General features: G+C 42.0%; 5 protein-coding genes and 1 long non-coding RNA gene across 16 annotated transcripts; 2 read left to right on the top strand and 4 right to left on the bottom strand.

The window, feature by feature from the left end:
- Nucleotides 1–14,090: 14,090 nt before the first annotated feature.
- LOC112843808 (uncharacterized) lies at nt 14,091–18,010 on the bottom strand. The gene is made up of 2 exons (XR_003216323.1): nt 17,874–18,010; nt 14,091–14,973 (listed from the first exon to the last, which is right to left on the bottom strand). It is a non-coding gene; the product is annotated as an uncharacterized LOC112843808 (long non-coding RNA).
- On the top strand, nt 16,377–50,173 carry lingo3a (leucine rich repeat and Ig domain containing 3a). 3 transcript variants are annotated; one of them, XM_005478710.4, is made up of 2 exons: nt 16,377–18,289; nt 45,878–50,173. In XM_005478710.4, the coding sequence occupies exon 2, from the start codon at nt 45,933–45,935 to the stop codon at nt 47,769–47,771; it is 1,839 nt and encodes a 612-aa protein (XP_005478767.1). In that variant the 5' UTR covers nt 16,377–18,289; nt 45,878–45,932; the 3' UTR covers nt 47,772–50,173. The 3 variants fall into 3 exon arrangements, with proteins under 3 accessions (XP_005478767.1, XP_013130572.1, XP_005478768.1); XM_013275118.3 differs by lacking the exon at nt 16,377–18,289 and adding an exon at nt 28,488–28,567; XM_005478711.2 differs by lacking the exon at nt 16,377–18,289 and adding an exon at nt 41,901–41,982.
- A 6,278-nt stretch (nt 50,174–56,451) lies between these two features.
- atp8b3 (ATPase phospholipid transporting 8B3) lies at nt 56,452–102,018 on the top strand. Of its 6 annotated transcripts, none has more exons than XM_019352058.2 (31): nt 56,452–57,076; nt 79,550–79,579; nt 79,824–79,910; nt 82,714–82,813; nt 83,771–83,837; nt 84,201–84,292; nt 84,419–84,532; nt 84,799–84,897; nt 85,465–85,526; nt 86,069–86,141; nt 86,380–86,450; nt 86,866–86,957; nt 87,050–87,208; nt 88,038–88,126; nt 88,213–88,406; nt 88,517–88,725; nt 89,781–89,812; nt 89,935–90,091; nt 90,314–90,502; nt 90,648–90,760; nt 91,163–91,330; nt 92,614–92,725; nt 92,854–92,929; nt 93,024–93,147; nt 94,597–94,783; nt 94,897–95,120; nt 95,211–95,294; nt 95,376–95,600; nt 100,156–100,294; nt 100,503–100,633; nt 101,648–102,018. In XM_019352058.2, exons 1-31 carry the CDS (start codon nt 57,051–57,053, stop codon nt 101,786–101,788), a joined length of 3,666 nt encoding a protein of 1,221 aa, XP_019207603.1. In that variant the 5' UTR covers nt 56,452–57,050; the 3' UTR covers nt 101,789–102,018. The 6 variants fall into 6 exon arrangements, with proteins under 6 accessions (XP_019207603.1, XP_019207602.1, XP_005478764.1 ...); XM_019352057.2 differs by lacking the exon at nt 56,452–57,076 and adding an exon at nt 79,326–79,410; XM_005478707.2 differs by lacking the exon at nt 56,452–57,076 and adding an exon at nt 79,327–79,414 and having other exon boundaries at nt 83,774–83,837.
- Nucleotides 57,602–64,936, bottom strand: nfil3-4 (nuclear factor, interleukin 3 regulated, member 4). Of its 3 annotated transcripts, XM_025903132.1 has the most exons (3): nt 64,352–64,482; nt 64,161–64,276; nt 57,602–59,204 (listed from the first exon to the last, which is right to left on the bottom strand). In XM_025903132.1, the coding sequence occupies exon 3, from the start codon at nt 59,172–59,174 to the stop codon at nt 58,416–58,418; it is 759 nt and encodes a 252-aa protein (XP_025758917.1). In that variant the 5' UTR covers nt 59,175–59,204; nt 64,161–64,276; nt 64,352–64,482; the 3' UTR covers nt 57,602–58,415. The 3 variants fall into 3 exon arrangements, with proteins under 3 accessions (XP_025758917.1, XP_025758918.1, XP_019207607.1); XM_025903133.1 differs by lacking the exons at nt 64,161–64,276; nt 64,352–64,482 and adding an exon at nt 64,741–64,936; XM_019352062.2 differs by having other exon boundaries at nt 64,161–64,488.
- On the bottom strand, nt 67,488–69,990 carry si:dkey-172o19.2 (uncharacterized). The gene is made up of 3 exons (XM_005478705.4): nt 69,802–69,990; nt 69,616–69,680; nt 67,488–69,141 (listed from the first exon to the last, which is right to left on the bottom strand). The coding sequence occupies exons 1-3, from the start codon at nt 69,802–69,804 to the stop codon at nt 68,052–68,054; spliced, it is 1,158 nt and encodes a 385-aa protein (XP_005478762.1). The 5' UTR covers nt 69,805–69,990; the 3' UTR covers nt 67,488–68,051.
- Nucleotides 102,019–105,609: 3,591 nt separating the features above from the next.
- Nucleotides 105,610–124,427, bottom strand: onecut3a (one cut homeobox 3a). Of its 2 annotated transcripts, none has more exons than XM_025903131.1 (2): nt 123,032–124,427; nt 105,610–109,296 (listed from the first exon to the last, which is right to left on the bottom strand). In XM_025903131.1, exons 1-2 carry the CDS (start codon nt 124,068–124,070, stop codon nt 108,956–108,958), a joined length of 1,380 nt encoding a protein of 459 aa, XP_025758916.1. In that variant the 5' UTR covers nt 124,071–124,427; the 3' UTR covers nt 105,610–108,955. The 2 variants fall into 2 exon arrangements, with proteins under 2 accessions (XP_025758916.1, XP_003451356.1); XM_003451308.5 differs by having other exon boundaries at nt 105,610–109,248.
- Between the last annotated feature and the right edge of the window lie 3,376 nt (nt 124,428–127,803).

Here is a 127,803-nt window from a genome sequence, read left to right as displayed (position 1 = left end):
AGGTACCTGAACCGTATTCGAGGCCTAAAGCGATGAGCACAGATAGAGATGTGTCACTTCTTTTCGCTGCCTGCAGTTCATCTGCATTTAAAGATTTCTTGACAAACAGGAAACCAGAAGCTTTTGTTGTTGCATACGTGAGGCCAGAAGCTGAGGATACTCTGGGGATATTGATGTGCTATAATTTGGTGTGGGGACAATATTTGCTTGCTTATATTTGCATGCTTATCTCAATAAGCATAAATAAATGCCATGGAAAGCTCAGAAGAGCCTTTATAAGAAACTGCTGCCTCCAGATATTTACAAGCAGTGTTGATGTCCAATTTTCAGTGTGCAATTTTATGTCACACTTGACCTCACACATTTAAATATGAGTCAGAGAAATGCTGAGAGGGCAGACCTGTGCTTTGTCCTTTGACCTGTTTATCCCCCTGTGCTAAGCATATGGATGATTTCTAACTTACTGCTCAGCATCACTTTGACCAAGCTCCCATAATCCCTGCTGACACATTCTGCAGGATGCTGCATGCTTTTTTTAAAAAATCCAAGTTATTTTCGTGTTGGCAAAGAAGTTGCAGAGAATGACATCACATCTGCAGCTGATTTTCTGAAAGAGAAGCACAAGCTTAAAACGATGCATGATTCTCTTCATAATAATCCACATTTAGCTCACGAGTTTTCACCATGATTCACTTGCCGTGTTATATACTGAATCTATATATTTTTGTCGGCTTATCCTTCTGGCTGCTGGAGTTAAGCAGTTTAAAGTCTCTCACTCTTTGGGTGTTTTCTTTTTCCTTCTTTTTCCTAGTAAAGGTGGAAATGAGCCACAGCAGCGCGAGGCTCAGTAATCCTGCCCTCTATGCCTTCCAGCCACATACTCCTTATTTACTCTTGACAGCTTCAAATTGAAACCGTGATCACATTTTCCACACCGCTCCTCAGCAACGCTCACTTTTAGAGCCGACTTTCCACAAGGGAAGAGTTTTTTCTTCTCTTCTTCTCGTGCTGCCTTCGCCTCCTGATATCTCTCTTTTCCTCTGGCTTGCTCGCTGCCTGCGGGGCTCATCAATAGCTGACCCTGACATTGTTTTATTTTCTTCGAGTCCTCCAGCCTCGTCTCTCTTGGCGGACTGGACAGTCCATTTGTTAAGACTGAAGACAAAACAAACACAGTGGACTTGAGATTGGATTAGGAGAGAAGGGGTGGATTAATCACGGCCGGCGTGTTTCTCTGTGTGACGGCTACAGACAGTTTTGTCATTACCTTCAGATAAGACCGGAGCAAAGGCTTCTCCCTGCTGAATAAATAAATCCCGTTTGTGTGAGCTCTCTTTGAAAAAAAAAAGCTTGTCTGCACACTTCAGATGATGGAGAGTAGATTTAACCAATATTATCTTCCGGGAAGAAGCAAATTCAACGATTTATGCAAGTTACTGTAGACGTATTTGGCAAAAATCCACACTCACATACTCTCAGTGCGACCTTTTAAATTTAATTTCAGCGGCACAGCTGCAGAACTTAACTCTGCCAAAGCAGGTACTGTAAGGCACCAGTGCTGACAGTGAGAGTGGATAATGCATTAAATCTATAGACTGGAACAGATGGCTCTGTCTGAACACGTGGAGTAACACACACACTTAAATGGCACACTAGCATCTCAATCTAAAAAGGAGCTAAAAAGTAATCGATACCTCCCTGGATTTTGTGTACTCACTGTTAAATTCACAACAGATTGCCTCCAAACACACACACCTAAATGTCGCCCGCGTCCTTGCTCTTACAGGGATAACAGAAAACCCACCCATAGCCCGGAGCTAGGAAGCGTATACACGGGGTGTTCGTGACAGTCCGGCACTTTGTTTGAGTCCTGGCTTTGTGCCCGGACTCGGTGTGCCGTGATGTTGTGGGCAGCAGATTGAGAGCTTGGCTGGACTTTACATTGCTCATTAGCTGCCCCAGTGGCACACAGGCCACAGAGCAAGGACAAGCATGAGATTTCTCTCCTGCACGTACACTCGGCATGTCTCCACACGTGTCACCGTGAAGCCGTCTTTGAGAAAGATGCTCAATAGCCACTATCTGCAGCCAACCCTGACCTCTGACCTTCCAGGGTGAGCACTTTCTTTCTCATCATCACATAAAACGCCTGATCCAGAATAGAGGAAACAAATCTAATGTGCTCCTTTATCTCCTGCTGTTAAATGAACGTTAAGGAATTATTTTTTCAGCAAAACAGATGGCAGCTCTAACTTTGCATGTGTGCCAGAGAACCTGCCAATGTAAAATATCGGAAATGCAAAGATGTAGTTTAAATTTCTGTCAGATATGAACGGAAGGAGGATTAATGAATGAAAATAAAATATGAACTAAAATAAGAAATGTATCTCTGCAAAATAAGACATGGCTGTGGACGTAGCATCTGGAAATAAACGGTCTCTAATAAGCAGGGGTGCGCATAAGTTGTCCGCAGGTGCACATGCGCTGTCAAAATAAAAGACGCGCTTTTGCATACATATAAAAGGCACTGTGTTTGTCAGCTAGAGTGGGATTTTCACGGCATATTTTGCACCACATCTCTGTGCGTTCATTTGTTTGAAGCCAGCTCACCTTTCCGAGAATACGCGCTTCTTTTGTGGTTCGGACTCCTGACATTTCTTTGGAGGTGGAGGAACACCAAAGTAATTGCTTAAAGGAGCTTGCTTCTTTGACATCTTTAAGAGTTCTAAACAAATGTCTGTCCTCCTCCAGAAAATCTTATGTACGCAAACGCGCGTTGCAACTTCTTATCTGGTGCGCGTCTTTTATTTTGACAGCGCATGCGCATCTGCGGAGCACTTATGTGCACCCCTGCTAATAAGCTCAGTGTGCATGATTTGGGTCTAGGAAAAAGAAATCGATTTAACATCGCAGCGGCTAGGGTGGACGGAGTCTGCTGGGGCTAGAAGTGGAGGGTGTAATTATGATGTGTATTCAACTGCAGAGGTGCAGTCAGTGTAAAGCCTTGTGTCTTTTCTATCAGAGGGGGCAGACGATGCAAATAGCAATACAGCAGAAAAAAAACATTTCAGGGGAACCAATCATCCCAATTTCACATCATTAAAAACATCGGAGGTTGCCGTGTTGGATTTATAGGAGCTGTATGGAGCCTCGGCAGGCACGGTGGGAAAACACAGCTAGCAAACACTTAATTTGCATTCAGTGTTTCTTCCACTAACTGCAGCCTTTAATATTCAATCGCTATGGGCTGCAAACCTTCAAGTTAAAGGTGCGGGCTTTTGTCGCCACAGGCAAGATAATCATTGTTTCGTGCATTCACTGCAAAATGATCTACATGCCAAACCAAAAAAGAATTGATTAATGGCGACTAGTGGTGACTACACCTCATATTTGTTGTCATTTCCTCTGTGCATATGAAACACATCAGTTACTCTGAGCAGCTGAGCTTTGTGGGTCCAAGTAGAAGTACTGAAGCTATGTTTCAGTCCACATTCTGCATAAACACCTCCTCACCCCATGCTTCGCTTTTCTTAGAGCTTCGATTCCTTTCCTCGCCTCCTCGTCTTGTATTCCCGCTCACCAGAGATGACAGCGAAGGAGATGAAGACGAGACATACGGAGAGAGGAACAGAGGCAACGTGATCATCATGGTTTGGCGTGTCAGAGGTGTTACGCTAATAGCAGCGCATCCAGTCTTCGAGCTGCCATAGGATCAACACTTGTGTAACATGGCTGAAGACTGATTTTGTCCTTCAAGGGTAAAAACACCATGCATCCATGATCATAGCTAGCCTCCTCTCTCCTCATTCCTCTCTCCTGCTGATGCGGGAGAGGAGCTGAGTCATCCTTTAAGGTGGCAGACTGAGATTGATTTCCGGGTCACAGACAGAGGATGGAGAACACAGGAGGCGTGGAATGCCAAACGTCAGAAAAGCCCAAGGAATGCCATCGAAAGGAGCTTCCCTCAAAACCAAGGCCGACATCATCTTGCTACCATGGCAACATAAACACCTTGGATACCTGTTTCTGCCACTGCTCAAATTTTACACCGACCTATTCTAATAAAATATTGAATATACACTGAAAAAGAAACCGATAACACTGCAACACTGCATACAGTACTGTATGCTGCTTCTAAATGATAATGTGCAATGTAACTTAATTAAGTGATGCTGCTCTACATAACAGATGTACAATGTCATTCCCCAAGTGTTGCAAGTGATTTTAACATGGCTGCAAACTAACAATGCTTCCAGATGGACTTTGGCTCCAGTCTTTTGATTTAATATAATCTATGATATTGTACCTTTGCAGTAATCTGAGCCTGTTTTCATACAGATAAATGTCTCCACTGTCTGCTCAGACTTGTGTGCGTGTGTGTGTGGGTGAGCAAGAGATGAGAGCGCAACAAGGATGACGATGACCTCGAGCTGCCAGTCTGTCACAGCATTGGACAAATGTTTTTTGACATCTTCTAATTAAGTATAAGTCAGTGCGCTGTTTGCTCAGGCTGTTTAATCTGTTGCTTCCCTGGTCTTAACGTTCCTGTGATTACTTCATGTTCCTTCGGCCCCCTCTGCTGCAGCTGCCCTCTTTACTCGCTCGCATTTCTGCAGAGCTCAGCTTTACTGAGATCTGTGACTGATTTTCACCTGCACCGTCCTTTGCTGCCTCAGCTCGTTCTGTGCTAAAAGCTTTCATTTGATGGATGATCTCAGCTGTTGCGTACTATCCTTGAGCTGCCACTGAGTTCTGTGTACTGTTTAATTTCATTTATGTTACTGTCGCCTGCAACTCCGAGGCCTTTCATCGCTGTTTTTCTAATCAGGATGAGAAAATATTTTATTCTCTGTGACTCCCTCCTTCCTAACACTGCAGTGTTGTACTTCTCTTGTTCTCTCTCACACACACACACACACACACACACACACCTCCCCAGTTAAAATTAAACATTAATTTAACTTTATGACTGCACTATAAATAATTACTGTGATTTAATTAGCTAACCTAGCAGGGGAATTTGCGCTCATCTACAGGGTTTGGTTTAGCCCTGATTTAATTAATGAATTCATTCACAGGCCGAGTCGGAGTCATATAGTATGAGCAACATTCACGCACACATACACAGACCTGCTACTTTCTTTTTTTTTGCCAGGGAACAATCAATTATTTAACACTTCATTGAAGCTGCTTGCATGGCTCTGGATCCGTCAAGCTCAGCTCCCTGTCTCACAGCCAGCTACACAGACTCATGCACTTATGCAGAAAAGCATAAATACAATATTTGCATGTCTGCATTCAATGAGAAATCTGCCACTAACACGCTCTTCTCTCCCTGCTGTTGCTGTGGGTGTTTCCATGCCCTGTTTGTCCCCGACGCTGGCGGGAAGCTGCCGGATTTTCTTTTTTTTTCCCCATGTGAAGCAGTGATGTGTGCACAGTTTGGGGAGCTGTTCCACAGGCGCTGACCCTCAACACTAAAAGGCTAGGGTCTCTTTAGTTCAGAGGTAACTTCTCACTGCGATTGACACTGACCCAGAAACACGCAGCCTGCACTTAGTTCCATCTCACTATTTTTATCTGTTTATTGTAGTAATAAAACAAAACGTGAGGAGGTCAGACTTCACCCTTGAAGGTTTGTGACTAACTCAGGCAGATGTCTCATAAAGACGGATTTCTTGTAAATGCTGCATTTGTCCTTGAATCTGACTACAATATAAATACACTGCTTAAAAAAAACTTACAGGAGCACTTGTCAGTGTGATTGGTCACTGATCTGATCAGTTAAGTAACAGAGAGCGTTGTTAATCAGTTTCACCTGCTTTGGTGTTTATTACATTAACAACAGCTGCACTAGAGGGGCATCAATGAGATAACCATAACAAAACTGGACAAATAAAGACGAGGACGCCACTGACATTTACTTCTCATCTTTTCAGACTGTTTTTCACTAGTTTTGGATTTAGCTATAGGGTCAGTGTCACTAGTGGTAGCATTAGGCCATACCTGGATCCTACAGAGATTGCACTGGTAGTTCAACTCCTCCAGGATGGCATGTCAATGCCATTGCCAGAAGGTTTGCTGTGTCTCCCAGCACAGTCTCAGGAGCATGGAGGATATTCCAGGGGACAGGCATTTATTCCAGGAGAGCTGGACAGGGCCGTAGAAGACTCTCAACGCATTAGCAGGACCGGTATCTGCTCCTCTTTGCAAAGAGGAACAGCATGAGCATTACCAGAGCTACAAAAGGACTTCCGGCAGATCATTGGTGTGTACATCTCTGACCAAACAGTCAGAAACAGACTTCATGAGGGTGGCCTGAGGGCCTGACGTGCTCTAGTGGGCTCTGTGCTCACTGCTCAGCACAGCAGAGCCGAGTGGCCGTTGTCACAGAATATCAAATTGGCAGATCCACCACTCCAGGTCCTTTTACTGATGTGAAAGGATCTGGAGAAACTGTGACAGTGTTATGCTGCCTGTATCAGCCTGACTGATTTGGTGGTGGGTCTGTGATGGTTTGGGACACTTATCCATGGAGGGACACAGAGACCACTGCACCCTGACTGCTAGGTATCAGGATGAAATCCTTGGACCCATTTTTATGTAGACCCTACACTGCTGCAGTGGGTCCTCGGTTCCTCTTCATGCGCGGCAATGCATGGCCTTATATGGTGAGAGTATGCAGGCAGTTCCTGGAGGACGAAGGAATTGATACTATTGACTGGCCCCCATGCTTTTCTGACCTAAATCCAATAGAAGACCTCTGGGACATTATGTTTCAGGCTATCCAATGCTGCCATGTTGCACCTCAGACTGTCCCATAGCTTATTGATCTGATCCAGATTTGGACAGGACACCATCCGTCGTCTCATTAGGAGCACACTGAATTGTGGTCAGGCAATTGTACAAGCACATGGTGGCCATACAAACTACTGAGTACCATTTTTTTTTTTTTTTTGAGTTGCTGCAGTAAAATTTCAGCAACATAGACTAGTCTGCCTCAACCTCTTTTCTTCCTTAAAAGTAAAATTTCTCTCTAGGGAATAAAAATTCTTCCTTCACCTTACTTTGCCTTGTTTTGCACTCTTTATAATGTCTCCGTGAAACCTGCAGTAGTGAAACGTTCCTTCATTTGGTTGGGATCAATTTCAGCCTTGAATATAAATTTAAGATTATAAGCAGTTCTAAAGTTTTTTTTCCCATCAGCAGAAGCTGAAGTTTTATGTCTCACTGATCAGATTTCAAGCGCACAGACATAATAAGAGGTTTTTAATTAAAATGAAAAGAAATATGTGCCGCAAGAGAGGACTGTGATCAGCATCTCAGGCCCGGCCTTCATTAAAGATCTTGACTTATCTCCCTCAAACCTTTTAAATAGAACAGAATTAAACAAGAATCATTGTCTAGCTCAGGCATGAAAGTCGCCTTTGTTCTCACCCAGCACAATACAAACATCTTCAGACGAGATAAAAGCGCCAAGATTAAACACAACAGTTTGTGTATTCACACCATATTAATGACATGTAGGATAAAAGAACCTTTGCAGAGCTTTTACTTTAAAAGGGTTGTTCTTTAGCATCACCCTAAAGGGCGAAACTCAAGCTCATGGTGGAGGGGATGTTTCGTGTGATTAATAATTAACAGGGCTTTCCTGTCTCGACCCAGAGCCGCACTGTAAAGGTCATTTGGTGGCCGACTATCTTCCCTGCTGTCAGCTTTTTTTCTTTTCACCAAAGTCAAGTACCCACACCGAGATATTAAAACCAAGGACGCTCTCCATCCAGTTTCCCTCCAATACCTTCAGTTTCTGAATTCAGTGCAGTCCCTGGCTTGCTTTCCTACACTGTACATCCATATTGTTTCTAAAAACTCATTTTGTCATCGGTGTGTGCAGGTTTATAATCTCATTTAAGCACTGAGGTGAATAAGACCATTTTTCCAACTTAGAATTCTGATTAAAATAATCAGAGCCATCATTATTTTCATGGGAAAGCCCCACTAATGTCATGTAATCGTGATATTTGATTAAATATCTGGAAATTACTGGTGTGAAATGAAAAATATGGGGGGAATAAAAGCCCTGCAGGGGTTTCTGTATTTAAAGTAACCCAATCAGAGAGCACTTCTTTAATGTGGACTCTTTTGTGGGAGGTTAGTTTTAAGGAAAGTCCTTGACCCATTGTCCAAGACCTCCAGTTACGCCTACATCCAGAAGCTGCTGCAGGAGTGCATGAATTTGCATCTGATTAAAAGTCAGTTTTATGAGTATTAGCTGCAGTCGCTTTAGTATGAATGAGGTGAAATGGTTAAAAATCCAAATACTTTAGTCTGTTTTGAAATCTTAGAAAATGATGCCATCTAGGTATGAAAGCTATGAGATTTTCATGTAGTTTTACTTTTGTCAGTTGTAACACACAGATTCTGGTTCTGAGCAACTGTTTCAGCTGTGCACAAACAAGCATTTTAAAATATAATTTATTAGACTAAAGCATTAAATGCATAAGTGTAAAAATACTCCAAAGTCAGGGGAAGCTGTGCTGCAGGTCTGCAGGTCAAACTGCTCATCTAAAGTCAAACGCTTGCAGTCATAGTGCTGCAGATGTTCCACAACGATCTGTCATAAGTTTGCAGCGAATTTCTTTCCTGTCTTAAGTAAAACCTTACCAAACTTTTTAATAAAGAAAAGTTCTTCAGTAAACTGCAGCAGGGACTGACTGACCTCAAACTTAAGAACAGAACCAGTAAGCATAAAGTAACTCTCCGGAAGTCCGGCCACATAGGATTTTAGAGCCCACATAATATTAAATATACTCAAACGCTGCCCCCACCTTCCCCCCTCAAAAGTGGATGATGTATCTCATGTGGTTTGTCCTAGTATACACAAAAGACCCTTTCTGAAGTAAACGAGGTTGGACTGATGATATTCTACCAGTTTTTCTAATTGCTGTAACCAGTGAAATTGCTGTATTTTGTACTGATTATACAATTTTCCACCACAGTAGAGGTAAAAATGTACGTAGCACAAAAAACTACTTCAGGTTTTGCAGTGATGTTGAATGTCTTTACAAAATCTTGCACATAACGAACCGCAGCTGCTGATATTTCCTTCCACCGGAGACTGACCCATCAAAACTCTGCTTTAAAAGCACCTCCAGAGGTCAAAAACTCCACAGGGTTCCTTTTAAGATGATCTTTTACTGCACCGAAAGTGAAGGAAGACGAAATCTCTCCTTAATCATCGGTTATTCTCAGTGGAGGCAGTTAAGCTGCATACCTTTCTACTTCTGGCTGCAATAATTTGCAAAGCAATGTGACATAATGCAAGAAGTCAGAAGCTGCTTGAGGCCCACAGTCACTGCAGTCCTGCTCAGATAAACACTGCTGTGCAATCAGAAACTGTGCAATCACACACACACGGGCACGCTCACACACTCTCTCACTTGTCTCTGTATTTACTCTAGTAAATATGGTCTCCTGCCCACATCCAAAGGGAAGGCTGTGTGTGTGTTGGTAGTCTCCAGAGTTCCTCCAAGCTGTCTCCTCTTCCTCCTTGTTGTTTCCCTCAGAGTCCCCATGGGTGCTGTTTATTTTCTCGTAGTCTGTCTCTACTTTATTTACTCCTCCGTCCTTCACTCACTCCCCAAAGGTCAGCCTTTAGGGAGAAGCAAATGCCTCCGATGCGCCTCCTCCTCTCTTTGCTCACACATTTTTTCCCTTCGGGTTTCCAGGCTCCCTCTAGACCTTCATCCCTCCATCCTTTCCCATTCTCCTCTTCTCTCTCATGAGAGCCGCCGCTAATCCAGAGCTCTACCTTCTCTCCATTACTTTATTTTTCTTACTGCTTCAGCTGAGCTCTGCTGAGTCACCAACCTTTGTCTGAGCCTGCGGTTGTGGGACTGTCCAGCCTACGCACACGCAAACACTGAAGCACCAACATATTACTCATCCTGCCTCTGCCTGGCTACAGCACGGATATCCTTACTTCTATTCATCACATCAGATTATAAAGAAGAGTTAATAAGCTTGCTTGCATAGACCAGCTGCAGAAAGCCATGTTGGAAATAAGATGGATCAGGCTACAGGTCAAAGATGATGACATAACTTAATGTTAGCACTTAATAAATGTATTCTCACTGTTTTTCATGCCATTATGCTTCAAGCTTCTACACAAAAAAAATCTGCGTCTGACTCTGACTTGTATTCTGTAGAACAATCTGTTGCACACGCAGCATTTCCCATCATTTTTTGTCCTCTGCGTCTATTCAGACTGCAGGTGAAACAGATTAGAAAGCTGAAGTACCCCATAATGGACTGTTGACCTGTGCAGGGTGTACCTTCCCTCTTGCCCTATAACAGCTGGGATGGGCTCCAGGCCCCAGCAGTTAGGAAAATGGATGGATGGAACCTACAGCTCACATCACCCAGCCGGAGGCTTTTTCTGTCATTTTGTCTGTGTGTTTTTGTGGCTTCACGCTGATGGTGTGATGAATGTGCAGGCTGCCTGAATGTGTCTGCATTGTTAGTGAAGTACACGTGCCACCCCTGAGCTCACCTCACAAGCAGGAAGCCCATAGCAGAGAGACAAGCTGAGCAGCAACGATTACTCACACAGCCTTTTTCACATCTAACACTGTGCCTTCATGGTTACTCATACTCACCTTCACACATGGAGTTACTGTATGCGGCGTGGTTTCTCTTCTCGTCAGTTTCACGCAGGAGGCGGGTACGTTGGTCTTAGCTCGGAAAGCCTGCAGGACAAACTTCCAACACTCGCATGGAAAGCACTTAATGACAGACATTAATTAACAAAGATCCACTTCTCGTCTCATGTAGCGTATTGCAGCACAAATGCAGTTTTCTGCCTGATCTTCTTACCCACTCAGAGATTATAGGACTCTGTAGAAAGACACAAAATCCTGCTCTCAGCTTTTGGGCTTTTTGCTAATGTGTTTACCAGCCTCTTTAAAGTGTTTCTCAGGTTATCATGAAAATTGTATTGACATTCATGGATCCCAGAGGAAGAAGCCTTCCGACTGTTCTAATCTGACATTCATGAGGATGAATGGTAAAATCCTTTTGCTGATTGTTTAATCTGTCTATTTATAGAGAATAAATGGGCTGATCTTCAAAGACCCAACAACTCCCAGTTGGAAGGAAACAACAGAACAAGGACAGACCCACCCAGAGCTGAGACTAAGCAGCGCAACAAAGAAGCATCATGTGACACTTTTTTGCCAATCGGCTGGTGGATCTCAGAGGAGAGCTCCCAATCATTTAGCACAAAGTCAGTCATCAAAAACAAGTCTAAAGCACGACGAGCACCAGGACCCGACATTATGTACCCCTACTGGCCAAAGAAGATATCAGTATTACTGTATGCATTCTTTACTACAGTTTCTATCAAACTGTCATCATCCTGGCTGAGTCAATACACATATCGACTTGTGTTTGTCTGGTTCCCGATGTAAAAGTCAGAGAATGAACCTGCTTAGCTTGAGTTACCTATTCAAAAGTAAATCCACATAGTTTATTTAAAAGTTCCGGGACCTTACTAGCTAAAACTCTGCACACTGAAAACATATCACACGTCTGTATTTTGGAAAAACTTTGAGGAATTTTGTACATCTCAGCTGTGTTATTGAAGCTCACTGAAAACTAGAAAGACGCCAAGCATTAAATTAAATTTCACCATCATCAACCTGCCTGCACGCACACGGCGACAGAGAAGAGCTGTGTAGCTCATAACTCACAACTCTGTCTGTGTGACGATATGTGTCGCTGAATGAAAATCACTTGCCGCTGTCACAGGCTTTCCTCTGTTAGTAATTCTTTTTCTGAATAGGCCTTTTGCTCTGTTCATGTTTTATTTGGGGCATAAATGCATACATTCAACATTTTGGGGGTTGGGGCTGCCTCTCATGTTCCCCTGTATCCACCTTAATATGAATAGATATTCATACCTATATATATTTATATGTATAAATACACAACTACTTACGTAGTTATGTGTTGTTTCTTACAGCCATATCAATGTTGATTTTACTATGTTGGGAGGTAAATGAGGATTAGATACCTTCATCTTTATAAGCAGCAGTTGTTAAAGTGTGTATGTGTTGTTGTGGATCTTTTAAAAAATATTACAAATTGTCATTTTATGGATTGTTTGCCTCTACAGGATGAACTGATACGCGATAGCCTCGGCAAGAAAAGGCAAAGGGTGATGAGGAGGAAGAGGAAATATTGTGGAAGACTGGGGCTCTCCATGGTATTTATTACTGGAAAATAGATGTAGTAACTTATAAGAAGGCATCCTAGTGGCTAGAAAAACATAGGCTCTGATCATGGCAGCATTAGAGCCACAGAGGCAGAAGCCTACCGCAGCAGACCGGGCCTGATGAGCAAAGATGCCCCTGAGACAGTCCAGCACATGGCAGCAGGGTGAGTCAGTATACTGTGAGAAACATAGTGAAATGACTGGGAAATGTGCAGAAGTTCCCACTGATGGGACTCACCATTCAAAAAAACATGAGAACAGCAAAGCTAGGATGATTTGGGGCTTCAGGGTTTAGACAGACAACTGACCAGATGTATACGGGGTTAACGAGGAGCAGGAGAGGGCAGCTGGGATAGTGTGACGGCTGAATATTGCAAAGTATCAGAGGCCGGTACTGTACACCATTAGCTTGTTGTTTCCCTGTGCTAGTTTTAATTAGATCTAACAAAAGTGGATAGTGAGTCAGCTAATGGCCTTGACCCAAGGTGAGCTGTACTGCAGAGAGAAATAAAGCCTTAGTAAATACAGACTGTTTCTTTTTAGTTTGAATAGACAACAAGGTTGAAATAGCATGAAAGTAATTTTAAGGCTGATGTTATTAGCTACATATTCTGTCTTTGTCTCTTTCAGTTATGGTCGATAACTGTTTGAAGTTATCTCTAAAGTCCTGTGAGAAGTTAAATACGCCCTTACTTCAGGAATTAAGAAGGAAACTAGCAGCCAAGTGCTGCTGATTAAATACACTTGAAGTGTGAGCACCTCTGCAAAAGCAGAGGTTTTAACAGTCTGTAGGTCTGAACTATTCAGGTGTGTTAACACAACGAGCAAAGATATCATCAGTGATGCCAAATGAGCTATTTTTTGCGCCCATCAATTTGAAAAGGGTTATAAGGCCATTAATCACAAATAAAAAACATTCAAGGCTGTTATCCTTCTTCCCAGGAGTGGACGTCCCAGCAAATCCACTCCAACATCAGACCGTGCAATGTTCAGAGAAACTGCAAAAAACCCAAGAGCTCCATCTCAGCCTCTACAGGCCTTTGTAAACTTCGTGACAGCAAAATTCGAAAAAGATGTTGGTCCATAATGCACAAAATCTAACACAGCATACAAGCACAAGCACCCCATCAACTGGAATCACTCACAATAGTCTGAGAAAAATGAATAAATAAACAATGTAAACAATATAAATAAATAAAATGAGCGTGTCTGATACAGGAATAAGCTGTAAATGTGGTTTCTTACATCCATGTTTTTTCAGAAAAGCGTGAAGTAAAACTAATGAGACACTTCTATTACATCGTAGCTCTCCTTGGGGACGTTATTACCGTATATAAATGTAATAAATTTCTGAGACTGAGTGGCATATTTTGGATCTCGGGAACATGACTGTGACTGTATGACTTTATTTTGGTTGCAACTGAGCCCTTCACACACGCATAGAGAAAATGAGGGTAAGCAGTCCTTTCAGTTTGACAAATGAGTATAAAGTCCTAGAGCTGATGTACAGCCGCTTCAGCCTGCACAGAAGGCAGGTGCATTGCATTCATGTTTTATGTATAACATATTTATCAACACTCGCCCCCTCAATACTTTTGTACTGCAAAAACTGTTAAAAATATTCAGCCAGATAAGCCCTTGATACCCATAGAGCAGACTTAATTTTACCACTGCCCCGCGGTATGAAGCATGTGGGAGTCAGGTATGGTGATCGTTACTCTGCTGCGATTATGGTGAAGCTTTCAGAGATCTCAGCCAAGCGATGTGGAATCCTTTACCGAGCCTCCATGTTTTTTTTTACCAAAGCCTTCCCAAGATGGAAATGGCAAAATGACATTCTTGAAGGTCACCATACTACGGGCTACTGCAGTTCAGAAGTTTGGATTTAAAAATGCAACAAGCAGTGAGTGTATTTGTGTGGAGAGCATTAGCATGCATAGTCCACACATGCAGAGAGAAACCAGCACAGGAAAGCCCCATCATGTGCGTCTAAGACAGCAAAGCAGACTGCAGATGGGATGAAACGTAGCACAGCCGCCATTTTCACCTGGATATGACACTCCATGACTGCCTCAGGCTCCGATTTATTCCCTGCTAAAACGCAGCAGTGAAATGTAAAAGATGTGTGAGGATGCCTGAAGGAAGACTGCAAGACTTCCAGCTCTTGTTGGCGGTGGAGCCCATTTGTAGAATAGGAATTCTAGCATTTGAGTTAGGGGTGAGTATAATGGGATAGCTGCAGTTCAGCCTGAAAACTGTAGATGTACAGCCTCTCTTAGTTCAGATCCACAACATATGGTAATGTTATATTGTTAAGACTTCCCGTGATGCATTTTGTTTTGCACATCAGGAGACTGCACGGAGATCACGGTCCACTTAACATCGACGGATTCTCTGTGGAGGTCGTCAAGAGCACCAACTTGGTGTTCACCTGGCGGAGAGGCTCTCCTGGTCCCTCAATACCAGTTTCATAACTAAGAAGGCCCAACAGTGTCTCTACTTCCTGCAGAAGCTGAGAAAAACCCAACACCCATTCGGAACACCTTCTACAGAGGGACTATCAAGAGCTTCCTGAGCAGCTGCATCGCTGTCTGGCATGGTAACTGCACCATATCGGATCGCAATACCCTACAACGGATAGTGAGAACAGCTCAGAAGGTCATTGGAGCCTCTCTTCCCTCCATCACGGACACTTATTGCTTAAAAAAAAAAGAACAAAAATAATATTGAATTAATATCAGTAGAATAAAAGACAAAAACAACTATCTGGAGTGCTGGCCATCTTCATCTTACACTGGGGTGTCTTCTGGTGCAAGTAAAAAAAAAAAAGAAAAGCAGATTTTCTTTGTCATTTCTTTTCAAAGATGAAAAACATCATCTTTTGGCTTCGTACCTCTAAGATTTAAAGAGCACGAGCTTCATTCTGCACTCAGCATGGACTGAAAAATCAAGCTTTGTTGTAGTTTCAGCCACCTGGCACACCATCCCTCTCCCCTCAGTCTCACTGTAGAACAACAGTGTAGCAGCTGTTGCTCAGTTAGGCTGGGCTGGTGGTTGGCTAGAGTTTATGATTTAATGTGCTGCTCATTTGTTTTCTCCTGGAACAAGATACTAAACCCCAAATTGCTTCCTTTTGTTCCTACATGGAGACCTCTGCTCACTGATGGTTGTCATTTTGGGAATACAGGAAGCTGAACTGGAACAGGATAGTTGAGGACCAACATGGATTTAACACTTATTTACCAGGACTATTTATAAACTGTAAGAGAGAGTTAGTTCCCCATTTTCAGAAACTCAGGCTCTAATTGGACAAACAAACATCATTTTAAATATAGGAATCATTTGTTAGTCTTGAATTCAGTTCGCGACTGAAGTCTAGATCCCATGGACACCAAATACTGTTTCCTCCCTTCATCTGCTCTGCCAGGCCTTTACAGCAGCTACCTTAGTTACTGCTTGATTGCGTGTCTTTCTGCTGTATTTTATATTTAACTGAAATGCTGCTCTCTCAGCTCCAAATTAGGTTGGGGATTGAAGAACATCACTTTTCTTCGCCTTGAGAAACTCTTGGGTTGCATTTGCTTTATGCTTTGGGTCTTTATTTTTTGCACTGTGTCAGATAGTTTTGCAGCATTTGGTTGAATCTTGCTACTATTATCACATCATTGCTCCATTAAATGGCTGCCTTCTGATGTACCTGTGGTTCTGTTAGATCGCAGAAAAACTGTTTTTATTACTAGACATCTTGGACATGGAATAATTTACAGAAAGACCGAAATTTAAACATGCCTCTATCCATCGGTGAATTTAGAAGTATAATGAGGAATGAAGTGAAAGACTTGTGGATGTTTCTTTTGACAAATCACTTAATGATGGAACATTTTATGTTATGGGTATATTTATATTGTGTTTTAAGATGTGGTTTTATATTTTATGTTGCATTTGTAGCATTTTTAGACGCTTTAGGTTGTATGGCTGCCACCTCAGTCAGGGCTATCTTGTAAAAGATATTGTAATCTCAGTGGGACTTCCTGGCAAAATAAAGGTAATAATAATAATAATAATAAACTGTAGTGGCTATACATCCTTATACTAAAATATTGGCTCCAGCAGATGATATGTTATTGCTTTTCATGTTTCTCTCCTTCTCCAGACTTTTCTATTTCCATCATTCAAGATTTTTATGTATTTTTTATTTTCAGAAACCTGCAGGCTCTTTTAGATGTCTCCTGGCAAAGTGTAATGGGACCTCCCTGAGTGTAGTTAGTGGTTTGCATTTCATTGTTCTCTGTATTTGAAAAACAACTTTTGTAGAACTTTTGGTAAATTGTGGAGCTTGATAATGATACACTCGTCTCCTCAGCAGTGATCTTATCTTGGTCAGATAATTCTGTCAACTATGGAAATAATTCTGTCTTCATCCACTTTACCTCCTTTGGTTTTTGAGCCTTTTGGTGTTGCTCAGCTCGCCATTCCTTCTTTTTACGAATGGACTAAATTATTGATTTGGCCCTCCTAGAGCCTTTTCTATCTCTGACAGCTTCTTGCTCTCGTCAAATTCAGAAATTACGACGAAAAACTGTAAAATACAAACTCGAAACTTTAACTTCAGATTCGATTTCTGCTTCATTTGTCATGAAATAAAAAAGGGAATGGGCCTCATCTGGCCATGAAACTGCAATCAATGGTCCAATAAATAATGTACCTCAAAAATGGGAGCCTGTGTATAAAAATTACTGTAATTTTCAAACATTTAATGCACAGTTGTTGTAAAAATTAAAGATGAAAGTCTGCACTTCAATCACATCGTGTCTATTTGATTTAAAATCGATTGCAGCGGTGTGCAGGGCCAAAACTACAAAACCCATGTCAAACAAATATAGAACTAGCTGTAGATGCAAGGACGGCCTCGTACAAAAACCACTTCTCTTTGCAGATCTCTACAACTCTGCAGTTTTTCTGTCCTTCGGCTCATTGTTTTGGCTTTATGGACAGAAATATTTTCTGCTTTCATTCATTCTCACTGCTAGTTTCAAGTAGCAGCTCTAGCAACTGTTTGCAAGTAGGCTCTGGTAAATCCACTGCAAACCACCTGCTTACTATTTAATGAGAGACCCCTGGCGAGCTGGTGGAGGACAAAAACGGAGCTAAAAGTAGAATTTTTATAGATATTTCTATTAGCTGGGCGGAAATAGCCTACCTTAAATTGGATGTTGTTTACTACATCATAAGAAGTTTAGGGTATTGCCGAGGAAAGCGAGACTATAGTTTAAATACATGAAAATAAAATAAATAAAAATGTTAACCAAACACAAACTGAATAAATCAAATAGTAAAATATTGTAGTAGAAACGAAAATCTTGAAATGTGCTGAAATGTATTTCATCATTCATACATTTAAATTCAGCTGAGGTGGGCTGAATTTTTAAGCAGGTGACTCTTTTCCGTTTTTATACACGGAACGTGAATGCAGCGCAAAACTGCCCGAGTACGAGAGGGAGAGAGAGAGCAGATGAGCCCCAATGATCAGAAGCCGGGTCTTCTTTCAAACACACACACCTCGCTCTACATCCTCACACACAAATGCCAGCACACTCACACAAACGCGATCCAGTAACCACAGCTCCATCAGTCCGACCCGCTCGCCGCTGCTGGTGGCTGCCTTCGCCGACACGCAGAGCTGGATGCCCGCTGTGGCAGGAGCTCCTGCTGGCTCTGTAGCACAAAGCAGAGGTGAGGGGGAATCCGGGGACTCCATTTGGGAGGTGAGAGATAATTCCGCGGCATTGCTGGGAGGAGCAGAGAACGGTGAGGGAAGGTGAGTGAATGCACTTCGGTCCAGCTGCTGCTGCTGCTGCGGGAAGAGGAGGAGGAAGAAGAAGCCCAGCGTCTGGAGAGGCTGGAGGACCAACACTGTAACATCAACCTGCACAGACTCGGAGGAGACGGCCAGCGGAGACCAGGGTACCTCCAGGCTCAGATGTGGAGGGAGAGCCGGTCAACTTGTATTCCTGGGTGAGTCAAGTGCCCATCTTTTCTTGCAATCAAACAAACACTTTTCCACACTCCTCTGTGATCCATTAATGTGCCACGAAACGAGACAGTGCACATAGCGTTTATCATTTGTGTCCCGCTTCTTTGCTGCATGTGTCTTTCACCCGTTCTCCCAGTTTGCTATATTCAACTCTGACCTTAACAGGCAACCTGATGAGCCCCAGGCTGCACCTGTAATCATCCACACAGCCCCTCCCCTCAGACACTTCTCACTCTCCTATGGTGCATTCCCGGCTGATTGATTTGCTCTCTAACTCAGTTGGACATCAGGTCTCATTATCTCGTGCTTTTCTATTGTCAACCTCGGGATGGTGTGCTAGTGCAACTATGCAAGCAGAGCCACTGTGTGTGTGTGTGTCATTGGTTACCATTTCTCAATTAGGTTTTGATGATCTAAACGAGGGAAGGGGGGAGACAGCCTTTGATCGATCCCTGCAGTTGTCTCAGTGTGAGAGGCTCAACGCCTGTCCTCCGCCTGGCATGTCTCATACCCTCTGTCGGTGTTTGCTCAGCCCTCTCCCAGCTCTGTTTTTACTGCGCCTCTGCTCTGTTCTTAGTGCAGTCTCTGGAAGCCGGATGATTATTTTAGGAAAACTGAATATAGTTTTGCTTTCATCTCTTTCCTCCTCAGGTCCAGCAGTGCTTGCATACATACTGTAACTGGCTGCTTTGTTGCTGAAACTGCACATTTCATGTGTTTGTGTTTTTAAGATAGTACAGGAGGGAATTGTAATTCCTGTGAGTTTGCTGATCTGAGTATTTTGGGGGTCACTTCTTGACAAAGGAGGATAATGAGATGCAACAAAGGTCCCTGAAAGCCTGTCGGACTACCCTGTTTTTATACTGTGACATTCACATCTCTCAGCCACAGGCGCACATTTATTACATTGATTCAGTCAGTCTGAGACTGGCCCTTTCAACGATTTTTAACCGTGGTGTCACTGCGTGCTTGCCCCAGTTAATCGGTCACCGTTAAACCAATAAGAAGCGGGTAGAGAGCCGCAGAGTTGGTAATTTCACCAACATTCAAATGAAAATCATTTCAAACAACATGTTCCCACTTTTCGTGTGCTGTGACTGAAGAATTATGTTTGGCGTCCTGCAGTGGGGTGCATTAGCTTTTGTTCAGTCACTGGCTTATTCCGACCTGTTGAAGTGTCCTTGGACACTGGGTTCATGTTCGTCACTGGGTTCATACAGTAAGGGTCACATTGCAAATGCTTAATCTGCTTAAGGTACTGTAGGTGCAGTTCCTTTAACATCTTACATTCTTATTAATCCCAGGATTATTACTGGATTTATGCTGTGCATTTCGTGCCTCCATGTGTCATCTTATAGATCTCTGCTGAGAGCAGTTACTTTAAAAAAATCAAGAAAAAACAGCAACTAAAGTGAAGGCAATTATGAAACAGCTCTTAATGGTACCCGAGGTGCCACTTAGCCCCCTTATTTGACAGATTTATGTGTCAGTAATGAAATGTCTGCAAAGTTCCTCAGAGTGCGTTATTAAAGCAGGCCTGTTAGCGTTGTCCATTACTACGCCTACACTTACCTTCTCATATTGAACCTTTCTGTTGCACATAAAGCTGTCATCCAAGCTCAACAGTCACATTGGCTCAGCTTAACAGTGTCTCATTGTTTTCAACTCCATAGTATTTATGAGGGCAATAAAACAGAGATGCATCCACTGTCAGCAAGATGAGGGCATCGCTGCTCTTACAGGGAGGAGAGTGCAGAGGGAAGAAAAGGGAGGAGGAGGCATGCGATGCGGGACTGAAAGGAGAGAGTGCTCCAGCGAGTGGCTGTCCGATACCTGCAGGCAGGCTGGCGTGTCATCTGTCTGCGTTAAGATGTCCAGCTGGAATGATCGTCAGCCTGCGTTCGCTGGCCGTCCTCCCACAGACTACTGTAATGCCATTACAGACATTCAGACGGGGCTGTAACCTTAATGCAGAGCTTAGAGAGCACGTGGGCGTTACAAGTCTTTTTAAAAATGCGATTTCTTCATTTCGCATTTGTTGTGACATTAGTGCCTGGTTGACCTCGTTACCTTAGAGCAGTAGTCCTATTTTGCCAGATGGACCACAACAGCCCTGTCAGATCAGTCCAATCGCATCCTGGAACTGAGTGCAGTTGGGATAAAATTTGACCAAAAAGATGGACTATTGCTTTGCATTTTTGCAGCTTACTGGTTGAAGGGAATTTTATCAATTTATCTGTTACTATTAGCTAATTCTGTACTCTGTTAGATGGCTAATCCTTTATTTAACATGTTAAACCAAATATTCCAGCTGCCTATCACCACTTTTAGCTATTTAACTAATATTTATGGTAGGGATCTAATGATGTAGCTTGGAGATTAGACCTGCTAGTGCTCGCAGAGCACTGGCCAGAATTTAATGAAACTTACACGCAATGATCAAGGTCAAGGTCATTGTGCTTGTCACAAAAATCACTCCTCCTCTTAGGCTACGTCCACACTAGCCCGGATAGATTTGAAAATGGCATTTCCGTCTGAAAACACTTTGCGTCCACACTAGCATTTTCAGTCGTTTTCATAGAGTTGTGCGTCCACATTGAAATGGATGAAAACGCTTACGCTCCAGTCCTGCGCATGCGCAAAAGCGAGTGAGAATTAAAGAATTTGAAGAAAAGCTATCTGGAGCATGTACAGACAGATATTAATCATTTTTAGGGCTGTCAAAATTGAGAGCAATCAAAACAACTGCTGTGTAATGCCCTCCGCTATCTTTGTTTAATTGGTCACATGACTGCATCACATGACTAAAATGCGTCATCGTTTTAGAAAGTTTGTGTTTTAGAGTGTCCACACTGCGACGGGACAGCTCCGTTTAGAAATGTATGCGTTTTCGAGAGCGTTTTCAAAACGCTGCGTTTTTCCTTGAGGAAAACGCCGTCTCAGTGTGGACGGGAGGCCAAAACGGAGAGAAAACAATGCGTTTTCAAGTGTGGACATAGCCTTAGAGTAATGCTGTAGCTCAGATGGTAGAGCAGGTCTTCTACTGATCGGAAGCATGGTGGTTCGATTCCTGGCTTCCTCTAGTCTGCATGCCAAATATCCTTGGGCAAGATACTAACCCCAAATTGCTCTCCGATGCATCCATCGGCGTATGAATGTGTGTGTGTGTGAATGTTAGTTAGAAAGCACTTAGAAAATGTGCTTGGGTGAATGCACAAGTTGTGAAAAGTGCTTTGAGTGTTCAGAAGAGTAGAAAAGCGCTATATAAGAACCAGTCCATTTACCATTTGCTTGTAGTTTCCTGTATGTGACTGTTTGCAATCCTCTTTGACTTTTTAGAGGATTTAAATTTTCATTAGTTTATAAAATACAGCCAACCAATGACTGCAAAGCCTACAACTTTCTTTCTGTACCTCACACATTATAATGACCTGTGAATTGTGATGGATCATGAGTCGGACGAGCTACTACATCAGTGACGTTCTGGTTTAATCATTTATTCATTACTTATAGAGGGTAAGATTTCCTTTATTCATCCCTGTAGGGAAGCTAGTTCTCCTCTTGTAACCCATCCTTATATTAGGAGTAGTTGCCAGCCGCCGAGCCTTGTTCGAGAGCACATGACAGAAGGAAAAGTCCAGCATGTTTTTTTGATGCTGGGGGAAACTGGAGCTCCTGGAGCTATGCATTATACTATTTCACTGTTTATATATTATATTCAGCTAACTATTTTAAGATTGCTCGAGCAGCTTGACAGTCTTTACGTAACCTTGGTTGCTGCAGAAACACCTGTGTCCCCTGGATGGCAATTACTGATCTCAATATATCACCTTATGAATGTGAACTGATCTTCAAATGGCATCTAGAATAATTTAGTGAAATTAGACTCTTGCATGTGTGTGAGTGTGTGTGTGTGTGTGTGTGTGTGTGTGTGTGTACCTTTTTCCAGGGCTTAATCAAGGCCAAATGTGAGCGTTTTTATTCAAAATTATGCTCCCTGACCTGCGGAAAATAGGCTGAAGCTTTAGACGAATTAGTACATCAGTGCAGTCATGAAGTGCCACACGCTGCAGTTTGTCATTGCAGGGCTGTTTATTTATGTGACTCTAATGGAGCCGCTAGTAACTACAGAGGCTTTCGTTCGATTCTTTTGAAAGCCACAGAATCAAAGCCAAAGAAATAAATCAAGCCAGAACAATACAGATGCAATTTCTGTCACAGCCCACTCAGAAAATATATCTACCTTCAGTTTAAAACTACATTAGCTAATGTATTTTCTTTTTATTGCACAGCCTATTTATAATAGCTCAACTTCTTGTATTATCTGTGTACTTTTGAAATTTTGCTCATTTAAGCTGATGATGATTTTTCTAGAGTGACTTTGGAGGACACAGGCGAGATCCAGAGAGGAAGCGATGGCATGAGAGAAGTGGTTTTTGCTCTTTGGATGCTGCATATTTTATGTTTTCCGCGGCCTCTGGATGAAAGAATGTATGATGAGATGTCTTAGTATTTACGTAAAAAATACGAGGAATCAAATGAGTCTCATGAGTGTCTGAGTTTACACACTTAAGAGGAGTTCAGAGATCACGCTTTGTCTCTTGCTTCTTGCATGAAGTCTTTGTTTTCCCAGCGCTCTTTAGGATGAGAACGTTTGTGGCGATGAATGTTTGACACCAGGCCAGCTGGATCTAAAAATGAAATCATCTATAAAACAACACAGAACAGAGAGATCAACTATTTAAACCTCTAATGTGTCTGAGCTGATACTTGAACGTGTGTGTCAGAGAGCAAAAAGTCTCCATCACTGAGCTGTGCTAGGGCTTGAAGAGGGTTTCTGGGGAGCTTATATACTTGTCAGACTCTTCGCCTCATTTCATTTTATGTATTTCTGCTGCTGCTGGCAGCTTAAAGTAGTGCGACCAGACGGCCATAAAACAAAATTTCTCAATATGGATCGACAATCATGGCTGAGATTGCTGGAGAAAATGGAGTTTGGGGCTCCTGCTCGGTGTCTCGTCAGAGATGTTATCCTTAATAGCGTAAGAAATTATTTAAACAGGACTCTGAGCACTACATATGGCGGTTTCTCGAAAATAATCTCCTTAAATCAAGAATAATCCATCTGTCCAATCAAAAATAATACATGATCTATCACTAGCAAGTCTTGAATAATAAAACTAATAAGTGACACAGATAACTATTTATTCAAGTTTTAAATTAGGTTTTAAATTGTATGCCAACTTCGATCTGCTATTAAAAACTTAAAACATGGGCTCACTGCTGTGCCAGCTTTGGGCAGTCTGGTATGAAAACTGTCCTTTTACATCTGAGATATAGATTCCGCATTTGACATCACTTGTTATGAATTATCAGATGAAATGCATGCAAAAGGAAACAACTAACCAGAGTAAATGGTATTTATACTGTAATATTGGTTACTTGTCCTCTCTCACTAATCAACCACCACCACAACACTTTATTCTCAGTCATAACATTGTAGTTACATTTAATGTGCAATGCTGTGAGAAAGTATTTACCTCCTTACAGTGCTGAACCTTCACAGGAGTGACCAGCCTACCAAAATTCACCCAGGAGGTCACAGAAGAACCAGAACAATATCTGATGACCTGCAGGCCTCGTCTGGCTCTGTTAAGGTCAGAGGTCATGACTCAACCATAATAAAGGGACAGGGCAAAAATGGCCTCCACGGGAGAGTCCAAGGAGAACACCACATCTGCCAACAAACATCTGGATGACCTCAGAGACTCCTGGGAAAATCTTCTGACTGATGAGACAAAAGCTGAACTTTCTGGAAGGTTTGAGTCCTGTTACATCTGCATCAGACTAACAGCGTTTCATAAAGAGAAGATCCCAGCAGCAGGTGGACACAGTGGTGGTAGTGTGATGGTCTGGGCTGCTCTGCTGCTCCAGGACGACTCGCTGTAACTGAGGGAGCCATGAATTCTGCTCCATACCAAAAAACCCCTGAAGGAGGATGTCCGCCCATTACTTCATGTCCTGAAGCTCAAGGGCACTCAACAGTGACAAGTCCACCTCTGATTGGCTCAAACAACGAATGAATGTTTTGGAGAATCCGAGTCAAAGTCTGGACTTAAATCAGACTGAGCTGCTTCCGCGTGACCTTAAAGACGTTCATGCTGGAAAACCCTCCAACGTCTCTGAATTAAAGCATTTCTGAAGGTATCACAAACATTGCAGTTCTTGCCGCCAAGGGTGGAATAGCCAGTTATCAGGTTCAGGGGGTAATTACTTTGTACACAGTGCAACGGTAGGCTTGGATAGATTATTCCATAATAAATACATCTTTTTGAAACTTCATTATGTATTTACCTGTGTTATCGTTATGTAATATTAAAATTTGATGATAACCTGAACAATGCCAGGGTGACAAGTAGGCAAAAAAAGTAAGAAATCAAGAAGGGGGAAAATACTTTTTGCGGCACTGTAATTCAGTAGCATGGAAACACTCATCTGTGAAGGGCACCCGGTTGTTTTCATCTCACTGCAGAATCCTAAAGCACTATTTGTCTCCTTTGTTCAGGACGTGTTGAGAAACGTTTTGATTCTTCAAATGGAAAAGTACCCAGACTATAAGAGATGTTAACTCTCTGAATACAGCTTGTTTTAAAAGCTGCCTTTTATCTATTTTACCCGTAACTCTCACATCATAAATTCACATTTAGCCCAAAGTAGAGTTCATGTTTTCAAAAGTATTTCAGAGTGTTTTTCTAAACACATCAATGGAAAATAACTTGCAGATAAAAATGTAAATTTACCTTTTCTACTTTGTATAAAGCGACTGATAGATTCCAGAAATATTATTACTTCATGCTTCGAGGGGCATCAGTCTTTCCAGCTCTGTTATTAAACTGCATTTGCAGCAGCTGAGCCAGGCGGTCGCGGCTTACTGTATCTGGGACCACTGCGTCAAGCCAGCTGTGTCCTATGGGCTGACTCAAGTTACACACATCTTTCATACCACAGACCCCGCACACGAGATCGCTTCATAATCAGCTCTCTTAAATTATGTAACTACGAGCAAGATTAGATTAACGTGTGAGTGTTTGCAGTCGCGACGTTTTCCCATTTTTCTTGCCCTCACATGCTTTAAAACATATCACGATTAAACTGCAATACCTAATGAAACGTCCGCAGCTTTATCTTCAAGCACACCTGCACCGCCTCATCCAGTCAACATCATCCACTAATTAATATTTAAGTGCTTAATCAAATATACCTTTTTTCCCCCCTTTATAGTGTTCCCTCAGTCCAGATACGTTTGATGACTTTGGCTCTAATGAGACCTTCATGTGTAGTGGTCAGAGTAGAGTATCAAGAAGGGATTAATTAATCAGTCTTCAAATGGGTCCTGATGTTCACTATAGTTAAGAGTGTGTTCGATCCAGCTGATCTCTGAAAACACAACACAAAAAGTGGCAATGCACATTAATTAACACGAGTGCTTTGGTACATCACGAAAGATTTGGCTACAAATGCTTATTTTCATCTACAATCCCTGGCAGGTTGATGGGACATAAACATCCATGCATCCATGTTCAGTTCAGTTGTATGTATATAGCACCAAATCACAACAACAGTCATCTCGAGGTGCTTTACTATTACAATTACTAAAGCAAAGACAAATTATCATCGAGTCACATGGATGTTGGTTTTTGGATAGTATTTCAAGACTGAGTGTACTTTCTGTAAGCAGTATTTACAATTCTCTGTAGAAAATGATAAACGGTTCTTTTCTTCTTGAGCAATCAAAGCTCTTTATACAACATGGCTCATTCACAGAAGCACTTTCTTTCTGCGTCCAAGTGATTTCTGTCTAACAGTCACACTCCGATAAGCAACTCTGGATTCCGCATCTTCCCCAAGGATACTTTGGCATGCAGACTGGAGCGTCCAGGGATCGAACCACCAACCTCATAATTAGTAGATGACCTACACTACCGCCTCTCCTGAGCCACAGCCACCTACTTAAATACTTAGATGTGTTTTATCTGCACGTTTGGCAGCGTTTTTCCCGGTTTAATGTATTATATTTTGTTTAAATTTTAAAGTGATGATGATCATTCTTATGTAACGAGCCTTTTTGCAGATTTTGATGGGGTCCGACGTTGTTGTTTCCAGCTGGTGAGCCCACAGTGCATATCGTAGCGTAAAATTGTTCCAGATGTGTATAAAGTTTTCCAAGCTGAACTGGATTCAGTTGACATCTTGTGTTTTTCACAGAAGCTATGAATCTGTTATCATGTCTAAGTGATTGCATCACTGCAATAGATGGTTTTCTCTCTGCTACTTCAACATCTTGGCCCGGATCAGCTAATTTTGCATTTATATCAAGATCAGTCGTGCAGAATATGAATACTCCGGCGCATCGCTTCCATGTCTACTTTTGTCTGTGGAGCTCTTTTAGGTATTGTCTGTTTCTCTTACTCATCCTCATTAAATAATTGTTCTTTGAACCTACTAAAGCTATTTTAAATATCCGACTGAACCGTCTGTATGTATAAAGATTAAACACTCACGCCTCTTTGCATCTTCAGCTCACTCCACGACCTCCAACTCTCCTCTCTGTCTGCGCCGCGGATCACGCTGACAGAACTAAAGCTGACTTTTATCTCCTTTTCAGCTGTTGAACATAAATCAGATAATCAGTTGATCAAATCATTTTCCTGAAGTGGAGATCAGTGGAACAGGGAGATGAGATTGAACTGCGCCGTCAGGCTGCTCTTTCCTTTTATCCTCGCTTCACTTGCCTTATGTGTTGCGTCTTTTGTAGTATATGTTTGAAACAAGAAATGGGAGCATTTGAACTGTAATTTAAACCTTGTTTATGCATGATTTCAAATCAGTGAACTTCACTTTCGGAATTGAATAACTGTTCATTCATGTGCTCATGGGATGATCCCGTTTCCCGAGCTGATGAATCCTTCCTTCCAATGTGGAAACATTTTATTGTCCAGTTTTTGTTTAAATAGTGACTCGGAAATATGTTTAATGTTTCATTTCAGGTTTTAGTTTTCAATTTTAACACCTGCCGAGGACCACGTACGTTTTTCTATTATGGCTTTATACGTAAAACCTTAGAACTGAGAGAGGGTGCGCTTTCTTTTTACTTGATTCTACTTCTGGTCTGGGAACAATGAGTCTCCAGCAGTTTGCAGGCTTTGTGACAGCAAATTGGACACAGCAAAGCTGGCGGCCTCCCCTTGTTTTCAGTTAATGTAACCCGATGCTGCCTCCAGCTCAAACAAAATTTATTATTATTCTCAAAAGAACCTAAAAGAAGCTTTCAAGCATTTTTTTAAATTGAAATTTGGATCATAATTAGGAAGTGTCTCTTCAAATAAAGGAATGGATTCGTGGATACGGCTCTAACTACTGGCTAACTTCTGCTCCCTAAATATATTCAAGAGACTCCTCATTTTTCAGATTTTGATCACCAGAGGTAAAAGAAAATTATTCCTCTTTAATAAATCAAAGGAGGTGACACTGAAGTCAAGTAAGACATATCAGACGTTACTGTGTTCATTAGAGCTTTTGAGCTTGTAGCTCGAAGGTGTTAAGGCCGTGTGTCAGTGTAATACATAATTATGGACATGTTTCTTTGAGCTGGTTTCCTTTCTCAAATAGTTTAACAAGAAATAGAAATACCTCCACTTTATGAAAATGCTGAAGCTTTTTATAATGCTGACAATTAAAGGTGATTTTTATTTATGCATGCCTTGTTAATATTAGTCCACTTAAAACAGCAGCTATAGCAGAGTCCATAAAAGATGACACGCTAATAAAAGTAATCTAGACCCTGCTTGCCGTGCACTGAGAAGCGAGTGTGTTATTTTCATGCAGTGGCGGAGAGAGGGGCAGTATATTTATAGGAGGACGCTTTTTTCCAGGCTGTCATCTGAAAGGAAGAAAATCTCTCCCTGTTTTCTTCCTGCCTGATTTGAACTAATAAATGTGCAGCTGTAAATGTCCGTGTGTAACCGTGACAGATGGGTGTGATGAGATTGGGCTTAACAGACTGTGTTTCCTCTCATCTTCCCCCCCTTCCTTTGTGGGAGTGTACGGATTCGGTTTGCCTGTCAGACGTGTTTGATCAGAAGTAGTCTGCTGAGATTCTTTGCTTTGAACTAAATCACAGCTGTGGCAAGTTTCTTTTCTCTTGTTTAGGTCAATACCTTATGGAGGCTATACTCTACTCACAGAATAGCTGGAACATGGTGGGTACATTTTATATGTGGGGGTGGATTTCATGCTGCTTCTTAGAATTATGGGGTTATGTTTGTCAGTATAGATCACAATCTGTAGATCTGCGTAGCTATAAATATCCGTCCATGCGACTGTGCTGCTGCTGATGTACACAAGCGCGTCGTTGCTCATGCTCTGTCACATTTTCGAGCTCTGACAGGTGTACTCTCTGATGTGTGCTGTTTGCCACACTTTCAGGCGAAAAGGACAAGCCGGTTCTGGACATCAGGGGAATGTTATGAATTTATTATGCGAGCCAGACGAGTGCTGCTGCTTTACTCGTCTTCACGAGCCTGTCGCTAGTCTGTTTTGAATTATTCATCTTTTTTTTTAAATTTTATTTTCTTGGAAAACATTGATCACAGAATCAGGGATCAGCTCGCCTGCCTGACAGCACACTGTCACAGCCTCTTTCACCTTTTTCAAAGACAGCCCTGCCTGCTTCCTTTTGCCTCCGTCAGCCTATTGTATGCATCCATACTGTAGGTTTCCTTCAAAGAACTTCTCTGCATCTCGCTTTTGTCCCACAATCAAATCCTTCACAACCAATCCCTCATCAGAACCACTTTCAGTTTATCTCTCGACTCTCTCAGTGTGAGGAAGGCAGCATCTGCATCCCAGAGTAAACAGTTTCAAAAGAGCCTGTGAATAATTTGTATGTCTGACTGTAGCTGTGGTTCAGTCTGTTTGCACGGATGAGGTTTTTATCTTTTTTTCTTCCTCTCCTCCTTCTTTTTTTGGTGTGGCACAGTGTGTGCCTCTTACTCCATCCAGCATGCTGTTTCATCCCGGTACATCCGATGCTGAGTTCCTGTGTGATGCCAGAACAGATCTATGTTTAATGCGCAGGCAGGACCCAATTACTGGGTGCCCAAAGCTATACCTAGAGACTTTAAAGAGGTCCCTTTGCATGGCAGATAAAAGGCCGCGATGCTGTAATCTGCCTCGGACTCGGTGAGATGGCGAGGCATGGTGATCTCCTTTAAGGACACTCATTGCTCATCTCTCGCGCTTGTACCATGGACAGTTGTTTGTTCGCTTTGGGGATAACCCCCCCCCCAAAGAGTTATTTGAGGTCTCTCTTTTTTGGTAATGCGTCTTTTTCACAGACTTAAAATCGGAGATGACTGTCTCCAGCCTGAACACCCCTTCACTTTGGTGCCTTCATCCCTCTTTTCCTTGAGGCCTTTAGGGAGAGCAGCTGAGTCACTCTCTCCTCCCTCTCTTCATCCTCAATCTGCTCTTGCTCCTCCTTCCACCACCTTCCTTCTGTTTTCTCTCACTAAGCCTTCATCACAGGAGCTGACAACCTGTGTCATTGTCGACGCCATAGAAAGCCTCATCTGAGAGCCTGTACATGTTTTTTTTCTTGCATTTTTTTTTGTAGCAGAACTTATGTGTACCTTACAGTTTCATTGTCAGTATGTAAGTGTTCAATTAGGTGCTCAGAGCTGTTCTATGGGCAACGGCAGCAGCAACACAGTCAGTGACAGATTCTCTTTTGAGTTCAGATTTACAACCGAGAGATAAGAGAGTGTGGCTGTCAACCACACACACACACACACACACACACACACACACACACACACACACACACACACACACACACACACGTTTGCAGTCCACGTTCCTCTGAAGTGCCTCACTTTTGACAAATCCATTTCTAAGGCTCTCTTTCTTCTGTGGCTCTGTCAGGATGTATAATCCCTCATCACCTTCCCTAAACCATTTCACATCTCTGCTTTCTGTTTTTATCTGTCACCCTGTTAAAAAAAAAAAAGAAAAGAAAAAGAAAAAAGAAAACTAAAAAGAAGAAGCTCTTTTATTTCTATTTATAATTTCATCTTGCACACTCTGCTGCTTTCTTGTGCTCAATAACTGCTTTCCTTTCCTCTCGTTTCTCCTCGTTTTCTTGACTCCTTTGTTTCGTTTTCCTCATGGTCAGCGCCTTCTTCTCTTTCCTGCCACTTGACTTCTTGAGTCCTTTTATCAGGCAGCTTGCTGCCACATTAGTTAATCTCTCAGAAGACGTGGCACAGATACAGAACATTCTGCTTCTTCTGCTTCGGCTCAAAGCTACAAACAAGAGTTTCTCTCCAGACTAAACATCCCCTCCTAGTGCGCACAAATCAAATAAAGGGATGAGTGAATAAATTTGGGATTTAACTTATGAATGATTATCTCCACAAGTTTTGTGCAGGGATTTGTGTGTTAGTAAAGCTTGAAGATTAATCAACAGTTAGCTGCTGTGAGACTCTGCGCCATGCAGATTCAGTGCCAGCGTCGATGCTCAAGATCCTCATAATTGCTTCCGAATTCTTACTGCAATTAGCGCTCTCGGATAATTACACCAAAATCCCAGACCACGCTATTCTCAAATTATTAGGCTCGGCGCAGCAGGAAGGAAGACACTCGCTCACAGCTCCAAACGGCACACAGTCGTTTTATTCGCTGCTCTTTTCATTCATGCGAAGACTGTAAATTGTGGGCAAAATAACGAGATTTAGTTAAAGTATTTTTTGTTTATCAGAATCAAAAACACACTTTAACCGAGGCTGCTTTTGACTGTCAGCCATCCCCAGTTTGGCGCTCGCCATTGCCGTCTTAGCCGAAGTGAGATTAAAGCTGAGTGGAGGAGAGATGGGAAGGGGACCGGGCGGCGTGGCAGTTCCCATCGGCACGGGATTAGAGGGTGGGACTGCGAAGTAGGCCATACAAACAGGCTCAGCTGAAATATGGACAACAGGCCATAACATAGACAGAGCTGGATGGCCCAGTACATTTCATCAGCATGTCATTACGCTGTAATCCCGTTCAGGCCAGCGGCTATTCTTGCTGCATGTGTGTCAGACAGGGATAATTACTGGCCAGGAACACTTGTGGATATTTCTGCGTCATTTTCACCTTAATGTAGACTCACACTGATGTCAGATGTGCCCTATTTTATCAGGAAATGCGTTCTGGAGCAAAGTCGCTTTGCTCGTGTCAAATATCTGAAAGAAAAATGATCAATTCTAGCGTTTGTTTGCATTTAAGGGAACAAAGCACTGACGGATAACAGCTGTGGAGATGTCACTGGTCTTGGTGTATTTCTCTTTTTTAAAACAAGGCTAGCTGTCAACGCTCTGTTTCTGCAGCACAGGTTTGTGTTGTATTCATTACTGAACGTAAGACGAGAGTGAGAGCTGGGTCTGCTCGCTGCTGTGGAATGAGCTGCGTAGAAATTCTTTACAGAAAAAGATATTAATATAGATGAGTGAACTCGTGGTTACTTCTGATAATCTCTCACATTTAATGGTCGACTCTGAGGAACGAGACGAGAAAGATATTCAGCTGTATTTTTGTTATTTAAATGGGCATATTTAGATGATCTTCCTCAATGTAGTGTGAAACGATAGCAACACTGAAAATATCCAAATTGGCAGAAACAGAAACTGAGATTGTGGATCCTTAATTTAAAGCAGATGTTAGTTATGAGCTGTTGATTTGGATGCAGATGACCTTTTATGACCTACCCTGCTGGAGCAGCAGCCTAATGAGACGCGTTACATGGAACAGCAACATCTTACAAAATATCAGTGACAACGATGAGCTGGTGCAGTTTAGAAACAGGGAGGTCAGGAATGCCAGACGGCGCTATCGTGGAGACACAGAAAAAACCTCCTGGTTGCAAATTATTGTTCACGTATGGTTTTAATGCCTTATTTCACATAAGCCATGTCAGCCTTATGACTAGTCCGTAAAAATGCAATTAGGATATCTGCAAAGAGCTGACAAAGCACACGGTGCAGTGAGCTTTACTCTGGAGGTAGCCTAATATATCACATCTTTAAGTTATATTTACTCTGGGTCTGTCTTTGCGTTTTCCAATATCTTGTTACACTCGGTAGTCCCAAATAAAATGTAAATATAAAATAAAATATTTTATTCGATCGTGACACATAAGATGATGAAAGTACAGTTATTGTCACTGATGACACACTACCTAATTTGAAGTGTGAATTTGGTGCCAGCAATAGCACAATAATAGTGAGACAGCTCATATTAAGGGAAGGGACAGCTCAGTAGGTAGAGTGGTCGCCCCCATGATCGGAAGGTCGGGGGTTCGACTCCACTGAATGGCTACCCTGAGGTACCCCTGAACAAGGTACCATCCCTGTACACTGCTCCCCAGTTGCTGGATTGGTGGCTGCCCACTGAGTGAGTGGGTTAAGAGTAATTTCCCCATGGGGATCAATAAAGTTTACATTACTATTATTATTACAACATAAGTCAAATGTAAAAGTATCCTTGGTGCTTACATTTTTACTGTAGCAATAACTAAATTAACCACCTTGTTACTCTTTGGGGCCTGCTCATTACTGTCTTAACATTCACTTTTACTACCATGTTACAGCATCTGTAATTTGCATCCACCGTTTGCTCTTCCTGTCGTATGGAGTGCAACCAGTGAGCACTCAAGCAGTGCTTGACTGAGTCATTAGTTTAGTTTTGGGTTGCACATCACCAGCTGCCTTCCCTTCATAGCCTTGCTGTACTCCACAGTGTGTTTTTGTTGTTTGCACCTTTACACACATACATTTTGTTTGTATACTTTTTTTAAAACATATTTTTCATGGTACTTTATTGATTAGAGGTTGTTGAAGTAGTCCTGGGATGCTGACGCTGCTCTTGCTCTCAGACATGTCCGGGCTTGTTTTGTTGTTGCGTGCTCTATGGAACCTAAGCACAATGACATTCCAATACGACACTTTTTTTAGCACACAAAAATTTACGACAGTATTATCGTGACACAGGCACTATATGATAACTAGTAGTTCACCACATCGCATCTTTTAAAAGTCCTTACTTCTCTTTCTCACTTCCACCATGCCCTCCTCAGCATCAGGACCGTGTGATGCCAGAACTTTAGGGGGGCAGCCAACATCTCTGACAGCCAAAGTCACCTCCACAGTGTGCAGTAGGCTCAGTGTTGTCACTATGCAAACTGCACATCTTTGAAGATGAGGACATGTCACTGAACTTCTGTATTCAAGGTGAAGCCTCAACACTCTCTGAGTGTACCTGTTTTCAGGGTTTCGGCTTTCTCTATTAGGTAAAGCAGTGCTGAGTGTCTGGGGTCCACAAGCTGTCTGAGTGTCTGTCATGTGTCTGTCATCATCATCAATCATGCTGACTTGCTGTTGCTGTCTTCCAAAAATGTCAGCATCAAGCTGCTATCAGGATTTATGCATCTGTCCCATGAGTGAATTAAATCCTCAGCTCCAGTTATGCTCATGCGTTAGATACCCAATTTGAAAAGTGATGAATGATTCAATTTATTTCAAAGAGTTTATCACAGAAGCAGCCCAGGGAAAAGTGACTTTTTTTTTATATCATTGAAATAAACTCATTTTACCCTGCTGAGTTTACAAGGATAAAAGTGATGAAGCAGCTGTGACTTATGTTTTTACAATAACAAGGGATTAAATCATCTTTTTTTTTTTTAATCAGAAAATACAAACCCGCAGAGAATTACAGTGTGATTTGGCAGTTCCTCTGAGTCCGATGTATCCTCATCGTGTGTTTTGGATGACTGCATAAAACCTGCAACCCGGAAAAAACTTGTGATTAAACATAATTTATCTAAATGATTTTACAGCAAAGGTTTTAGATATTTTTCATGAATGTTGGAGGAAACTTAAAGAGTCAAAGAAAAGTGAATATTGAACTTACCAACCACAAGTGTCTGCTTAAAATGTTTAAGCTTGTTCTGAAAATGTGCTACCAATTATTCCTTTCTCTCGCCCTCGGGGTTTAGTGTAGCAGTTTGACTCCTTTCTGGTCAGGAAAAGCTTGAACGCTCCAACTGGAGGGAAACTGGTGCCTCTGTGAGTGATGCTTGGGTGCTGTCTAATTAGGCTTTTGACAGTTCATATTAGACTGGCAGAGGCTCAGTCAGCTGCTCTCCTCTTGAAAGTTGCGGATGGATGGCTGTAGGAGCTAACGCGGTGTGACTTGCAGCTATCGTCTCCGTCTGTCTCTCTGCTTGTAACAAGCGCGTCCCTCACCTGGGACGTTCAGCAACACAATGGCTGATCTGCGTGATTCTGTCAGTGCCTTTCAGAGACGTCTCTTCTTGCTTTATTACACATATAGAACAATCTTCACCCCACTGCTGTTGAGTGATGAATTATGAATAGACGTGAATCCAGCTGCACTGCTGCCCAGGTCTGAGGATTACTTTCAATACACACCGCTCCCCTCGCCGCCTCGCACTGGTAGTCAGACTTCGTTTTCAAGGGACCTCCAGGGTATTAGATTGCCATCTGAAACTCTAACCCAATCACATAAAAACTTTAAGAAATTAATCTCCATTACAGATGCAACTAATTCACTAGTGGGTGAAAAAAATCTGGCTAGTCTTGAAGTAAGAAAACACAACATTGATCTCTGTCTAAGTGTGCGGCACTTGATGCTTCTCATAACACTGCAGATGGAAAATGGCAAATTAGTCTGTTGAAGTGTATAAATATAGAAACCACCTCTGCTTTGCTGAGTAATGTCCAGGTGTGCTACTCAGCAGTTAATATCTTGCTCCAGGCAAGTCGTTACAAGCCAGTTTCAACTGACACAGTTCACAGATTTTTCATTTCCTAACTCAGACTCTCTTCACCAGTCCTGCAGCCCGGGCTAGTAGCAGCTGTCTGCTTAACATCTACATTTATAAAATATGAACATTAGGCTGCCAACTAGCACAGGACATTACTGTTTAGACAGCTAGCTGACTAGCTGTGCACATGTTCTGTGTATGCTGTATATAGCTACACAATATGCTCCTTATTTTCTACACAAGTGGCATCACTGCTTACACGACATCATTTCAGCCTTTCCGTCTAGAAGTAAGAGGGAGCTGCAGTGCGTATGTGACCCCTTTCAGATAGTTCTTGACTCCTGATCGTGCTTGTAATTGGCCCACTTGATGAGCAGGCAGCAGGCAGTGAAAGGGAAGTTGAGAGGACAGGGATCCTTTTAATGAATCCAATGAGAAGGACATGGAGAGCCTGCAGGCTTCAAGAAGGATTAAAGCAGGCGCCAGCAGTTTTTTCCCTTATGATGCTTCCACGAGTCTCTCAAACCAGAGGGGGAAGAAAAGTGTTGAAGTATGTACAATTTACATCTTTTATAGACACCCCACCTTTGCCACAACTTGATTTTTAGCTGCTTTCTATTCAGCGTTTATGTTGTAAACAGAGTTGTTGTAAAGGTCAGAGTCCCTTACACACTAGGATTTTAAGATACACCTCACACACACTCCCCTGCAGATTGAGGACAGTGGGAGCGTGAGTGAATATGCATGCATGTCTGTTTTCGTATCTCTGTGCATTCGACCATTTTCGTGCGTAAATTGGAACACGCAAATCTCTGCGTGTGTGTATGTGAAGTGCAAAGAACTGCAAGCGTGTGATGTGTGATGCCAGCCTAAAATGCCCCATCTCTGCCTCTCGTCTCTGAATGTGGCAGGCAGTGTGAGAGCGACCGAGAGCCGAGCCAACTGGCATGGAAAGAGCCTGGATTGAAGTGATGGCTGGTGACACTGCAGACAGGCCAGCCAGTCAGGAAATAGATGCCAGCAGAGACACAGATCACACTCACCTCCACCTTCGAAGAACTTCTGGCTCTTGTCTCTTTGTCCTCTGTAAAAACCCCCCCAAAAAACCCCCCAAAAAACAGGCAATATAGATTAAACAGCTTTAGTTATGCATTTATGGGAGAAATGACCTCAAATTAAGAGTCACAGTTAAAGTCTGCTGCCAACAGAGTAGCTAGTAATAATTTGAGCTTGTGAATATTACTCTTATTAACCTTTGACCTCAAGTTTTATTCATGCACAGAAGGAAAAAAAACCCTCTTTCCTGAGGGACTGGAGTCTGCATCATGATTTATTACTGCTTACTTACGTTTTTTATGGGATGACGGTCCTGAAATTACACAGGATTTGTTTATTTCGCTGTGAGAAAAGAGACCAGATGATGAATTGTCACTGTTTGTACAAGGCGGGATCTGCTTTATGTGATTTAATTGGTAAAGAGGGGGAAAAAAACCCCAGCAGTAATGCTCGGCATTATATTGGCCCAGGTTCTCTATTTCACAGCATAATGGAAACAGAAGAGAGCGTTATACAGTAATGGGTTGCATGTGTCATGCATACTAAACAATCAAACTGGAGCAAGTGACAACCAGCTATTTGCTCTGAAGCTACAGAGAGACAGTGGATGTTTCCAAGTCATTACGTCTAGCATTTGATCAGGGAGCTTTCAAGGACATGAATCTCATAGTTAAATGGCCCGTGACGCCTTCAAACTGGATTGTCTTATTGTATCAACTTACTAGTAATTGCCAGACACAACCAGGGCGGCGACCAAATTCTACTCATGTATTTTTTTAAAGGTAAAAACAGTCGTGAAAGATCTGAACAAGGACAAATTAACGTTTTTGTTCTCCTCGCTGAGCACAAACTGTTAGTCCTCCCAGTTCCCCCAATTATGTCTTCTCTTTCCTGGTGGTCTGTCACTTCTCATCCCTGCTGAAGTCGTGTAACTAGCCCGAGAGGCTGCTCCAGGAGGGGTACTGCTGGTTGACTGACACAGTCTGATCACAAGGGCTTAAAGAGAGGTTGGCCATTTAATAGGCTAGCTGCCAGTGGCAGCCTGCCTATGCGGAAAGCAGGCCGAAAAGACAGACGGGTGACCGACTAGTGTCGCTCCACTGTGAAACCCATGTCTGTTGGTGGAGAACAGCAGAGCCAGAGGGGTTCCAGATGTCTCCAACATTTTTTTTCAGTTGTGTTCATAATTACATGTTTGTCGATTAATAACACGATCACAGTTAGAAGAAGATTCAGACAATGGGAGGTTCATTTGTAGATTTTTAAGTAGACAGTTTAACTTGAGACATGATAACAAAGCCTGAATTTAATTAAATTTGAGTTACTAAGGAGAGTTTTATTTATATTTCAAATGATTATTATTTTTGTTTTTGTTTCCAGTTCATTAGTTTTCAGTATTAGTTTTAGTTTTTATTATGAGGAGCACATTTTTCAGAATTTGTACAGTAATTGAGTAATTGTGCACTTTTTGAAGGTATTCAGTGTTTTGTTGCTATAACAATGTTGATTGTTCAATAAACCTCAGCCAGCTTCATACAGTGTGTGTATCTGACCGTTGCAAAGCATGTCCCTCTGCATTACAGTGATGGCCTGTGGCCTCTCAGAGATTGGCATCGAATTTAATGTTCTTTGGAGCCACAGATCCCTTTGTGTTAAATCAAAGTGACTGCGCTCGGAGGGCTCAGATTGTGTGGGAGTGTTTGTGTAGGGACCCCAATATTTGTTTTAACCTTCAGCTGTGAACATGCCTCAGTACAAACTGATAAAATAGAAAACCGGGTCAGAGCCTGTCGCGATAGTGTGTTTGTAAGGCATCGTAGCCCCCACCTGTTCTCTCATCTAAACTGAAAAACATCACAGAATGAAATCTCCTTCAGTGCAGTTTGAGGTATAATAAAATTAGAAAAAGATGCAAGTCCAATCAACTGTGAAGAAGCATTATCCTCTGTAACGAATCTGAGCGAGGACCGGACAGTAACTCTGTGTTCTTCCAAGGACACAAAATAAAATATTGGAAATCCTTTTTTGGCACCAAAATCCTCGTAACTGTCAGCTTCACGATCTAAACACCTTTTGTTCTCACTGAATGATATGAAATGCATGTTTCATATCTGAATGTCGACAGATGCATCTTTGTCATGTATACTTTTGAACATTCAGACACGATGTTTGACTAGTTATCATTATTAATTTCCTCATTAATCATGCTAATAATAACAGATTTGTAGCACTGTCCATTTTGTTCTATGCTACACGTTGTCCTTTTTTATGTAAATAAAAAGCCAAAACTTTATTATGTGTCAGTAGACAGAGGAAACACAAAATGCTGTCATCTGTTTACTTAATACGTGGACCGAGAGGCAGGTTGCTATAAGGTATTTGTTTGAAGCTAAGATGCATCATTAAAGTTTAAAACTCTTTTTTTTTTATATCAGCTCAAGTATAAAACCAGTAACTGACCAATAATAATATTTTTGTTTCTCTGTGTCTTTGGTTATGTAGCTATTTTAGCTCCAGGTAAAGTCAAAGTTTCCATGTCAGTGGGTCATGACCACGCAGCATAACGTCATCAATTATTTAGCTCCTGGTTGTAGAAGCCTTTATGTCCATAAGCCCTGAAACAGGTCTCTCTTATTAAAGATTCATGGCACACATTCTTAATCACCCCTTTGTGTCCTTCGGTTTCAACGTTCATGCTTTGCATAGAACAGAAATGAAATTTAAGAATCTCCCTGTAACCCATTATAATAATGAGAGTCTTATTTGGCACCTTTAAACTAGTGTTTCATATCAATCTGCATCCGATGCTGAGGTGTAATGGAAATATTCGACATGACCGATCAGTTTGTAATGCGGTGCCCGGGGATGAAATCGCTTTAAATAGCTGTTTGTTTACCATTTCTCTCATCCATTTCTCTTTTAGCCTCAGTGTCCACAGAAAGCCCATGTGCTCGACCACGAAGAGGCGTTTACTCGCGTAAATAAACAGCAATTCTTCTTCCCAAGTTTGTAACTGCTTTTATATGAATGTCACAAATTCTCCACTCCAGCTTTTCTTCTTCGTCCTTGGCTGTGTCGGGTAGCGCGACCCTCCCGGTAACAATGATCCATCACTGTACTGCAAGGTGGAAGTTACAGGGACATTAGAGGGAACAAACAAGTCAGTCACATTTATCCCTGAGCTTTTTCTTGCTTTCCGAGTGTGTGTGAGTGCGTGTTTATTTGTGTGTTCCTTGGAACTTGCACTGCCGTGGTCTTCAGGGTTTCCCTGCACAGACTGATGGACACTGACGAAGGCTTCCCTCAGTGTAAATGACTAATGTGTTTTCTCTGGAGGACACTTTCAGCACATACCACACACACACAGAGAGAGAGAGAGAGTTCTGCTTATATAAACCGTAATGAGTGGGCACGGTGAAAATCGGCGAGCGCAGCCATTTGAGGAGCTTTTGTGGATGTTATGCCTCGGCCTGTGTGTCTTTCTGGAGGGTGCCTGCTTACACCTACACACTCCAACACGCTTCCTGCTCATTTGTCAGCTGTGTCCTACACCTGCAGATAAGTCTGGCAGTCTCATCCTCTGCTCTGCTTCAGCTGGTTCTGATTCAGGGCCTTGCTGTAGGCAACACAAACACACACAGACTCTTCTTCTGCTGCAGCAAGAAGGACAGTGTTTACATTATGCCAATCAGCTTAAGTTGCTAGTTTTCAAGCTCTGATTGCTTTTGTATATAGAGAGACCAGGGAGGAGATGAGTCGGCAGTAAAGACAGTCAGTGAAATAAATCATGTTGTGGTTTCTGCAAGAAGAGGTGGTGGTGGGGTTGAGAAGTGGCAGAGCATCTCACCAAGCGTCCCCGCTGCTGTGGCCTCTGCCCACTCTAGTGTCTAATTATGGCGCTGTTGCTATCTAACCTGCATTTGGTTTTTTTCGAGCTAAAAGCCACACATCTCCTGCTACACCCCCGCTCTCTGGGTATGTGCGATGTCTCCGGTGGTAACTGGGCCGGAGTCAAAGACCACATGAATTCCGGGTCGCCTGCTCCGCCATCTGCACTTTAGAGACTCAGAGCTCAGGCCCATGCTTCTCTTCATCTCTAGACGGGGGACATCGGGCAAACGGGGGGGGGGTTATTTACCACAGCTATGCGTACTAGAAGAAATCTGCATCACATTCTGAATTTTTAAAGTACAAAAATCATAAATCAAAACAACAAAATCTATCAACAAAAGCAAAACAGACATGATTAATAAGAGCTAATGGATTCGTGGAGATAGACTAAAACAGTGTTTTCAGTGCTAACAACACGCTTATTATCATCCTAATATTTGGTAATTAGCACTAAACACATATTAGAGGTGAGCCTGCTGAGGGTCTTACATCCTGTGATCCACATATCTGGATCAAAATCAACAAGTTCTTAAACTCCATCCTGTGGTGATGTGTTAGTCAGTTTTAAATCATTAATATTTGTTCAAAATGTTGCAAAACATGGACCCGAAAAGACGACATACACCATCAGGATGTCAGACAGCTGGATACTGCACAATCAAATCTGAAACGATTAATTATTTTAATACTGATTAAATTTGAGTTCAGTATAAAAATTCATTAAGTGTGGGAATGAGTCACCCTGAGAACTTAGGGGTCTTAGGAAGGTAGAAATGGAGACTCCAAAGCCAGTTAGCACATCTGTTTACATTAGCAGCAATAGCACCAATAGCAGGGTCACTACCAAAGTCTCTTTAATGAAATTTTAATAACACCACATTCATTTTTGTCAGCACCTGACTAAAGTCTGCTTAAAGCTGATTCCATGCCGTTAAACAGACACGTCCTGAATATTGTAACATGGCTCTTACGAGGCTGTGGTTAATTCATGTTTGCATTAGGGTGCTCCGGGTTCCCCCCTGAAGGTTTAATATTACATGTACCTTCGGTGCTCTTATACGTCAGAAATGATAGCTAGTTTCTAGAACTACCTTTTATTCAGAGCTTGGAGCCCTTCATTATTATTTCGATAGTTCGGGCTAAATTAAGTTGTTTATTTTTTCTTTTTGCATTTTCAAACAACACAGTGCAGAGCAGCACAGGATTAAGACATCGTCTGATTTTTACTTGCCTTCTGTATATTCAGCTTTCATGGCAGCACAGTTTGACTGTGTACGCATGCTTTTCATCTCCACAGGGACATTAACACGTGGTCTTGGATAAGCAAACTGCTGGCATTTTTCAGGTAATCTTTAATGACAAATAACAGATCATTCCTACAGTTTCCCACATTCCTTTAAAAATATTCAAGTATTAGTTAAATTCAGATCCAGCTGGAAGAACACTGTGTTTGCCTTTTAAATATCCATAGTTTGACATGTCAAAGTAGAAAAGACATGCATGAATACAAAAGATTATGTCATCATGTGCAAAATCTAATACAAATTGTACGCTTTTGTAAGCTTAGATGTCCAGAAATATAAAGTTGGTGCAGCTAACAGTGCAGCGTTCTCAGGAAAAAAAAATAAAATGAGTCCATCCCCCATGCATTTAAACACTGAGGCAACTCTGGAGTAGAACATGACTTCAGGCAGTGAAGTTTTTTTTTTTTTTTCTAATAGCATGTGCTAAATGTTGCCTGGCAACAAAAATAGTAAAACAAAAGACAACTGACCACTTGTCAGTGCTATGAATGTGTGCACATGTTGCACGAACAATGTGTGAATGTGACAGGCAGCTGTGATGGTGGTAAGTAACAGGAAATGGGACCTAAATGCACCTACACCAAGCAGGAAAGGGAAGGGGGGTGGCAGAAAATTCTACAGGTATGAAGCAGAAAGGATGTCGTACACATCAGCAACAACGCAGATTAACTGAGCTTAAAATACGTGATAATCATTAGCAATATTTACCAAAGAGCTAATGAGCAGCGTCTCTGTAAACAGCAACAGCCGTTAGGGGCGGGAAACTTACTGAAGCTATCTGGTGGACAGGTGCATTTGAGCTTGATATGAAAAACAGGAGACTGGGAAGGACAGCGTTTCAAGGATGGGTGGAGGGAGATGGTGCAGCCGTTGCCACGACAACATTAAACACCTACAGTATTGTCCTTTGGAAGCTTTGCGGTTCATATCAGAGCTGCATATTGATTCTGTCTGCGAGGCGTAGCTGATGTATCTCAGCTTGTTGAACATCCTCTGACTTCACAGATGAGTGTTTACATAACTGAACTTTACTGAGCATCTCACTGACAGCCCACGTATCCCATGGACCGGGTATTTTAAACCCTTCGGTTACTTTACTGACTCTAAAATAGTTCAAACTGGGACACGATCACATTAGCACCGCTGTTCACAAGTTTTTTTCTCTTCCTTTGGCGTCCGCTTTTGGAAGTCCTCCGTCCTCTTTAAAGTTTCTGTTTTACTAGTGTCACTATTAATGACTCACGCCAGTACAATAGTGATCAGTTTTACAACTTGGCTTGGTGAGAAACCACAAAAATGTTACTCTTTTTAAAAATTCAGGGTGAAGTGAGTTATGAGTTACGAGGAAGAGTTGCTGTCAGTCACAGCTTTGTCAAGAGAAGCCACTCTTTAGCCTGAGCAGCAGCTTCACTGTAGCTCGTGTCACTGAAATAGCCGAAGGTCAGCGGGGAACATAATAGTGCATAATCAGAGAGATGTAACACTGACTGTGCTCGGTGACTTTATATTTAAAACTCGTGGCATTACACAATTACTGCTATTAAAATAGAATCTCTTACATTATAATATTACCTATAGGAAAAAAATAGCCTGTGAGAGTAAGTTTGTGTTAATAAAAGCAAACACTTGTGTGTTTCCTGCTGTTCATTTACATGTGAGTGTAGTAGCTTTACCTTATTGGTTAATAATTATCTCCACCACTGAACAACCATGACAAAATTTCACTTTAGCCACAAAGCTAACCATTGCACCATCCTCATTATACGGAAGGTTCTTAAAAATAGAAAGCAGAGCTCCTTAGCAGCTGACAGCCATTTTTTTTTTATCACCCAGCAGAAAACCATGCTAATACAGCCACAGTGTAAAGGCCATGCTGTCTGCCCCTAAGCTAGCTGACCTGACTGACACTCCTATAGGTCTGGGTACCAGTGCTGTGCAATACTGCAAATTTTGATATCGATCCCATACTAAGTAAATACAGAGCCATTATTGCAAATATCAATACCGATACTTTTAACTTATGAAGGCAGCTTGTGTAAGAGCAGTGTGTTGTGACTTATGCAAATTTTAAAAACATTTTAATGAAATAAACATGGGTTTTTTGGAGACCTGGAATGTAAATGTGCATGTCTCTATAGGGGTTAGTGTAGATTCTGTTGTTTAAATGGGTTTTAGGTCATAACTAACATAGATGTCAATGTCAACACCTATATCTGGGTTCTTTGAAGACAGTAGAGTGCACACTTCTCTATCCACCTGCTGTTGACTTATGGTGCATTCTCTGGCCAGGGGCCACTGGGCTTATTAGTGAATGACTGCTACCAGATATGGGTAAAGCGTGGCTATGTGACTGACAGAGAAATTGGAGACATTTTAAAAGTGGAGGACTGAGGACAGTAGGACTCTAGGGAGGAAGTTTGTGGCTAATACTCTGGTGGTGAATACTGAAAGAAATATTTTTTTACTTTTGCAGACGAGGTGAGTTTTTACTGTTTTGCCTGCATGACCCTGGGTCACACAGCCAAAACATGTCAGACCAACTAAAGACATGCTTGGGATGACATAAAGTCCTTGAAATCATGCAGACAAGTGAAGCAATTCAATTAAGAGGTCTATATGATGTATAGTTTTTTTTCAAAAAAAGCAGTTCCGTTCTGGTCAGCATGGAAATAGGAAATAGGAAATAGAAGCAGCCTTCAGTGAGTGCTTGCCAACTTAAAAAGTCATATTCTCCTAAGTTTTGTAAAGATCAGAGTCGAATGTTGGACCATCAAATAAAGTAAGATGATTCGCATTACGTTAGCGGTGCTCTATTTTAAAACGGCATTGTTTATGTCTGTGCCTTGGGAACATCTGCTTTGCCAGGCGATTAAATCTCTTAATTCTTTGCCATTTTCTTGCTACCAAACCATCTGCTGCGATTTGTTTTCCATGCACAAAGTCTGAGCCACAATCTAAACACTACCCATGGGTGCAGCGAGAGTTCTTGCTCTAGTGTCTACTGAGCCTTGTTAGATCGCAGTGAATGACACAAAATTTCTGGGTCGACTGCAAAAGGCTATGTGTCAGGCTGTTGCGTGTGGGTGAGAGTGTGTGGGATGTTTGGTATATCGCTTTCTGTCACAGCGTCTTTGATGGTGGCTCTCGAAAAATCAGTGTCATTAAGTGAATTTTAAAAACAATGTGCTCATTTAGACCCGTCTCTTATCAGACCTTTCTATACACGTTTTCAGACGTGTAACTGTATATACTGGCAGGTGGAGTATTGGGAATAATCATCTGTCAGCTAAGATGCATTGTAAATTTTCCAAGAGGAAATAGGTATAAATAATAGGTATTGTTAAATATGCAATTGATGGCTTGTAAGCGATGGCACTGTTTATGCGTGGCAAACTAAAGGTAGCTTTTGATCATCTCTTAACACACAGTTAGCGTCACAATTCAGGTACTAAAACAAGGTGAAATATGGAGTTGCTTTCCATCCTACTTGTTAGTCTTTCACAATGGGTTTATAAAGGATTACCAATCTGCTGTCAAAGCATCAGCAGATAGAAACGTTGGGTGGGAGAGAGGGATTGTGCACGTGCATGTGTGTGTGTCATATGAAACCACTAGCAGATCAGGCTAGACAAGCTCCTCTCATGATAAGCCTCATGCCTCAGAGACTCATGCAGATGATGTGATGGGAGTTATACTGAAGCACCCAGTCGTGGCCTACAGTGCGAGACAGTGTCGGGCTTTTACTCAAAGACTCTGGGGTGGATATACTGTGCTTTATGTCTATTGATTATTCAGTGTCGCTTTGATGTTTTAGTCACTCTGTTCACTTGCCTGTGTTTTCTTCTACAGAGCGTTAGGTAGCTGTTAGTGTTCTGCTTCATAATATACACTTTATGTGTGCCATTTCAGGTATTTGCTGTTAAAGACTTTTGAGAGCCCACAATCACTTTAGCTTTTCATGCATTTTAAGATTTCTCACACGGGGTGCTTTTAATACAATAGGTTCTCCATTTCCCCGTTTTCATTTACAATGCATGCGTTTCATACAGACAGGCTGGGGAGCAATATACCCTAACCATCATATATCAAATTGAGTCATGGCTATTAGGGTTTTTGTGCCACGGCAAGTGATTATTAAACCAGTAAGCTTACAATGCACAGTCGGCCATTGTAAGCCAAACTGCTTCAACTCAATGCAGAATCAGTCCTTTGAGGATTATCTTGGCGCTCTGGCTTTAATTTCACTGCTGTGTCGGGTCAATTAGAGTTTGTAATTGTAATTCCGCTCATTTAGAGTGTTTGATCGCTGCTGTTTAAAGAGAGCTGACGCTAATGAATTTCTCTCACTATCTGTCTTTTTGTCTCCCCTCTCTTTCTGTTCTTGCCTTATTGGGTTTTTTTCCATCTAACTCTTTCTATCCCTCCTTCTCGTTTTGCAGGTGTCTGGCTCAGTGATTCGACCCCAGACAGGAGACGAAGGGAAAGGACGTAAGGATGGCCACGAGGGCCAGCCTGGGTCAGGATGTAGGCTGGCTGCTGCCTTTCCTTTTCTTGTTACTAATGATCACAGTGTCACCTGCCCAAAGCCAAGGATGTCCCCAGCGCTGTGAGTGCATTGCTAAGCTCAAGACTGTGTCTTGTTATGGTAAACGCTTGTCTGCACTGCCAGATGGAATCCCACTGGACACCAAGATCCTGGACTTGAGTGGGAATAAACTGCGTTGGGTAGAACACGGAGACCTGCTTCCGTATTCACGTCTCGAAAAGCTAGACCTGAGTGAGAACATGATCAGTGTCCTGGAACCAAATGCTTTTTCTAGCCTTCAGAACCTTAAGTCGCTTTCACTGAGGGGTAACCAACTGAAGCTGGTCCCAATGGGAGCTTTCTCCCGTCTCTCCAACCTAACTTCATTGGACCTTAGTGGGAATAAGATTGTAATTCTGTTGGACTTTACTTTCCAAGACTTGAGAAGTTTAAAGAACTTGGAGGTCGGTGACAATGATTTAGTTTATATCTCTAACAAGGCCTTTCTGGGTTTGGTGGGACTGAAGGAATTGACAATTGAGAGGTGTAACCTGACTTCGGTGTCCAGCCAGTCTTTGTCTTACCTGCATAACCTGGTGACTCTGCGGCTCCGCTACCTCAGTATCTCTGCCTTAGAGGACCAAAACTTCCGGAAGCTGGGAAACCTGAGGGGCCTGGAGATTGATCACTGGCCCTTTTTGGAGTACATCTCTCCCCACAGCCTGCAGGGTCTCAACTTGTCCTGGCTGTCTATCACGCACACCAACATCACCTCTGTGCCCACCTCTGCCCTGCGTAGTTTGGCTCACCTCACCAGCCTCAACCTATCTTACAACCCCATCACTGTGTTGGAGTCCTGGGCATTGCGGGATCTCGTAAGGCTGAAGGAGCTGCATCTAGTCAAAACCAACCTGGCAGTAGTGCAGCCCTATGCGCTCGGTGGTCTAAGGCAAATCCGCCTTCTTAACCTTTCCTCTAACAGCCTGGTGACCCTGGAGGAGGGAGCCTTTCAGTCTGTCAACACTCTGGAGACGCTGCGTTTGGATGGAAACCCTCTGGCCTGCGACTGCCGCTTGCTCTGGATCCTTCAGCGGAGGAAGACCCTGAACTTTGATGGTGCCTCCCCGGTGTGTATGACACCTGTTGAAGTGCAAGGACGTGCTCTCAATGCTTTCTCTGATTCCGCTCTCTTTGACCACTTTACTTGTCAGAAGCCCAAAATCCGCAACAGGAAACTGCAGCAGATATCTGCCCGCGAGGGACAGGTAGTGTCATTTATTTGCAGAGCAGAAGGTGAGCCCACACCGGTGATATTCTGGATTTCTCCTCAGCGCCGCCGCATCACCACAAAGAGCAGCGGCCGCCTTACCGTGTTACCAGAAGGCACGCTAGAAATCCGCTACGCCCAGGTCACAGATAGTGGGACGTACATTTGCATAGCCAGCAATGCCGGTGGAAATGACACATATTTTGCCACACTTACAGTGAGTGGGCTGCCGCTGGATGCAGCCCTCATGGCCAACCGCACCTACTATGCTGGGGATCTTAATGACACAAATCTGAATGATACCAGAGTCTTCTTGAAGTTCACTCTGGACCTCAAGACGATCCTCATATCTACAGCCATGGGCTGTATCATGTTTCTCGGGGTAGTCCTTTTCTGTTTCATTCTGCTGTTTGTGTGGAGTCGAGGGCGAGGACAGCACAAAAACAACTTCTCGGTAGAATATTCTTTTAGAAAAGTGGACGGGCCTGCAGCCAGTGGAGGACAAGGTGGAGCGCGGAAGTTCAACATGAAAATGATTTGATTTGTTTTAGTGTTCTCTCCTCAGTGCTGATTAAAAGCACACATTAAAGTTGACTGCTGTGCTTGAAGAGCATCAACGTCAAATCTATAGGACATTTTATTCTTTGCGAGACCTTGATATATTTCTATAGCTCTTTCTTGTGTATTCACATTATTGTGCAGAGAAAAGCTATATTATCATCGAATATGTTTTAAACTCTTGAACAGACTGTTAAAAGACCAATCGGCAAAGTCCCATCTACACTATCTTCATGCTCCGACCAGCTCAGTCCTGCTTCCCTACGAGGAATTCTCCCCCGTTCATCTCAAAAGGAATATACCCTTCTCCTCCGTCTGCTCTGTCTACAAACCGGTGAATACATAATATTAGGGTGGTGCTCAATAAATGCCAAGGACATGCCAATATGTATTTTAGTAGTTCCAGCTATATACTGCATATTTAGACTAATTCACAGTCATAAGTTGAGCGCAACAATATATTCGCTCTGCTTGAAGACATTTTGCTGATGGTGGGTTTGTACAGAATATATTACACTTAGAGTACTCTCTGCAACACTGCCAATTCGACCGGAAAGCACCAAGTAATGTCACTATCAGTCCAAAGGCACGGCAAAAAGAAGTTTCACATCAATAGTTACAGCTTGAAGTTGTTTAAAATGACATTCTACAGATTTTTAGCTACAGTGGGACCCGGTCCACAGTGATGTGGTGACAAATCAGCACATGCCAATACACGTTTGCTAGTCAGATTTCCCATTGTTGTTCAGTAAAGAACTCCAGCTTCCTCCTAATCTGCAAACATGTGTATAAAATTAAATGCATGTACAGAGTTGGCTTCTTACTTTGAATAACTTGTATCATTTGTAAAGGAAACACTCATAGGGGTGCATAAGATGTATTATATATTTTGTAATTACGGACCTTGAAGTTCTTGTGGTCGTTTATAGTACTGTTGAGTGATTAATAAGGTTTTAATGTTATGCTGTTATTAAAGTGTTGAAGTCCCATTCGGAATGACTCATAACAGTTCAGTTAGAAGCGTTTTAATTTTTATTTAGTTTCGACTGAAACATACAACCCACTCCCCGAGCTTACTCACTCAGCAAATCATGAAGGGCATTTGCATCAAGTTTCACTTCTTTTACCTATTTGTAGCTGTACAAACAACACGAAGGCTTGTCTGGCCTGTGGCTGAAGAAAGTCTAATTGCATTTGAATCATTCAGTGTAAATGCTTAAAAAAAATCTTTGCAAAACTCTAAATGACACCAGCCAAAGTCATTTGAGGAATGCTGAATGATACAATCAACATCAAATAGCTGCATGATAACTGTGACTAACATTGATGCCTAGATGCTGATAAAAGAGGTCACCCGCATGCCGTTCTGCCCTCAAGGTCTATCTCATGATCTGTGGGTTTAGGGCTGGGACCCAATGTCATCATCACAAACCATTTATTTCTGTTTAGCTTTGACTGCTGAGTTCTAACAGTGTTGTTCTGCTGCCCTCTGTTGACTAAAACGAGTATTGTACTTTTCACTATTTCTATAGTGCGAGCAGGGTTTTACTTACTACTAAGTAATTTTTTTTTCAGTTTCTCAAAAGGCAAATGTGGAATTCAGCAATGTTCGACCTAAATCAGCGTTGGAATTAAAAATGAATTTATTGTTGCTCAACAGTATACCCTGCCTCTTCAAACAAACTGAGTCCCGTGTGTCAACAACATAGACACTGCACAACTAATTTTACAAACAAACTTATTAATACTGAACTTTGAATACATTCGTGGACCGATCTCACATCAGTTAGCCTTCCTGTTTGTATTTTTCAATATGTAAACACTTTGGTTTCAGTTGTAATTTTCTTTTCCTCCCCCCGATCCGTCCTGTAAATATGGAAACCACTGTGTATGAAAATTGTGCTATACTGTTTTGTACTTTACCGTTTTATAAATAATGAAGTACACTGTTTATAAAGCATGTGATATTATCTGCTACAATCATGTCTTGTCCCCTGTTCCATTTTAATAGCAGCTGGCCAGCGAATCAGTCTGTACGGTGGCGATCTCAGGAGTGTATCGATAGACCTGTGACCCACCCCCTAACCCCCTTTGAAATTTGTTTAGAAAATTCTGTGCTTTTATTTGCTTCTCTTTCCCCAGGAAGTGCTCATATTTTAATTTAAAAAGAAAGTTGCATCAGAACGATTGATGTGCTATCAGCACCACAAGTAAAGATATAGAGCTCAGCAGAAAGCATTCTTGTCCAGACTTGATCGATGAGTAAGCGTGATATAGTGTCTGGGGAGGGTTATTACTGTTCATTTTCTATGCATTCATCAAAAGTTACAAAAAATAAATTCATTTTTGTGAGCAGATAAAGTCAACTCTGCATTCACACTTTCAGATGTGTCTGTTGTGGGCTTTCAAGATTGTAACTGCTTAATCGTGTGGGTAAGATGACTTAATCCATGGCAGTGAGTGTAATATAAAACAAAATCAAGCCCCGTTAGTGTTCACTGGGTAAATGAATTCATTTTGTACTGATATGACCAGGTATCTGACTGATAACTGGTCATATAAATGACACATAAAGTTCTCAGCGTTTTTAACAGTCAGTATACAGCTTCATACTCAGTAGGAGCCCCATCCATTTTCTTCTCCTTATCCAGTTCAGGGGGGGCTGAGAGGCATGGTACACCCTGAATAGGAAGCTAATCGGTTGGAGGGTTGAGAAAGAGACAGTCTCATATTCACATCTGCAGCCAATTTAGAATCACAGGTTAGCCTAGCCTGTGCATGTTTTTGGACTGTGGGAGGAAGCCGCAGTGTTTGGAGAGTACCCACGTAGGCACGGGTGAGAACACTGAAACTCCACACAGGACCTTGTGAGGCAACAGTGTGAACCACTGCCCCATTAAAATCCCCGTGCATTAAAAGTTTGTTTGAGTTATTTAGTTAAATTGCTTCCTCATCCAGGAATATTTTAACATTAAATTTCAATGTTACTTTATTTATTTCTATAGTACCAAATCAGAAGAACAGCTGTCTCAAGTTGCTTTATATTGTAAGGCGAAGACCCTACAGTAACACAGAGAAAACCCCAAAAACAGACAACCCCTATATATAAGCACTTGGTGACAGTGGGAATGAAAAACTCCTTTTTAACAGGAAAAAACTCTGGGCATAACCAGGCTCAGGGAGGGTCGGCCGTCTGCTGAGACCGGTTTGGGAGGGAAGGGAGGAAGACATGGGAGCCAGAGATTAATATTAAATAAAGATTAAATGCAGAGAGGTGTATAAACACATGGTGAGTGAAAAAGAAACACTCGGTGCATCATGGGAATTCCCCGGCAACCTCGACCTACTGCAGCATAACCAAGGTTCACCTGATCCAGTCCTAACTATATGCTTTACCAAAAGGAAAATTTTAAGCCTAATCTTGAAAGCAGAGATAGTGTCTGTCTCCTGAATCCAAACTGGAAGCTGGTTCCACAGAAGAGGGGCGTGAAAACTGAAGGCTCTGCTTCCCGTTCTACTTTTAAATACTGTAGGAACAACAAGTAAATTTATAAATTTGATTTTAACACGTTTATGTTCAAGATCTGTGACATCATTGCTAGTCTGGAAGCCATGAGGGTTTCAGTATTTAAATTATACTGATGTCACGTGGAAAGCTGAAGCCTGCAGTCCACATATACTGAAACTTTCAGTGATGCAAGAGGCATTTCGCTTTTACTCACAGGTCTGTATTATTTTCTATTGAATTTTCCTCCTTTTTAAAAAATAGGGTCTCAAAATATATCTGGAGTTCATCTGTAAAAAAAAAAAAAAAAAAAAAAATTATAGATTTTATTTTGTATTAAGGTGAACAAATAGATCATAAGATCCCACATTTGCAAATGTGTTGACAAAAACATGCCACAAGTTAACTGCCCCTTAGCCCAGATGACATCAAGGTGAGCATTATCTTTCAAAAGCTTTTCCCATAAACACGAGTCCAAAATCACCCACAAGTATTTATCATAATCGCACCATGTTTGTTAAACAGCTCGTGCCCCCAACTGTTGAAACCACTCAAACCACCACAAAATGTCTGAAAACGTGCAGAGAAGAGAAGCGTTCCTCAGAACTAGACGTATAAGCAATTTACCCCCAATGGATATCAGACATATCCGTCCCGTAGATGGGGGGTGGGGGGAGGGAGGTGGGGGTTGGGGGGGTCATTCACACTTTAAGAATTTTTCTGTGTTTACCAGTCTAACACTTGGCTACTTATCAAGAATACAGACTACAATGACTCATCTCGCCTTATAAGGTTTTTTTCATACCTCTGAAAGCACATGTGAAAGTGAATGGTTTTTGCACCTACAATGACTCTACAATGAGTCACCTCTGATCGTTACGTTCTTGTTAAATTGTTGATTATCAGATCTCATCCGTTTTTATACTAGGAATGAGAATACCTTTACCGCTCATTTGTGTCACACGTGTGGAAGCCTGTGCATTTGTTATGACTGTCCCCTCTTTCTCTCAGGTCTTTCTAGTGATGTCTCACCTATATACACCTCTTAGCCTCACACAGGGGAAGATATCTGAAAAAAGTGACCATGAACATAAAATAAAATTTGCTTTTCTTGTTTAGAAATTGAGTAGCTGATTATATAGGTACTGTATGTATAAGAAAGGGCATATTGATAATTTGCTTTTTATTCTTCAAGACATCTGCAATTGAATTAATAGCGTCCCGCGAATAGATAAAAACAGGTTTCCATGTTAAATATTATTCTGCTATTTACAGTCAAGACAGGATTTTAGCAAAACCTTGTTGAAACTGAATTTTAAATTGTTAAATTTCCTTTTAAAACGAATTATTGTGACAGTTTTTTTTTTCATTTGTAACTTCAAAGTAATATACCTGAAACTCCTTCCGCCTTTGCTGAGCGCTGACTGTGGCTACCTATGCAGATTTCGGGGGTCTCTGAAGAGACATAATGAACATGTCAGATGTGTCATCACCTGGTTTAGATGCCAGAATTAGTGTGAAATGACATCATTACTCAGTTGGGTCTGCCTTGCATTTATACCATTTATTAATTTATTTGGAGTAGACAAAAGTGGCAAAATACAGAGCGTGTTAAAACCCTGCCCTGAACTACCTTCTTCATTTGGCTGCCAGAGGAAATGATGTCAGAATGCACTTTAACACAGAGATACCAGCTTCTGCTTCAGCAAGGTTATTTCCATCCGTACCATGGGAACAAGTATAAAGTGGCTGAAATGATGTAACACAGTGGGTGTGTGCGTGTGTGTGTGTGTGTGTGTGTGGGGGGTCGTAATCACACGTTTTTTTGCTACCATGTTGTTGAGGTGTGGTGGTCTAAATGGGAATGCAGTGGTTAGCAGTTGTTAAAAAAAACAATTCACCTGCTGCGACATGTGCGCCGCTTTTCATTTGCTTGCAGCACTTCTGATAAGCTCTTCAAAAAGCACACCTGCACTATGCACCTGTCAATTTGTGCTTAATAAATATGTATTTGCATTCATTATCTAAATCCCGTGCCCCCAGAAAGGCTTTAAAGGTTGCATTTCACACAAGTTTAAGGCAAGATCTTACATCTGAATCAGTTTGAACAAAGACTGCCGATGCACAGTGTCTCCTGCCACAGCTGCTCGTTGGTGACGGTGAGGGTGAAAAAGAGGAAGGTAACAATTTGCAAGCGCAGGTACTAGTTTAAGTAGAGAACAAATGCCAGGCAGCTAAACTGAGCCTAGTTTCTTGCTTCAAAACCCCCAAACCTTCACACATGTTCTGATAAAGAGTTTCTCAAAAGTTTAATGGATTACTGTTGATTACTGAGCTAGCATATGACTGAGAGTTGAACAAGAAAAGTGTGCAAATCAGTACTAGTTAGTGTTTGCAATGTGTCATCTCAGAGTGGTGATTTGTCTTGGTAATTGTCATTTTTGTACTGGTTTAGCCAGTAGTGAGATGACATTTATTGACACCTGTGTTTGTCAGTGTTATGATGATTTAGTTTGCTACTGTGACTGGAATTAAAAAGTCTATGATCAAGTTCAAACAGTTCAAATTGTTTTCAGTTATATCACAACATAAAGTGGTTAAAATAGATGTAGATTAGCACGCTCTTTCACACCAGCAGGTTGCACAAAGAATTACCAACAACCACCGATGGCTGCATGTCGAAAACTGTGGTTCTAATATGAATAATACAGAAATAAATCAATAAAGGAAACGCGGAAATACACCCTGAGATGTAAATAAAAGAACACACTTCATTCATATTGTAGTCATACTACAAAAACAACATACAGCTGAAACATTTCCAATATGTTTTGAAAAATATGTGTTCATTTCCAGAAATTTAGAACTGTGACGCCAAAAGACAGAGGGAAAGTTGTGTAATACTTCAAAAAAATCCACTGGAATATCTCACTACTAACTGAAGTTAACTGTCAGTGTCAGAGAGATGGAGTTTCTGAGAACTAAAAGGATTTCCCCATACTGCAAAACACTGTGTGGGCATGAGTTCAGCAATGTATGACAAGGCCTTCTCAACATAAAATTGGTGAATTTATCATCTATGATGCTTAAACGACTCAAAGATTCTAGAAAAGCCTCTGAACACAACGGACAAGGTCACAAACCAATAAAGGAAAAGACGACTAACTGATTCTGTACCACACGGGCTCAGGAACGTGAATCATCTGACCACAGAACAGCTTTCCACTGAAGCCCAGCCTTAGTTCTGGTCCAGAGAAGACAGCAGCGTTTCTGGAAGTGTTTACGAGCCTGTGCACTCATTCAGAATGACGGAATCATCCTTGTTTTTATGTAGTGCTGCACGAGGGCCCAAATATGACAGTCATCCAGTGCAGACTTTCAGGCGTGTGCCTCTTGCACAGAGATTTCTCTAGATTCTCAGAATCGTTTGAAGATGTTATGTACTATAGATAATCAGATATTCATTATCATAGCTATAAAATTTCACCTAGAATTTGTACATAGAGGAACATCCCTCTAAAATGATTCTGTGTTTTTTCCAGATTGCTAAACTTTTGCCGATCTTTATACTCAATCATGTTGTTGACCTGCTGCCACTTAAAATAAATAGCTGCAAAATGTTCATCCAGTTTTCTTATCCACTTACTTTTCTATTTTTTTAATATATATATTTTTAGTTAGATATGAAGTTGAAATGATGGTTGCTTATCCAGCACTGTGTTATTTTTGGGCTACAGTCTAATATGTTACTTTTAAAAAATAATAAAAATATTCAAATATGAAGACCAAAAGCCATTTTCTCTAAAGAAAATGGCTTTCAGGCTATAAATATGGTATCACTGACTGCAGGATCAGAACCTAAATGTGAGACTCACAATTTAGGCTAAAGAACAAATAAAGATAAATAAGTTTGAATGCAGAGAATATAAAAATCCAAAATGGGGTAACTAAGCAGGAACACACAATGGCACGTTGACAGACACCTGGTAGAAGGAAAAAGGAAAACTGAGGCTGCGCATACACACAAAGTCAAGGAAAGTACAAACAGCAGGGTAACAACGGACAGTTGGAACAAATTAAGACAATAACAAGGAAAGACAAACCAACGGTGAGGCACAAGAGGCTAATAACTAACAAAAGAAAACAGGAAGTCACTAGAAGGGGAATCACATAAGATACGCGAGGGCACTAAACACAAGGAGTCGAGCATTAATAAAACTCCAGTCCAACAAAATTACTAAGCAAGACACAAAATGTCAAACAGAAGCTAAACCAAAGAGCATAAACTACAACTCGATGTGAGAAAAATCTACAGACAAATGGAAACTAATCGGCAGCAAATATCAGCCAACTACATAGTATGCTTATAAAATATAGCCTACAGCATTTCAGTATGTCTCTGCTAATTTTATATGCAGTGGTTCTGTACATGATAATTATAGAAGTTACTAAATAGAAAACAAACAGTGTCTGCTCTTTATGTTTGAGAGGCATGAAGTCTCACAGAAGCCTGTCTGACACTGAATTAAAAACAAACAAACAATAAGATCCAGATATTATTTTGCACTGTTTTTCATGTAGTAGTATTTCAGTATGTCTGACTGTGATGACAGTGTGCAAATGGAAAATTCTGGGCCTTTGAAGAGTTATTGTGTTGGACCAGTCTAGTGATAATATACTGATTACTATTGATATGTAACCAAAGAGGAGAAATAATTATGATTCATTCATTGCTCATTAGTCTTTTCAAAAGATCAAACTGTCATACAGCAACCAGATCTCTGTTTAGAGCACTTGCTAAGGCTTGGCTGACCCAGCGAGGCTGTGATTGAGGTCACAGCTCGGACTTTGTCTGCAGTTGTGGTGACGCGTATGATGCTATATGTTGCTTTACTGTAACTAGCTTGCTTTCATTTGATGTGACTGAAGTCACCAATATATCTCAATCAGGGTTTCACCAAATATAAACTTAGGCCACCCCCTCCTCCCTCCAGCCCTTGAAATTTAACTTGCTGTTCTGGTCCCTTGACCACTATAGCGATGCAACTTTGCCTTAATAGTTTTGTAATCATACAAAACTATTTACAAAGCTAATTTTTATTTAGTTTTTTTTCCTGATCACGTCAATGTCACCACTACAAAAAAGAAAACAATATATCATAAACAGTCTTAATAACAGAGATGCATAAATCATCATAGATCACAGCCACTGGTGGTCAGCTAAAACATAATCCTGGCTGTGTGTAACCCAGAGGTAAAAAGTTATTTAGGAAAAAAATCCCTCCAGTGCTTTATTTTTTATTTTTTAATCTAATGTCCACAAATGCTTACAGAGCATCACGAGTACTTCGGCAGCTTTAAAAAAGTGTAAGTGCATCTCACTCTGAAATTACCACATTTTCTCTGTTGTAACTACGTGGAAGTTTTGTTTAGCCACCAGGTTCGTAGCTTCCTGCGCTGCTTTAGCTCACTGGGATGAGTCGGCGACCACAATGCCGTATGGCTGAGAGCGCGTTCAAGTCATTTGCCGCATGCCTTCCCCTCCCTCTTTCTCTCCACTGTTCCTATCTGAAAAACGCCAAAAAAAATAAATAAAAAATAGCTTATAGCTTGCTAGCTGTCCGTCAGACCCCTGTAGGCTGTACTCTTGATGAAAAATAAAACCCAGCTAATAAGTTCAGAGGAATAACAGCTGCCTGTTATTTCAGTTGGATGTCTGCTGATAACAAAGTTAGGCGTTAACCGTGAGAGACAATTATGACAAATAAGAAGCAACCAAACAGGTGGGATTTCTATTGCTCACTCTTTATTGAATGCAAATTGTTTCTGAACATAGACCAAGTTCCAATTTACTTTTGCTTAACTGATGTTGCTTCGTATTGATGTTAAATAGCTGGTTAAGTTATTGTAAAGTAGTGTGATATTATGAAAAGAGTTCATCTGCAGTCAGCTGCTGTCTTTCTGTTGACACCGAATGTTTCTTTGAGTTTGTCTCTGAGCCACTGGGACTGGCTGCCTGCCTGGCCAGCAGCACTGTCAGGCAATGAGCCAGCAACCTGCTGCAGCCCGGGAGGCTGGCTGCTGACTCAAAAACACACTGAAACACAAGCCAAATCCAAGAAAGGGGTCACAGCCACTGTTTTTGTAAAGCTATGCAATAGTTCTGTTTTTATCTCTGTGAGGTTAGACTGTCATACTTTATTAGCAAAGCCCCCAAAACCTTAAGCATGGACACAGAGGCCCAGGGGTGTTTTTCATCTTTGTGAGCACTGTGTCAAAGAATAAAGCAAAGACTTTGTTCAAAATGCTGTTATTCATCTGTTTTAATCAATTTTACGTGTAAAAATATTAAAAACAATGTCAGGGTTCTGAAGGTTAATGGAACAATAAAAACAAATTGTGGCCACAGTATGGAAGAAAATGACTACATCTGCTCACACGGCAAAACAGATCAGCTTCATACTTCACTCTTTCCGTTTGGAGGCAGACTGTGGCCTACAGTTTGTAAAGGCAGTGTGTGATATGATGACAGAGAAGTTAAACTGTAAGTTCTGCATTAACATCGTCAGTCGCATTAACACCAGTGAGACATCGTGACACCGGACACACATCTGTAGCTCAGTCACAGTTTTGCATAAAATTAACAGATTTCTGAAGTGAGAGTGGTGGGCAAAGGTGAGCGAGTGTTGTTATCGTCACTGACCCACATGTGGCTACCCGCCCTGTTCTGCGTGCATTTTATTCTTTGTATACTTTCTCAGGAAAGTACAAACAGCGAACAGCACAAACACCACAGCATCGTGTTCTGTGAAGTTAAACAGCATGAATGGACTGTACGGAAAAAATTGTACTCCCTACTTTATAATGTTCTTTGTGTGGCTGCAATGGGAATGGTCAGCAACTTAAAGCTGTATGAACAAAAGGTGGAGAGGGGGGAGGTTTGCATGCTGCACACACTTGAAAAGTTCTCATTTTGAAAGGGCTGTGCATCTTGAGCCGTTAGTTCCCAGCAATAACGTTACATCGTCAGCAGGCATGTATGACAGTACTGAAAAAGAAATAACACATTTGTTTCTTGGTTGATGAAGCTGTACGCTAGATTCATCCTTCTGTGTTTCACAGTCAGTCAGACATGTATTGTCTTTGTGGAGAATGGGCTCTGCCTCCTCTGGCGATGATTTTATGAGGCGGAGGTGGGCAAGACATGGACAGCAGCCCTGGAACCTGCTGCTCCTCCTCTTCGTCTGAGGGGCTTCTTGTTGCCATGGGCTTCAGTAGAGGACCTACGGGATGAGGGGAATGGGTTGGCAGGAGGTTTCGAGGAAGGACAAGGGGCGTGAGGATGCCAGAGCCGCTAGTAGCTGGTCTGTTGAAATATGAATAGCCTCTCATCGTATGAAGGGCGTATGCAGGGATCAGAAAGGGGTTAGAAGGCTGGTGACTGGGCAGGACAGAAGAGTCTCTACCACCCCAGTAGTAGTTTCTCTGCAGGGATTGTTGGTGGGTGCTGGTGGTGCTTACAGGCTGGCTGCTGCTGCTGAAGTGGCATTGCAGTTGGTTACTTTGTTGGCCTGTGTACGCTGCAGGGTGAACCAAGCCAAAGTGAAGCTTGATGGCCATTAACTCAGCACTGAGCCTGGCGTTTTCTTCTTTCAGAGCCATGAGATGAGTCTCCAGCACATAGTCATTCATCCTTCTCTTCTCCCGTGACCGCTTGGCAGCTTCGTTGTTCTTGCGACGTTTCTCCCAGTAGAGCGCATCCTTCTTTTCTTCAGGTATGAACTCCCTCTTGCGACGGGGTCCTTTACGTACCAGTTCGTTTTCCACGTGTAAAACATGGTTTTCTTGGCCCCCGTGAAAAGCTAGCGATAGGGACTCCATGCTAAATGAAGAGTGAGTCACAACAGAGACCTGAAATCGAGTAGAGGAGAGCAGTTAGTGGGGCTGAAGCGAGCAGCTGAGTAAGCAATGAGTTCTTTATCAGGAAACTAATCGGCAGTTTTTTAATGACTAATGAGACAAATTTAATGAATTGTCAATGTGACCCCGCTCTACACTCCTACAAAGGTTGGTCAGAATTCAATAAAAACGTTTTGAGATATCACGTTTACAGAATGCCGCACATGCAAATGCTACTAAAAACGTCCTTGGTGAAGGTAATTATAGATATAGCTTTACATTAAACGAACAGGAACCACAAAATATTTATGCTTTGGGGTTCTTTTCAAATAACATGACGATTTCCAGTATCCTTACAGCTGTACTGTGTGCTGTCAACATATAGAAAATACCGTGTAAAGATTTAAAATATGTCACATTTGACCTCTGACCTCTCCTTCAAGGTCAACAGATAAGTCGACGTGATAATAATGCTGTGTAGAGCTATTTCTAATTACCATTGTTTATATTGACAGCATAAGGGAATATAAGAAATGATATAGGGGCATTCTAAATATTACTTTGGACTTCTGACCTCTTCTTCAAGGTCAAACTTCAATAAAATGTCTTATATTTATAACTATGTTTAAATTCTGCTGCCTCTGTTTGTACTGACAACATTTAGAAGATGATTGTGGTATTTGAGGATTCTGAGTATCGCGTTATAGTTTGCATCCAAATATCACATCACATTTGATCTCTGATCTCACTTTTATATTCATATCTGCCTTTCGTTCAAGATGATCCTCAAATGTGTTAAATATTTAAAGAAATTATCGTCAAGACAGAGAATGAGCTAATCAGAGATATACTGCAGAATATAGTTAGTCATTTACAAATCAGTACCCGTTATCCATTACGTATTTTAAATGCATTTTAAAGGAACAAAGAAAACAAGGTGAACATACACCAAATGCATATTCCCTTAAAAGGAAGTCGTGCACACAGAGCGAGCTGCCTCGGTGAAGGTTTGAACGCTCTGAGTGATTCTTGTCATTAAACACATTTATAATCTGAATATGTCTTACATTTGGATTCTTACACTTACGGATGCCGTTTCAGGGTCTGGTTAAAGAAAACAGCGAGCACTTCTCCATATTTTTATCATATTGTTAGGGCGAGCTGTTTAATCGCACTACTGAGAAAACAGATTAGCCGATGATGACGACGGGATGCTGTTGCAGTGCTAGTCCCTAATCTTGTGTAATGTATTGAGTAATAGAAGCGCATATCCTTTGTGTATTTTCAACTTTATGTTTGTTCTTCCCGCTTTAAGCATATAAATGGCTAATGTTCAGATATAAAGGGCTTTTTTAAAAATAGGATATAATTGTATAAAATACTGCACGTGACTGTAGACCCGGTCCATCTATGGCAGACCATTTTAATGCCATTATGTTTTTTTTCCTCTCCAAAAATATTTAGAGGCTATTACAGTTCAGTACTTTATTACACTCTGTCTAGCACCTCGAGACCCACAACCCCCCTTCCTGAACTAGCCTCACCACCTACCTGTCTCAATATGAAACATATGAAAATAATAAGGCTGGAAACAATACATAGAATGGCAAGATTGTGGCTTCATGTGTTAGCTCCATATTCCATACTGAGTCATCAGCGGGCTTTGTCTGCATCATGGCTGATGAGGAGCCAAATTAGAAGAGTTTGCATTTGTGATTTTACAGATCTGTGTTGTCAAAACCAAATTAAAATACTCGTCAAGCCTTTCTCTTTTTACTTTTATATCTGTGAAACCAAATAAAACACTTCTTAACGGAAACTTTTCACGCGAGGTTTTATGCGACCGAAAAGATGCTGTAGCACCAGGCGGCTTTTAGTTCATCTGAGGTGGCCTAAGCTCGGCGTATGCAAATTATGCATAGGTATCTTTAGTTAACGTGAAGTCAAACAATGCTTCATGTTTCTCACTTTGTCTCCCCCTCATCTTCCTCTTTGATCGCCTTGTCCTTCTAGTCACTGCTTCCCCTCTCCAGCACTTTCATCTTTGTGCATCACTTTGTTGTGTGAACAAACGTGCAGCCAGTAAGAGTTTGTCCATTTTGCCGTACGTGGTACTCGAATCCTTCATTAAATGAACAGAATAGGAGGAATACTAACTGCTGTTAATAAATTCTCTTTTATTCACGTGGGTTTGTGGGTGGTTTTTATGGGAAGCTGTGCAAGATGGGTGAACAATGTGTTAAAAACCACAGCCAGCCTCCTGTACGTGCAATCAGAAACACACATAGACTCATACATGCTAGGCTTACACTTATCTCTTTTAACTCATTGATGTTTCATTCACACCTTATTCTTGCTCACAATATAATACCTGATAAGTGTTTTTTTTAATCAGACACTGCACGGTACTTTATGATAGTAGTCAATTGTGACACCTCATAGAAGAGCTGCAAAAAAAGCTGTCACTCAGGATGTCACACATATAGCATGCTCTTAAATGCAAACAATAACTTTGCAGCTTATTACTTACCGTGCAATGCCCTGCAAGGCTGTAGAATGGCCTTTTTTATTTCATTGTACAAAATGAAAGTGCTTTCTTAGCATGTCGAGTGACCGTACAGTCAGACTTTGCCAGAGGCAACAAAACTGTAGTTTCAAAGAGGCCATGTACCTTGTGTGTAGTGGTGAGAGTACACATTGGTTAAAAATATTCAAACCTTTGCCCAGAGAAACCCCGTGTGTTTCTGTGTGAGAACGTGCACACCTGCAAACTGGTGTCTGACACAAAAACTAAGAGTTGTATTATAAAAAAAAAAAAAAAAAGCAACAGCAGGAAGAGAGAAAACAATAATCACAAAGGAAGACACAGACAAAGAGAAAATAAAAAAAGAGAGGGTTCCTGAGTGAAATCTCTCTTGAGGCCAACCCCGCTCACTACTCTGCTGCACATTTGCACCTGTTTCTTATCGACTAATTATAGCCCGCCTGCTTTTTAGTAAGGAACTCTCAGACTTCTTCTTTTGGTGTCTATCCGTTTTCTCACACTCTAACATCTGTTGTTGTGTTGCTCTGTACCCTGCCAAGCTTTGTTAAAATAAGTACTCATAGGAAAAGTTGGTCAGTCCATATTCTGTGGCTTTCCACCTCAATGTACTCTATTCACATCACCTTGAAACTGCCATTAGTGTGAAAGAATTCCCTGTTGGGTGAATAAAGAATTCGCCTCCGTTCTTGCTTTTAACCGTCTTGTAATGCAATGCATTTCTTGAAGAGCAGATAAAATACAAACTACCATCCTCACAATGCTTTGCATGCAGTAAATATGTTCCGAAACATCAGGCGTTCTGCCTTTTTTGTCATTTTCCTGACTTTATGTGAAAAATATTATTTCCCCATTGTTTTGTCAGCCATACCGACAAAAACATTTTTTATTCAAGTGTCACAAATTATGATTTGTATCACAAAATAGACATTTAGCTTCATAACTGGCTAAAAAATTTGCATAAATGTGCTAGACTTGTGATCGCACTACTTTTCGAAACCTTTTGGATTTATACTTGAAGTCTTCCGGTCGCTCATAGCAAGCGTTATTAGCAACGCTGCTACCAAAGTCCTTGACCTTTATTTACTTGCGAGTGGACAGTGAACCTTCACTTACTTTTAAAATCATTTTATGCTTTCATAAAACACACTTTCACTTTCTGCAAACTTGTGATGTTTGCAGCTCCAATCAATCTCAGGCTTCATACAGGTGAAATGTCCCAACTACATCATGCGTAATATATTACTAAGTGACCAAGACGCGGGTATCGTCATTGCAGTAAATATAGCTTTATTAAAAATGTTCCGCTTTGGGTGAGACCACTTCTTAGTCTGAAAGGTCTGCATGATGGTGGATTGGTAACTTATGAATTAATAAATGTTTAAAAACTCCCACTTTCTCACATCTACAACACAGCGCAGCATCTAAGAGCAGGCCGAGACATTTTCCTCCACATCATGGTCGAATTGGTTGGATCAGAAGCGATTCATTTGTGACATTGTTTTTGAGAACATCATGATTAGTTGTCCCATTTTTTAAGACTTCGGTTTGATACGGATTTGCTAAAATTGCGCGAAGTATCCAGTTTCGCATTCCCTTGCAATGGTAAAGAATCCCTCCAAAAGTGGGGATCTGCATGCGGGGCTAGCTCAGCTTCAAAAGTCAACGATCTCTGAGTCGGACCGAGCCCCTCGTCTGGTCATTTTCATGCAAATCTATCCTGGACTTTTTGAATAATTCAACTAGCAAATAGAGAAACATACAGATACAAACCGAATCACTCACATAAACACCACTGCGGAGATGACATACAACAATTCACATGAGCTATAGATCATCTGACATCATAGCTTACTGTTGTTCTGTGCTCTACCCTACCTTTGTATATCTTTTCACCTTTGTTCAATTTTCCTGAGATAGCTAAATAACGTTCAGAGCGTTCGTATTGCAGAACATCAAAAAGTTTGTTTATTCCTAACCTTGGTAGTTTATTTAAAGAATACAGCTAACAGAAATATGTCGTTTACTGTAGAGAAGCTCCATGTACACAACTGTGCTCCTCTTGCACATAGTTACACAGTGCAAACACTTCCTCTTCCTCAAACAACTGTCACCATATAATAGAATATAGAATAAATACCTGATGTAATTTTGAATAAAGAAAATGACACTTTACAAGTCTGGCTGCTTAATTCTGCTTTTGGTCGCGAGTGAAATAAAGCGATTCAAAGGTTTGCTGAACTGACAATTTCACAGAATACACAGTTATGTTTTGCTGTGATCACAGCAAGACCAGTTGTGCACGCGTTGATAAATGTCCGTCCTTCGGTCACTAACACCTCAACCATTTCCTTCATTCTGTCTTTTTGCTTTTAACATACATGGTCAGAGCCAGTATATGTGAGAAAATGCGCTTCAGGCCTTACCTTCAGCGAGCGTATCCACAAGATCTGTTGCCGCCGAGCTGCCAGTGAACTGTTTCAGAGAGGTCTCGCTCTCGCCCTAATGTGCAACTTAGAGTGCCGAACTCTTCTGTTAGACACTGTCAAGCAATTAATGCACATATGAGCCGAGTGGGGATCATAATACTTTGTTGCTTTCAGTCCTACCCACTCACCTCTCTCTTTTTTTGCTTTGCTCTCAGCCTTTTTTAACGCGCTGTTTTCCTGTCTTTAACTCTGGCTGTCCACCTCTCTTGTCGCATGAAAAGTGTCTGACTGCTTTCCTTGATGTCGATCATATTGTGGTGGTAGTGGCTTGCCCACACAGGGGTCTCCCCTGTATGATGCTGCTTTCAATTTTAGGCATATTTGGTCTATAGCATGCCAAAACTAAATGAAAACATGCATCTAATGCCCTAGAGTTTAGTAAAGCTATATGATTTTTTTAATCTCTAGAGTAAATGCAGTGTTAGTGTCTTTACAGCATTTTGTTCGTACTGCAGCTGCACTATGATACTTTGTTTGGTGAAATGTTTTAACCACATGTTAAAATTCAGTCACATACCTGATGTCTCGTTCCAGAAAAGCTTGGGCGCAGCAGTAGTTGTGGCAGTCTTAGTAATATGAGACGTTTTAGAGATAAAAGCCACAACAGCCATGTAATGATATGACCATCAGTTCTGTGTTGTTCAGATATTTAGAGTAAAGCATAAGTGAGAGGAGTGAGAAGACGTGACTAAAACTTTATGTGTGACTTTTAAATAAATCTTTGGCACCTCAGATTCGCAGAAAATGCAGAAGTGTTTGTGACTTATGAGAGTGTATTTCAAGCCTCTGCTCAGTTAATCTTCTTCTTATCCAAATTTAGAATCTCTTGTTATAATAAGGGGTCAAAATGACTTTGACACAGGAATTAAATGCATGCTTTTGTCGTGACTGGAAATTTTACTTCAACGCCCATTTCTATGTATAGCCAGTGTCACATGTAGACAGATTTTTGGCTTCCTGTTGTGATGCGTGTAAGTCCTTAATGTTAGAGAAATAAGCACGAGAGGTCCACGTGGAGGCAAAAATGCTTTCTTTTTCAAAGGTCTGAAAGAGGGTTCCTTTTATGCCGAAATGTTGTTTTCTAAACTCGCATGTAAACTTATTTTCAGTCCGTCTCTCTGTGTCGGATGGACGAACACTGAGACGCACTCAGTTTGTCAAAGCTGGAACGTGTCTTACACAAAGACATGAATTTGACATCACGAGCCCTGACGGACATGTTCCAGTAAGTTAAACGTGACATTCAGTCATCGATTTTTCTGTTTTTAACCTTAACACCTGGGAAACCTTCATTTAGGCCGTCCCTTTTCATGAAAGGAGGTCAAGCATTTATTCAGAGGAGAGTAAAGTTCAAATCCATGATTGAATTGGGGTGACCACATCCAAACAACTTAAATCTGGGTCAAAGGATTTGATTTTGTCTCACAATATAGGTCATGTCACCAGTTTGTCATATATGACATATCCCATAAAAAGAATTTAACCCATAACACACAAACTATACAGGTCACAGTTTGGGCACTGGTCACAGGAAGGTTAAAAGTTTGTTTTATGGATGAGCTTGTCTTCTTACACTCACTGATTCCATTTAAAAAAAATGTGGCTAACAATAAAAAACCTTATTGCTATTTCAGCTGCTGCTGTGCCTGATAATAATCTTTGGGTTTTAGTATGGATGTATCAGCACGTCTCTTTTTTAACCACAAACTTCTTCAAAGACTTACGTGTACTGACTTTTGTTAAATAAAACCACTCAAAATGTGGGACAGTGTCTGAGTGTGTTGAGTTTCAGGAGAAGGCATACAAATGCTCTATGCTCTCACATAAAATAGAACATCTGGTCGCCTTAATGTAAAATAATATTTTTTCTTTGAAGTCTGAATAAAAAATATGCGATGTGAATATATTGGTAGCATTAATAGTAGTTTACTTTATTTAGTTATTACTCTATAACCGGTGTATGTTTGAAAAATGCATACATACTACTGGAAAGGCAGAAATTATTCCACAAAACGAAATCCATCTGCCACACCGTTTGTGTTGTAGCGCCCTCTGCTGGAGGCTTTGTGATCGTGCATGGGTATTTAAGACTCGATTGTGATAGCACTGCGGAGCAGGTCAGAGATGACATGATGCTCCATTCGCCTAACAAGTGAAAGATCCTCTTGCGACCCCGAATGGAGACACGGATCTCCTTTTTTTTGGGGGGGGGGGGGGTTGCATCAAGAAGGGCATAAAAAGGGATTAAAAAAAATACAATTAAAAAAATGAAGCATGCAGAGCTCCCCTGCTGTGGTGACGCTTTATAAGAAAGGGAGCAGCCGAAAGTACTTCTAATGGCAAATCTGCTGTCACATAATCATATTTAAAACATTTGTAATAGCCAACCATAACTCAAAGACTGGATTTGAGCTTAAATACTGAACAGAAACTTACGAGGCTTTCTAAGCGCTAATTGTTAGCATATTTAATAACAAAGTTATGAGGCTGGATGGATTATAGGTGGATTTTCCAGTGAACTGTTTAGACCTAACATATAGACATAAATCAGAATGTTCCCGATTGTTTATTTGCCTTTACACGTTAACGGCCTGCCTTTATCTCCATATTTTAAAAATGAAATCTCCGATGTAATTTACTGACGCTTATGAATAAATCATTTTTCCCCAGAGTGCGTACTAAAGATAGATATTCGGTAGACAACTAAGTTTAAAAGTATTACTTTTATACTTTTCTAAGGATAAAGTAATACTCTAAGTATAAAATATACTTAGAGTATATTCTTAGAGTTTTATACTTACTTTTGTACTTAGTGTATATATATATATTTACACATATACACACACCAAGTATTTTATACTTAAAGTATTACTCTTATACTTGGTGTATGTATGTGTATGTATATACAAGTATTACTTTTATACTTAGACAAGTATAAAAGTAATACTTTTTATACTTAGAGTATATTCTTAGAGTTTTATACTTACTTTTAGACTTAAAGCATTACTTTTATACTTGGTTGTAAAATGACTAACAGGACTATTCGAATGCATGGATATACATTCATGTAGACCCTATTCTAACAAAAGCATAGCATTTAAAGATTTAAACATTACTCAGATGTGGTGTCTCACTGAAATGTGGTGGATTGTGTCTCACTGAGCTGCTGACCCACAAATAAACGGTTCAACGTTCAGTTTTCCATCGAGTCGAATTGTGCTGGGAAATCACGCAGTGGGGATACAGGGGAATACCGAGTCAGCACGCACAGTTTCACTGGTGCAATCGCTGTGTTTTTTTGTTTGTTTTTTTGTTTTTCATCACTGGCAAAGGGTAAAAACGTACAAGAAATACGCATACTGCAATGAAATTAAATAATTTGAATGAAAAAGAAAAGTCCGGCGTAACATTAAAAAACAAAAACGAATAAACAGCTTGTGTGTTTATTACATTATACATTAATATTTCATTGTATAAAACAAATGCAGACAAAGAGCGGGAGCGTAAAAGCTTCATTCAAACAGAATAAAACCACAGAAAATCGTGCCGTGTAGCTCGTGGTAAAATACATTGTTCATGGCCGATCTTTCGGGGAATATAGGCCACGTGAAGGTTGTTTATTTCGTTTTTTAATTGTTCACATTTTCATTATGACCCACTGCACACGTTTCATTCTTTTTGGGCTGCATATTTACTGGCAAACAAAAAAAACAGTAACTGCAAAAGCCTTCACCTCACATCATATTTGGACGCATATGGAATCACGTTAAGTTTGGGGATTTTTTAAAAACTTCTTGTAAGTTACACCTTAACGGTTAATCTGTCCAGTCAGCGTCCCCCAGAACTGAGATGCATCCCGAGCTGAGACAAACCAGGCGTTGCACTGCTGAACCGACTCTTCAGCCCCCTCTGAATGTGCGCCTCCACCCCGACACCCTGGCTTTGCCTTTCTTGTAAGTGGAGAGGCAGGCCGGAGTAGACGGCCGACGGAGCCAGGTAGGAGGACCGCCAGGGCAGAAGAAGATTATTACACACCGCCGGGTGGTTCAGCTGGGGCACCAGCCAGTTTTGGGGTGGGTACGAGAGCGCAGAGGCATGGTGGAGAGTGTCAGGAGAGGACATGATTGCTGAGAAGGAAGAGACGGGTGGGGAAGATACACTGGGGGAGATGGGGATGACATCGGCGGAGGAGACCTGGCGCTGGGCATCCACTCCCACCTCCCCTGATCTTCCGCTCCCTAAACTATCTCGGAGCGAAAGGACACCGGAGCCGGTGAGAGGAAGGATGCCTGGCTGTGTCCCACAATTGCGATGGCCTAGTGGATTAAAAATACCTCTAGTTGAGCCAAAACAAGGGAGCTTGGACTCATACTGGTTCAGTGCCGTTTCCTGTTGTCGCACAGCCCTGATTCCTGCCTGGAAGAGAGAAGGGGTGTGGGGAGGTATGGGCGACAAAGGCAGAGTGGGCGCTAGGACAGGCGCTGTTGATGTCGCAGAGGGAGAGGGTGCTTTGGTTTTTTCTATGCTCAGGGTACTGATGTACTGCAGGTTAAGCACTTGAGCCCGCAGCTGGGCGTTCTCCTCACTCAGAGCCAGTAACTGGCCCTCTATCATCAGGTCATTCAGCCTCCTCTTCTCCCTGGACCGCTTGGCCGCCTCGTTGTTCTTGCGTCGCTTGTCCCAGTAGCTGGCATCTTTCTTATCGTCTGGGATCATCTCCCTCTTCCGGCGCGTAACGGGGGTGAAGTGGCTACTGTAGGCCTGTAAGCGCATGAGACGTCGAGCCAGGAGGGAGGACCGAGTCCCAGTCAGGAGCCGAGGCTCCGTGTCCGTGTACCCACTGCTCTCAACTGAGGAGGAGGGCTGGCAAGGAGCATCTGTCCCGGCACCGTCAGGGCTTTTCGGGGAGCTCATGACACTAGTGGAGGGAAACAAGTGTCAGTCAAGCAGCATGCATACATCCATGCATCAAGCACAAATCTGACCCCGTTAGCTGCACCTGAATCACCTAAAGCAATGATTGCTGCAAGTTTCGATTCATAACTAATGCTGAGAAAACTCGTTTACGTGTATTTCGAGCATTTTTGAGTTGAATGTACTTCAGACATTTGACGAAACATGTAGTTCACTGACGTTGAAAAGCGAGTTAATAATATGTAAATTCAATGTGCATTAATCTAAACAGCCTTACTCCACCACAACGTTAAATGGTGTCGGCACATACGACAGTGGCGGTGCTTTTTCATTTCAAACCGTTTCTAACCTTCTTAAGATTCAGACAGATACATTAAAGTCAGCCTCGAGGGAACTTTACGCGACCATACTGAATGTGAACGTTCACGTTTTAAAGCCTTAGAATTAGACAGCGTCGTAAAGTTGAACTGACACTGACCTGATTGGAAGGATGACACCTGTGGGACTGTTTAGAAGCCGGGACTTTGAGCGTCTCTTGCAGCTCTGCAAACACACACGCAAAGAGCGACATACAGTTTTACGCGCAGCACTTGGAAAAGTGACTTAATCTTTTTTAAGTTTGTGGGTGTTACAAGGGGGGAAACAGAGAAAGGGCTGAACTTACCATTCACTCACAATCAGCGGTGATGTGGAGAGCAGAGCTGCTGGGCGGTACGCACATATAGGCCACACGGATAGCCAATCACGCTGTGCTGTCTGTTTCATTCTGTGGAAACCGATCTGGCAACTTTAACTTGGAGTGCGGAAGTCCAAGAGAGCTGTGTGTGGCCACGATCAAACCAACAGGTGTTACTGAAATGAGTCGATTTGGATCAACCGTCTTACTTATTACTTTTGTAAAATTACAGCACATCGGTCGACGTGTCTACAGAACAGTCGCACTGTGACACCACTGTTCAGTAAGCTTTACTCATTAGTAGAAAACATGGTTTGGGTTACGACATGATTATGTTTTACTTTGAGATTTTTTTTTTTACATTTATTTATTTATTTGTTTTGAATGACGTGATGAAATGAAATAAAACACTGAAACAAATCCCAGAAAGCACGAGCTACATATATGTGAGATTTAGAGATATTTTTTTCTTTTTCTTTTTTTTTAAATTAAAATGTTCGCTCCATATCACGGTGTTGGACAGCATGTGGCGCATCTCTTCAAATGGACACTGCGGGAACTTTAACAAAAGCTATAACTTCTCATGGATTTACCTGTGCCTACTTTGCACCTGTAACTCCTCTTTAAATGAAGGTTATGGTGCATGTAACTGCTAATCACGTGCTCACAGTTAAATTTCAGGATGGACTTTGAATGGGTCCATTCATACACTAGTCCAGCCTCAGGAAGGATGCAGGGAATCACTAAAATCCAGATTTGTAATTTAGCGCTCCCTGTATCTTTTTTTTTTTTTTTTTTTTTTAATTAGACAAATTACATTGAAGGAGAAATTGCTGGTCAGTTCAAATTCCTTTTTGCTATATTAAAAGGAAAATTTCTAGAGGCAGTTCTTGCTGAATGCTTCAAATTGTGGGAATTTCTTTTCCCGTTGCTGGATTTGCTCGGTCCAGCCATCTGATAAAGCAGCACTTTAGAATTTGTAAGCACCATCTGTGCCTTGCAGTGCTAATGTTTTAATCTAAAATGTCAGGACGTTGTGGTCATGTTAACATGACCACAATACACACACAACTCTTGTTCACTTCCACACGTCTACAAAAATAGGTAGCTGTACAGTGAGTATTTTACACATACAAATTTACTTTAATAAATGTGATTCGTTAAACCCTTTTTTGTGCCTTTGGCGAGTCTCTCCCCAGTATTCATCTGTCCATATTTAATTCAGTCACATGGTGTGGAATTCCATTTAGTTCTGCACCTGGTTTTGGTCTAGCTTTTTCAATGTCACTGATCTTCACTGGTGCAGACGTGATTCCCCACATCTCTCATTCTTCTCCAGTTGTTTATCTGTGTTGTATTTTTCCATTTAAGAGTGGCGAATCCGCCTGTCCATCTATTGGTCTATTGGTGAAAAAAACAAAATGTTTCATAACACAACCAAGAAGGCTGTTGTTTGAATCCTCCCTCACCCGAGCTGCCAGAGATGAATCACTATCTGCACGGGACAGGGGCAAAGTGCACCAGGGTACATTAGGTTGTCTGCAGAGAGCACTGAAATCTCCAGCCTTGCAACTGCCCAAGCATCAACAAGTTCGGGTCAGTTTGAGAAGCACAGGTGAAACGATCCTAATGATCCACCTCTCCTGTTCTGTCCACAGTCTAATTCTAGTCCGGGTATTCTTTTGAAAGGCTGCAAAAAAGCAGCTTCTCGCGAGAAGACACAGAAGCTGAACAGCAACCAGAATGGAAAACCACATTGTACAACATCACTCTTCTGCAGTTTGTGCTGAAGACTTCTTTGTAGCATGCAGAGTGAGGGGGCTGTCCATATCACAGGGGGGTGTCCTATCAGATGTGTGTTTGTTAAAAACTCCAGTAGAATTTTCTGTCTGACTCATCATTACCACATCAGCCACAGTCACTCATGTTCCAACAGTCTTCTTTTAGTAAGAACATTGTCTCCAGATTTTTAAAGACACATTACCTGTCAGGTTGTATTGGTTCCCGCGTATTAGTTCGATGGCTTTGAAAAGAGACAAACTATCATAAATGCACACAAAACACAGAAACAAACGTGCACACACGCATGTACATATATGCAGGTGAAGACTACAGTGTAGCATCAACTTGTAGCAGTAACAGGAAGCAGGTGTTATAAATATGATAGCATCCAAATTATTAATAAATGCAGGGCTGATTTATTTTTAGACAGACAGTGATCCGATTTACTCGACTGTGTCGCTCAGCACTGTGTGAATCTGGACCTTTTCGAGGATAGTTTATTGGCACTTTTAAAAAAAATAATACATGGTTAGAAAACATTGTGATATGAAGGGCCTGCATAATTTGTTGCACTCCCACGTTCGTGTGTGGCAACACCCACATCCTGACTGCATGTTGCAGATGATTCTTTTATGTGGATTACTTAGCTTGAGCAGTATAAGTCCTGTTGGCTTTATAATGCTTCAGTGTCCAATTTAGAGAACACTTTTGAACATTTGACCATTATCTGTATTTCTTTTGTACCAGTGATTGCTCGACTAACATCCTGCTGCTGGCAGCTTTGATTTTTACCCAAAATATGGATGCGGAGGGCCTTCAAACATTTGTTAAAGGCTGTATTCCTTTTGCCAGTAAATCCAATGAAAAAGCTAATGATTTAGTCATTTACAGGTTTTAATTACCCAGCCTGTCTGATAAACTCCACCACAAGTACATTTATCCCCACAGACAGGATTTCTAGTTAATTTCGTAAAGGATTCATAAATTGTTTAGACAGCTGGCTGCAGGCTAAGGAAGAAGGCTACTCAAACAGATGTTGATCACATCTGCTGATTGTGACAAAGAACACCAGTTGTCCTCTATTCCTTGTTCTTCTTCTTTCAGCTGCTCCCTTCAGGGTTTACCAAAGCGGATCATCTGCCTCCCTCTCCTCCTATCCCAGCATCCTCCTCAGTCACACAACCCTCTGCGTGTCCTCCTTCACTACATCCATGAATCTTTTCTGAGGTCTTTCTTTTTTCCTCCTGCCTAGCAGCTCAATCTTTATCATCCTTTGTCCAATATATCCATTATCCCTCTTCTGCACATGTTCAAAACATCTCAGCCTTGCTCAGCTTGTCTTATTTTGTCTCCAAACTACTCATCCTGATCGCTTCCAACAAAAATCTTCAGCTCTGCCACCTCCAGCTCGGCCTCCTGTCTTTATGTCACCGTCACCATCTCCAAACCATGCATCACTGCAGGTCTCACTACTATCTTGTAAACCTTCCCTTTCCTATTCAACCCTGCCGGCACTCCCTTCTTCACCTCTCTCATACTCTATTGGTTGCTTTGGATGGTTGACCTCCACCAACATTCCCAAAACAAGCATCTGTAGGGCTCCTTCTTTCCTATAACATGGTGTGACGCATCAGCTTTATCCATCTGTCCAGCTCTGCACGTCACCTTTGTTCTTGAAAATCAGTGCTCACTTTCTAAGATGGTGTTAAGCAGTCTGGTTAAAATGTCTGAAACACCTCCAGAGGTATGTCATCTGCACCAACTACCTTTCCACTCTTCCATCTCCTCATAGCTGTCCTCACTTCCTCACTACTAATCCTCCACGCTTCTTGATTCACTAAGTGTCCTCTATTCATCCATCCTCCTTTATCATTTTCTCCATCTATCAGCTCCTCAAAGTGCTCCTTATACATACATACATACATATATGTGCACACATATGTTTAGTTTTCATCATGGCACAAATCTGAACACATGCGCTAATGTTAACATGCATGCACAAGAATATGACAGCCCAGTCTGCGTTCAACTTTGTGAGTTGTTCAGGTCACTAGAGAATTCCAGTCTTACCAAATCTGTTTTTAATGCCTTGTAGACTAAAACATTTGTCTGTGGTGCAGTTTCTCTCTTCCCAATGAAGAAAAGAGTTCTGCTGCAACCTGTGATTGAATTTTGGGGTGCCACTCACTACAAAGCCCTGTAAATCACAAATGCACTTCAGACACATAGAGATTCTGATCTTAGTGACTAAGAAAGAAAGAGAAGTAAATGTTCTAAAAGTGTGTTTACACTTCGCTAGTGTTCACCAGGTGCCAAATGCATCTTTCCACAAGTGCAACAAGTGTTTTGCACATACGTGCGAACTGTAGGTCTCCCCATCACTCTTCCCGTCATATGTCTAAATGAGGTTGTGAGAAACACAAAAACAAGTGACCTACTGTCTAAATAAAAGAATAGTCTGAAAAAGGTCGTTCAAGCCTCCTCATACGCACGTCCTTGACTTTCGAGGCTTTATCACAGAGCCGAAGTGAATTTGAGCTTTACTGCACTGGCCATGCGCACTGCAAAAAAGGAAGTGTGATGACTGATGTATCTTTTGTTGTTTTTGGCACATTAGGCCACAAAGAGAAAGTTATTCTGCTTGTTTTTGTCTTTGAATTTTTTTACCTTGTGCATTAAAAGTGTATATATGTATATATTCTTTCTTTCTCATACCCGCTTTAAGTGTTACCATGACCTTTCTAAATGCCTCAGACAGTTGGACATAGACATTAGTTCTGTTGGGAGAGCTTGAGTTGTGTTTTCATCTTCATGGTAAATGAACTGACTCTTATATATAGCACTTTTCTACTTGACCTAAGCATTTAGAGAGCTTTATGCAACTTGTGTCATTCACACAAGCATTTTTTTTCTCTTTATATTTTCATATATTTTCAAACATACTCTGATGGATATGTCAGAGACTTGGATGCAAGTTGCAGTTAGTGGTTAGGTGACATTTGGCATGCAGGCTGGAGCAGCCAGGGATGAACCACTAACCTTTCGATTGTTAGACGACTTGCTCTCCCTCCTGAGCTACAGCCGCCTGCAACTTCAGTGTGAAACCAGACGGGCATGAAGGATTAGATCTGACTCAGAATCCTCACTCCTACAGAACCAGCTTCTTAATCACAGTGTTGCCTCATCCTAAAGCATACTCTGCCTCATTGTCCTGAACAGTATGCTGTAGTCACCAAATCTGTAAGCTGGTTCATTGAGATCATAAACCCATCAGGAAAAAGATTTACTGAGTCCGGCGCTGTTTTTCCGTAGACTTACACAGTCTACCGGCTAGAAAGAATGCCAGTTTAAAGCACTTCTGTATTGTTTTCTATAATAGAGATTAGGGGTTGCATTACCCTACTCCTATATCTATATAAATGCAGTGGCTCAGGAGTAGAGAAGGCCAACCACTAATCAAAAGGTTGGCTGGGTTGGGCAAGAGCCCCATGTTACATAGAAACACTTAAAGGTTGAAAAAAGTTATTATATGGATGAATGTGACCGGGCGTGTGAGGGTTGTAAGAATCAGTCCGTTCCCATATGTGCATTAGTTAATATTTTGAAGCATTATTCAAGCGATACCTGTAGGAGGTGAGGAATCAGAGACAGAGTGGCTATCCTTCCTGTGTAGAAAAGAAAACTTTACCAGAACTGCTCACAAGTTTGTTGTAGACTGTAGTCTTCACCTGTGTGTGTGTGTGTTTGTGTTTGTGTGCATTAATATTAGGAGCTCAGTTACCTCATGGGTAAATTAGCATGAAAGATAAGGAGAGTTTAGTCAAGCTATTTTTAATGTATGTAATTACTTAAAGCATACTGCTTCTGATATTTAATTAATTATAGAAATTTGTACAGTGTATATAAATAAATATTTATTGAAGTCATGCTTGTTTAAAAGTATTATTTCAGCATCGTGTCTCTTAGCTTGAACTCAAAGCGTCTTCCAGTGAAACTGACATCATTACTTTTCAGACCACCACTCTGAGTCTCTTGGGTGCTTTTGGACATGTGTGATATACGTGTGATAACGTATGATAAGGTATCAAATACATGTGTCCAGGATGACATGAGGAGTGTTTTTAACTTTAACTCGTGGAAGGATAGTTTTGTGTGGCCAGCGAGTAAAATCTGGTGTTGGAAATGAGCATATCCATGTGTTTATTGGTGGTTTGCAATAGACAGGCAGAAGCTAGAAAAAAGGAAAGTGACCTGTGATGTCATGCTGGGTTTTTTCATCTGCTTGTGAGGATGTTTATCAGCTAGGTTAAAGTAAGCTAAGTGGGGGGTTTTCTCTTGTTGTTGTTGTTATTGTACAAGAATAGTAATATGGAGATTGATATGTGTATAATAATTCCACTTTAACGCAATCACAACTCATAGTCCTTCATTGGTGTCTGTCAGCACGGCTATCTGAGTATGCAGGCAGAGGGATTATGGGACTTTAGCCAATGCAGAGGCGAAGGAGATCCCTTTATGTCCGCTACTAAGAAAAATCAAGTTATATCTGTTATTCCATGGCAGGGGCTAAGCTAATCGAGGATGTCTTGTGATTAATGCTGAAACACCCAGGATTCGGTGATGTCATGCTGGTGGAAATTTCAATAAATGGTCATCTTTATCGTCAAAGTCGCTCAAACGTCACTCAGAGCTAGTGTTGAACTGGACTGATCTGATGCCAAAACTCTGCCCAGATAGATAAGATGTAGAAAAAACACATGGCTAGTGGATCTGTTTACCACTTTACTGATTCATTTAGACAATACTACTGTTATCATAATGATGAATGAACTTGAGCAAGGTGCCATTTTCATGAGTAAATGGTTGGACACGTGGGTCTTTGTCTTAGAAGTACTGCGAGAGAGAATGGAAAGATTTTCTTTTTACAGTGCTTTTACTTTGTGGTAGTCACAGTACAGACTTTGGTTATATTATTTGGTTGTTTTTCAAATCTACTCTCGCCCAGGTACCCCTACTCGTAGCAGTACCCTCCAAACCACAGTTTTACCATTACTAACGTGTTTCAGTGCACCCACACAGTTCACTTCACTGTGATACCACCAGGTGAGTCATCACTGGGGCGGTTAGTTTAATCAGTTTGTTCCTGTAAACTTTGATGTTGTTGTTGTTGTTATGTCAGCCCTACTCCCCGCACACCCCCATTCCCCTCACACACACTCACACACACGCAGACACACACAGATGTTTTGCTTTTAACAAGCTCCCGTCCCCTCTGCTTTGCTCTGGTTCTAACCTGACCTATTTAAGGTGAGTTTGTATGTCATATCAGACCCCATGTCTTCTGCAAACCCCTCCAAGGAGGTAATTTGTGTGATTGTTGAGGTTGATGTTTGCTGGCCTGATTCCTACTCCTTAATTCACAGCTCAGCTGTTAACCACTTTTTACAGGAAGTTGAGCCTCAGCGAGTATGAAGAGGATATCGCCTCCTCATACTCGACTGCAGTGTGACTTTTGTACAGCGTCACATGACAACTTTACAGTAGTAATGTAGGCCCCTGAGAAATAAGGGCATTGTGTAGCTTCCCACAGCATGGGGCTTTCTCACACTTACTGTGCTGTTGATACATGAGTGGTCTGAGGATCGTGTACTGCTGAGATCCTGTGAGATACACTAGAAGATGAGAACACACATAAGCTCATTAGGCATGTAATAAAAGCTCTGGGCGTTTTTTTTCCGATGATTTGATATATAGCGCAGTGATAATGAATGTGTCTGTTTTGCCACCTGTGGTTTTTACTGTCAGTGTAAGATTTGTATAAAGTTGTAACTGTGATGTGTTTAAAATAAAAGTCAGCCTAAAACGACCCTTCACTTTGCACCCTTGCTTTGTCAAGTAGCAGTAGAGTAGCTAACTTATTTAAAAGCATTTCAGTCATAATCAGCCATTTTTAGAGTTCAGCACGTCAACCATTATAATCTCCTGAAACAAGTTGCTGTGTGTGTTGATTGCTGTGGTCGTTATTGCAGTGTTTAGCCCCCTTCGGGTTTAGCAGTTTGCATGTTTCCATTTTGTATTGAGCAAGATATGAGGAAGTTAAACTTGTCATCTGTTTTTCTCACTAACTACCGCAGTAAGACTGTGAATCTAACAAGATGCAATCTAAAGAAGTTTTTTTTTAATATTAAGTGATGTCTTTATCTATTGGTCACTTCTGGGAATTTAAAAGGTGTTAAAACAAATAAAAGGGTCACTAATGTTTGCAGAGGATGGTTCTTGTTGGCAGCTAGCATGAATACATACATGAGCAATACCCCATAATGTGCTTTTTGTTTATTTTTTTACCTTTCACTTGCCTTTTTTTTTAGCAGTCTGGCTCTATCGGTGACCACTAAGTGGCCTCCAGTATGGTATCAAGGCCTCATTTTTGCATAACTGACAGTGTTTTTAGCAATGTGAAGTTTAGGAGAGTACATTTCTGCTTAAAAAGTCCACATTTCATTATTTACTTTGATGATTTTTGTAACATAAGCTTTTGTGTTGCATGACTTTGAAACGCTGGCTGTAATTTCTAATATTCACGTATTTTGACATATTGCCTTGAACCTTGACCAAACCCGCAGGCTCGAAAAGACAAATCCACTTTTCGTTAATGGCTCTGAGGTTTGCAGCCGTGTTGGCCAACGGTTAAACTGTTGGTGGGAACAGTCTGGCCTATCGATTGTCATTTGTTTGTGGAGGCCTTAAAGCACCCATTCCACACCACTGGCACATCACCTTAACCACTCTGCGTCGCAGCCCAGCTGTAAAAATAGATAGGAAAGATTGCCCTAGATATGCACACGCACTCACATAGAGACACATATAAGAAATAAGTTACACACACACCTTCAGGTGTAGATGTGTGGCGTTTGTGGGGGGGACCTCACTTAGGAAAGAGCAATGGAGACAAAGAGATATGAAACCACAAAAAGTGCATTTAACTGACATTGAGTGAGCATCAATTCAGCAAACTGCCTTTTGTTCGGGGTTGCCACTGTTTATAAATTCACCCTTTTTGACCTTCAATTGATGCTTGATCTGCAGTGGGTGCTCACCTCCACCAGGTGGCATTAGATTCATGAGGAAGTTCAAACACTTGTTAGAAAGGCCCTAAATAAAAGAATGAGACAGGGGAAGACTGGCGTTTGTCAGATCATTAAAACGTTCCTTTACTTACATACATTAGGTTTTCTAAACTCTTAAAGAAAAGTGGATGAGCTCATACTTGAGCTGGATTGCTTGAGATCCAAATACATACATATGACAATACCAGCAAAGGCAAAAAAGCTTTTTTTTTTTATTTGAATGCTTTGATTCACCAAAAAATCTTTAATTCAGCCACTGTTTAAACTCAGCACTCGGAGACTGGCACCTGTTTAATTTGTGTGCACATTTAACAGTATTTTGCAGATAGAAAGAAAGATTGTGCGTTGGCCGTGCATGCCTTATCTGAAAGTTTCACAGTGTTCACATTCCTGTAAACTGATACTCCCATTGCTGACACAATGGTAGTACTATCATATCCTCATGAGGACGTTCTGGCTCATTCAAGTTATTTGGGTTAGATTCTTTTAAAATCACTAATTATGCTTTACTCAAAGCTGAGATTCAGCATAGCAGTGATCTGTTATGCTTGTGAGGGGGTTTGATGCCCCTCCTACGTTACCTTTTTTTCCTCAGGTACAGTGCTTGGGGAGTACAGTGTGTTACTGGAGTCTTCACATGGGAGAATGAGAAAGGTGGAGTCATGTTGCACAGGGATAAAGGAGGGAGGCAGGTAGCGCAGATTTGAGCTATGTAAAGCAGCTGAAGAATGGTTGTGAAAACACTCGTGTTAATGTCTGGTTGTGGTCTGTGGAGCATCAGCATTAATGACTAAGCTAAACACCTGTTTGTAATGTTTTTTACACAGGCTCGTGGACTGTGGCAGCAGACAACGGAGGTAAATTTGTGACTTAAAAAACAGTATGTTTATATGTTATTACTTAAGAATGACAGAGTTACAGTTCACAGCAGTAAAAACAGGATTAATGATTGGTCAAAAGAGTTTAATATTCTCTCAGACTTTCTGTCATTCTTATTTTTTAAATGGCCCTGATGGTTGTTACTTAGCAACAGGTCAAATTTAACATACAAATCTTCTTTTGATGAATTTGTTTTGTCTTTGTTTTGGTAAAACTTTGCAGAGTTAATGCAGCTGGTTGGATCCGAACATTCTCGCGCCTCTTTCACCAGGACTGCTCGTTAGCTTCCAGATTCAGCAGGAAGATCAGGTACTCGTCTCAGTATTTTATCATACATGTGTCAGCCTGCTGTTGCCCTCAGGTTGCCTTAGTAACCTTTTGTTTATGTCACAGTGTACTTAATCAAATATGAATACGCTTTGCAGAGAACAGGGTAGTCTTTTAAAATCAGCAGCAGGGATTTATAAGTAACATAACACAGTGTAAGTACGTGACTGATAAACCAAGAAGGTACTACCAAAGGGTGTGAACGTCCAGCACATCTCCCGTATCCAATCCAGCCCATTTGTGTCTTTGTAAACACTAAAAATTGCAGAGATTTCATTAATAATTCAAATGATTTTACACAAAATAAACCGCTATTCCTGCTGTGGCCATTCCAGCACCATTGCACAAGAATGGAAATGTATGCAAAGGCTGAAGTAATCATAGATCTCAACAAGTTGCTTGAATACTGTAGTAAAATGCTCACGTGTGAATGTTCACTGGGTTCTGTAACATGTAATTTATGTGTAATAAGTGCAGTTTGAGCTAATCTGAAAAACTTAGGTGTAGAGTTGAAATTTTTCTTGAGACGGCCTGGGATATTTACCATCTGCTTCGTAACAGGATGGTTTATTAAACAGGTTTTTTTTACAGTGTAATGAAATGGTGTCAGGTGTTGTGTATATATTATGCTGTTTTCTCACAGATTTGGATTCTATTTGTGGGATTGGCAGTGTTGTGACAAATAACATTTCCAGTGAGTCTCCTGCCCTGCAGATGAACTCCAGCTGTTATTGGTAGCTCTTGTTGTGCTTTCCAGCCTGAGATAGTGGCACATAAACCAATTCTTGCTGCTAGTTCTGTTAGAGTGACCCTCCAAAGCATAACAAAGACTACAATCCAATCTGCAATCCAGCCCAAGATCAGTCTGTCTTCTAGCAGGATGAGAGACTAAACACCTGAATAACAGGTGATGGTTGAAGCTTGCTACATAAACGACCTAGCAAGCTGGTAAGGAACACATGAGCTGGTTAGCGGCCACCAAATGTACAAAATAGGAGACAAAACTATCTGCTCGTAGTTTGTTTCCAGGATGTCAGAGTTCAGGAAAGATGAAAAAGACGAGTTGTCTCCTCCAAATTAAGTCAATGCTGCGAAAGAGTCATGGTCATGAGATGGCAAATTCTACTAAATTGGGTTATTAATGTTTTTGTTATGTGTTTTTTCCCTGGAAATAACAATGTTTCTTAAAAAAAACATCATTTAGTCTTCTACTTTTTATCCAAGTCAGTCAAACTTGCTCCATAAATACTGGCTCAGCTACATCCAGCTCGGCTGTATCCGATCTGTGTGTATCCACATGAATAGCAGCGCTGCTCTTACTTGGACAACACTGAACATTTCAGGCTGCTGAGCTGATGCTACTGGCTGGTGTTCAGCTTCTTGTATGTTTACATTCACGACCATTCGCAAGCTTTCAGAGTGGATGGTTAACTGCCAGCACAAGAGTGCCTGGTATTTCCCGTCTTTTCCATTTCTCATCAATTTCCCATCCATTCAAGGACTCCTTCAGGGCGAACATTGTTAGTGAGGCGCTTAGTTTTAGTCATCGCCGATAATCAGCAGCATCTTCACATCTCCTGTTTCATTTTCACTTAAAATAACAGTATCAGTCTGGTATTTTCCCAATATTCAGTAAACTCCATTTCATTGATAAATGATGGCATGCCACCAACTCGTGTCAGTGACCCAGAATGCGTTGCACAGTTGAAGTAGTGGCAGGTTGGGAAACTGAATTATATTAGAGATTGAGATTTTTTTTTTTAAGCAATAAAAGTGCTTTAATGCATTTTTAACAGACTGCTTTAATATGAGACACTAGTGAGGCCCACAAGTGGAAATAGTTGGTGTTCCTTTTAAATAAGCAAGTATGTAATTTGCACTGTTCATAATTTCAAAGATCACTAGCTGGGCCCACGTCCTCATTTTAGGTTTGACAGCGCTCTGGTAGGTAAAGGTGAATGCTTGGACATAAGTTGAGCTGCGGTTTGGGGAAGGCCTCGAAGGGGACTGGCGACGGCTCCCGGGCCTGGCAGATCCCCATGTACTAAATAGAAGTTAAAGAATTGAAAAGAGGAGGGAGGGTGGGGCACGTAAATGAAAATGCACAGCTTGGTGAACTGGGGGAACATATATAGATGAGAACCGGAAGGAGCGTGTTTGGAGGTGTGGTCCCGCTCCTGAAATTCAGATATTTATCTCCAATAATATTTTACAATTAAAAGCATATTGTAGGACCAAATCTATATGAGAATCTCACTTTCAGGGTTAAATTTTGAGTATAAAGTGCTGGACTGCAATTTAAATGCTTTTTAAATGTTAAAATGACATTTTTAGAATATTTCACAATAATTGTAAATAAAAATACAGTACTGTAAATGAATACACAACAAAAGCGCTTTTAGCACAAATACAGAAAAAAATACTATAAACTGCAGTAATAATGCTGTAGATTAGTTCACAGTTAAAGTACTGTAATCAATATGACAGTACTAATGTCAGTGGAAAATACAATAAAAGTGCAGTAAAAAACATTACAGTAAAAATACTGTAAATGAGATTACAGTAGAAGTACTGTGAAAGATATTAAAGCAATACTATAAATGGAACGTACAGTAAAGTACTCATTAATTTTATTTGTTCACATGTTACCTGTAACTCTTAATATCCTCCCAAACTTTATGGCTTTCCAATTTTTTTTAAATGGCCCTGATGGTTGTTACTTAGCAACAGGTCAATTTTAACATACAAATCTTCTGTTGATGAATTTGTTTTGTCTTTGTTTTAGTAAAACTTTGCAGGTTTTATGCAGCTGGTTGGATCCGAACATCCTCGCACCTCTTTCACCAGGACTGCTCGTTAGCTTCCAGATTCAGCAGGAAGATCAGGTACTCGTCTCAGTATTTTATCATACATGTGTCAGCCTGCTGTTGCCCTCAGGTTGCCTTAGTAACCTTTTGTTTATGTCACAGTGTAGTTAATCAAGTATGAGTACGCTTTGCAGCGAACAAAGCGTACTCATACTTTGCAAATCAGCACATCAGCAGTAACATAACACAGTGTGAGTACGCGACTGATAAACAGAGAAGGTACTACCGAAGGGTGTGAACGTCCCACAGCACTTCTCCCATATCCATTGGATACTGCTACACAGTAACAATTAAAATGATTAAATAAAATAAACCATTATTCCTTCTGTGGCCATTCCATTTTATTTATCTCTTCTCTAACTTGATGTTTTTTCAAGTGTACATGTATGGTAAATGGCCTGTATTTGTATAGCGCTTCACTTAGTCCCTATGGACCCCAAAGCGCTTTACACTACATTCAGTCATCCACCCATTCACACACAGGTGATGGCAAGCTACACTGTAGCCACAGCTGCCCTGGGGCGCACTGACAGAGGCGAGGCTGCCGGACACTGGCGCCACTGGGCCCTCTGACCACCATCAGTAGGCAACAGGTGAAGTGTCTTACCCAAGGACACAACGACCGAGAGTGTCGGAACCGGGGCTCGAACCGGCAACCTTCTGATTACAAGACAAACTGCCAACTCTCGAGCCAAGATCGCCCTCTAGCCACAATCGCCCTCTAGCCACAATCGCCCTCTAGCCACGATCGCCCCCTAGCCACAATCGCCCGCTGTATATTTCTGTTTTAGTTTTCTTTTGCTAAAACATGGTGAAATGAGGTGAAATCTACTTTTCCAATAGGTTATTTGGATGAGCCCAGCCCTGCTCAGATCAAATTGCTGCCTGCGTGGTCAGTGAACTGCGATGAGTTTGCATGTCTGCTGATAAAACATATTTCAGTTGCCATGTCATTGTGATTTCTACTTTGTGTAGCAGCAAGCAGGAGTCTACAAGGGTCCAAGTCTCCACAACATCATGATCAATGAAAGTGCTGAATCTGGTATGTCTCTTTTGATGTTTGTACTTTATTTCAGACATCGTATTCGTATCTGTTCTCATGCGATCCGTCGAGAAAGGAATGCAGTTGGATGTCAGTTTTGATCTGCAACCTTCGCATCCACGTTGATTTTTTTCTTATAGTAGATAAAGTTTCTTTAGCAGATGTTGTTTGAGTATTTTTTTTTAACTTTCTTAAGACTAAGGGGGGATATGAGGAGGGGATTGACAGAGGTACTACACAGCATCCACCTGCATGACAATGCACCATGCAGGAACTTCTTTGCATCTGTAATCATTGTTAAAAATGACTCATAAAAATCACTTTATGTAAATGGTGTCTGAGATCACAGAGTTTTTCTGACAGGCTTCACATGGGAGGTGAGAGCAAACAGCCGCCACTACCACAAACCAAAACAGAAGAAATCCTTTCTGTGCTTCCGCTGGGGGAGATCCGCTGTGAGTCAGCCATCCCACACGAAAACCTTACACCTGCTCATACGTTCAGAGACAGGCTGATGCGCTGATGTTTGCATGTGTGTCTTCTTCCTGCCCCTCTCCATGGCTCTCCACATCGGTTGCCAGGACAATGTGGTGCGCAGCTACAAATACACCCCCCTGACGTTCCTGCCCCTGACGCTATTTGAACAGTTCCAGCGAGCAGCCAATGTCTATTATCTCCTCATCATGGTGTTGCAGGTCAGATGAAGGCTCGGTTTTAACAAAAACATAATTTGATATGCTGACGTTTTTACATTTTACACCTGATATAGCCTGCTGCTAATTTTCTATAATTCACTTTGTGAGTGATCACAAACCAGCTTGTATTTGGTTAATGTAGCATGCCAAAATGAACTTAACTCAGCAGTCATTTGCAAGGTTTTTGCATAGTTTATAATAATGGTGGAGGCACTTTAGCTGGATGATGTGGCTGATGCGTGCTTGTGCTTGCATGTGGTTTCAAGTGTGTCCCTGCCATCTCATCAGTACCATGGTACATCACCATCATCCCGCTGATCTCCATCCTCTCACTGAGAGGGCTGAAAGACCTCAGCAACGACATGGTGAGGCTGCCCATCCCTCTCTGAGCTGCATGTTTCCGCTCACACAGATGCAGGAGTTTGAATATAAGTATGTGACCGGGCTCACGCATGCTTTTATGCCCATGCCACTTACTCGTTTCTCTCCTTCATTGTCCTCATTGACTCCTTGTCCTCTCCTCATTGACGGAACCAGTCATCCCAGTAGCATTAATTTTCTCTCCCATCATTAAAGCCTTTCCTTTTAAATGCGGGCGTGATGTTTTGCATGGAGAATTCTCTGGTTAAGTGCATCGCTGAGTTACGGTCGTTAACAGCTCTGGGTGAAATGCTTGCTTGACCCCTCTCTATTGACTAATCATTTAGTGGAGGGTGTAAATCTCCCAGCTGGTGTCACTGTAGAGCCCCGTAATGGCATTTCTCCTTTCTCCTTTTTTCTTCTCAACCTTTCATGGCCACCCTCACTCCCTCTCGCTTGCTCCTTGTCCATCACTCTTACCCTCCATCCTTGTCATGCTTCCCAGTCATTTCTCATTCTCTTTTACTCTCCTTCCATCTGTCTCCGTCCTTCTCTCCCTACATCCGATACAGGCAAGAAGACGCAGTGACTCTGAGATTAACTCCAGACCCTGTGACATTCTCATTTCCCAAAGGTGAGGACAAAGACGGGGTTATTCTCTCAGGAGCCAACACATCTCCACTTTGAAACAGACCTCTAATGAATCTCTAATGAAGTGTGAATGAGTGAATCCCTGGATAGTCCCGTTTACGCATTAGAGCAGGGCAAATACACTGAGCAGTTTCCCCACTTATTGAAAGATAAGAACTATGACCAGCCTCTTAATGATGCGTGTATTTTTAACTTCCGCTGTTTCTGAGACTATTATGTTACAGATATTACACATATTACAAAAGAATTGTACTATTTCATGTAAGCATCGCTGTCCTACAAAGAGCTAACAAGCTAAATGCACAAAAAACACGACCAGTGTAAAGTTTAGTCATTGTTTTTGCAATTAAACAGTATTAATCTGTAAATTCCTGCCCTGAACAGTGCTTGAATTTGAATGTTGGTGACTAATGATGTTTTTATGTGTTGCTTTTGAAAACATTTTGCTTGAGTTTGTCTAGAAAGTCATTCAAAAAGGGTTTTTTCCTTCTCAGTCGTTCAGTTCTCGTCTGTTCTCTGTCTCAGTTTTCAAATGAAGAAGTGGAAAGACGTGTGTGTGGGGGATGTGCTGCGGATCCACAAAGATCAAGTCTTCCCAGTGAGCTTCTTGATTCATAAAACGAAGAAATGTGCAGCAATTTTTGTTTGTCCTTGTTTCCAGAATATAATAACAATAATATTGTTAGAAAATACAGTACATGGTAAAAAACAGTATATTTTTAGGATAGCTGGATCCAACTGGATTTAGTGCGTGCTTTGTGTCAGTTTGTGTTTCCACACCTTCGCCCTCATCACCCTCTCTGCTTTGTTTTAACATTTTCTGTTTTCCCACCCAGGCCGATCTTCTTCTTTTGTGTAGCTCAGAGCCTCACAGTCTGTGTTACGTGGAGACAGCTGATATAGATGGGTAAAGAGACATAAACAGTCCGGTCCCTGAATAATTCTCTTAAAATGTATAGGCACCACAGACACTGATGTAAATGCAGAAACCTTTATGATGCTTAAAGTAGACAGTAACAGTAATGATACATTTTTTAAGCGTTTGAACAGGACAATAAAAATGCTTCAAATATAGACGTCAGAAAATGTTTGTGAAGGAGAAAATTCTAAAACATGACATAAATAAAACATCTTTATTAGTAGAGGAGGCAGAGGTGTGACTATACGTGTCTGTATATACAAATCGTCTTTTATTGAACTCATAAACTACAGAATTAAGACCGTAAGACTGCCCTCATGTTCAGTGTTTTCAGTGTTTTCAGTGTATTGATGCTCTTTTGTTTGACTTTTTAATGAACACTTCTGTTTTTTTCTCCATTTAGAGAAACCAACCTCAAGTACCGACAGGCGCTCAGTGCTACACACGATGAGCTGACCTCTAATCCCTCAGAGGAGGCCCTTAGTGCCTTTGATGGTGAATAAACCTATTTCTTATTAAAAATACAGATGTGCATTTATAAAAACCGAATAGTAAGAGTGAGATCTAATGTGATGTTTTTTTTCCAGGTGTTGTGCGCTGTGAGGAACCCAACAACCGCTTGTACAGCTTCAGAGGTCAGCTGCAGTGGCGGGGAGAGGGTCTCCTCCTGGACAGTGAGCACATCCTGCTGAGGGGAACGGTCCTACGCAACACCGCCTTTGCGTACGGCTTGGCCATCTACACCGGTACTGTTTAGATGGGAAAGAGGAGTGGAACGATGTCATCTGTGTTCAGAAAACTGTTACTTTAGCGCAGAGCGATATCACTTTCACACAGTGTTCCCAGATCTGCTATTTTCACCTTGCACTTTTGCCTCCACTCACTTCAATGACAAATTTTATTATGAGGAATACAATCTACTGCTAATTATGGTCCTGAGTACCTCACTCTTATAGCTGTGGGCGTCTGGCAGATTATAGGCTCTCCCTGTCTTTTAAGTCATCATTGATTTGATATTATTGGACGAGGCAGAAGTATCCCTGATCCCATAGCTTTGACCCTTCCTGTTCTGGTTAAGCAGATCAATACATCAAATTTATCCAGAGATGAGTTTCATACTATTAATCTGAAGCTGTCCACTGGTGTAACCCCAGTTAAGCCTGACAATAACTCTAAGTAAACTCACACTCGACATAACCTGCTTCCATCAAAGCTTGCATGTTGTTGCTGTTGTAGGGCTGAGTTGGAATCAGTTTTCTGCCCTAGAATGGTTTTGTCATTTCTGCACACAAAGTTCAGCGACTTTCCACAGTCTGTGAGATTGAGACAGCATCGTCGGAAAACATAATGTGATACTTTATTGATCCCTGCAAAGAAAAACTCTCTCTTCCCCTGACCTCCCTGCACCGGGGTCAGAAACCCCCGGATCTGCTAGGAATTCAGCATCTTGCTCAAGGGCACATCAGCAGAAGCTTGTTGACACGAGGGCTTGAACTCTCACCCTCTGGCTGCTTGACGGTCTACTCACTCGGCCCGGTCAGCAATAGCATCTAACAGTGGTGTTTTTAACGGCAGGCGCAGACACGAAGATCCTGAGGAACAGCGGGAAAGTGAAACTGAAGAGGACTCAGATGGAAAAAGTTTTTAACAAAGTGGTGATGGGGGTGAGTGGATGGAGGGCATGAGAATGACAAGCATGAGACATTTTTCTGCAGTTTCTATAAACCCTGTGTGTCTGTGCTCTGTCTAGATAGTCCTGTGTGTGCTGCTGGCAGCTCTGTTCCTTGCCATTGGAGGCGGCGTGTTTTCTGCTCAGCTCATGAGACAGAATAGCGTTCTGTCTGCTCTGGTGTTTAACGACAATGCTGTCTACACCGGATTCCTCGTCTACTGGAGCTACATCATCCTTCTCAGCCCAGCCATGCCTATAGCCCTCTACATCTCGTTAGTTCCATCTACAATAATGCAATCATTTGTGGGTGGGGAGAAAGGTGGGAATGCACATCTGTGTGCGTGCGTCGGGTTACTATGCATGCATGTGTGTGTGCCCACAGGTTTGAGCTGGTCCACACGGTCCACAGCCTGTTTATTGGCTGGGATTTGGAGATGTATTGGCAGCAGGCAGACAAACCGGCTCAGGCCAGGAATACCTCACTGAACGAGGAGCTCGGCCAAGTGGGATACCTGCTGAGTGACAAAACTGGAACACTAACCCAGAATCGCCTGCTCGTCAGACAATGCTGCATAGCTGGGGAGATCTATGGTAACAATAGCTCGTTCTTTTACAGATTACTGAACTGAAAGTGTGTCGTGACTAAACAAAACACTAAATTTAATATGATATTTTAATTTTTCAGCTTAAAGCAGCCACACCAATACATGTTCTGGTCATGCTACATGGGCAGGTGGATGTTTGGACAAGCCACATACTCTGCTTTACAAAAGCAAAACTCAGAGAATACATCAGATGATTTTGCACAGATGTTTAGAATCTGTGTTTTTAAATGTAATTGCAAAGTGCCCAGTTATGCAGTTTTTATTTGGATGAAGCCACCATGTCTGGATTGGTTGAGAGATTGAAGTTGTCAGTTTAGATTAGCAATTTTGGTTACAGTCATAAAGTATGGCAATTGTTATGTTATTTTATTTTATTTTTGCTGTTTGCACTTCCTCAAGGCTTTGTAAACCCACAAAGGTTTTTATGTTTTTATCTTCTGTGTTAAGCGCAATGAGTTTAGGTATAGTGAAATGTGCTATATTAATAAAATTGGCATTTAAACATGGGATCGACTCACTTTTGATGTCAGCTTAAAGTCGCACAGAAGGAACTGCAGTTTTTTTTTGGCATTTTTGTGTTTGTTCCTCAGCCGCTGATACAAAGTCACACACGAAAGCTTTAAATCAGTTTTATCATCAGCGTGACACAACTTTAGCAGCAATGACACAGTTTGTTCCCCTAAGAATACTTTGTTAGCAACCTCACACAGTAATGTGTGAGGTTACATGCTGAGTTATTATTTGCAGCAATTTCCTTCATTAAAAACTCGTACAAGGTAAAGTTCAAGTTCACATTAGACAGCAAAGATTTACAGTTGAACAAAGACGGCTCTGGGGAAAGATGCTTATATCATAAACCTCATCCCTCGAGAAAGACCAGCGGAGACTCCTAACATGCTCAGTGCAACAGTAACCCTAACATTCACCACCACAGGAGAATATTAATACCACCTTTCACCACAGATGACAAACTTTCTTTTTTCTTTCTTTAAAACATATATATTAATAAATAAATAAATGTCTTCTTTTATACATTTACAGGTGATGCCTCAGTCAGGGCAGAGGATGTAGAGGTAAACAATTACACTTTTTTATATGTACTTAACCTTATTCTAAGGTATTCCCTAAACATCCTTCAGTATATGTTTGAAATGATATCATCTTATATTCTGCCTTTTTCCCCGCCTTTGGGCAGCCCATGGATTTAAGCTGGAATCCTTTCTCCCGCGGTGGCCTGTTTATGTCAGCCCCAGCCCTCGTGGACAGACTTAGAGGGAACCAGTGTCCGCTCAGCAGACAGTTCCTTACAGCGCTGGCTTTATGCCATACTGTCATGGCAGAGTGGAAGGAAAGTAAGGCTTTGCACGTGTCGTGAGTTCCTAATGTTTTTTACCTAAGTTGTGAATTTTGTCAACTTAACTAAAGTTAAATAAAGATTAAAGTTTTTTTTTTCTCTGCTATTATCTAAGAAAAACTGTAAATCACTAATCTGAATGTGCATGGCAGAATAACTGTGGTCCTTTTCTGGAAGACAACATGTTTTCCTCCTTTGTGCACTAACCGCATTCCCACAGAGACTCCAGTTTACCAGGCTGCGTCCCCAGATGAGGAAGCACTTGTTGATGCTGCCAGAGAGCTGGGCTGGGTCTTTCTTTCTAGGGCGAGAGATTTTATTGTTGTCTCAGAACTGGGCGTCACTCGCAGGTATCAGCTCCTGGCACTGCTGGACTTCACCAGTCAGAGGAGACGCATGTCTGTATTGGGTGAGAGCAGCTCTTGTTAAACACACTTATATAATAGCTTTTTTTCATTTGGCTCACACAGGTTTGATTCTACGTGAAACAGCCTTTTGTTATTTCATAGACATCCTTTTGTTTAGTCCATACTAAGAGGGGTTTTTGCCTTTAGTGCGGGAGCCAGAAGGTGGAATAAAGTTGTACTGTAAAGGGGCAGATATAGTGATCCTGGAGAGACTGCAGAAGGACTCTCCACATCAGGAAAGGACTGAAAGAGCTTTAGAGGTAAAGCATTTCTGTCTTGCTATTAATCCTGTTTTTAATCATTATGCTAAGCTAAATTAACTTAATGTTTTTTCCGTCCTGTTAACAGTTATCACATACTCTGCATTTGCTCTCAAATCTCTGTGACTGCGATGTGTCCAAGTCTACACGGACTAAAACTACATTATCTTCCACTACAGTTATCATTTGTCACATCATCAAACCATCTACACACTATACTGAAGGCTCTTAATCAATGATTAGTAGGTTTTCAAGAACGGATCCAACCAGTCGTTACTAGCTAATGAGATAGCTGAGGCATCCCTGATTATCGCTTGTTTTTTTTCTTCCATTTGTGCCTGAAAGATTACTTCGTAAATAACGTCAGCTTATCAAAAACCAATCTAACTTATCTTCTGTCAGCTGTTTGCCGAGGCCAGTCTCCGGACACTGTGCGTTGCGGTTCGATCTGTTCCTGAAGCATCATGGGAGCGGTGGAACAAAACTCTGGCTCAGTCTGCCAGCATGGTCACCTGCGACCGTGACGCGCTGCTGGAAAAATTATATGACGAGATGGAAATGGACCTTCAGGTGGGCTCGTGCTCAGTGTGGTTTTATATATTGTCAGTTCTTCATTTAAAGGGTTCTAATAATGTTAATGCTTAAAGATTTCAGCCATTTATTCACCTCAAAATTTATTTTTGCATTTGTGGAGCTGAGCTCAGACTGATTCAAAGATTTTTTCTTTTTTAAAATCTGTTTAACCTGTTTTATAAGGTTAAACTTGACTCAGTTTCTCACATTATATTTGACTCTGTGCTGTAGTCATACAAGTTTAGACTACAATCACAAAGTTCTCTGATCTTGCCCATAAAAATAAATAAAAAGCCTGATTTCAGTCAGTTCCACTGTGACGTCAAAAATTTAAATTTTTTACTTTTTACGTTTTGTAATATTTAAAATATTCTAGAATAACATGCAAAAGTGTTTGTTTTTTTTATCTATCTTTCTTTATTTTCTATGAATTTTTAACTGGAAGATGTCAAACTGTTCCCACTCTTTGGTTTACTAACAGCAAATAGATTACTCACTTCAAGGACGTTTGTAAGTGATTAAACGTCTGACAAAACTGCACTAGGTTTGCAAGAAACTGTTGATTGACCACTGTCCACTCAGCATTATCACCACAGGCTAAAAACAGAAAATTTGCCTACATCAATAAAGGGGGCAAAAGTCGCAGGTCGGACCCGAAAACTTTTTGTGTCTGCGCTGAGTGGAGTATTTTTCCTCATACCTGAGAGGTTAGCTGGGTAAGGATTTGAGGCAAAACTGTGCAGTGTTTTTGCAGTTTATGCATCAGAAACTGTTCACTAAACTGCATTTTTAAACATACCTTTGAGAGATACTTGCAGACAGTTAATTAAGATAACAAACACTGGGGATCTTTGAAAGTCCGGTTGTTCTTGACGGCATCGTTTATTCTCAGTCTGCTCCCTGCTGCATCACTATTTTGTGGAAACTGCATGAACTGCAGTGCATGCAACAAGCACACAACATATTGATAACATTATTGCCTGCAGCAAGACAGGCTTTCTCACTGCGACTTTGGTTGCTTCTCCAAAATGATAATCAATTTGAAGGGTGTCTGTTCCGACACATTGCAGGAGATCTACGGCACGCACAAATGCACAGGTAGGAACTCTTCCCCAGAAAACAGCTGTGTTGGACACAAACTTGAAGTCTTTAGTCTAATGTAAAGGGCTGGTTTCATACTTTTATGGGCACAGTCATAGAACTTTGTGGTATGAAATATGTATGTAATATTTAAAAATGTGAATATGCTGTATGGATGCTGAAATTAAGTCTTGCTTTAGCTGCTGGGGGTGACAGCAATTGAGGACCGACTTCAGGATGGAGTGCCTGAAACCATTGCTCTACTTCAAGAGGCCGGGATTAAAGTATGGGTACTGACTGGAGACAAAAAAGGTATTATGATAGGCTGTGACACGACAAGGAGCATGGCATAAATTCTGAACGTGTCATAAAAATAGAGTTTTACCGTGGTTTATGTGTTATTCTAATTCCATCTGCGACTTATTTCCTTGTGTTTGCAGAGACTGCAGTGAATATCGGATATTCTTGCAAACTACTGGATCCTGATAGCAGAATAGTAGAATGGGACGAGCTGAGGTTAGCAGTGTTAGAAATACACAGACACATACAACCACATGCACATACACACTCTCACACCATCTCATTGATCTTTGTTTGTTTGCCCCTGCAGACAGATACTCCAGTCCCCAGATCCATGGGTCAGTTTCTTTAAGCCCAGACAGACAGAGCTGTGGGCTGTAGACAAGGAGATGGCTGTAGCAAAGACTTCCGTGGTCCTCACTGGACCTGAGCTGGTAAACACACCGACCTGTGCTATACATAGAGAATGTAAAGTTTTGTAAAGGATAAATTCTATCTTACGATTTGTGGACTATTTGGTTTCATGAGAAGTTGTATTCTGCAGAGACATGGAGAGGCGATATTAAAAGGTGTTGAGCAGTAGATTCTTCTGTTTCTTCTTCTTTTAGGACTAATTTCTTGCGACCAGTGGAATGATCAAAGAAGAAATCATTATTTTTACATTAACTGGAGAGAAATTATCTGAATTTCAGGGGCGGGACCACACCTCCAAACATGCTGCTTCCGGTTCTCATCTATATTTGTTCCCCCACTTCTACAAACTGTTCGTTCTCGTTTTCGTGCCTCACCCTCTCTCCCCTTTTCAATTCTTTAACTCATTCACTTCTATTTAGTACATGGGGATCTGCAAGGCCCGGGAGCCGCTGCCAGTCCCCTTCAAGGCTTTCCCCAAACCGCAGCTCAGTTCATGTCCAAGCCATTCACCTTTACCTACTAAATCACTGTCAAACCTAAAATGAAGACGTGGGCCCAGCGAGTGAACGATTAGTATAAGTTTATTCATAAATAAGTTTATTTGTAACAGATAATACTCACAACAAAAAAGTCATACAGGGAGGGGAGGAAAAACATAAAATTACACTGAAAACCAAGAATGTAATCTCTGAGGATGAATTACATTAAAAAAAGAGAACACTGGACATATGCACGCTTGTAATGATTCAGTTAAGCAGGGAACATGACCTATTCTCGCTTTGCTTTAAGTTTTAGGTCAGCTTGTCTTCGTGTCTGGGTTTTGTTGTAGGGTTTGGATAGTGAGGTGATTAAAGTAATTTTTTAAACTCTAGAAAGTCTTCTCTTTGTTACTATCAGGCCCAGGGTTCTTTATTTCAGTTCTTGTTTATTATTAAGCCTGGATTTGGTTTTTTTTAGAATTCTGATTGGTTCCTTCATACTTTCTCAGTTCTTAGTTTTGTTGATCATTTAGCTTTGATCTTCATTTATTCACTAGTACATGTGCTTTCAGTTTGTGTTAGTTACTGCTTGTATTTAAAGAGTTTCTTAGTTCCTCTGTGTTTTCTTCCTGCATTATCTCTTCTGTAAAGTTCAAATTTCTGTTTCCTTGTTTGTTATTGTTAATCACGTTTTGCTTTACTTTGTGACTTCTCTCCTGTTTCATACCTTTAGTTTTATTCCCCCCTCTGTCTCTGTCTACATTAAGCTCAGTTTTGTCTCATTACCCTCCTGTTCCCGCTTCCTTGATTACCCTCTTGTGTATAAATAGTCCAGTCCTTCCCCTCACTCTTTGTCTGAGCATCTCTTAACCTCCTCTTTGAGTCTGTTGCCTTTTGGATTTTGTATCTTGGACTTTGCATCAGCCATAATAAATGACTTTGTTATTTAAGTCTCCCTCGCATCTATGCATTTGGTTCTGTTTTCCCCAGACAGAGTTTGACCAGAGGCCAGAATGGGGGGCCGCATTCATGAGCCTGGCAGAACATTGTCAGTCTGTGCTGTGCTGCCGTGTAACACCTGCACAGAAGGCCGAAATCGTCACGTTGGTGAGGAAACATACCAGCTCAGTGACCATGAGCATTGGTGATGGTGCCAATGACGTCAATATGATCAAGAGTAAGGGTTTATTTGTAGTTCTACAATATAAAAAAGTAAAAATAAATCAGTGTGCTCTGATCATTTGTGTTAATGTTTTAACATTTGCCTCATTCCTCTCTCCTCAACACCAGCGGCTCATGTTGGTGTGGGTCTGGCAGGAGTGGAGGGAGGTCAGGCGGTGCAGAACGCAGACTTTGCATTGGCCCAGTTCAGGTTTCTGCAGCGGCTGCTTCTCGTCCATGGTCGCTGGTCCTATCGCCGCATTTCCCTCTTCTTGCGCTATTTCGTGTTTAAGACCTGCAGTTTTGCCCTTGTGCATCTATGGTTTGGTTTCTTCAATGGCTTTAGTGCTCAGGTTAGACAAAAACAGATATTAAATGATGCCAATTAAAGCCTTATAGTCACGTCATGAAGTGAGGTTCAAAAAATTATGTTTCTTTCACAGTCTCTGTATGAAACATGGTTCATCGCTTTATACACGGTTTTCTACAGTGCATACCCAATTCTTTGCCTGGCCTTTTTTGAACAGGTGAGTTGGAGAGTTTATGTTAAACTAAAAGAGGATAAGTGTGAATGTCTAAAAAATAAAAATCGCCTCTTTCTTTTTTAGGATGTCAGCGCAGAAAAAAGCTTAAAATTTCCCGAGTTGTACAAGTGTGGACAGACACATGAGCTCCTGAGCCCTCTCAAGGTGTCCTTGTCACTACTGCATGCTGTGTATGCATCGCTCATTTTCGTCTTCATCCCGCTCGGCGTTTTCTACAACACGGCCTTTGACTACCAGACGATGGCGATCACGGTTTCCATGGCAGTTGCGTTCACTGCCACAATTGAGGTCAGGATGTCTTATGATTTTGTGTGTACATGGACAATGACAATAAAGGGCTATTCTATTCCTTTTTCATAGATGCAGTTGTCACAGTGAAACAGATGGTGTAACATTTTTAGCTGATTTTTGTAAAAATCATAGTGACTTGGGCAATCAAGTGATTAAATGTTTTGTAGATAGTTAATTAAGTTTTTTGTGAATGTTATGTTATGAAAACTTGATAATGTTTACAAAATGTTTAATAATTAATTACCTATTCATCTATAGCCACTGTTGGAATACATATTTAATCATTTGAAAGTGGTCATTTAAAAACAATTTTTTAACCATCTTTTAAAAATTTAGTGGTGGTTGGGGTTTGTGGTGCTTATAACAGGACTGTGAGCTTTGAAAGCACAGTCGGTCTCCCATTTAAAATGTGGCCATTCACACATACAACCCTGGAGCTTGAAAAATGACTAAGGGTTTTCACAAATGGGAAGAGTTTGGAGTGAAATTCAATTCAATTCAATTCAATTTTATTTATATAGCGCCAAATCACAACAAAAGTCGCCTCAAGGCGCTTTATATTGTACAGTAGATAGCACAATAATAAATACAGAGAAAAACCCAACAATCATATGACCCCCTATGAGCAAGCACTTTGGCGACAGTGGGAAGGAAAAACTCCCTTTTAACAGGAAGAAACCTCCGGCAGAACCAGGCTCAGGGAGGGGCGGGGCCATCTGCTGCGACCAGTTGGGGTGAGAGAAGGAAGACAGGATAAAGACATGCTGTGGAAGAGAGACAGAGATTAATAACAGATATGATTCAATGCAGAGAGGTCTATCAACACATACTGAGTGAGAAAGGTGACTGGAAAGGAAAAACTCATTGCATCATGGGAATCCCCCGGCAGCCTACGTCTATTGCAGCATAACTAAGGGAGGATTCAGGGTCACCTGGTCCAGCCCTAGCTATACGCTTTAGCAAAAAGGAAAGTTTTAACCCTAATCTTAAAAGTAGTAATAGTGTCTGTCTCCCGAATCCAAACTGAAGCTGGTTCCACAGAAGAGGGGCCTGAAAACTGAAGGCTCTCCCTCCCATTCTACTTTTAAACACTCTAGGGACAACAAGTAGGCCTGCAGTGCAAGAGCGAAGTGCTCTAATAGGGTGATATGGTACTACAAGGTCATTAACAAGTTGGCAGAGACCTAGCTCATGAGATGGGACACCCCTGGCCTGAATATTGTGCAAATGGAAGAAAGCAGTCTTACATATTTGTTTAATATGTGCGTTGAAGGATATATCCTGGTCAAAAATGACTCCAAGGTTCCTCACAGCATTACTGGAGGCCAAGGTAATGCCATCCAGAGTAAGAATCTGGTTAGATACCATATTTCTAAGATTTTCAGGGCCGAGTACAATAACCTCAGTTTTATCTGAATTAAGAAGCAGAAAGTTAGCGGCCATCCAGGTCTTTATCTCTTTAAGACATTCCTGCAGTTTAACTAATTGGTCTGTGATACCTGGCTTCATGGATAGATAGAGCTGTGTGTCATCTGCATAGCAGTGAAAATTTATGCTATGTCTTCTAATGATACTGCCTAGGGGAAGCATGTATAATGTAAACAGAATTGGTCCTAGCACTGAACCCTGTGGAACACCATAATTGACCTTAGTGGGTGAAGAGGACTCTCCATTTACATGTACAAATTGGAGTCTATTAGATAGATATGATACAAACTACTGCAGTGCAGTACCTGTAATACCTACAGCATGTTCTAATCGCTCTAATAGGATATTATGGTCAACAGTATCGAACGCAGCACTGAGGTCTAGCAGGACAAGCACAGAGATGAGTCCACTGTCAGAGGCCATAAGAAGATCATTTGTAACCTTCACTAAAGCTGTTTCTGTGCTGTGATGAGCTCTGAAACCTGACTGAAACGCTTCAAATAAGCCATTCCTCTGCAGATGATCTGTTAGCTGTTTGACAACTACTCTTTCAAGGATTTTTGATATGAAAGGAAGGTTGGAGATTGGCCTATAATTAGCTAAGACAGCTGGGTCTAGAGATGGCTTTTTAAGTAAAGGTTTAACTACAGCCACCTTGAAGGCCTGTGGTACATAGCCGATTATTAGAGATAGGTTGATCATATTTAAGATTGAAGCATTAATTAATGGCAGGACTTCTTTGAGCAGTTTTGTAGGAATGGGGTCTAAAAGACACGTTGATGGTTTGGAGGAAGTAATTATTGAAGTTAACTCAGAAAGATCAATTGGAGAAAAAGAGCCTAACTGAATATCAGTGGTACTAAGAGTAGCTGTAGACGATATTACATCTGTGGGATGATTATTGGTAATTTTTTCTCTAATGATAAGAATTTTATTTGTGAAGAAGTTCATGAAGTCATTACTAGTTAATGTTAAAGGGATGGTTGGCTCAAAAGAGCTCTGACTTTTTGTCAGCCTGGCTACAGTGCTGAAGAGAAACCTGGGGTTGTTCTTATTTTCTTCAATCAGTGACGAATAGTAAGATGTTCTGGCTTTGCGGAGGGCTTTCTTATAAAGCAGCAAACTATTTCTCCAGGCTAAATGATGATCCTCTAAATTTGTGACACGCCATTTCCTCTCCAGCTTACGAGTCATCTGCTTTAGGCTACGTGTTTGAGAATTATACCACGGAGTCAGGTACTTCTGATTTGAGACCTTAGTTTTCACAGGAGCTACAGTATCCAGAGTCGTACGTAGTGAGAAGGTAAAATTATTAACAAGATAATCGACCTCTGTTGGAGTAGCGTTCAGGTAGCTGCTCTGCTCTATGTTGGTACAGGGCAATGAAGATGATAACAGTGGGTGGATTATATTCTTAAACCTAGTTACAGCGTTTTCAGAAAGACATCTACTGTGATAAAGTCTACTCTCCACTGCTGTGTAATCAATTATTGTAAATGTAAATGTTATCAGGAAATGATCAGACAGCAGAGGGTTTTCAGGAAACACTGTTAAATGTTCAGTTTCTATGCCATATGTTAAAACAAGATCTAGAGTGTGATTAAAGTGGTGGGTGGGTTCTTTTACATTTTGAGAGAAGCCAATTGAGTCTAATAACAGATTAAATGCCATGTTGAGGCTGTCATTTTTAGCATCTACATGGATGTTAAAATCACCCACAATAATTATTTTATCTGAGCTGAGCACTAAATCAGATAAAAAGTCTGAGAAATCAGAGAGAAACTCTGTGTAAGGCCCAGGTGGACGATAGATGATAACAAGTAAAACTGGTTTCTGAATTTTACAGCTGGGGTGGACGAGGCTAAGCATCAGGCTTTCAAATGAATTAAAAGTCTGTCTTGGTCTTTCGTTAATTAATAGGCTGGTGTGAAAAATTGCTGCCACACCGCCCCCTCGGCCTGTGCTTCAAGGTTTCTGGTAGTTAGAATGACTCGGGGGTGTTGATTCATTTAAACTAACATAATCCTCCGGCTGCAACCAGGTTTCTGTAAGGCAGAGTAAATCGATTTGTGGATAGTTTTGTGTTGTGTGTCAGAACAATCAGGCGACTGCTGTCTCCAGGTAGAGAACAGGATGAGTGATACACCTCCTGCTGTCAGACTGCAGGTATCAGGCTGTGATGTTCTCCTTTATAGTGGACAGAAATTATTTTTTTTGGAGTGGCACAAGTAATTTGTGTGGCATCTTATTGAATGCAGAACAGCTGATTGTTATGTAAATAGTTTGAAGTGGTTATAAAAAAGGGTAAAAGGAAAATGGCTGCAAATAACTTTGTTGTTTGCAAAACTTGTGCATATGATTTTAAAATTGACAATTACATTTAAACTTTAAACTGCATTTAAAGTTATAAAATATGATTCAATAAACATGTTTGTGGTTATTACAGTAAAAATATAACTTTTTCTACTTGGATTTTATGTTTTTTTCTCTGATTTTAGATCAGTTGTGTTAATACAGTATGTCAAAATGAAAACATAACTGTAAATTCAGACACGTGAGGTTGTGCTGAAAAGGATGATACCAAACAAGGGAAAGTAAATCGTTTTTAAAGGTGAAATGTAGAGGTCAAATCAAAAGTGTATAAAATGGCCAATTATACCCTGGACCCCAGAGAGTGAAACTTTTTTTTAAAGTAACGAAATAGTTACTTTTCAAGTAATCAATAACTTTTAGAATCTTGTAACTCAGTTACTAACTCAGTTACTTTTTTGAAGAAGTAACTAGTAACTATAATTAATTACTTTTTCAAAGTAACTTGCCCAACACTGGTGATCAGAACGTAATTATTTTTTTTAATCTCATACCAGCTCTGATATAATACATAATATATTGCTCTAATTACTTTTTTTCTAACACTGATCTAAATAGGAATGATCTAACCTTAGAAAACTTAATTGTAATTTCATTTTTATTTACAGTAATTGAACTTTCTGCTGGTCCGTTATTTCGTAAAGACTTACTATATGATTATATAAATGTTTACTATTCAGTCTCCTTTCTGACATAAACACTGTACTGTATATCCAGTTGGACTTTCATCCTTTAATATGTTTCTACGTCTCAGATTATTCTGCTGACCAGACACTGGACCAAGTTCAACATAGCAGCTGTGATTGTCTCCGTGGCGCTGTTCTTCATCTGTACCAGGATCACCCACAACCGCTTCCTTTTTGAGAAATCACCCAAGGACTATATATTTCTTGGTATTCAGCACAGGCCTATTATTATTTCTTTGTCACTCTTGTGAGATTTTGCTTAAAGCTGTGACATAAGATCCCATCGTTGGACTAAAAATCAAAAAAGAAAACACGCAATAACAAGGAGCTGATTTCAATTTGTCTTTAGAAAATTGTGGCTCTCTATCCATTTGTGTCTAAAGGTATAATTGCTCTATGTTTGTCCTTTTATCAGGTGCATCTGATTACGCCTTCACTGATCCAGTTGTGTGGCTCACAGCTCTGCTTGTTGCCTGGACAGCTGTTTTGCCCTCAGTGACTGCTCACGCCCTCAGTGTCATCCTCAACGTTCACGACAAACACAAGGTGATCTTTTTGTGCATGGGAGAGTATGAATGAAAGATCTACTGGTGTATCTGTTTGAAAAGGAACACTTCTCAAAAGGAAAAGCTATTTTGCATGTCCATTTAGGTTTCGAGTCACTGAATGTTATGCTCCATATTTCACAGTTTGCTCAGTTTATGCCATCTCTCTGTCAAAAGAGAGAAGGTTTAAAAAGGGCCATCAAAACTGAGAAAAACTGTAGACTCATAAACTGCAGCTCTTGACAGGAAACACACAGAAGCTTTGTCCTCACAGTCAGCAATCACAGCACATACCACACCAAACAACCTGCAGCAGCTCGTGAAAACTCCACCAATCTCAAGTTATTCTTTCTCTATTATTATCTGATCGTTTTCTAGTCATGTGCTGCAGTTTATTGGGAGCTCATTTTCAAAGAACTGGCAGACCCAGATGCAGTACACTAGACCAGAGAGCGAAGTTCAAAGAATTACTGAATAATGCAGCAGTTGCAGCGATGATCAGAAAATCATCACAGACGGGATTCAACAAAGGCTGCATGGAGCACGAGGGGATCCTCAGACCACAGAGGTTGACAGAGAGTCTGTTGAGAAGTGGGTTGGCAAAGGGGTTGTGAGTACAGCATGCTGATTAGCCGATGCACCCAAGGTGTGCCGCCTGAGGAAAAAGACAGGAACCGGACAGGCCACACGATCACTGAAAACACAGAGAGACAGATACACCTTACCTACAGGTGGTGTGCTGGTGCCCAAGTCCAAAGCAGAGGTGAGTGAGAGACAGATGAGGGAAAAGAGGACCAGAGAAAAGGAGCTTTGATAAGAAGACACTAGAGACGGAAAGGAGATCATGCTTGCAGTTGTAGCTGCTGCTGACATGCCCAGCCATCATCTCCGGTTCAGTTTATTGAGTTTTGCCACTGTTTCTTGTTACTCTTGGGTTAAAAGAAACAAAAAACACCCCAAAAACCTTATATAAAGTAAACGGTCGCTGATATGTTTCTCCCCTTCTGTGACCCAGGTCCACAGTGTATCCCATCAGTCAGTGGAACTGAGGTCTCGTTTCAGAAGAGGGACGCGTCTCCGCCGTTCCTCTTATGCTGTCTCTCAGGGAGCTGGGTCCGGACGCCACATCACCTCAGCGACACACATGAGAAAGTGACTGCAAATGATAACCCCGCTGTCTCGAAGGCGAAAAACGACTGACTGTGTGAAACATACGTAATGAGTGCTGCATTAAAAGATTTTGTAACAGATAACACGTATTGTCTGCTCCTGCAGCAAACTTTTCTGTGTCTTTCAGTGTTTTGCGTATGGTTCTGTGGGCAGTTCTTTTGCACTATTGTACAGATACTATTTTGAAATAAAGTTAATGATATAATGTACAAAATATATTATGCATCATAAATCTTGTTTATTATCTTCGCATTGGCACTTTACCTCTGTTTGAACAGATCCAGTCTTTTTATATGAGTAAAAATCAAATCTCCATCTGCTGAGGTTACAGTGGATTTCCTTTGAGGATCGAACCAAACACAATAAACTGACAGCATAGCCTTGTTTTACAATTGTTTTATTTGTTAATTTATTTCAAAACACGCAATTTACCCATATTATCCTTTTAAGTTTTTATTTTTCTGTAACAGTTATTACTCAGATTATTCTCCTTCTCAAAAGTCTCAACTAGAATGAAACTAAAAGTCCTCCACAGGCTCTCCGGCTTCTGCAGTGGGAGGAGGGGAAAAGAGGCTTTCTGAATAGACGTGAGTGGGTTTTTCCCTCGTTTATGTGGGTGTGGAGATGTGTGTGATGGGTTTACACCAGGGTATGTGCACGTACGTGTGTGTGTGTGTTTAAGTGCAATACGTGGAATGTCCACACGGCCGGGAAATCACAGGACCCGTAGAGCTGAACATTGTCTTCTAGGTTTGGCAGCCAGATTGTCATACCTCTGATTTCATCTTTGGTTTCAGCAAACACTCTCAAAAGGCAGACTCACCCTCTCCAGCATGTGCCTGTGTCTGTTTGTGTGTCTGTCTGTCTGTCCGAGTGCAATATAAGCCACCATCTCCAGACGACTTTGTAAACTTAAGTAGGTACAATGTAAGTGTCTTTGCATTGATTGTGGCCCTTCCTTGGCGCTGGGGACAAAGACAGTCGAACATTGTAGAACAATGGAGCCATGAGTGTGGAGGATCGGCTTGCAAACATCAGCATGGACTCCATTTTGATGTCAGTGGCAGTTTGGGCGTTCGTGTAAAGTTAAGTGATGTCAGTGTGGTGAAACATGGGATGCTGTAGTGCTCTTGTGTCCCCAGCCACTCTCACCATAACCTGAGTGACTGGGGTTACTCCGCCCACACTGGGCTCATGGGATGGGTTAATTGGCCGAGTAAATGGCCGTGGAGGTCGAAATGAGTGGGAGCGTTTAAGTGTTGCGGATGGAAGGGGAGAGGGGGTTGAGGGTTACACTCTGACCCAGCAGCAACAATTAGGATTGGGGGGGTCAGGTGTTTGCATAGTTCTCTGTGCAAAAGCCACCAACCGGAGCCATTTTTTTATTCCTCGCGGCTGGTTACATCGTCATTACATTAGCAGGACATTGTGGTGGGTGATGGGAAACATGGTCTTTGCACCACAGCTCTTTTTTGCACTGCTGCGTCGGACTACAATGGTGGCGGGGAACTGGTCGTGCGACCGTCGGTTTGAGGAGTTTGAGCTGTGAGATCTGGTCGAGATGGGACGAAGGATGAACGAGTGAGTGGGGCTGGTGGGGCAGTCGTTTGGCAGTCGGGCACTACAGCATGTCACGATTCAGAGAGCCTCTTTTCCGTGTGATTTTGTTCTTCTGTCCTTCCCTTCCTCTGGCCTGCCCTCTCTCTACCTTTTTTCTTGTTTTGAAACTGATTGTCTTCTACCATCACAAAGACACTTGGTTCTGATTGATTAACAGGTAACAGAAGAGGGAGAGCACAGTGTGACTGGGGGTGTCTACATCAGTCCCACCGGCAACCTATTCAATCCCACAGAGAAATGACACGAATATGCTGTTTGACAGTAGACACTTCAGGCGGGATGATCGGTTGCCACGTGGTACTGCGGTTGGTCGGTCGGTCGGTCAGTAAGAAATGGTTTCAGATTTTTGCATGACAAATATTGCAACCCATAGCAAAGGAACAGAAAATAGAAATAGTCTTCCACATAGGTACAAATGAACACATATACATTGTACACAGGCCGAAGGAAAGCATGTAGACAGACGTACAGGTATCGGAAGGCCGCTCAGGTCTGAGTGTGTCCCTGTGATTAACTCCAAGTAAACAGCCCGTCTTTGGAAAAGCAAGACACACGTTTCAGGACCCGAGTGAGGACCGCAAGCTGAGGAATGAAGATTGAATGCGATTGATTGGGAGGAGAGGAGTTTGACCTCCCCCAGCACACACTGCCCCCTACTGTTTGGATTTATATACATCAAAGAAACATTGGGGAAAGGGAAAGGGTTGCAACAACACATGCACACAACCAGTGAATCCAACAGTGACAGAAATTCTAAAACAAAGACCCCTCCAACGCCTAAAACCCAAATCCTCCCACCCTGTTTTGTTTATTTTTGATAACCAAACTATTACCCCCACCCTTCTCCCCCCACACCCAAGTCTTTCCATCCTCCTCCTCTCCCCACAAAATCACAGGTCATTCCTGTTGGTTTCTATACAGTTATACAATATCCATGCACAAAAGAAAAAAAAAAGTGCACCTTCTTTTCAATAGGAGGTGCTGGTCTTTAATATTCTAAGAACATCAGGAGCACTTGAACACACCCAGGAACCTTCAGAAGTAACTGTGAAACTGTTTTTTTTTTTCTTTTTGTTTTTTCAGAGAAAAGACAACTGAAAGGCAGAAGAAAGCTAACAATGAATATAAGGTTATTCCTCCTTTGGTTTAACATCAAATTTTTGGTTTATAATTCAACCCAAATCACATTTTTGTCATTTCTTTCTCTCTTTCTTTTTTGTTGTTTCTTTGAATGTAGCCGCCTGTGAGAGAGCTTTGAACTAAACATCTGAAGCGAGCAGCTCTCGCTCGTCTCCCTCTATTCTCGCCTTCTGTCTCTTCTTTTCTCGCGTGACCCTCCACAGAAACATTCACAATGTCTTTTCCTTTATGAAAACAGTAAGTACATGCCGTAGCAAAAAACAAACGAGAGAACGTACGAGAAAAATAAGCAAACGAATAAAAGGAATTTAACAGTATAAAGCTTCAAGTCACAAGTTCCAAAACTAACTATCATAGTATCATACTTTCATAATCATTGTTATCATTAGCAGTATTATTTTCAGTTTAAATTACATAAAGTTTACATGAAAGGTTTTTGAGGTATTTCAGAATTAATTGTCAACACACGCCTACCAAGTCCTAGCACTAGCCAGGGGGAAAAGTTGACTGGACAGACAAGGTGGAGGGAGGGAGGGAGGGAGGGAGGAGAGAGTGTGTGTCTATAAACTGTCAGCGAGTCTTCCACACTTTTCCAGTGCAGCCTCTGTGCTTGCACGCAGTGGGGAGAAAGAAAGCCATTTGGCATTTAAGATTTTATAACAACAGCCCTCTGGGTGCTTACAGCCGCCGCCTCTTTACCCTTCTCTTTCTCTGTTACACAAAAATATCTCTGATGTGAGGAAGGTAAAGCGGCCGAGAGCGTAAGCAGGCCGGGCGGAAAGCAAAAGAGAAACACGAAGGCTGAGAGCTAGCAGAAGATCGACGATACAGCAACGAAGACTCCGACAGATTAAGGAGTAACATATAATTTTGTTTCAAATAAATAGCGTATAGAAAATGTTTTATAGACTTTCTACATGATAAAGTGCTTGTATTCTAGTGTATCAAGATGGAAAGTCAATATGGGAGAAAATGCTGACACAGCCCCCACTCTGTGTCCCTCTCTTTGGCCCCCCTTTCTGTCCATCCAATTATGGGTGCATTGTCTGTGTGAGCACACGCTTGTAAATGGGTATGCCGCTATATGCATGCATCTGTGTGTGTGTGTGTGTGTGTGGGTGTGTGGATGTGTGTCCAGTGCAGTCCCACCCGTGGTTGAAGGGAAAAGGCACTCAACTCTGTCTGCAAGGCAGCCACCTCCTCCTATGTGGCACAATGCAGTCTGACTGCGCTGTTAGTATGAACGTGTGTGTGCGTGCGTGCGTGCATGTGCGTAATATCGTCAGTGTGTCTGTAACAGTTTGGGGCAAAGAGGGGGGGCTCTCCTTTTTTTGGTTTGTGTCCCCCTAGGCAGTTTGTGACTGGTAGGCTGCAGTATCTTTGGTATTAGTGGCGGTTTCACAAACCACTCAGCTTAGTGAGGTAGCCACATTGGTTCTCACTACTACAAACGTCATTTTGTCAGCGTCATTCCTAAAGCTGAATCTAGCTATTTATCTATGCTCACTGAACTGTATACCACAAGTCAATTTAAGCTCATCTTCCTTTGGCGACGTTAACTCACTGCTTACAGCAACGTGAAGTTAGTCAGTACCTCCTGATCAGCTCCTCTTCAATGACCACCTCTTATCTAATCTGCACTGCTAATCTGACTACATTGTTGGAAATGCTACAGTTGCATCTTAAGACCACACAGATAACTACGGAGTCCCAAGCGTAAACGCCCCGCGCCGCCACCCCACCCTCCAATAAAACATAGCGAGTCAGCCAGGACATTTGGAGGTCATGTTTTGTCCCTCTTAATTTTACCCCATCCTCAGGGCTCAGCTTTAAAGGGGCGGGGGGGCTGAGAGTACCACAGTTCCGACACGAAATGCCAAAAGAGAGAAAGTGTCTGTCATTTATTCTTCTCTTCAGCAGCTCCCTGTTTCTCTTGTCTTTTCTCTTTCTTGCGGTAAATGTCCTGCAGGTCTATATTCACACAGAATGCAAAGAGAAAAAGAAAAAAAACCCACGTCCTTCGTTGGCCTCAGTCCTTGCATCCTTCTTTTTTTCCTTTTAAAAAGTCCTTCCTTTTTTTGTTTTTGATTTATCAACAAGGTGCCTTACTTATGCACAACAGAGCACAATAGTAACAAGAAATAGAAACTTTGTGTCTATGGTACTAATTAAATACCCGCATCAATATAGAGAGGAAGGGGGCGAGGGGTTGGAGGGGGAAATGGGGTTAGAGGGACAGAGGAGGTAGAGAACCAAAGATAGAATGAGAGATTTTCTTCTGCTTCAAAATGTGTCCAGTTATGCGTTGGAAACATTTTGTGTTGCACTGTATGTTTGGTGTCTTTCTCATTTGAGGTTTGGTTATTGTTTGCCTTTAAAATCAGATTCTTGTTTTTTTCTTTTCTTTTACTAAAAAAGTATAATTTCATTCAGTTAAAAGCTGATTGTTGGGCGCTATGGCACACACCGCCCATCATCTGCAGGGCGCACTGTAACCGTGTGTTAACCATAGCACCATTTTCTCTGACTCGCATTAAGGCAGTAAGCATTGGCACTAATTGTTGTAGCATTTTAACAGCTGAGTGTGGTGTTTAGCTTTGGGCTAGCTACTGATAACCCTTGTGTGGGAATAACCAGGTTTGACTGAAATCACATCTGTTGAGCTTCTTTTTTTTTTTTCTGCAAGCAGATGAAATGAATGAATGGAAAATCAATGATTTCATAAAACCTCTGAAAAATAATCTAAATGAAACCTCCACTGCACCACAGATGTGTCTTACTTAGGATGCCTTTCTGTTACATTTTACTCTGTTGTACTTTCCCCCTCCTCTCTTTGTGTAATTTTCTTGTATTCCGTTTGGATTGCCCAAATAAATCCCTGCCTTTGCAAAATCCCTGCATTTTCAGCATTCAGGCTAACCATCCCCCTCCTCCGGCTTCACCAGTGCTGGTTGGATGAGGAACAACAATAGGATAATGGTTAGCTATTGATCTGCCTTCAAAGAGCTGCGAGGCCTGAATGTGTTGTGCCATGACTTCTCCTCAGCATCTAGTGGCTCTTCCCTCCCTCTCCTCCACTCTGAACCCCCCTTGCTCTGCTGGATGCAGGTCTCTGCTTTCAACAGCAGGGGGCACTGTTGCTCTGCCAGCGCAGGCAAGGCTGGCGAGGTGTGCTTGCTGCTGATGCTGCTGATGCTGCTGCTGCTGTAGTGAGGCCTTTGTGTCCCCATCTCCACTGGGTCTCATGTGCTCCTCTTACATTCTGCTTTTCCTATGCAGCTGTAATGTAGTTGGCTGGATGCCCGAGCGTGTTGTTGTCATCGTTCGGTTCTCAGTTATTGATTAGAGGAAAAGCTCCCAGCAGAACAAAGAGCATGTCCAGACATCTCACCCGCCTCTCCTGTTGGTCAGAGAAACGCAGACTCTGGGCTCAGGCTAAGAGTAACAACGACACGTCTCCCTGCAGGCCTCCCAACATCTGTGCAAAAAATATACGAGACCTGGGCCTGGAAGACCTGAGTATCTACTGCCGAGTGTCTTGAGTTTCACCTTCAGGAGGGGGTCAAGGCCTCGCTCCCTCTCTGTCTGCATCGATTCATTTTTCAATTCATTAGTTTGCCGTATGATCAGGCCGAGCTGCTCTCTGAAATGGCTGGCCATCAGGGAATACCTTTGGCCGAGGAATGAAGGAGACTGCGGGAGGAGGAGGAGGAGGAGGGGGGAGGTAGAGGCGGAGAACTGGAAAGCCTTGTTGTTTTTTTCATAGGCTGCGTTGTTTTCTTCATGACGGCCTTGTGTGTGTGCAGGATGGGGCTCTGATAATAAGGCTATGTGCTGTTCTGTTTTCAGATTTATTGCCGTTCTTTTGCCCTTGTTGCTTCCGTGTGCCGGTGTGTGTATCTGTGTGTGTGTGTGTGTGTGGGAAACAGCGAGGAGGCAGACACAAAGGAGGTGAGTTGAGAGGAAAAAGCAGAATCAGTGGCTACTTGGGTGGTGAAGGAGGAGGCCGGCATCATGTAGATGCCGCCCAACAGAAACGTCAAATCTTTGGTGTCGCTTTGCTTTGTCAGATGCCATAAAAATTATTTTCTCTCAAAAAAGAAGGAAAAAAAAGACAAAATCAATGATTGTCCTTGTGTGTGAGAAATGCAGAGTGGACCTGACTTCACACTTCACCTTTTTAGATTATGCTTGTTTCAGGTGAGAGCTTGAAATTTTAACTGACGTAAAAGATGATTGCATGGCACAAAGGATTTTTATATCGTGTAGAGGACACCTTCAGGCGCTCCGGGCCAGGCAGGGCTGTTACAGACAGGCTTCGCAGGGAATTTCCAGCGTCGCCTGTTGTTCCGGCCTGGTTCCTTGGCCCGCCGAAGGCCCTCTCCTGCTTCTCTCAGGCCTTGGAGAAGGTGGTGGCAGAGGTGCCTGGCTGCCCGGGGCTGGTACCGTGGTCATCGTGCCAGCGGTCCACACAGCGGCGGCGAGCATTCATGAAGAAGTTGCTGACGGTGCTGAGCTCCAAGCCGAGCTGCTGGGAGATGGTGATCTGCATTTCCTTGGATGGACGCTTGTTCTCCTTGAAGATGGCGATGAGTGTGCGGCGCTGCAGGTCAGTGAAGACTAGACGCTGTTTCTTGGGCGCCGTGTTGCGGTCCTTGTGTTGCTCCTGTTCTTTGCGCTTGCAGGCTTGGTGTGGATGGTAGAGGTGGGAGGGATGGGAATGAAAGTGGGAGGCAAAGAGGAGAAAGAAAACACAACGCAAGGTAAATATACAAAAGTGATCATTTTCATGAACTGAGAGTTGGAGGTGGAGGGAAGTAAAGTGTGTAAACTATAATTACCCAGTACTTAAACACATAAAACTAGTTCATACACCAGCGGAGATGCTATGGCTCCATCTACATTGCCATATTAAAGTTGATTTAAAGCTAATCCATGCCTCCTGCCCAGTGGGAATATTCCTTCCATCCTGCAGAGTGCAGACAGGGACCCAGCCTGCGGTGAGAGAGAGAGAGATTGGGGGGGTGGGGGGCGCACTGGCTGTTGCCTGCTAGCTGGAGACACTGCTGTTTGATTCAATATTAATGCAGTTTGAGTCGCAATGGGGGACTGAGTGACTGTTGCACAAAAGTAAGCATTTTGTGTTTGAGTGTGCGTGTGTGGAAATGAAAGATAGAGGAGGGGCCGATGCAGGGAAAGAATAGGTTGGAGAGAGAAGAACAGAAAAGAAGCAGGAGTAAGACAAAGTGTGTGTGTGTGCGTGTGTGTGTGTGCGTGTGTGTGTGTGTGTGTGTGTGTGTGTGTGTGTGTGTGTGTGTGCAAGAACTAAAGAGAGGAGCTGAGATGAAGAGGGAGGGGCTGCGAGTGAAGGAGAAAGCGAGATATTGACCGACTTTGCTGTAGGAATTGGGGGGTTCTCTGTAGGGACTGAGGTCAGAATCCCCCCCCCAGCAGGTCTACAGTCTGCTACTTCAAACAGAGCCCACTGGAGCCCACTCTATTGAGCTCTGAGAGGGTATTTATAACCCCCCACACACACCCCCACCCCTCCCAAACACAAACACTGGAGAGGTGCTTGCACTGGCTGCTATGAGCCCCTTCCCATACACAGAGCAATTTTCAAAAGAAAACACACTGAGTGTACTCTTCTACGTTTGGGAGGGTGTCCGAGGGGGTGATGGGGTTGCGTGCAGCAAACGCAGAAATTAATAGTTAATGGAATGTGGGTAAGTGTGTTGTAACTCAAAGTATTTGTAGGAGACGAGTGGAAAGCAGCAGACAGGTGGAAGGTAAAAGGGAGAAATGGCGCCCAGAGATGGTGTAGGAGGAGTGTGTGTATGTGTGTGTGTGAGTGTGAGGTTAAGGCACCACCTCTGCAGCCACATGTTCCCCTGCTGACTGAGGATCGAATCCTGCCAGAACGTACTGTGTGTCCCTCTCAGCTTCCCTACTGTCTCAATAAAACGGGAGCAAATTGGAGAGAGAAAGCGAGCGGGAAAGATGCCATCCCTATGGGGTCTCCACCTGCTGCCGCTGGTATTGTCTGATACTTTCATACTCGCCTTCAGTAATGTCTCACTCTCACGCTGTGTGTGTGTGTGTCTTGATGCATTTAAGGACAGATTTCTTTTTTTATATTCTCCTTGGGTGTGTGTGTGTGTGTGTGTGTGTGTATGTGTGTGTGTGAGAGAGGAGGCTGTGATTATGCTGAAGTGGCTGGAGCCAAGCAGTGGCGCTGTGTGTCTAATTACAGTGGAGCAGAGCCCATTGATCAGCCATTGCAGTCCAATCTGTTTACTACAGATGTCTAACCTGCACACTTGTGCATCCATCATATTCATATTTCACATCAACACTGCTGCTATATATATCACACAAACATGCTAATATGCCACATACAAATTTGTCCATGCTTGTACGAACAGCGAGCGTATCATCATGTATAATACTTTGATTTATTAAAGGTTTAAGAGTAGTAATGATGGTGGGAAAAGGGAGGAGGATGATGCCATTTCTTTAGTGTCTGAAATTATTCACATTAAGAAAAAAGTAGGACACTAAAGAATCAGAAATCAGACTACAACAAGAAGGCATATTCTTATAAAGATTACATCATCATGTATTTATTGTATTTATCTTTCTTGAAGATACTCTAAAAATGCCAAAGTAAATCCCACCTGGTAGTTCCAGGGATAAACAATGACAGGATAGCTTATATCCCGGATTTCTTTGTCTCCAAAACCGATAAAAGTTAATATTTAAGATGTTTTCTTTTTCCCAATAAATGGAGCTGCTTACTTCATTCTAATGTATATGAGCAGTTCATCATTTGTGTCTTCCTTTATAAAGAAACTCTGCTGAGAATTACTCTTTCAGTCACGTCAGAGTTTGAACATCAAGGTTCCAGTGATAAAGCTTAAGTGCTCAAACATTTCCAGGTGTGATGAAATCTCTATTTATTCTATACTCGACAACTTGTACTGGATCATCACGGCCATCGGGGAGAAGCGTACAGCCCCATCAGAGACATGCCAGACAGTATGGATTAAACGTGTGTGCAAGAGGATTCGTTTCCCAGCAGGACAATGAGCCTAACATGTATCTAAGCTCCACCAGGCTTGTTTGAAGTCCGAGGAGGAGCAGCAGAGCAATGCTGACATGTGTGACATGTCTGCTCCTATCCGAAACACAGAACCTCTGGGATGCTCGTGAAGAGTGCTGAGTTAATCTTTTTTTTTTTCTATAAAAGGTAAAAATACTAAATAACATTCAGCTTCATTTAAAATAGTTTTTTCAAGCTGCATTTTTAAATACGCTTCCCAAGATACCTGTGTTTATTAATGTAGCTCCTCATTACACATGAGCATGCACTGCATCTCATACAAGAGTATTTTTATTATGGATCTTGCTGCTTTTAAAACAGCTTCTTCTATTTTTATCAATATAGATTGATTACTGTCTTTAGGATAATAATAATAATAATGATATTTAATATATATTACAACACTCAGTTCTCCATTTATCTTATGCAGCTTCCAGCTGGTCTGAGCAGATTTACTTCCTCCTAGTGTCTAACTTTATTCTTCTGTGGTTTGTCCAGATGTGTCACCATGCACACATATGCATGGATAAACACGGAAACACACACAACCTCTCGTGATATATCTTAAATGCAAAATTATTGTGTGCAGTTACCAAGTTTTATTAGTAGCTTTCTTTTTTTAATTTTCACCGGAAGCCTCCACACTTCACACTGTGCATTCACATGCATTAATATGTGTCACAAAAACAGGACCCTGTAAAAATCCCATCCAGCCAAATACAACAGCTTTAATGTTTTAAACGCTTTAAAAAATGTTTTCCCATTTATTTGTATTACGATTTGTCAAACCGCATCATATCTCAAAGAGTTCCTAATGCTTAAATGTTCTCTCCAATGCCTAAAAGGTAAGAAACACACATCCAAACGTTTTCGCCGCGAGTGCACCTGTGCGTGGGGAAGATGCAGAGTCAGCAGGACGAGTGTTTCTCTCTTAATGTGCCTCCACAGCAAGCTGACACAGTCCCGGCCTCTCTCCACATCTTCTCCACCGGATAGTCACGTTCTGCCACCTCATCGACCGCTTGCTTTGTTCCGTTTCGGTCGGTAGGTGTCGCTCTCGTCGTGGCCCGGCTGCACGGGGCGCCATAGTGCGCTGCCTTTGCTACAGGCGCTGGATTTAGTAATCGATATCGATCGATCGGTGAGGAAGGGGGCCCTGATTACTGAACCAAGCTCGGCGTAGAAAAGAAAAAAAATCGATCATTGCAGCTTTTAGAGCTACAGTAGGCACCGAGCAGAGAGACGGACATAAACTCATGCACAAAGAGCAGCCGGACAGCAGCAGAAATCCTGATTTGGCGCTGGGTGTTTTCCGAGGTGCGCGTGATGCTGATAAAAAGAGAAATGAGATTTCTATTTCTCGCTTCGGAGCTGAGAGCAGGAGCTGACCTACTTTGGAAGAATCCCTCAAGCTCCTCGCTAACATAGAAAGATTGATTCTCACAGCCACGTTTGTCCCGCGTGCCGCTATTTTACACACATACATCATATACAGGCTACACAGGTGTAATATCATTGTCCATGAATATGTACACGCAGTGGAAGTCCAGTTAATCCTCATGAATGTCAACGAATGTCCCCGCAGACTGGCCCGTGCCTCCAGACATCTGGAATTCTTTAATAATGCCTTTATGCGCGGATGAAAACGGTATAAGTTAGACCCATTTCTTTTCCACTGATGACATTAATATTCTTTGCTTCACGACAAACCAAGCGAGGTTAAGAGAAAGGCCCTGGGTGTTCAATATCGATCGATAGATTCGTGAATAATTCGTGTGTGAAATTCACTTCGTCCAATTAATTATGCCTCGGAGGGGGGAGTGGGCCTGGAGAGGAGATTCATGAAGGGGGCTGGAGACGGGAGAGCGCACCGGGCAGGAAGCGGAGTGATGATCCAGCTTTCTGTGCTGCTGAAACCCGAGCAGGAAAAGGAGTAAATTATCATCACCCGCTTCAGCTGCGATTTCTGCGCCAGGCTGAATATTCACAGCTGTCTTCACGAGGCCTCCTCGATCCCTGCAGATGTGAGCTCATCTGGAGCATTAATCATTTATCGATCATCGCTGCCCTTCCTGCTCATAATGAGAAAGTCAAACCGCCTAATATTGTGCCTGTATGAAACCACGATTACACATCTGCATAAAGAAACAGTCCTGCTTGTTTTCTAAACTTCTCCGGTTGGCCCTGTTTGTGATCCCTGGAAAGGAGACGAGGTCAACAGCGTATGCTGATTTAATTAATTTACCAATAAACATGTTTACGGGTTACGGTTGGGTGCCTTTATATGTACACACACACACACACACACACACACACACACACACACACACACAGTGCCTCTCCTTTATTGTTGGAATGCAGTGCTGTCCTCACTAATAATCTATGCAGGCTGCTTGTAGCTGCCCTCTTCTTCACATGGAGCATGCGTGATTGGGCAGTTTGGCGTTAAAGCTTCGGCCTGTTTATTAAGTGACGTCTCTGCTGTTTTGCATGGGCTGTTGCTCTAAAGATTGATAGCAGTGTGCATATATATCCACACGGCCCTCTCTGCAGACTGTGACATTCGGTTGCAGGGAAGTGCCAAGCTCTCACTCTCTCTCTCTCTTTCTCTCTCGCCAGGCCAAAACACTTCCTGCTCAATACTCCTTAATGTAATGAGTGAGAATTGGTGTTAATATACTGATAAAGCGGCACAATTTGTTTGTTTGCCTTCTCCTGCGACTCAGCTGCGAGGCATTTCTGTTCCAGCCCTTCAATAACACTCAACCTGAACTCAGTTACACCTTCGCCCACATCCCACCTTCAAGTCCGCGAGACTCTCTGCTGCCTGAAACGTTTGGAGCTAGCTGCTGTATTAGCTCTCACAACACTCTCATGCATGCAGTGGAATTTGGATTTTCATGTTAATTAGAGATTTTTTTTTAAAGACATTTTTTTAAGATCCGTGTCAGCCTGCGATGCTCGAAAAGCATCCCAGCTCGTTATTAGTGAACCCAAGAAACTGCGCAGCGCTAAGAACATTCAATAATGAGCCGAGGCTGATGGCTGTGATCATCACGCTCCTTATGAGGTTTTGGATAATTAAAAGCACTCAGCCATTTAAGCGCAGGACCGAGAGCACGGAGCTGAAATTTACCCCGCATTACTTTTTTTTTTTGTTTAATAGCAGCCCTGGTCTGCACGCGCCATTTATTGTTATGAGTGGATCCATTGTTAGAGTGATAATCTTATCTGTGATTATCATTGATTTCAGTGATAATTGCTTGAGTTATGTGTGATAGCTGTAATCATGATTCTTTTTTTATTATTACTGTGAATGTACAGACAGGTGGCCATACGGATGCTTTCCCACAAACAACAGGTGGGAGTCTATTTTCTTTCTTTTAAAAAAATTAATATTCTTGGAGGTTTTTCGGTTAAATTTTGCTTTTACTGAATTCTGTTAAATGAGCTTTCATATTTATGTGAAATCTTGTTAAATTGTCGAAATGATAAACTATTTAATTTCTTCTTTTTTATATATAATTTTACCCCAGCAGTAAATTATTCTCATAAAACGAATCAGCATTTAATTAATTAAATAACCATGTCGTTTAATATTAATCCATCACCATCATTTACTGTATAAATCAGATGTGGGGTGAAAATTATAAAAGAATATTTACCGACTTTGTTTTCTGTTCAAATCCCACACCATTGTTTTCAACTTTTAAATCTCGCGGGACTAGCAGGATCTGCGGACTTTAATTACCTTATTTTTATTTTATTTTTATATTTGCACTTCTGAGTGGATGTGTGCACATTTGTGCGCCATTTGAGGGTTTCATATACTTGATTTCTCAAAAAAAAATATCTTCAAATGTCAGCTGGCCGCCGAGCTGTCACTTCTCTGCTAATTTTTTATTTGTCGCAGGAGAATCATCACACTGATCTGCAGTCAGATGATACTGTTTACTCTCCACGGGGACGCAGACAGGTTTTCAATATGCAGGATTTTCCAGATTCAGTTCAATACCGTCCTCACTCAATCATGCGAAGAGAGAGTCAACACAAATATTTCCAGCCCTTATTTCCCAGCCCGTTATTGCACCCATGTAATTGCATTTATCTGATTTATTCTCTCCAATGCAAGACAAAGGATATTAAAATTGAGAAAATATATTATATAATAAAATAAGGCGATGTGTCTTTATTCTATTACAAAATGCACATGCACATTTTGAATGTAATGTATAATTTTATGTTATGTAGTCCTTTTAACACTGATCTATCACTTGAGTTTTATTTTAAAAAGTGTGGAAATTATATTTAGGTTTTTATTTTTGTACAGTAAGATATAAAATATATTTTATTTAACTGGTTTTCTATTTTTGTGTGCAAAGTTTTTGATCAGCAAACAGCAGTGATACCGTTCAATAATAATACCAGTAGCAGTAATAAAAACTATAGTAATAATATTAATAAAAATAATAATAATGATGATAATGATAATTTTGTTTTGATACATAAGGATATTCTATAATAATCTCTCACACACGCCTCACAGTCAGAAATCCCGAAGAACGGAAACGCAGCGTCAGCGCATTCACGTCCCTCACCAAAGCAACAAATTAACCAAATTATTAATTTTAGCTTAAACCCGAAGGCAGTTCGTTATATTTAATAACATGTAACACAAAGGCTGCAAAGGCTGACATCGATTCATTCATCAATTGATTTCACAGTCGTTTTGTTCCTTTGTTGATCTGTGTGGGGTTGCCCAACCGGAGTTTCGGGTTGCATCTGTGGGTACGATAAGCGGTGTTCCTGTGTGTGTGTGTGTGTGTGTGTGTGTGTGTGTGTGTGTGTGTGTGTGTGTGTGTGTTGCGGTTTGGTTGTGATCGACCCCAGGAAGACTTAAGGCTCCATACATACGAACCATCTGCAGGCTTCTTTCTTTCTTCCCAGATATGATTTTTACCTGTTTTTTATTTATTTTATTTTATTTATTTATTTTACACCCAAAACATTGTTTACAAACTATTTTACAGTGTGAGCTAAATTTCAGTTAAATAATTTAATCTTCTTTTGTGTCTGTCAAATATTTTTTCCCCCTTGGCGAGTGAAACAATTTTACAAAAGACTAATTTTTGCGATTATTTCTTATTTGAGTTTTTCACTCAAATTCATAATTTTTCTTTCTACCTTATGGATCTCCTTTAATGCGATGCTACATTAATAATTTATTTTATTATTATTTAAAGTCTTACACTGATCAAATGGATATCCGCCTTTCTCGTCTTTAATTGCGCGGACAGTGTCCTTGCCTTCTGTTCTTATCCTGCGCATTAAACGAGCCATTATCGGGCCTTTAATAACCGATGGCTTGTCAGAGCGCCAGATAAGAGGGGAGTGTGCGGAATCGCTGCTGCTTCGACGCCGCTGGACACTGATTTATAACCAGCGGTGGTTTTGGTTGCTCAAATCCCCAATCCCCACCCAAAAAAGTAATCTGTTACTTATTTCCTGAAGTATCAGAGACATTTGGAAAATAGCACAGCCAATTACCGCATGGAATAAATCAGGGCTGATGACGAACTTGCACAGATCACGATAAAATTAACAGTTTGGAGCGACTGAAAAGACGCCTGGCAGGAATGTCGGCACTGTGCACGCGCACAGGAGCTAGCAGAGCGTGTGTTTTTTCGGGGGCACCCCGGCGTTACATAACTCCGGTCAACATTTTAATTGCTCACCAGCTGCTCTTTGGAGTCCTCACTTACTGATGCTCTTATGCAAACCACCACAGTCTGCAGACAAAGGCCCGCGGTGTCATTATAAAAGGTGTTGTTATAATAACACCTGTTATAACGACATTATAACGGCGATATTGTCCGTTTTCAGGCCTCAGCTCCACTGGCGATTAGCTCATTTCACATTTAAAATCCTTTTGTGCACCTATTGAACTCCAAAGCGCGTGCACGAACAGCGAGATTAAATTAGGATTATCTTTGCTTTGGACCTTTTGTGTTTTTACTTGGAAAGACGGGGACGCGCGCGGTGCCATTAACCCTTTGATGCGATCCGCGTGCATGCCGTTGACTCTGCCAGCAATTTGATTTAAAGGTCATTCTCTCCTATCGATCCGGTTTGGCGAGGGGGCGACTGAGCAGCGTAGGAATTGATCATCTAAAATGGAAGAGACGGTATTGGAGACTGTACGGAGCGCTGCTGCATTTATAATTGCTAACCACGCACCCCGTGTGAATTGGAACGTGCGCGCGCTGTGAGAGCAACGGATGAAGACGTGGGAGAGACGACGCGGGCTCCGCTTCAGTCAGGCTAATCTGATTTCTATTAAAATGACATTATTTTGAATAATAAGGTCGACGTGGTCAGAGCCGGCTGTGCGGGACGGCCAGTGTGGGTGGGATGTGTAATGAGCAAAAAGAGGTTAAACGAATGTGAACTGTGAGTCGTCTCTCGCTGCTAATCCCACCATAGCACAGCCTTAGAGGGAAGCCTAACTCTCAGACTTTCACTTGACAGCTCCGTAAGATTCGCCCTGTTATGTGTTATGAAAGGTGAGCTGTTAATGGGAGGAAAGGTGTTGTATGGCGGAGATGGAGGGGGTTGCATGGCCGTATGGCGCAGCTCCAGAGATGGAAAGGAGATGCCGGGGAATGGAAATCGATACAGATTCAGGGCTCACCAGATCGGCCTTAACAATTGGCGCAGACGCACTCTGCATCCCGATCACACACATACTGGAGAGAAGAAATGGAGGAGGCGACATTTGCGCGGTGCTGGTGGTAAAACACTATCCTGTGGGAATGAACGTATATGGTTTTACTTTGTGCTGTTTCGCAGTTCCAGCATGACTCCAGCGGTGCATTATTATAAGTCCTTATTTCACACTCGAACATTAGGATTTCTCTGTGTTTGTTTAGGAGTCCAGCCCGCCAGCCTCTCCACACGAGGCTACAGATAATGTCATTTCATTTGGAATGAGCTTCACTGAACTCGGGATTTAAACAAAATAGCCTCGAGGTATAACCTCAAGAAAATGACTGTTGCCCTCCCACCAGGGGATTGAAACGGCGATGCTTGTACATGCGTGTCTCAGTACTTACAGCACATGATGCTGTGCTTAACGAACAACGAAGCTCTGAAACCACAGCTGCACTGTTTACTCCCCTATCTTCCCCTCATACATCAATTATTAACGTACCAGTCGATTATTTCGCAGGCCAGCATCAAGCCATCTTTTCATGTAAAAAAAAATGCTGTTTGAGATTATCCCCCATCAATCACTTCTTAATGTTTCTACCAGTGAAACCCGTTATACTGGATTAAAAATAAAAAAAAGAGCACACCTTTTAGGCATTTTTGTTACGTCAGGATATTTCCGTGAAGATCCCAAAATAAATATGACCTCCACTTTGTATCTGCAGCTGCTAAAAGAAGCTGGAGATGTGATTTAAATGGAAACCCCGATGGGCTCCGTGCTGGACTGGAAAGTAGGATGCGTGGTGGTGTGATTGACGCGATTGTGGATTGTAATATTGATCGCTGGGTGGAAGCTGTTGGATGAAATAATGGTGTTTAGAGGCCACAAGAACGGTATCAAGTATGTATTTGGAAAACTCCAGATCACCACCTTGGACTGTCCTCAAACCTGCGGTGGATATTTCAGCACTCTGGACAGCGCCAGAAACTGACCAGCAGGAAAACGCTTTGTAGACATAAACACAAAGCTTTAACCAACTATAACCTTCTGTGTGCGACACACAGACCAACACACATCCATTTAATTTAAAGAAAAGCAACAATTTAATTAAAATATACAAAACACCCAGAATTCATCAGTTTGGTATAAAAGCCTGAGTTTATCTCAAAATGATGAACCCCTAACCAAAATGAAGGCCGTGCGTTGTAAGGAATGGAAATGGGCTGGGGATCTTAATAAAAACATATATTTACCCAGGAAAATGAATGGATTAGTGCAGAGAGGAAAGGGCGCAGAGTGACGCTGATGGGGGGGATGGTGGTGGATGAGCTGGAGTATAGCTCCAGGATTAGGCCTGTGTAAACTGCGTGTAGTCCATTGAAACATGAATAGAGGCCTCCCACCGTCATTCTCAACAATGTTTTTCCTCTGTGTCCTGTGGGTCTTGACCTCCACACCCTGGCACGTGCCCCGGCCATTCAGATGGAAATGAACCTACTGCGCTTTTCTTTTTTTCTTCTTCTTTTTTTGAGAGAGAGAGAGAGAAAGGGGGGGACCCTGGCATGCCATGGCACATTATCACTGGTAAATGAAAGGAAGCGAAGCGGATATTCCTGGAATGTATTTTTTCTGATGATATTTTCCGTGTTGTCCAACATCTGTTGGAAAAAGGTGAACATTACCCGGATGCACGAACCCTCCAAAGAACAAACGAGGGATTATACACCCCATAAACAAACGGAACATGATAACAGAAAAGAAAAATATGTGCAGGGGTGTTTTTTTTTTTAAACCAGCTGTCCCCTTTCCCAACCTTTTCCGGCTCCTGCCTTCCCCCCTCCCTTCTGCTCCAGGGGAGAAACCAATGGGAGAGAGTGCTGAGGCGGGATAATTGATAGATGCACTGGCTATCCTTATCGATCAGGGCTGTATTGACTCGACCAAATACATTGAGATGGAGTGTGGAATTCAACACAGATGCAAAGACGAATTGTTTTCATCGTTAATGCGATCTTTAAATGCCCCCCAAACCTCACTCTGCCCGCGTCTCTCTTAAAGCTGCCTGCTTACACAACAGCCGTCTGCATAATGGTAAATGGTAAATGGCCTGTATTTATATAGCGCTTTAACAGTCCCTAAGGACCCCAAAGCGCTTTACATATCCAGTCATCCACCCATTCACACACACATTCACACACTGGTGATGGCAAGCTACATTGTAGCCACAGCCACCCTGGGGCGCACTGACAGAGGCGAGGCTGCCGAACACTGGCGCCACCGGGCCCTCTGACCACCACCAGTAGGCAACGGGTGAAGTGTCTTGCCCAAGGACACAACGACCGAGACTGTCCAAGCCAGGGCTCGAACCGGCAACCTTCCGATTACAAGGCGAACTCCCAACTCTTGAGCCACGATCGCTGTTGTTCAGAGTGTGGAAATGCCTTTTGTTTACGTGGCCCGTGTGTTACAGGTCTGCATATGAAGAACACAGTAAGTGGAGAAAGCATTAGGAGATGTTAAGCGTGAAGGACACACATCCCCCATCCAAACGTGCGCACCTCTGCTCTGTTTTTCCTGTCGGGAGTGAATTGTCATGTGTGTGCGCGCGGACACTGGTATTTTCGCATTAGCTAAGCAGGGCAGCTGCATTGATTCGTGTGACTGTGATGAATTTGGAATAGTAATTTGAATTTATTGATTGATGTGGCCGAGCGAGTATGGCCCAGCCTCACTTTCAGCATCAAAACCCCCACCCGCCTCCCCCAACTCCCACTCCCAACCCACATGAAAGCCGAGGATAATTGTGATTTTAAATGCAATGAGTAAAATGTTGCTCCCTGCATTTACATACGAGTCATTTGTCATTTTAACCCACCTAGAGTGTCCTTGTATCTACTGTGGCAGCAGGTTGATGCACAGTGAAGGCTTAAAAATCAGCTGTTTCCAAAAAGAAAGCTAAGCATTTATTAATGGTGTGCTGGGAATTTCGAATAAACTTCATTTATTCATATAATGTTGATAACATTTGCACTTTCTGGAAAACTAAAATGTGGTAAAACACTGCAGCTCTTATTTTCGTTCACCACTGAGCACCTCTAGTCTGTCCTGGACCTGAGCACATTCAAATATGCGGCAGCCGTGTGCTGCACAGGACTGTGCCACTCCAGCATGCTAGTTGAATTGAGGGTTTTATCCTGGTGCCGGGTGTGGAAGATATAAAACCCCACAGCCCAATTAGCTTTAACAGCAGTGGCACTTAAAGAGACAATTGTGGAGTGTTTAAATCTTTATTTACCAGAACCCCACTAAATACGCAAAGGAACAATTTACATGCCATTAAGTGCTTTTCAATAGGGCATTGACTGGAACTAAAATATGCCACTATATCTGCTTAATTGAACTGTTCACTGAAATACGACGCAGAAGCGCTGATTGACGTTTGGAAGAGCAGCCGTCTAAACAAGGCCTTTACAGAAACATCAATGATGGGGAACCTTTCACTCACATCTTTGTATTAACTCCACCGTGGCGCTTGTTTTCATTTATATCCTATTAATCAGGTTGCAAGTGTTAAAGACTTTAAAGTGGGCAGAGATTTGGGTTCAAATCACAGCCTTTAATGTGACAATCTTTGCGCGATAAAAATCGAAACGATGGATCAAAGTGGCGAACCATTCAGAAAACCGAAATGCTGAGGCAGAGAGGCTTTGTGCCACATTTAGTATTTGTCCTGTTAAGCTGAGATCTCATATAACTTCACAAACCGCAATAAACAATTTCTCAGCACAATGACTAAATAGGCCTTAAATCAAATTAGTAGACAGAGATCCCAGAGAGAAGAGGGGACAACACAGACCAGAGAAAGACGCATCTGTTTGTGTCTTACAGATCCAGATCGATCATTTATCACTGCGCTACTCTGAAAGGGGACGCCTGGACCTGGAATATTGATCCATAGGAGGTCATGCTCCCCAGACTCTTTGGCCAGGCCTCAGACGATCCTTGTTTGTGACCACGCGCATATTTGACAAGGAGAGCGCCAAAGAATTAGATGAGGTTTGTTAAATAAATAAAACTGGGTGTTCGGAGCACAATGATATCAAAGTGTAGCGTTTACCTTTCAAGTAAGATGTAATCAATTTCACTTCTAGCTCTGAGTTCCTTTGTTTAGCCTCTTTCTGCGTGCGTGCGTGCGTGCGTGCCTGTGTGTGTGTGTGTGTGTGTGTGTGTGTGTGTGTGTGTGTGTGTGTGTGTGTGTGTGTGTGTGTGTGTGAGAGAGAGAGAGAGAGAGAGAGAGAGGAAGAAGAGTGAGACAGAGGAAGACGGATGCACGCATGCATACTGTACTCGTGCGTAAACGTGCGTAAAGCCAAAAGTGTCTGAGCAGACTCGGTTTGCTTTGGAGTCTGTCTGTTTTTGACAGACAGCGCTTCTCTTTTGTTTATCACACAATGTCTGTTTATACTACTGCGCATTGTAGCATCAATCAAAATATAGATCTCCCTCAACATTTAACACCCCAACTGTCATGATGAACTTTTACTCGATACAATCGACTAATAACTTCTACTAATGTCTATTTGAGCTGCTATTGACAGTCTCGCCACATTGACTTCTAATTGATCCCTCCACATCACTCAGGCTGTCTCCTCACTCACCTGCAAGCCGCAGCGCTGACATCCGCTGGAACTCGGGCTCCTGGAGCCACTTCCACATCCTCCTGAACGTCTCTCGGCCCGACTTGAGTTTACTCCAAGGTTTAGGATTCCGCAGCAGGTCAGACAGAGTTCCCTGGGACCGACACAAGATCCTCTGAGCAAAGATGGCCTGGGGGATGCTGTAGCGCTTGAGCTCTGCTGTTATTCGCTGTGCCACCTCCTTGGTGTTTATCTCTTCCACCTGCCCTGACCCAGCACCTTGCCCGCCTCCCACCACCGTCTGCCTGTCTCGGTCTGAGAGCATGGATCCGTTTGCCTGAGAGTGCGGATGGCTGTGATGATGTATACCGTTCAAGGAGGTCATTAGCCCGCCCCCGTGACCCCCGAGACCGCGGGCCAAGTGCTCTTCACCCCTGGACAGCATGGCTGCGTGAGACTCGAACCCCCCCGAGGAGAGCATCTTGTCGTTGGAGAGGTGAGCTCCGGGACCGTAGGCGCTGAGAGTCTGCTGGGAGCTGTGCAAAGACCCGAGCCCGTTGGACAGGGGCGACAAGGGCTGCCCCATCCCGGACATGTCTTTGGGGTAGTGGCCATAGAGGTTACTCATAGAGGCGAGGCTTCGGTCGTCTCTCATCAGGGTGAAGCTGCCGCTGACATTCCCAGCTGCAAGTCTCTGGTGTGCTGGATGGTGGTGAGCATGCGGGTGTGGATGGTGAAATTTCTCCGAGACCGTGGATATGGGGGGCAGGTGCTGTAGCGGCGTCAGCGTGGTGTAGGTGCTGCTCAGGCTCATCCCGGAGTCGCACGACATGGTCATAGCCGGATGCAGGGGGCCAGACAAAGCGTGGTCTGGGCGATAGTCCCCCGCTCCCTCCAGTATAGAGGCCATGCTGGACACCATGGCTGACCGCCCGTGCGACACCAAGTTCCGATGCGACGCCGACGACTGGCGCGCGTGCGGGGAGTTCATTAAGTCGCTGGTTTGATGGGAGTGAGATACACCGTGCAGATTTCCGATGTTTTCCATTGTCAGCTCCATCGTTGAAAGGATCTTTATTTCCACCCCTCGCGCCACTCTCTCGCTCTCCCTCTCTCTCCCTCTCCCTCTGTCGCTCTATCTCGCGCTCCTTTCCAATAAATTTGAAACGATTTCAAAGCCAAGCCATTGATTGGAGTTGCCTCTCCGCAGTCAATCCAGCATGGTTTTAAAGGATCGGGTCCCGGCCGCCAAACAAACCGCTGCTCGGTGCGTGAAGGTGTCTGCGCCTGCCTGGTTTCTCTCCGCTGAGCACCTTCTACTATACCCAAAGCGCTGCTCTGCTCGCTGTGTGTATATTGACGTGCCCGCGCTCCTGTTAAAATGAGACCGAGCCTGTGCGCAAGTGCGCGCCCCCGTGGCCTATCCTCGCACTCGCGAACCCTGTCTGGGGCCAATCTGACGTCACTGGCCCCCGTGTCAGGGCTCGCTCGCGTTGTGAAGCGTGGACCCTCAAATCCTCGAAAAGATTGCGTTAGAGGCGTTAGATAAAAGACTGAGTGTAAATGCGCAACATTTACACTCAGATGGATAAGAAGGACTCGCTCCTTGTTTTGTCTGATAAAAGTGTTTGACAGGCGCCAGCAGCACATGTGATAGCTGTGTTGGAGGTTAAACATGACGCGTGTCACAACAGATCACGAGGGCAGGTAAAAAAGCACATCTCGAAGTGCAAGTCATGCCTAACAGTCTTGGTTTTTCCAACTGTAACTTAAGCATGGAATATTTTTTGCTACATATTCAAAGGATTGCGTTTATATAGACAATAAAATATTTAACAGTGTAATAAAACGTGTGAATTACAGCCTTAAGACCCGTGTCTGACCTTTGACACGTACTTTACAGCCACTTTCCTAAAGCACACATCTTCTGAAATCAGAAATGTAAACCATTAAATGTTTCTCAAATTTTTGCTTATACTCATAACTTTTTTTAAGAAAAGTTTTGGGGGTTTTTTTCCTCCAGCAAATGTTTCTGAATAAATCTGTCGAGCTTTATTTCATCATTGCCTCCAGGCTTTGACCCCTTTCGCTTCTTTGCTCCTCGAATTCAGGCCACGAAAATCAAACTTTCTCACACAAATTCCGACATGATATCCCTTGCCTTCAAAACTTCTGCGTAAAACTTGCTTGCTGCTCGCTGGTGTCAATCCAGTTCAGCAATCTATCAATATCAGCGTATGTATGGATCAGGGGATCCATCGATAGGTTGGTGCCTATTGCAGAGGCCCGCAGTATGGATACCATACAGCGGCTTGTTGAGATCGAGTGATTGGATTGTGTGAAATGGGCGAAAGAATAGGTCGTGGAGAGCATAAAACTTCACTGAGGTCGTTAAATACTTTTTCAGCTACTATAAGCACCGAGTACATTTATTACGTTGTGTACTGCTGCTTGTCACTGGGTAAAATCTGTCGCATACATAACTAATAGTTCGATAATCAATTAGTTAAAGCACGCACACCGTTTTTGACTTAATGACCTGTTACAGTGGTGATTTTCCGTTACGTCACTAAATGCCCCAAATTTACCGAATGAGTCTGTGGCAACGTGAAGTTCAGTAAAATAAATAAATACATTATATTTATTTATTTATTTTATATAAATACATAGATAAATAGGTGCATATAATAAACTGCCGTGTGCAGTCTATATATGCAGTTGTGTGAGCCTACATAGAATGAAATTTGCTCATTAATCTCCTAAAATCACAACATAAACACCTCTGTGAAATCTATAAACTGTGTGTGTGTGTGTGTGTGTGTGACAGTAACCAGCAGTCCTGTGTAAGTCGTTAGTTGCTGCACTCTGTGAACACAGTTACCAAGTGAGGAGCCCTGGCATTTACACCGATGTTATGTAAAATGAGCCCATTAGGATTTCGACCCGAAGCTGGGGAAAAAATAGTCTAACACTCCAGAAAGTGGCATCACTAATCATTTGCAAATTGCATAAAATAATTTCCCTGAGCAGTGTTTACCAACTGTTAGGTCACGGCCATCCATAACTTCGCTGATGAATTGTGATATCACCGTGGCCTTGGCACACAGCTCCTCTCCTGCAAAGGATGACCCTAAAAACTGTGTCTTTGCTGATTGCCAACGGGGGATGGTGGCTTTTGGCTTGTGCCATCAGGAGAACAGCAGTGTCCGCTTGGGTTAATGTCCCTGTATTGATCCCAGCAACCACTGCTATCGAAAATGAATTACCGAAGCCCGCACAGCAGCGAATCCGTCATCTGTGCTCAGCCAGCCGGCCAGAGCAGCTTATTGGTCGCGGTGGTGATGGATGTTAACTTTCATTGCTGGCTCCCTGCTCCTAATTCACCAGGGTTTACAACCCAAAACAACGCGCTGAAAAGTTTTATGCTTTCACCAAGAACTTGTAAACTCAATAGCAAAAGCTCCCCCTTCGTCTGTCAGTCTTCTTTCAAATCTGAGCCTGTTATTAGGCCACATGTGCGGGTCACCTTTACTCAGGTGAGGCCTACGACTGCAGGGCCAGCAGGGCGTGGGGAAGTGAAGTGATCAGGACACGTCGCATATTCCAGACAGCGTTGATTTCTTTAGTCTTGAGCGACTTCATCAAACCTCGTTCACAGAAAGCCAAAATAAAATTTGAATTCAAAAAACAGCCATTCCTCCGACCCCCCCTCAAAAATCCATGCATCCGCCTAGAGCTTAGTTTTAATTTGTATTTTAATGTACTCTTTTCGAATACCTAAATAAGCATATCCTATGGCAAATACAATATGAAATATTAACTGTGTCAATACCTGCGGTGTGACTGGGGCGATGCTGCGCAGACCCGGTGATTTATTTCATATTAATAATAGCGGGCGAGGCGGTGGCCTCAGCACCACGTTGGCATCGACTTTACACACACGCACACACACACACACACACACACACACACACACACACACACACACTGCAACGATTGTGCAGCAATGTTTGGGTGTTTTGATTTCCTTGTTATTAACATCAAATCATATTTTTAAAAAGTTGAACATTTCTAAAAGTATGTGTGAGTTTGTAAAGTCACCGCCGGAGTCTGTAATGAGGCCCCAAAGCGTTTTGTTTTTATCTTTAAGCACTGCTGTACTCTGCTGATCAACTAATCAATAGTGAACCCGCAACCCGGAGCTTCGATCAATGTATTTGTGAAAGATCGATAGTGGCCACAAAAAAAAATGTAACCTGTGAAAAAGGCTCAAGTTACGTCTGTCCAGTGATGTGTTTGACCTGTGTCAACAGGCATTTTCATTACAGGAAGCAGTTTAAGCCCTGCTACTCATGTGTCCGAGTGCTGGAAACTGCAGACATGCACACCACATTTTATTTTTCGCTCGCTTTCGAAAATTATTATTATTATTATTATTATTGTTATTATTATTATTATTATTAATAATAATAATTTATTTTTAAAACAAAGCCACACATGAGAAAATGTCCAAGACAAAATTTCATTTCATGTAATTGTAACACAAAGACTTTTTGTTTTTTGAATCGGACCAGCGCTTCTGTAGGCTTGTCTATTTTCCCAGGAATCACTCGATAAAGACAGACTAATCTTTTCATGACTTCTTGAATGACTCCGTGGCTGATGCATCACGCTTAATGTATTCTAAAGTATATTTACTTGAAACTGGCTATTGGCAAAAGTTAAGTAGCAGTGTTTAGTAATGTCGCATTGATCAGGCCTCTGAGCAAGTCAGCGGGACGGGGCTCTGCTGC

This window comes from Oreochromis niloticus, linkage group LG23 (genome assembly GCF_001858045.2).
Source record: "Oreochromis niloticus isolate F11D_XX linkage group LG23, O_niloticus_UMD_NMBU, whole genome shotgun sequence".
Classification (NCBI taxonomy): domain Eukaryota; kingdom Metazoa; phylum Chordata; class Actinopteri; order Cichliformes; family Cichlidae; genus Oreochromis; species Oreochromis niloticus.
Note: the sequence above shows the minus strand (reverse complement) of the source record. Positions and strands in the feature narration are given on the sequence as shown.

What these genes read in the sequence shown, in the direction of transcription:
- lingo3a (XM_005478710.4), top strand. Translation starts at nt 45,933, where the DNA reads ATGGCCACGAGGGCCAGCCTGGGTCAGGATGTAGGCTGGCTGCTGCCT.
- nfil3-4 (XM_025903133.1), bottom strand. Translation starts at nt 59,174, where the DNA reads ATGGAGTCCCTATCGCTAGCTTTTCACGGGGGCCAAGAAAACCATGTT.
- si:dkey-172o19.2 (XM_005478705.4), bottom strand. An exon ending in GGTGTCATCCTTCCAATCAG is followed by an intron (nt 69,142 to 69,615) that starts GTCAGTGTCAGT and finishes TCCCTCCACTAG; the next exon opens with TGTCATGAGCTCCCCGAAAA.
- atp8b3 (XM_005478709.3), top strand. Translation starts at nt 79,368, where the DNA reads ATGAGAAAGGTGGAGTCATGTTGCACAGGGATAAAGGAGGGAGGCAG. An exon ending in CGGCTTGGCCATCTACACCG is followed by an intron (nt 87,209 to 88,037) that starts GTACTGTTTAGA and finishes TTTTAACGGCAG; the next exon opens with GCGCAGACACGAAGATCCTG. An exon ending in TCCTCACTGGACCTGAGCTG is followed by an intron (nt 93,148 to 94,596) that starts GTAAACACACCG and finishes TGTTTTCCCCAG; the next exon opens with ACAGAGTTTGACCAGAGGCC.
- onecut3a (XM_025903131.1), bottom strand. Translation starts at nt 124,070, where the DNA reads ATGGAGCTGACAATGGAAAACATCGGAAATCTGCACGGTGTATCTCAC. An exon ending in GTCAGCGCTGCGGCTTGCAG is followed by an intron (nt 109,297 to 123,031) that starts GTGAGTGAGGAG and finishes TTCTCCTCTTTG; the next exon opens with CCTCCCACTTTCATTCCCAT.